Here is a 125953-nt window from a genome sequence, read left to right on the forward strand (position 1 = left end):
CAGGCCCCGGTTCCCTGGGGGCAGGGACTGTGTGCTTGTATTTCCCTCTGCATCGGCCGGCTTAGTGTCAGACGTGTGGACAAGGACCTGCACAGCCGGGACCTCGCAGGACTCGGTCTCTTCAGACGGGGAGCCTCCCTCACTAATTTTAGGATTCCCGCACTTTGCAAAAGAGCATCTAATTTTTTCTCATCATCCACGTTTGTGGAGAAAAGCTGTAATTTGCTTTGCAGCGGCATGCCAACCTCAGGGAGAAAAGCTGCAGCCTTGATTTGGGGGGGGGTTTCATGGCTTCATCCTTCCCAACAGGGTGCAGGAAAACCGGAGGACAACGTGCAGGACTGAGAAACACACGGGTTTTGTACTGCTCACCAGTCTTTAAATAAGTGTAATTCAGATATTAAGGAAAAGAACTGCTGATCACATTAACGCATTACAGAAATCAAAATTAACTTATCACACAAAATAAATTAAAACATTAAATATTAACCTTCTCAGTGCAACATATACAGAAGTCAGAGTAACACGTTCTAAAAAAAAAAAAAAAAGCATCAGGTTTGTTATAATAAAGGTACTGAAAAGCCGAATGCTTCGGGAGGTCCCTGCGGGGGGAGGCGCTGCTTCTCGGGCCGCGTGTGTCCCCCACGAGATCCCTCGGGAAGCCCCGCGGGCCGCGGCTGGGGCGGCTCTTGGGCCCTGCATTAAGGCCAAAGGTCTGTGTCCCCCCGTGCCCGGGGCGCCCGCCGCGGCCTGCGTGTCCCCCGCTGAGCGGGTGCGGGGCTCAGGGCCCGGCCCGAGCCACAGGGCGGGGGGGGGGAGGGGCGAGCTGCGCGGGGGAGCTTGTTGGTCCGTTTCTGCCAGAACTGCCCGGCGGGGGGGGCGGCTGGTGGCCCAGGTTCCAAGACAACCCGGCTGGGAGCCCCGGGAGATGCCAGCGCCCCCCCCCCCCCCCCGGCCCCGGAGGGCACCGGTCCCCAGGGGCTGCACCTGCCCGGCTCCCGGCGCCTCTTGATCCCTCCTCCTGCGGGGACCAGGGCTGGGGGCCGTGTGCCCTTCACCCGGAGGCCCACGTGTCCTGCGGGGCCAGGCCAGGCCCCACGGGAGAGTCCCAAGGACCCTCTCCCCTTTCCTCTTCCCGAGACAGATGCGGGGAGCAGCCCCGCTCCCGCCCCGTGGCCGGGTCGCCCCGGAAGGGAGCCCTGATCAGAACCCCGGGCTTCGGGGCGGTGCAGACGCAGGAGCCATCGGCACAGTCCCGAGATGCCCCCCGGAAGGGGGCACCCATCCACCTGCTCCCGGAGCACCGGCGCCCCGCAGGGCACGGACCCCTGCACTTTCTGGGGCGCACAGGGCTTCTGGGGCGCTCAGCCCCGCCCGCCCTCACCTTGCCTCTGCCGCAGACTGTCCTGCACCTGCCGGTCTCAGGGCACCGCCCCGGGAGCCACGGAGGCCCTCCCCCCCCCCTCCCCCGCCCACGGCCTGGCCCAAGGCGACGGCCCACGGGGAAGCCAGAGGCTCCCGTCCTGCCCTCCCCAGCCTCCGCGAGGGCCGGACGCCCCAAGCCTGAGCCGGGGTCCGCCAAGCGGTCAGCAGAGCCCCGCGGCCTCAACTGCTCTGGGAAAGACTGAGGAGAGTCGGGTCCGGGGCTCTCCCGTCGGACTCGATCGGCCGAGGACAGGGCCGGGGGCCGTGGGGGGGCCGTGGGGGGCCCGTGGGGGGTCCACACAGCGGCCGCAGCCCCCGCCCGTCCCCGCCAAGGTCGCCGGCGGCCGCTTGCTGCCCTAGGGCGGCTCCGGCGCTCCCGCCTCGGCTGGAGGACCTGGGGACGGTCCAGCGGAACGGACAGACCGGGGACGAGAGTCCGCGGAGGACGGTCGCCCGATGGAAGATTTAAGCCAACCTGACATTTTAAAGGTCGCTTTCGGGACGTGGGGAGCCAGGCGCGCCCATACACGGAGATCTTCTGCGCCAGACACTAGGGAGTCGAGTCCGCCGCACAGGGGCCTCCCGCGTTGCCTCACTGCCGCTGTTTGCTGGTTTCAGTGAAAATGACCGATTTCAGTGAAAATCCCGCTGCTCCGCTGGAGGGAACCGGTGGGCTCCCCAGGCAGGCCCGCGGATCGCGACGCCCCCAGGACAGTTTCACCTTCTGGGGGGGGGTGAGACCCGCCCCGTGGGGAGGTGACTTGTTAGTTTTTGTTACTAAAACCAGCATCCTGAATGGAAAGGGCAAAACCAAAACCAAAACAAAAAACAAAAAAACCCAAACAAACCGCGGGGATGCTGCTCCTAATGCTGGAAAATAAATAGAAAAGTTAAATTTTTCCTTTTAAAAATAAAGCGACAGGTCGACGGGGCAACGACGTGGGGGAGGACGGCCCCCTTCACGGGTGCGGCCGCGTCCCCGGGCTCTCCCGGCGCCTCCTGGCTGGGCTGCGGGGACCCAGTGAGCCGTGGGGCCGGCGGCGGGGCTGCCTGGGGGCACTGACCCGCTGTGCGCCCGGGCCCGTCCCGGAGCCTCAGCTGCCCCGAGCGGCCGCGCAACTCCACGGGCACCACCGTGGCGCGCACGCGGGCGTCTGGAAGGGCTGGGGCTCTTTACGCCGCCTTGGGAGACCCGCGCCGACCCCACGGTCCAGGGGTCGTCTCCGGGCTGCGGTGGCCTGTCCGGACACGGGACAAGCAGCCCCCTTCCCGCCTTCTCCTCCCGGAGGCGGGTGTGGGGAAGCCCTCGGGGCCGGCCGGCACCCTCCGGGGCTGGCGGGAACACGCCGCCGAGGGACGGGGCCGCGGAAGGGAGGCCTCCGTGACCTGCAGGACACCCGCGGCCCAGGCACACGGCGCAGCCGGGTCACCCGTGCGGTTGTGCTGGGACCCGTCCTATCGCCGTGGCCCCCGATGTCTCGTCTGGGTCGCACCCGACGACCCCAAGCTCAGAGCTCCCGACAGTCGCGGGGGGGCCGTGGAAGACAGGCTGCGCGGGGGCGGGGGGGGGGCTGGCAGGGTGGCGAGGTCTGTCGGCTGGTCCCGGAGAAGCCGCTCCCCTCGGCTGCCACGGCGACCCGGCCAGACGCCCCGGCTCCTCAGACGGCTGCAAGGAAGGACACACGGTGACTCCTGGGCCGTCCACAGGCTCTCGGGCCTCGCCTCAGTCCCCGGCCTCCACCACCGGGGCCGCGGCTCCTGACACTGTGCCCCTGGAGCCACGGGCCGGGCTGGCGGGGGCGGGGGGCGGGGGCACGGCTGCGCTGGGGGCCCGGTGCCCTGGAGGACGGTGGCCAGCCCGTGGGGGAGGGCGGCTTCCCCTCGGGCCCCCTAGTGTCTCCCAATGGGGGGGGGCTCTGGAGGCCAGCTCCCCGACGTCTCCCTGCCCTGCTCCCTCCCCGTCCCTCCCGAGTGGGGAGGACAGCGTCCCGGGGAGCTTCGGCCGGGGCGTCTCTGGGAGGCCAGACCCTTCCAAGGCTCAGGGCTCACGTCCTCCCAGATGTGGGCAGAGAGGAACATTGGTGAGAAGCTTCCTCCACCCATTTTTTTGGGGGGGATTTTATCCATTAATTCCTGAGACAGAGAGAGGCAGAGACCCAGGCGGAGGGAGAAGCAGGATCCCTGCAGGGAGCCCCAGACCCGGGGGTCACGCCCTGAGCTGAAGGCAGGTGCCCCACCGCTGACTCCCCGGGGCCCGGACACTTCCTCCCGTTATGTCCGCCCCGAGGTGCACACAGATGGCGCAGCATCTGCAAGTCCTCTTAAAAGGCTCAAGCAACGTTCCTCCTGGTGCCCGACAACACGGAAGCTTCACCAGCTCTATGGATGGTCCTCCGAGGCCGTGGGGGAGACGGGGAGTGGGGCCCGCAGAGGCCCCTGTGGCTCACGGTCGGACCCAAGCACACCTTTGGCTGACTCAGTTTACCCACGTCATTCACAAACCCTCCCAAGGCCATGATAAGGGTTAACGCGTTAGCATCCTCAAGAGGCTCCTGGAGATTGAACAAGCCGCCCCTGCCTGGCCCCTGCCCCGGGGAGGTGAGGGAAGGGGGAAGGGGGCTCCTCCGCCCGCTGTGCCCCTGGCGCGGCCCCTTACGCCCCTTACCTGTCTCCGAGTGGCAGCAGGCGGCCCTTCCCTTCAGCAGGGCGCTGGGCTTCTCGTGCCGGCACAGGAGGGCCTGGCACCACTCACAGTGCTTCCGGACCTGGCAGCAGCTGTGGGCAGAGGGCAGAGGACGCGGCTGTGCGGGGCTCGGGCACGGGGGCGCCGTGGCGTGTGCCCGGCCTTCCCACGGGGGCCCCGGGCGGGCGTGCAGCTCGGTGCGCAGCCTTCCAGTTGGGTGCAGGCCGTTCGGGCCACGGTGGAGCAGCACGCGGGCTGGCGGGCAGAGAAGCAAGCGCCACGTGGGACGCAGCTGACGTGGAGACCCCTGGAGCTGTCCCCGCGGGCAGGGCTTCCTGCTGGGCGGGGGCCCAGGAGCCAGCGAGGAAGTGGGCCTGTCGCTGGGCCGCCCTCCCGGGGCCCACTGGCGTCTCATGGTCCCCAGCCCGGGGCCCCGCATCTCGAGGCAGCGGAGCGAGAGCCTGTGACCCTCCGTCCTGGCGGCCAGCGCCGTCTGTGTGGCACGGCGCCCTCCTGAGTCGCGAGGCTGAGGCCCGGGGGGTCCAGGGTTCCCTTCCGTGGGCAGCTGGCGGGGGGCTGGGTCCAGCCACGTCCTAGCAAGGGTCACCCAGGCGGTGAGGCGAGGCCTCCACACAAGCTGGTCGCGACCAACCGCGAGTCAGGAGGCCGCAGGCTGCAGCCCCGGCAGCCGGTGGGGTGGGGGCTCCCGGCCTCAAGCAAGGGTGGGCCAGGGAGGGGCAGAGGGACGAGGACCCGCTGCCTCCCTGGGAGAGAGGCCGCCCTGCCTTCCCGCCTCGTTCCCGTCTGCAGAGACCCTGGGAAAACCCCCTTCTAGATTCCCCGGGACAAGCTCCCGGGGCCCCCAGCTTGTCCCCGAGGCTCTGGGACCCCTGGCCAGGCAGGCGCCTGGGAGCGACGGCGGGCGCAGGTGGGCGGCCCTGGGGGGCACCCTCGTGGGGCGCAGGCCCGACTGCTGCCCTTCCCAGCACGCGGGTGGGACACACGGCGAAGGGCAAGGGGCGGGGAGGGCAGCCTCACCCCTGCCCCCGAGGCTCCGTCGACAGCACTCGCTCACTGTGGCCCCAGAGGCGTGCGTGTCGCCCCAACGGCCACTAACCAACGCAGGCCAGGGCCTCACGACCGTCTGTCCCGGCCCCTCGGGGCCTCCGTCTCCCCTTCATCACCACGCAGCCCCTCCCCGGCCCCGGTGCTACGGAGGTGCGGCACCCGAGCCGATGACGCACAGGGCCTGCTCCGTGACGGGCGTGTGTGGGCACTTCCGGGGAGGCCCGCGGCCCACGCTGCCACCACAGCACGGGGGCGTCCCCCTCTGCGGAGAGCCGGGCCAGGACGCAGGGCAGGGGCCTCCCTTGGTGGAGGCGCAGGAGGGCCCCCGGGGACTCAGGGCGAGGGGTGGCGGGGAGGCGAGTGCAGAGGGAAGGGCCATCGGGGACCTGTCCACGCGGCAACCCCGACCTTCGCCGCAGCCGTGGGACCCGCAGAGAGCCCCGGTGCGGAGGAGTCTGGAGCCCTCCCAGTCCCCCGGCACATCACCGCGAGGCCTGCAAGCCCAGCCCCGGGGACACTGCATGCACCTGCTGTGCACCGGCGTCCGGTGACCGCAGTGGGGACCCTCCCGGGATGGGCCCTTCCTCCACTCGGGCAGGTGGCCGTGAGCTGGGCGCCCACAGATGCCCGCGGGGCCCGCCGTCGGGGGCAGCACCTACTTACTGTATCAGCACACACGCGATGATGAGGACGGCCAGGGCCACGATGGAGACCACCACCAGGGCGGTGATGGCCTGCTTCTTCTGGCTGGCGGCCACCACGGCCAGGAGGTCGGCGTGCTCACAGCGCGCCCCGACGTACCCGGAGTGGCAGCTGGGGAAGAAAGGGAAAGGCGCTCCGTCGTCACCGAGTCAGACGCGGCGACAGGGCGGCCGGTGAGTTAGGTCCCCAGGCCCCTCTGGCAGCCCACAGGAATCCGGGCTGTTTCTGAACTAAGTGCACGTATTCGGAGTTTGACGACGAGTGGAAAACACGCTAACCCAGCAGGAGACACGCACGGGCTGCGCTTTGCTGTGCCACCGTCTTCATCGAATTCCGTTAGCCCTGAGCATGCACGGAGGCGGGGGGCACGCGGGGCTCGTGCTGCAGCGGGGCTGGGCCACCTCTGCGAAGGCAGGGCCTGAGAAGCCAGCCCGTTCCAGCGACGCCGGCCTGCTCCCCCTGGAGGATCCGTGGGGGCAGGACGGAGCTGGAGCTGCGGGCAAGCGGCCCCCGGAGAGGGCACGGCCCCGTAGAGAGCACGGCCCCCATAGAGGGCATGACCCCCCCCATAGAGGGCACGGCCCCGTAGAGGGCACGGCATCACGATCACGGGTATCACAGGCTCCTTCGCTCTCCCGTGTGCGTGTGCGTGGAGGCCCAGGCTGCTCCCTGCGTGCAGCTCTCGCTCCCGCTGCCTCCCGGACCCCCATCCCTGGGGCCGCCACGGGGTGAGCCCCTGGGACTGGGTCGGCCGAGGAGGGGATGGTCGTTTCCCGATGCAGGTGGTCCCCCCCCAGCCCCGATTCTTTTCAACAGAAGATACTTGCTCGCGGCCCCCGCACGGGTCCCTCCGTCCTGCTGACTTGGCTACTGTACAGAATGTGGGGTCACCGCGGCCTTGGGGGGCCTCCTTCCCGCAGGGACTTGCGCCCCACGTCGCACATGGAGGCCGACCTCTGTTTCCCCCAACGTGGCCACGGCAGCCACCTTCTCCCTTTTCTTCCCGGGAGGCCCCTCTGGACGCTGGTCTGTGACCTTCACCTCGAAGGACGAGGGAGACGAAGGGGCTGCGGGGTCCGGCTGCATCGTGCAGGGCTTTGCGGTCCCCTAAGCCCGGGGGCGGGAGGGCCCCAACACGGTGTCGTCTCTGCGGCACAGGCTTCGCTCCGCGTTGATGCGGTGACGCTCGGGCCAGAGCAGCAGAGTGCGCCATCACCAAGGCGCACGGGACGCGCTGCCCGAGGCCTCCGGGGACGGCGGACGCTGCTCTGGGACTCCTGGCCGGGGTCTGCGGGTTGCGGTTGGGCCCTCGTCCTTCTGTTAGGTGTCCTGGCCCGGCACACATGCTCCCCCCATCCACGCACGGTGGTCGAGTCACCCGTCCAGCTCGGGGGACAGGTGGCTCACGGACAGGTGGCTGGGGACGCAGGTGGCTGGGGGACAGGTGGCTGGGGGGACAGGTGGCTGGGGACAGGTGACTGGGGACAGGTGGCTGGGGACACAGGTGGCTGGGGGTACAGGTGGCTGGGGACAGGTGGCTGGGGGACAGGTGACTGGGGACAGGTGACTGGGGGGACAGGTGGCTAGGGACACAGGTGACTGGGGACAGGTGGCTGGGGACAGGTGGCTGGGGGGACAGGTGGCTGGGGAGACAGGTGGCTGGGGGGACAGGTGGCTGGGGGACAGGTGGCTGGGGACATAGGTGGCTGGGGGGACAGGTGGCTGGGGACACAGGTGGCTGGGGACACAGGTGACTGGGGACAGGTGGCTGGGGGGACAGGTGGCTGGGGACAGGTGGCTGGGGGGACAGGTGACTGGGGGACAGGTGGCTGGGGACAGGTGGCTGGGGACAGGTGGCTGGGGGGACAGGTGACTGGGGACAGGTGGCTGGGGACAGGTGGCTGGGGACAGGTGGCTGGGGGGACAGGTGACTGGGGACAGGTGGCTGGGGGGACAGGTGGCTGGGGACAGGTGGCTGGGGGGACAGGTGACTGGGGGACAGGTGGCTGGGGACAGGTGGCTGGGGACAGGTGGCTGGGGGGACAGGTGGCTGGGGACAGGTGGCTGGGGGGACAGGTGACTGGGGACAGGTGGCTGGGGGGACAGGTGACTGGGGACAGGTGGCTGGGGACATAGGTGGCTGGGGGGACAGGTGGCTGGGGACAGGTGGCTGGGGGGACAGGTGGCTAGGGACACAGGTGACTGGGGACAGGTGGCTGGGGACAGGTGGCTGGGGGGACAGGTGGCTGGGGACAGGTGGCTGGGGGGACAGGTGGCTGGGGGGACAGGTGGCTGGGGACAGGTGGCTGGGGACATAGGTGGCTGGGGGGACAGGTGGCTGGGGACACAGGTGGCTGGGGACACAGGTGACTGGGGACAGGTGGCTGGGGGGACAGGTGGCTGGGGACAGGTGGCTGGGGGGACAGGTGACTGGGGACAGGTGGCTGGGGGGACAGGTGACTGGGGACAGGTGGCTGGGGACATAGGTGGCTGGGGGGACAGGTGGCTGGGGACAGGTGGCTGGGGGGACAGGTGGCTAGGGACACAGGTGACTGGGGACAGGTGGCTGGGGACAGGTGGCTGGGGGGACAGGTGGCTGGGGGGACAGGTGGCTGGGGGGACAGGTGGCTGGGGGACAGGTGGCTGGGGACATAGGTGGCTGGGGGGACAGGTGGCTGGGGACACAGGTGGCTGGGGACACAGGTGACTGGGGACAGGTGGCTGGGGGGACAGGTGGCTGGGGACAGGTGGCTGGGGGGACAGGTGGCTGGGGGGACAGGTGGCTGGGGGACAGGTGGCTGGGGACATAGGTGGCTGGGGGGACAGGTGGCTGGGGACACAGGTGGCTGGGGACACAGGTGACTGGGGACAGGTGGCTGGGGGGACAGGTGGCTGGGGACAGGTGGCTGGGGGGACAGGTGACTGGGGACAGGTGGCTGGGGGGACAGGTGACTGGGGACAGGTGGCTGGGGACATAGGTGGCTGGGGGGACAGGTGGCTGGGGACAGGTGGCTGGGGGGACAGGTGGCTAGGGACACAGGTGACTGGGGACAGGTGGCTGGGGACAGGTGGCTGGGGGGACAGGTGGCTGGGGACAGGTGGCTGGGGGGACAGGTGGCTGGGGGGACAGGTGGCTGGGGGACAGGTGGCTGGGGACATAGGTGGCTGGGGGGACAGGTGGCTGGGGACACAGGTGGCTGGGGACACAGGTGACTGGGGACAGGTGGCTGGGGGGACAGGTGGCTGGGGACAGGTGGCTGGGGGGACAGGTGGCTGGGGGACAGGTGGCTGGGGGACAGGTGGCTGGGGACATAGGTGGCTGGGGGGACAGGTGGCTGGGGACACAGGTGGCTGGGGACACAGGTGACTGGGGACAGGTGGCTGGGGGGACAGGTGGCTGGGGGACAGGTGGCTGGGGACAGGTGGCTGGGGACAGGTGGCTGGGGGGACAGGTGGCTGGGGACACAGGTGGCTGGGACACAGGTGGCTGGGGGACAGGTGGCTGGGGGGACAGGTGGCTGGGGGACAGGTGGCTGGGGGGACAGGTGACTGGGGGACAGGTGACTGGGGACAGGTGGCTGGGGGGACAGGTGGCTGGGGACAGGTGGCTGGGGGGACAGGTGACTGGGGGACAGGTGGCTGGGGACAGGTGGCTGGGGGACAATGGCTCAGGGACACATGGCTCTGGGGACAGGTGGCTCGGGGACAGGTGACTCTGGGGACAGGCTCCCGCCCCGCCTGGCTTCCTGCGCATTCCAGGCTGCGCCCCCCAACACTGCAACGGTGGAACCAGGGGACCGTGGATTAACCCCTCCCTGCTTTTGAAAGTGACTTATTTCAGGAGGAGGCCAGGAGGGCGAGAGAGCGCCTGCGCGGGTGGGGGTGGGGGTGGGGGGTGGGGGCGCGGAGGCACAGGCCTCAGCAGGACCCACCCCACAGCCCCTGAGCCCCACAGCCCCGCAGCCCCCCAGCCCCGCCCAGACCCGCAGCCCAAACCCGCGGCGGCTGCTCATCCTCTGAGCCACCGGGCCCCACCGGCCAAGCTCTCGCCAAGGCCTGACCCTGTTGGGTGCCTGCCCCCCCACACCTGCCCCCTCCCCGTGGTGTCCCCGTCACCTGCGCCCAGCCCACCTGCCACCCGCCCGCGTCAAGTGGTGCTCAGCACAGGCACACAGACACACGGACGGACCCACGGACGGACGCACGGCCACCGGGATGACCGCTCTCCGCCGCCCTGTCCCCACCGCCGTCAGGCCGCACCTCGAGGGGCCCCTGCCTGCCCCAGGCGCCCCAGGATCCTGGCCCTCGGGCCGCCGTCCTCCGCGGCCTGGCCCCTGCCCCTAGGCCAGCACAGGAGGCTGCTGGGGAGCCTGCACTTCTGGGGTCTCAGGGGGCTCAGGGCCCTCACGGGAGCCTGCGCTGGGCCATGGCACGTCCCCAGGGGGTCCACGCAGCTCCCCAGGCTGTGCAGCGGGTCCGGGCGCCCCTCCTCTGGCCTGCAGGCTCTGGAGACACGACCCCTGACACCTCCCGCCGGGGCCTCTGCACACCTGCCGCGCGGACCATCGGCGCGGGGCTCCGAGGATCCCGGTTAAACGACGGTGGCCTCGGGCCGATGCGCACAAGGCGGCCTTCCTGCCCCGAGCCCCGCTCCTCCGGGAAGCTGCGTCTCTTACTCCCAACAGTCACGCATGCAGGTGAGGCCGGGGCTGCTTAGGGACGAGGGGGTGGGGGGCTGCCAGGGTTAAGACCTAATGATCCCCCAGGGAGGCGACTTTCTGGGGTCCTGCCACGGTCTTCATGGCGCGGAGGGCAACCTGGGGCAGTGCTTTCGCGCCAAGCTCCGAGCCTCAGTGCAGAGGGAACGGCGGACTGCTCGGTCCCCTCGCTGTGGCGCCGCCAGTCCCCCCGGCTCCCCCGCTGCGCCATCCACCCCCACGCGCGGGAGACACACCCCGGCTGGCTCACCTGCTGCCGGCTCCCCCCCCCCCCCCCCCCCCCCCCGTCTTCCTCCCAGGGGAGCCCCCTGGTTTGTGTGCCGGGCCCTTGCCAGCCCGCCCGGCCCCAAGCTGCCCCTGGAGGGGCTCCAGCTCGTTGGAAGCCGTCGTGTCCACCGGCACGTCTCCGTGATCACGCACGTCTCAGCCTCAGGGGCTCAGGGAGCCGAGCGTGCGCGTGGCGAGCACTGCCCGAGAGGCCCGGGGGACGCGGCTGCGCCCGACCACGGCCCTGCGGGTCCCGGCCTGGGCGCGCTCGGGGAAGAGCAGGTCCTCGCCCCGAGCGGCCAACTGCGTCAGGGGCGCGAGAGCTGCCGGCCGCGGTCCTCGGGTCCCTCCGCCCAGGCCTGAGAACGGTGGCTTGGAGGAAAGGCCAGAGGTAACAGTGAGGAGGCGGAGGCGGAGCCGGGAGCCACCCACCATGAGGGCCTCCTAGCGACATCCAGGTTGGCTGCCCGCTGCCGTCGCCTCGGGAGCCCGACACCACCCCCAGGTCCGGGCCGCGGCGTCAGAACCCGCGGGAGGCCGGCCGGGCCGCGGGCACCAAGGGGGCCGCAGAGGAAGGCAGTGGCCCCGGCCAGGGGGCCCCGAGGCCTTTCCATTTTTGTTCCCCCGTCAAGACGGCTTCGGTGCTTCTCCTAGGAGCGAACTGTGGCTGGAGGCCTCCCCGCGTGAACGAGAAGAGAGAAATGATCCTCGAGGCGCCTTTTCTGTCTCCCCGGCCGCGGGCCTGCGTGCGAGCCTTGCCGTCCACGGACGTGCTCCCTTCCCCCGGTCACAGGGCTCTTTTCCAATTTCCAAGGAATATGATGATGCGTAGAGGCCTATGCTCCCAAACGTTTTCTTTTTTTTCTTATAAATTTTCTCCAGCTGGAAAAGGAACGTTTCTACGCAAACTGGGAAGGGCATATATTACAATAAAGCAGGAAAAAAAAAAAAGCCCACACTCGTTGACCCCACATCCCCTAGTGGCAAACTGACATGTTCCTTTTTGAGCTATTTCTATGTAGTTTTTAATATCGTAGTTTCCTTTTTTTTTTTTTTGCAGTCTTGTCTCGCCATGTCATTTCCATCTCGTCACCACGTCGTTAGAGGACCGGGAGGTCGTTTCAAATGTCGCACAACGATGTGTGTCCCAAACCCTTCCGGCTCAGGCCGTATCCAGCTCTGGCATCACAGACCCCGACAGGCCGTCACCCGACTGTACGCGCCTGTTTGTGCTGCAGACGATGTGCTGGGGACAGGGCCCCGCAACGGGACGCCTCACGGAACAGACCGTGGAGCCACACGGCTCGAGGCCCGTTCGTCGTCGCCTGGTGCCTGCGGGGCCCTGGGGTGCGCTCCTGCTGGGGGCAGCGCGGGAGTGAGGACGCGCCCCTTCTCCAGGCCTACGGATGGCACGACCTCGTGACTTCTCCCTGTTTTTTACCTTAGCTCCACGCCCAACGTGGGGCTTGAACTCAAGACCCCGAGATCAAGAGTCGCAGGCCCTGCCAACGGCGCCGCCTGGCGCCCCAATGTCAACTGCGTGGCCCCTGCACCGGCTGCCGCCCGCCGGGACGTAGACCTGCGCCACGTGGCCCGGGCCCCGCCTGCCCGCACCTCCACCTCCCGCTCCCCTCCTCGGTCGCGTTGCAGCCGGCCGGGGCGGAGGGCACGTCCCCGCACGACGCTGGCCTCTGTGTGGAGCCCCCGACAACGTGCCTGGCCTGGCCCCTGGACAGCAAACCCATGTTTGCTGCGGGAATGTGAAGTCGGGGTTCGGGCACCGCAGAGCACGTCGCAGGAGGGAAGCCGCGGACCGGCTGCCACGGGCTGAGCCCCGGGAACCCTCGGGACAGGTCACCTGAGCGACGGTTCTCCGTTGTTCCAAGGCCCCGCAGGCAGCAGCCCCCGGGCTGAGTGTGTCCCGGGGGAAAGGCCGTGCAAGTCCCGACCCCGCACTCCTGGGGCTTTGCTGTCCTTGGAAATCCGTTCCCGCGTGCTCCTGCTGTCCCCGCGGGGACCTACCGAAGGAAGCCGCAAGCACCGCCCGCGGTTCAGCCGAAACGTGGGGCCCAAGACTTTGCTCACTACCGTCGGCTGCGTCTGACGTCTGACGGGCTGTGTGCTCTGCCTTCGGCTCACGCTTCGGGGTGAGACGTCATTCCAGGTTCTCCGGAATCCTGAAGACCGTCTTCTCATAGAAAACAAGGCTGAGGCACGACAGTAGCTTAGAAGGAGCCCCCGCTTCTTCGATTATGATCTCGGGTCACTACGGGCCTTTCTAAGGCCGTGACGCGGCCGGCCAGCCTCGAAGGAAGGCTGGTTTTATTGGCCGGAGTGAGTGTCAGCAACCCAAGGGGCGGTTCACGCGAGTGGGGACAGAAGGTTCCGCTCTCGGCCCAGACTGGGAGTTCCCGCTCTGGGGGGGATTAGTTATCCCAGTCTTCTAGGAACTGCAGACACAAGGGTCCGTGTTTGTCCCCACCAGGCGTCCAAGCTCACACGGTGAGCAGAGTGGGTCAGGGCCCACACCCGGGTCAGCACGGGGCAGTGGGGAGCCATGGGGGTGAGACCCAGGGAGGGCGAGCTGGGACGGCACGGGATGGGGATGGGGATGGGGTGGCGATGGGACAGGGACAGGGATGGGATGGGGATGGGGATGGGATGGGTATGGGATGGGGACAGGGATGGGATGGGGACGGGTATGGGATTGGGATAGGGATGGGGATGGGTATGGGATGGGGACGGATGTGGGATGGGGATGGGGACAGGTATGGGATGAGGATGGGATGGGGACGGGATGGGGATGGGATGGGGATGGAGATTGGATGGGGATGGGATGGGGATGAGATGGGGATGGGATGGGGATGGGATGGGGACGGGGGCTGGGATAGGTTCAGGGACGTGATGGGATGGGGACAGAGATGGGATGGGATGGGGATGAGATGGGGACAGGGTGGTGGGTCAGTGAAACTTGACCTCTGGGGATCCCTGGGGAGCTCAGCAGTTTAGCGCCACCTTCGGCCCAGGGTGTGATCCTGGAGACCTGGGATCAAGTCCCACATTGGGTTCCCTGCATGGAGCCTGCTTCTCCCTCTGCTTGTATCCTGGTCTCTCTCTCTCTCTCTCTCTCTCTCTCTCTCTTCTCTCATGAATAAATAAATAAAATCTTAAAAAAAAAAAGAAACTTGACCTCTGAAATGCTGGTAACTTCCTGCAACTCCTCAAGGATGATGCAGATCGTCCCCTGCTGCCACGTAGAACACACCTGTGGGCCGATTACCGCCCCCTGGGCTGCCAAGGTCTGCTGGGGAAACTGAGGTCAGGCGGCGCTCAGTGCTCGCAGGGCTGTGCCTCCCGACAGGTGGTCGGCCTTTCCGAACCACAGGGACGGCCCGGCTGTTTCTGGAGATCCCGCACTTGCCGGGTGGTCTGGGCGGAGGGCTGGGGGCGACCCCGACGTCCCTGTGTGCGCGGCGGGCAGACGCCAATGCCTCTCTTGGAAACAGAAGAGCCTAGTGATTCGAGACGTTCAAGAGCAAGACTGAACTGAGCGAATGTCGAGATCCCGTCGGCGTCCTGCAGTGACGTGTGACCTCCCGTCAGCCCGGCAGGTAGAAGCCGGGGGAGGCACCTGCGTGGGCGGCGCCTCTCGGGGCACACGGGGCCCCTCAGGCACGTGCTGTCACAGGAGCTGCCCCGGGGCGTCCCGGGCGACCGGCTGAGCTCGCTCCTGGGGGACGGCGGCGGGGGCTTAGCACAGGTGACTCCATCGGGGACCTGCCGTCTCTTTGTTTAAACAGGTGAGCTTTTTAGGGCCGAACAGAGAGCCGCGTGGGGCAGGAGCTGAGAACACAAGTTTGGGGCCTGGAATCGAGCGGACTGAACCCTCAGCTCAGCCATTTACCAGCTCGGGGGCCCTGGGCCGACGGCTTCCGCGGGGCCGCCCAGGCGGTCGTCTATGCAGCAAGGACAAGGACTCCCAGTCGAGAAGGGGGCCGTGAGGACTCCGTGCGGCCCTGCACGCGGGCGCGGGGAGCCAGGCCCTGCACGCGGCTACGGCTTTTCCAGAAAGCTCGTGATTAGTAACATTTACAGCGTGAACGGGGGTGGGGGGCGGCGGGGGCTCAGGCGTCCTGACTGTGAACACGCAGTGCTGTGTAGACGTGGTGGACGGTGAGCTCCCCGGGCTTCCAGAACGAAGAGGACAAAGCCCCCTGGGCCCCGCCTTCAGAGGCGACCGCAGACGGTGCTGCTCCCGGCGGGCGGCTCTCGAAGCACTTGCGGCAGCCCCGGCCGGTGCGGAAGGTGCCGGGGAGGAACTCGCTGAAACTTGGTCCCCACTCGGCAGGGACTCGCCGTCTTTCTCCAAAGAGGAGCCTCCGCCGCGCAGCTGGGTGCACTGGGCGCTGCCGGAGGGCCCGAGGGTCCCCGCCGAGGGTCCCGGCCACACCGGGGCTTCCTGGCGCATCGCGGCCTTTGTGGGCTCGAGCGTCCCGCACACGCTGTGCTGCTGACAACACGGTGCCGTCAGCCCCTGGGGGCCCTTGTGTATAATTTAATAGAAATGGTAACCCTGAGTAATCGTCGTCGTGCTTTGTGTTCACGGGCTGGGACGCGGCCGGGGCAGCCCCCCGGTGAGGCTCCAGGCCCTGCCCGCGTCCATGCAGCTGCGCCTCCGGAGCACAGAAGCACAGCATCGGGCGGGCGGACTCACACCCGCGGCACCGTGGCTGGGAGCTCCTGCTCTGCAACCTGGGCGCGACCTCTGTGTGCCCGACTCATGGGGTCCTGACGGGGACACGTGGCCGAGCCCAGGGAGCGGGCCTGGACCGGGGTCCGCGGAAGCGCAGGGCCCAGATCCTAGTTCCCGCTGACGTTGTGGCGTCCCTCACTGGTTCTGTGACGCTGGACCGGGCAACGGCTGCCTTTCTACCAGTTGTGACCCACGGAAACGGCGGCGACCGCACGGTGGGTGGCTTCCCATGGGGGCGGAGGGCGGGTTTTGTTCCCTCCCACCCCCAGGGGCCACCTGGAGGCTCGCGATGGTGGCAACTGTGAGGCGGGGGCGCCGGTGCCGAGAGGGTGGGGGCCGGGCTGCCGTCCCTGGACGCCCCGGAGGGCCCGGAGCCCCGCAGCTGAGGACTGCCCCCCCGGGGGTTCTACACGGGCAGATGGACAGACGGCGCTTCTTAAACACTCCTTCCCCAGACCAGCGTGAACCCTCCGCCTGGAGAACACAGGCCCCGGCCTCCGACTTGTCTCCAGTGTCATCTCCCCGCTGGAGCCACCGCAGGTCCCCCGACGCCCAGGCCTGGGGCGCCTCCCCGTCCTCCCCGCCGGGCAACCCCCCCCCCCACCCCGGCCGCTCAGGGAAGCTTCCCTCAAGAGCCCGGGCACGGGCGCCGAGCACAGCGAGCCCCGGGCCCCCACCCGGCGCCCGCCCTCCGGAAGCCCCAACGAGGGAATTACGCCTGGACCCGGGGATTTTCAGAGTCGGCCGAACCCAAGCGTGACCCCGGGTGCTTGTTACAGACGCAGATCCCCAGGCTCCCACCCGCCCCCGCTCCCCGGCGACCCCGGGGTCCCGCCACTGGAATCCGGAGCTTCAACCCCGGGCTTTGAAGCAGGTGTCGCTCAGCCTGCTGTGCGGACCGTCCCCCCCAGCTCCGGGGGCTCAGGCAGGTGGTGGGGATGTCCCCGTTCCTCCCACGGGCTGCAGCGACGCCCCCGGCCCCGGGACCTCAGGACAGCAGGGGACACTTACACGCACGCGGGCTTGTCCTCCTGCACCAGAAACCTGCAGGTTCCATGGAAGCAGAACTGGCTGTGGGAGTCCGGGCAGTCGTTGAAGTGGGACACCACGGCGGCGGCCACGGGCGGGCGTGCTGCGGAGAGAAGGACATGCGGCTCAGACCCGCGGCCCCCGCCGCCCGCTCCCCCTGCACGGGGTCCTCGGCGCTCCCCGTCTCCGGGGCGGGACCTCGGGCGCCGGGCCCTCGTGCCTCCCCGCAGGGTGCACCGTGCCCCTACCTTGTCGAACACTGAACGGACTCTCCGAGGGACCCAGCGTTTAGGGCCTGCCCTGCGCGGCCGCACCTTAACTTTTGCAAAGCGACAGCGACCTTTGTTTCAAGAGAGCCTTCCCAGAACCGCGTTTCAGAGGCAAGAAGCCAGAAGGCAGTCACGGGGCGGTGCCCGACCCCCGAGGTGAGGCCGAGCGGCAACAGGGGACGGCGCGAAAGGGCCTCGGGATGCGTTACCCTAAATGAAATAGGTACGTTTCCAACGTGGTTTGTAGAGGACGAGCCCGCGGCTGACGTAGGCAACAGCTCAGGTACGGACAAGCCTGTGGCCAGTGAGGAGGCGCCGGGGCCGGGAGGGGCCTGGAGCCCAGGAGCCCGGGGGGAGCAGCATAGACACACACGGGAGGCCGGGCGTGGGGAGGGCGGCCCCCCTGGGAGCCCCTGGAGCGTCGGAGAGCCAAGGTCATGCCCTGGAGCCCCTTGGAGAGCCAAGGTCACGCCCTGGAGTCCCTTGGAGAGCCAAGGTCATGTCCCTGGAGACCCTCGGAGAGCCAAGGTCATGTCCCTGGAGACCCTCGGAGAGCCAAGGTCACACCCTGCTCCTGGACCTACTGAATCAGGGTCTTGGGAGGCGCCCAAGGACCTGTGACAGGCTCTCCAGGGGATTTTTCTTTTTAAGATTTTGTTTATTTGAGAGAGAAAGATAAAGAGGATAAGCAGGGGGAGCAGCAGGTGGAGGCAAAGGGAGGAGCAGAGGGCCTGATGCAGGACTCGATCCCAGGACCCGGGATCACGACCCAAGCAGAAGGCAGATGCTCCACCGCTGAGCCCCCCAGTGCCCCCAGGTGATCTCCTGTGAATCAGGTTTGTTGAGGTGGGATCACGGTAGGTTCGCAGGTGCCAGGGACCGTGCTGCGCAGGGACGGGAGGCCTGGCTTGTGTCACACGCGGAACATTGTTCAGAGACAAAGGCCTCTCAGAAGAGCAAGGGGAACCCTTGTGGCGGCAGGTCACGACCCAGGTGCTCACGACCCAGGTGCTCACGACCTGGTGGCAGGAAGGCCTGCCCTGCGCCTCCGCCCTTCGTGGCCCGGGGTCAGGTCCACGGCCACCCAGGAGGACGAGTCTGGATCTGCCCTCGGGGACACGGCTCTCCAGGGCCCTCGGGCAAGGACAAGGCCCCACCCTGTGTTCCCCGGTAGCCCGGCCCTGTGGACGCTTGGCCACGGCTCCGAGACGACCCGAGAGTCTCTACCAACATGGGGTCATAAAGGGAGGGTCTCTACCAACAGGTGAGCGAGACGGAGAAGGGAAGGGAAGGGGGGCGGAGGGGGACAGATGCAGGCCCAGCAACAGAGAAGGAGCCACCAGGCCAACGCGTTGGGGGGGGAGGGGGCGGGCAGGGGCAGGAGAGGTCACGCAGGTGCGGTGGCCCCAGGGCACCCAGAGCCCAGCCCCGCCCCAGCCTGGGAAGCGGCCACACACGCAGGCTTGGCTTCGGCTCTGCCCTTCCCCCAGGGCTCCACATGTCCCACCTTCTGGAGACAGAGCAGGATGCAAGCCCCGCAAGCCCCGTGCAAGCCCCATGCAAGCCCCGTGCAAGCCCTGCGTGGCCCTGAGGCCTGGAGCCGGGCGACGAGCAAGGCCTGCCTGCAGCCCACGCACACTGGCTCCACGGCGCGGGGTCAGGGACCCGGAGGACGGGCCCTGGGTGCCCCTCAGCCGCGGTGGCCCCGAAACCTGTTCATCTTCACACTGTTTCTCCGGATGACGGAGCCACGATGGCGCTAGAGACCTTTGCTGACCCGTCGGAGCCCGTGCGAGGTGTGAGCGCCGCTTCCTCCGGTTGCTGTGGTGCACCCCAGGGTCTGCAGGGGGAGGCCCAGCCGCCCCGAAGGCCCATGTGTGCCCCGTGTGCGCCCCGTGCAGGGCCCTGATGGGCACTGGGCACGTGGAGGGGGGGCCCGAAGCCCGGGTGGGGGCGCGGCGGGCTTGCTCTCCTCCAGGCCCGGGGCTGGTCCCAACCAAAGCTTTTGGAACCGACCCTGCGCCGACCCCGCGTGACCCCAGCTGGAGTTGCTGAGGGTGCGGCCCGTGCACATCGCTGCAGACGCCTCTCGGGGGGGCCGCGGAGCTGAGCCCGGGGACCCCGCACCCGGCCATGGGCCTGGGGCCTGCTTCACAGTGAAGGGCGTCTGCAGCTGCAACCTGGGCACGAGGCGCAGGGACCCGACGGGGCGGGGGGGGGCTCCCTGGCTCGGCAGGGCCAGGCCAGCCGTCCTGCGGTTCCCAGGCAGCGGGGTGGGCACCCGGCCGTCGGGGGGCCCTCACCGGGCTCTCTGGGCTGCTCGGGGAGGTTCCCCACTCTGTGTCCCGGTGCCCGGGGTCGCGGACACGTCCCCACGGCAAAGCTCCCTCCACAGCCACCTCATCCCTCTCTCCAGGACCGGGGCTGACCTCGCCACAGTTTGCTGCGGACACCGGGCTCTCTAGTAGGAACTTCCAGCCGAGGTTCCTGACCTGAGACCAAACATTCTCTCCTCAGACACGGAGGCAAAACCCAGTAAGGCTCCTGGAACGTCCTGGAGGAAGGGCCGTGGGTTCCCTGAGTGAGGCGGGGAGTGGGCGAGCAGCCGCGGCAGGTGAGCGGGGAGGGGGGCCGCACACAGATGCCGCGGACCCAGGGCCTCTCGCCCCGGCCGGGCTCCGTTCTGGGCCCGGGGGCTCGCCTCGGGCCAGCAGCCGCCCCCCTGGACCGGGTAGAGACGTGTCCCTGGGCCTCGAGGGCACAGTGAGCATCCGGGAGATCACAGGCATCCCGAGGGCGAAGGGCATCGTCAGGAGTGAGCGTGGGGGCGCTGCCGGCCTTCTCCACGGAGAGGAGGGCCCCCGGGAAGGGGCCGGGTTTCCTGCGGCTGCGGGACTGGGCCGAGCCAGGGGGCGGCTGGGACGCGGGCGGCGGGAGCCCCAGAGCGCGGAGGAGGCGTCCCGGCCGCCTTACGGGGGAGGGCAAGCTCCCGTCCCAGACACCTGCCCGTCCCACGCCATCATCCGGAACGTTGGTTAAAACCGAGAGCAGGGGATGCTTTAAAGACAGCGTGGGGAGCAGCCTGCAAACAGCTCGAGACGGGACATTCGCTTTCGGGAAGCGACGAAAGGCAGCCCTCTCCGCGGCGCTGGGCCCCCACGGGGCTGTGCTGGGCGCAGGGGAGGCCGGGCCACTTCTGCCGCCGTCGTCCCACCCACGGTCCTCAACCTCCTGACGGCAACGCCTGTACCGAAGGTGCGGGTTCCCCCGAACGCAGGTTACGGACCCTTCACCGACCTTCTGACGCCGTCTAAACCTAACCCGGGCGCCTGCCCACCCCCCTCCCGGTTTAGACCCTCCGTCCCCGGGGCTCGCCACGCGTCCTCCTGTTACATCTCCAGCAGGGCCGCGGGGTGAGCGCTACGTCCCCGCTCGGTGTGGGTAACCTGCTCAAGGCAGCTGCCTGGGAAGCGGGACGCACGGACGGCATCTCTGACTCGGGGCCGCGGAAAGCGAGGGTGCAGCCCCGGCCGGGAAGGACGCGGGGTCGGCGCACGATCCGCGGGGCAGCCTAGGCAGCTCCGGGCAGCGGAGGGGGCGCTTCCAGGAGGAGCACCCGGAGGCAGGACTGCTTCGGGACAGCGGGGACTCCACGCGTGGAATGTATTATCTGCACGCGGGAGCGGAGGACGGACGCAGGCGCAGAAATCCTTTGCTGGGTTCACGCCCCGAAGGGCCTGGGCTTAGCGTTCGCAGCCCAGTGGGATCTTCTGAGGTCGGACTCTGCGGGTCCTAATGACGGTGACGGCGTCAACCGCGGCGACCGTTAGTGAGTTGTCTACGGCTGTCTACACCACTGCCCGGCGCGGCATCCAGAGAACTCCAGGTAATCCTCGCAAAGGTACTAGCCCGGTGTGCTACGTGGAGAAGCCAGAGCCAGGCCGGCTGTCGCAAAAGCTCTCGCTCTAACAGCACACTGTCGCTCGGGGCGGGGGGGACACAGAGAACGTGGGGGAGTCGGGGGTCAAGAAACCCTTAAGGGCACCTTGCGTCGGGAGGACACCTCTTCCATTTGAAGAACAGACAAATCAGGGATGAGCAGGAAACACGAAGTCCTGGGACTGTTCTAGAAGCAGAAGCGCGTCCGGTCCCACGGCAACGAGGCTTTACTTGGCACCGAGGCTTCAGGAACCCAGTCCGATCCTGGTCCTGGAGCCACAGGCCCACACCGGGGAGTCTCACCCGACGACGTCCACACCCGTGCCACGGCCGGCGTCCGGCTCGCCCTTGCTCCACAGCGACTCGGCCCCGTCCCCAGAGCGCGTGGGGAGGGGCGGGGGGGGAGGCGCCCCAGGAGTCCCCAGTCGGCGTCCGGGTCCATCCCGGAGTAAAAGACGGGACAGAAGGGGGGTACGCCCACCCGCCCCCGCCCCCACCCCCCGCCGGCTCCCCGGGCTGCCCCTCCTTCGGCCTCCGGCTTGTCCTCTCCCCGCCTCGCCTCGGCCCAGTCGGAAGCACAGAACCCATTAAGGAAATTGCAGGTCACGACTTCGCTTTGAAGACCGAAAGGCGAACCACCACCCCCGCCCCCCGCCCGCCCCCGTCTATTATTTAACGACTTGATTTCAAAGAGACAGAGCATTTCTTTCTTTCACGTCTTCCACCCAGAAAGCCCCTTATTCTAATTACATCCTCCTGGGGGCCAACAGCATCTGGAACCGCACTGCCAGCCGCGTCTACGCAGTCAGCGTCAGTGTCAGGCCCATCAGCCAGCCTTGAAGCAGAACGGGAACGGCCCCGGGAACGGCCCTGGGAACGGGCGCGGGGTCCCTCTGGACGGGGGATGCTGTCGGGCTTTGTTGAAGGAGCAGCCCCGTCGGAGCCCAGGGCTGCCCGGCCCCCTGTTCTCTTCATTAACGTCGGGATTGCTAGGTAAGGGGGTTGGCAGGAAAGCCTCAGCCCACCCCTAGGAAAAAACGCTTCCTGCTGTCGAGTCTTTGAACCATAATCCCGTCAAGCCTTCCACCCTGAGTACATGTAATCACTACCCGGGTGACTGTTTTTCTAGAACACTCTATTCCCGCGGAGCTTTAGACAGATGCCTTTTTTCATTTACAGTCGGCAGATGTGGTCTGGATGGATGGAAGATGCTCTTCATTTTAAGTGAGATTGAGGCACCCAGAGGTGAATTTAGGGCAAAGCTCCATAGCCCTAAAAACCGGCTTCCCCGGGTCAAGGTCTGACCCTCGGATACGAGGCCGGACCCCACTGCCGGGGCCAAGGTGACCCTGGGGCGTCAGAGCCCTTCCGACAAGCACACCGAGGCCCGACAGCTCCCGACGACGATGACGATTTCAGTCCAAGAGACGGAAGGCGAGGGCCCTGCGCCTTCTCCGACCCGCGTCCCACAGGATCGCAAACCCCTGCAGCCGGGAAGACACGGGGCCGCCCGGGCGCGTCTCATCGGGGGCCTCGTACCCACCCTGTGTGTCCTGGAGCCTAATTCTATGTAAAACAACTTTTACAACAACCCCACAAGGAGTTCCATGGCTTGTTATTTAAGAAGTCCTACAAGTTCACGGCAGACGTTCTAGAAAACACCAAAAACCTACAGAGATTACTTGTTGGCTTATCGCTGAGGAATAACCGCCGTCCCCGCAAGTGCTTAGCATTTCCCGTTAATTTTCCTTGCTTGTCCTTTGCATATGGGACGATGTTTCTTTGACCTCTGTCCTCTTGTAGTGATTGAGAATACGTATTCTCTTCTCAATATATTGATTAAGAAACCAATTTAGAAGTAAAAAAAAAAACTACTTAACGTGATTTTAACGTAAAGATTTACGTTAAAAAAAATTAACTGATTTACTGATTAAGGAGGACATCCGATGTTTCATTAGCCCAGCCAGGTAGGGCACTCTTCCTGCCTCCTTCCTCCTGTCCCCGGTTTCTAGCCATTATTTACTTATTTATTTTTTTAAAGATTTTATTTATTTATCTATGAGAGACAGAGAGAGAGAGAGGGAGACACAGGCAGAGGGAGAAGCAGGCTCCATGCCGGGAGCCCGACGCGGGACTCGATCCCAGGATCCTAGGATCACGACCTGAGCCAAAGGCAGATGCTCAACCGCTGAGCCACCCAGGCGTCCCTCTAGTCATTATTATAACTTGATTTCATGTCCTTCCCACATTATTTTTATATGTAACTTGTACTTTCTTTTGTATTTAGTGTAACCAGACTGACAAGTCACTTGGACGCACATTATCACTTGTTCTTCTGTCTTCCTGGTTTTGGGGTTTTTAATAATACAATTGTTTACTTAGCCAAAGAGGATTTTTATAAAGATTTTTTTTTTTTCCAGGAAGGGCGGCACGTGAGGCGTTTGTCTATCAATGAAATATCTTAAAAACACCGTTCTGTGCTCTCACCCAGGCTGACGGCTCTGCAGGCGAGCGGCAACTCGAGTCCCTCTGTGCAGACCCCGCGGGCCTCCTACCATTTCTTTTTTTTAAAAAATGAAAATTGTCAAATTGCACTGAATGTTAATATGTTAATAAGTCTTAACATTATCAACAAGTCGCTTTCGGCTTGAGAAAGTTCTCTTTAATGATCCCTTCGATGATGTTGTCAACCCTGGTTTGTTTTCTTCTTCTGGAATCCTTGTTCTGTATATTGGATCATCTAGTTCTATTTTCCAGATTTCTTTTTTCCTCATTTATTCTGGTTTTTTTTTTTTTTTTTTAATTCTCCGAGTTCTGGGAGATATTTACCATGCTTGTGCATGCTCTCTCTCAAATAAATACCTAAATGAAATTAAAAAAAACAACAACAAAAACCAGATTGCTCTTCTCATAGAACGCATCTTTTCACGTGGCCAGTGATTTCTTTCTCCGCCGTCTCTACAGACACGAATCTACGTTGTGCAGTGTGACGGGGGAGCGAAGGCAGGTTGCGCCAAAAGCTGTGCGGTCCTGCTCAGTGTTTTAGGCCCAAATAAAGACAGAAAAGGGAAAGTTTAAATGTACTGGCTTCAAATACCTGACGAACCTGATGACCGAGCAAGCGCAGCAGAGCCTTTCCTCTCGGGCAAGGAGGACGTCTACCGGTGTGGTCCCCTGTCGGCCAGGCACCGTGCCCTCTTGCAGGCGACGGCGGACTGCACTCGTCCGCGGGGTGGCCCCGACTTGAGGCCTCGGTCCGAGCCCACGGAGCCCCCTGCGCCCCCCGCCATGCAGCCTCCCCTCACCGCATGCCGGGCCCTGCCTCCACCGCAGGACTGTGCTCCTGACAATCCCCCCGCCTCCCGGGGCAGAACGGGGCCCATCTGCACATTCAGTGGCAGGAGTTCTGCGGAGCGCCCCTAGCTTCAGATCCCAGCGATCACTCCGATCACTCCGGCAGCACGTCCCGGGGCAGAGGGAGAAGAGAGGAGGGAGAGCGTCACCCCGGAAGCCGGGCACGTCCTACACGACGTGCACACCGGGCGACCCACACGCCGCTAGCTCCCACCCCCACAAACACTCAGAAGTTTCTCCTGGAGGCTACTTGAAAAATGGGCACTTGTCCCTTCTCCCCGCGCGCACCACAGCCCAGGGCTGCTGGCGCTCCCGGAGTACCCTGGTGCCCCAGCCCCACCGGCCTACGTCCCTGGGGCTGTGTCCCCCTCCCTGTCCTCCAGGTCTGCCTGGGTCCCAGGGAGGAAAACTCCACGCCAGTGTTCCTGCCCCTTCTCGGATCTAAAGGCTCTGCCTCCTATAAAGTTGGGAATTCTTGGGATCCCTGGGTGGCGCAGCAGTTTGGCACCTGCCTTTGGCTCAGGGCGTGATCCTGGAGACCCGGGATCGAGTCCCACATCGGGCTCCTGGTGCATGGAGCCTGCTTCTCCCTCTGCCTGTGTCTCTGCCTCTCTTTCTCTCTCTGTGACTATCATAAATAAATAAAAATTTAAAAAAAAAAAAAAGGAAAAAAAAAGTTGGGAATTCTTGGTTTAAGCCCCACAGGCTGAGTATAAACCAACCGAGTTGGACCTTTGTTCTTAAAAGGCGGAACGCTGGGGGATTCCAGAAACACCAAGGTCATTTGCTCTCTTGGTACCTTCTCCAAGCCACACTGGTTGCAGAACAAAGACCTTCTATTTCATCAAAACGCTTCTTTTCCATCAAAAGTAAAACCCGTGAAGCCCTGCAGGTAGCTCTGCCTGCTGCCTGGAGCCCTAGCCTCGGGCCCACGCAGGGCAAGCGCCTTCCGCCCACCTGCCGTCGGCCACCGAACGTGTGTCCGTGTGGCAATGGCCCGTGACGGCCAGTCTCTAGGGGGGGTCCCCACATCCCGGATCCACGGCCCGTGATGTCCCTCCCACCCCGTTGGGGGGCTGCACCCGGGAGGCTAGGCCAGAAGAGGCCCCACAGCCTCCACTGCGCACGTGCGGCCCCTGCCTCTCTGCGCCCACCCGGGGAAGCCACAGGAGGTCGCCGTGGCAGGGAACGGAGGCCTCTCGCCCCGAGTTGGGTGAATGGGCCAGGATCCGGCTTCCGCAAGCTTCCAGGTGGTGGGGGAGCCCCGGTCGGAGCCCCAACAACAACTCCACTAACAAGCATTTACCAAAGGCGTCAGGGGTGGCCTCTGTGCTAAGACTCCTACACGGACCATCTAGATTAATTCTTAGAAAACCCCTGTGACATCACAGTTCTATTTTATACCCATTTTGCAGATGGCGATTGTGGATTTGGAGAAGTTTAGGGCCCCCCCAAAGGCATGGAGCTAGAACAGGCGGAGAGGAAACCTAAAAGCAGGCAGCGTGACCTCAGAGCCCAGGCTCTGAAGCTGGAGGCCACGGGAACAGGACACAGCAGAAATACCACCTTCGACGATCTGATTTCCACACTAATTTAACTTAATTCTCCATCGATTTTGCCAGCGGTCCTGGAATGCTCCTGGGTTATATAAACTTGTGGTCACCTAAGGCCTCTTGCTTTTCTCCACACAATCTGCTGTCAAACGCGGCCTCCTATCCTTCCTAATTAAATCTCTCCCCTTTTCCCCCTAATTAAATCATTCTTAACCTAAATAGCGTTAAGCTCGTCACTGTTCAATTTAACCTGGTTGATTGGCTTTGATCCAACGTTCTGGCAAAGGGCTTTTTCCTCTTTGAGCTTTTGTTATATCATCGGATGCTCCAGCGATCACTGCGATCACTGCGGGCTGCCCGTCGTCTCTGCCTTCCAGCTCTTTCTTCAATATGTTCTTGGAATTCTCACCGGGAGCGGGAGATAATCCCGCAGGCACCCCAGGTCACTGCGAGTACAGCAGTGGACACCTTCTGGGATGTTCTGGCTGAAAACTTCCTAACCTTCCTGAAGGCTCCCCGGTGAACCCGGGCAGGCTATGCCTGGGGGTCCGGTCATTTCCGGAGGTGCCGGTCGTTGCTCCACTTTGCTGACCAGCCACCCTTCCCACTCCCATTTCTCCAGCTTGTCCTACTGAATACTTATTTTTGTCACGTGCTTTGCTGAAATCAGACTGTATCTTCTCGACAGCATGACCCTGGCAGCAGGATTTCCTTCATTGTCCTATAATGCTGCAAAAAAAAAAAAAAAAAAAAAGGAAAGAAAAAGAAAAAGAAAAAGAAAAAGAAGGTCGCTCTAACTCCTTTTTGGTGGGTTCGTTCGGGGCCGAGTATCCACTCTCTGCTGCGATAGCTTGGTCTACGGTTTCCTTCAGAGAATCATCAGGTTTTATCCTCTATAGTCTACAGACTCTTCAGGTGTTTCCCCTTCATGTCAGAAACATATTTGCCTTTTTCCACCTTCCGAGCAGTTTTCATATTTGCTACTATTTCTTAAAAAAATCACCAACAGGGGTGGAATGATCTTTGCTACGACTTTCCTCGGTATCCTGAGGTGTTATTCATTGTACCCTTGAAAATAAACCCATTTATAGCATGAGGTGGTCTTTTACGAAGATCCTTGCTCACCTTCTGCTTCTTATGTACTTTGGCTTCATCCTCTCTTCATCTGTCAAGGACCCTTCTCCTCGACAGAAGATATGAAGACAGAATCATAGTTAGGAGGAGCCTTTTCCTGGTTCTGCTCTAACCGTATTTGACCTGCCCCAAAGGATGGACCTACCCCTTCCCTTTTCACCTGTCTGTTCCCAAATATGGTTTTAAAATGCCCTTTACCTGTGTGTGGCCAACAGCCACGTGGGCAACCCTCAGGTTCTCCGTCCTTCAGTTTTCCGGACGTTCTCACGAACACCTGCCAGCACCCACAGTCACACCTGCCACCCAGGAAGCACCAACATCCTTGTTCACCCAACAAAGTGTCATTCAGTACCGTTCTTTGTCATACCTCTTGGGACACCTCTTTCTTTTGATCGTCTCTGCGCAACTTATTAGGTGGTACGGGAGACAGCGTTGGAGAACCCAGATGCACTTGGGTCTTTAAACGTGGACGCCTCGTCTTTCTCTGCATCCTCTGACCATCAAAGTGGAACCATTACAGGGTCCAAGCTCCCCAGGCCATGTTCCTTTTTAGAAGTCTAATCATGCGATCCCATCTGGTTTTTCTCTGAATTTTTGTAGACTCTGCTTTGCCGAAGTTGAACTATGCCCAGTGCTTCCTTCTTTCATGGCTATAGACTTTAAAATGACACACAGATCAACCTGATGTCCCTTCTGGTCAAGTTGCATTCAAAGCAGCAGGTGACCCTGTTGTCTTCCCTATCTTTCGGGGCAACACCACAACCAATGGGTATGTAAGGAATTTTTTCAGGTGTTCCATTTGTGGCGCACTGAAATTTCCAGAAAACGTACCAATCTGAAGTTTGCCGTCAAGCCACATTCTATCCTTATGACTACTTTGTAATCAGCATCCGGCCAGTATTAATTACGCGGGTAAATCATCTCCGGAATTGATCCGTGATGATATTAGGTTTGATGCTGCTTCCTTTTACGTTTCAATCAAACATTCAGGTCCCTGTTGAGTGTGCGCTCAACAATTTGGGGCTGCCTGGCAAACATTTTTCTACTTCCCAAGAGCACCGATTTTCTTTTGGGGAATTACCTCTCCCATCATGGGTTGACACTGCTTTAAGGCTACAGTCAGATGCCCTAACCTCTCTTATGTGCCCTCTTCTCTAGAATTTGAATCTTGAGAAGACAGAGGGATAGTGCAGGTGGCGTTCACACACCCGACTGCGGCTTGCTGAGCCCCATCCTTGTTTGGGGATGGAGTGTGTGGTGCCCAATTCCTGGCTCCCTGGAGCATCCTTGGTTACTCTTCATTTCCAATAACGATTCTCCAGCTTTTCCGCCAGTTTTGTGGGCTTCCAACAGCCTTCCCACGAGGTCGTTTTTGCTCGAGTTAGAATTGATTGCGGCGACCAAAGAGCCCCAGTTGGTGAGCTCCAGAACGAGGCACAATCGTCCAGTGACGGATTCCAATACCATTCATTTCCGCCGGGTCTCTGACGCCCGCAGCATTGGAATCACCCACCCAACTCACTGGAGTCATCTATTTATTCCCATTTTCAAAAACATTTTCCCGACAAGCCCACAAGACACAGGGGAATTAAAATTTCAAGTTTAATCTATCGGCCGCCTCCAACGTGAGCTCCGGGGCTATAGTTACCTGAGGTCTTAAGTATTGTTTACAGCCATGCTATGCTCCACATCATTACTGCTCTTTCTTAACTCAGGCTCTCCCCGAGCTGACAAACATGACTTCATGGCCTCCTTGAACATTTTGTGAAATTTAAAAATAGATTCAATATTGTATCTGAGAGCTGAGAATCAATTCAAAGGGCTGAGTGTTATTTAATTTTCAAACGACACCTGCTACCCCCTCCATAGCATCTGCTCTTACAGTTTTATTTGTGTCTTTATCGCCTCCTCCGAATTTCTGTTTAGGGACATACTGTGCAGGTAGGGCGGCTCTTTGGCCAAACATGTATTTATTTTCCTGTCTTTACATGATATAGTCCGTCTCCTGATGGAATCTTTATAGGCCACGGTCATAGTTACCTGTCATCTTTATATAGGCGGCAGGACCACTCCGGTTGCTGTGTTGGCTCTTCTGCATCATACGTTGTTGGATGGATGGTCAAGAAAAACCAGATACTTGCTAATTAGCTGCAGCAGGGCAAATACCACACCCTTCAATAGGAAATCACAGCTCCCAACCACACTGTCCCCTCCTGGAATTGAAGACTCTTTGGATCTTCTACTTTCCCACGTTATCTAGGCGATGGCATTTGAAAGGCAAAGGCTCACAGAGCAAGTCTCTTAATTCCCGTGTCCTGAATATATTTTCCCCACCTGCCAGGTCAGTAAGTCACTGCCTCCTCTCCTCACTGAAGTGGGTCTCTCCCGCATGTGCCCGCCTGTGAGACTCTTCGTAAAAATGGGGAAGGTCTATGTTCTGCCTCCAGACAACATAGCAAAAATGTGCTCTGTAGACCTGGGTGGTGAAACAATCCAACATTCACATCTATTCCACACCAGTTCCTACGGGAAGGACCCAGGGAACAGGGCGGGGTACTGCGCCTCCTTGGATCTTTGTTTGGGTGCCTCCAGGGTGCACTCCTCCGGGTGGCACCAGACCCCAATCACAGGCCCCTAAGTGGTCTCTCAAAAACCTCTGAGTAAATCCCACCCAGATTCTTACGGCAGCTCCACCTCCCCGCCCCCGCCCCCGTTTTAGGAACTTATGAAATTGCAAAAGCAACCTGTGTTCGAGGCAGAAGACTTGAGCTAACAGCAAAGCACAAAGAAAGATAAAAAACGATAAAGATTAAAGTGTAAGTCGCTGCGAGCCCGTCTCACATAGATAATCACTACTGAGCGATAACCTTCGTCTTTTCCTTATTCTGTGTCCCCACTTTGTCCCCAGGAGGAAATCGAGTGACACGGCCGTGAACGCTTCCCCACCTCAGCGTTACAAGGCCAAGAAACCTTCAACGGCTGAAGTTTCCCACTGATACGGCTGCCTCAGTCTCGGCGGACCCCGTGACGGCTTCCCCACGCCTCAGTTTTGTGAATAATGCAGAACCGGATATCCTTCCACGTACATCTTTTTGTTCGTGCACATCTGTGACGACTTTCCTGGGAGCAGAATTAGTGCGACAAAAGGAATGCTTATTTCTAAGAACGTCAAGCTGCGTTCCAGGAGGTTCGCCCCAATTTACACTCCCCCTAAGAGGGAGGTGAAGGGCCCTCTGCATCCTTCCCAACACGAGATACCATCTCCCACTTTCCTCTTGGCCAAGTCCATGCAGGTAGATGGGAGTCTCATAGTGCACTTTCTTGATTTCCTGTGATGCCCACTGTTTTTTCAGATGATTACCATTAGCATTTGTATTTCAACTCCAGTTAATTAGCTGTTTATATCTTTTGCTCATTTTCCTACTGATACGTCCTTTCCTGTTTGTTTGTAAGAGGTCTTTAAAATAATTAGAAGTCGGTAGCCTGTTACATAGATATTGCAAATAACTTGTGGTTGGATCTTCATTTTGTTTATGCAGAAGTCACCTTGCATTATGTCTAGAGGTCTTCCCTTAAGATTATATATTTACCTACTTTTTCTTCTACTATTTAATGGTTTAAATTTTTTTTAAGATTTATTTATTTATTCATGATGGGGCGGGGGCAGAGACACAGGAGGAAGGAGAAGCAGGCTCCATGCCGGGAGCTGACGTGGGACTCGATCCTGGGACTCCCTGGGCCAAAGGCAGGCGCCAAACCACTGAGCCACCCAGGGATCCCCGGTTTACATTTAAAAAAAAATATTTTATTTATTTACTTGACAGACAGAGGCAGAGCAAGCATAAGCAGGCTCCTCACTGAGCAGAGAACCCGACGCAGGGCTCCACACCAGGACCCCGGGATCGTGACCTGAGCCGAAGGCAGACCCTTAACCAACTGAGCCACCCAGGCGCCCGGGTTCACATTTAATCCTAAACCATCTGCAATTTTAGCGTACAGTGTATACTTTATTATTTTCTGAATAGCCAACCGATTTTCCCATTGCCCCTTATTATCCGGTTCATGGCTTCCCTATCGGTCTGAAATGTTCCCTCTATCACACATTAAACACTCCTTTTGTGGTCTATTTAGTTCCACTGAGATTCTGGGTATTTCCGCATCAGTACCAAACCGTGTTATTTATCGTAACCTCGTAACACGGTTCACTGGCCGTACAAATCCCTCATTCTCCTTTGCCGCCATCTCTCATGTTTTAAGGACGGATGTTCTCAGGTTTACTTTGTCCTGATGATCTTTGCATCATTTACAAGGTCCGTCCCCCGTAGCCTCATCTTTTGGAGACTGACATTTTAAATGAGCTTAGGGATAACGGGTCACGTAAATATGAAGATTTCCTAGTCACAAGCGCTATGTTTCTCCGTTTATTCGAGTCTCCTTTGTGCATCCGGCAGTGAAGTTCCTCGGAGCTCCTCACGCAAGCACCTTGCGGGGTTTGTATCTGCTTGCACTACCCCCAGCTCAGGGTTACCTGCCCCTCACAGGGACAGGCCTGGCCGGTCGGGCCGCTGCAACAGTCTGCCTGAACGCTGCACGGGAGGCAACGCAAGACCCTCCGCGTTGGCGGCCTGTGTCCTGGGGGGGCCGGGACGTCCACTCCTGGCGACTTTGGGAAATCATTCCCTTCCCTGAGTCTCAGCTTACTCCTCTGCAAAACGGGTTTTCCTGTATAGGCAAGGTCCCCTTCATATTAAAATTACGATTCTACCAGAAGTGTGACGGTGGGTGAGAGAAGCCTTCAGGGAGGACGGAGCCTCAGAGGAGTTAAAGTGCGCTGTCTGTCATTACGGTGGGACGGAGTCAAGAATACGGGGTGATCGTCTGCAGGAGGTTTGAGCTGAGAAGGCTCATAGGAGGAGGCGAGCTTGAACGGGGGTCTTGCACGGTGCAGCAGATCCGGGGGGTTGGTGCCCCGATGTGGGGCAGGTGCACAGCTGCAGGGGTGCAGGCGGTGAGGCCCCGGGTGCGTGGTGGCCGCCTGACTCGAGGTGACACTGGCGGGGGGCGACGCGGGCCAGGTTTCACAGGGCTGCCTCGCTGAGACCCACACGGTCGGCCCCTCGGGGCACAGGCAGTCACTGGATCCGGGCAAAGTGGCTTAGGGGTCCCAGGCCCAAAGCAGGCGCCCCCGGAGTGCGCCCCTTCACCCGCGGGAGGCTCGCACGGGCCGCAGCCGGGCGCCCACGTCCCTCCGTCGGCAGGTGAGGCCTTCTCCCACCAGCTGGCGGGGAGGTGGGCGGTGGAATGCTGCTCCCGGGCACCCTGGCCTCGTGCAACCTGGCGTTTCACACACCCCTTCCTTAGCCTCATTCTCGGCCGTGCCATTCCTCTTCCCACGCGGTGTTTACTAAGATCTGCCCTCCCCACCCGACGAAGCACGAGACCAGGCCTCCCGGGCGGCCTGGGGAGCGTTCCCACAGCTGGGCGAGCCTCCGGGGCAGACGTCACAGGGTGCCACCCTGCCGACCGCAGCGCCCCGCCACCCACTCCGCGGCCAGAGACCCCGTGGCCAGCTCGGGGGCGGCGCGCGCTCTCCGGGACAAGAAAACCGTCGGGCAGTGTCTGGGGAACGGGGGCTTTTCCTTTGGGGTTGGCACGTAATCAAACCTAAAACAGAAAAACCAACCTTGCAGGAAAAGGAAGAGAAAGAACTTGGGTGGCTTTGCTGCTTGTTTACAAAGCGGCAGCAGCAGTCAAGGGACAAGTGGGAACCCGCGTAGCATCTTATAATCACGGTGTCTACGATCTGCTGTCTAGCTGCACGTTCTTTGTTTTTTTAAAGATTTTATTTATTTATCCATGAGAGACCCAGAGAGGCAGGGACCCAGGCAGAGGGAGAAGCAGGCTCCATGCAGGGAGCCCGATGTGGGACTCAATCCCGGGACCCCGGGGTCACGCCCTGGGCCGAAGGCCTACGCTCAGGCGTCCCTGCAGGTTCTATAGTGTGGGCACTGCCCGGGGGCTGGTGGGAGATGCAGAGTGCCAGGCCCCACCCCAGAACCGCGGAGCGAGGACCTGTGTTCTGACCCGACCCCGTCTCCCCGCAGCTGCCCCACAACCCGTCAAGCTGAGAAGTGCTGCTCTGGGACCGAGCGTCTCACTCCTGGCTGCACCCGGGAACCACCTTGGAAAAATACCCACGTTTAGATGCACCCCCGGGAGTCATGGTTTAACTATTCCGGGCTGCAGCTGGGACAATGGGATTTTGTACGGCTCCCCGGGTGATCCTGTTAGGGAGCAGAATTTGAGGACGCGTGTAAATACATTAGGAGGAAAAAATTAAGAAACTCCCCCCTGGACTCCGAGAGTCCACAGAAAGCTCCGCGAGCAACTAAGCAGACGCACCGGGAAGACCCTGGACACACGAGCCCGGCCCCGCAGCCGCCGCGGACGGAGGACACGCTCCGGGCCGGTCGCGCCAGGACGGACCCTACTCTTCCGCGGAGCTGAAAGCCGGCGCCTCCCCTCGCGTGTCCTCCTCCCGTCCGTGGCCACTAACCCGACGCCTCGCGCCCGGCCGGCAGGAGCGGCTGAGCTTTCGCCCCGTTACAACAGGTTTATTTTCGCGTCGTGCTGTTCGGGCCTGATAAGGCGCCTGCTCTGGGGGGGCACAAGCACAGTGCAAGTCCTTGTGCTCCCTCGCGGCGCACAGAGCTTCCTTTTACTCACATGTTCCTTTGATGTCGTTGGACATCAATCTTTCTCGCCTAAAAAGGAGGTTTTATTTCCCTGCCAGGGGACGGAACTTCCAAAAAACACAAGTGTCTTTCAGCATCACGCTGGGTAAATAGCCCAGGGGCTGTGAGCTGGTCTCCTCTGACTTCCTGCCCTATTTTGCCCTCAGCTCAGAGAGCGCGGCCTGGCGCTGCGGCCACGGGCGGGCAGGTGGGCGGGCGTCGCGAGCCCAGGGGTGCCCGGGTGCTCCCGGCCTGCGTGTCCGCACCAGCCCGCGCCTCCCTCCCCACCGAGCCGCTCCCTGTGGTCACCCAGGAAAACAGCCAGTGCGCTCGGCCCCGGGGTCGCCAGTCACGTCCGCTGGCGCATGCAACACGACCGCCTGCTTTGCAACAAGGCTCCGTGCGTGCACCCAAGCTCGGGAGCAGCACGGGCCCCCCCACCCCACATGCCGCCCCGGAGAGGGCGCTCCTAGCTCCCCGGGCCCCACCACTGAGCTGGGAAGGCCCCCAAGAGCGCGGCTGAGGACACGGTCTGGGGTCCCTGGCGTCAGGCATGGCCCTGGGAGGCAGCCGCCCGGCCCGACCTGCATCGCAGAGGCGACAGGTGTCAGCAGGCTGGCCGGGGCGCGCAGGGGACCCGCACCGCTCAGGACGTCCCAGCTGGGCGCACCTGCTCCACTCCAGAGGCTTCCGCCGAGGCCCGCCTGGGCTTGCATGAGTGTCCCCGTTCTACGAATCGGTCTACGTGGCTTTTAAAGACATTAGTTCTCTTTACCTTCATAGAAATTCAAGAGGAACACGCACGAACGCTGTGAAGGGTTGCGTCCCCTGTGCCCGGCCAGCCAGGGCCCTCCTTCCGGAGGCAGCGGCCTAACAGGGTCCCGTGCACCCTCCCTTCTCACAAGGGCTCTGCTCCGAGGCGTGAGCGGCCCTCTTTGCTCTGCTCTGACCCCCCAAGGAAAGGCTCCCCTACAGCTTCCTTGCCCTGAGACGAAGACCATGACCCTGCTGCGTCCCCACCTCCGTCCCCCGGGAACTCGCGGGCGGCCCGGCCACTCAGCGTGGGTAACAAGTCACGAAGTCTGGAAACGAGCTGCACAAAGGTACGTCTCCAGTGAGTTTCAGGTGAGACCTGCACCTCTATGACTTTTGTCACCAACTATTAACTCAGCGGGTTATGTCACCTGTGCAGGAAAACTCACTACAGGAGAGAAGACGCCCCGTAGGACACAAAACCAAAGATATTAAGAAGGACCGGAGGGAAGGAAGGAAGAGTGTAGACGAACCGTGGCCCCGGCACAATAAGGGACTGGGAAGGGGAAGAGGAGCAACGGAGCGCGTCTCACGCCGGCTGCGCCTTCCTCGGCCCGTCCTCGGCCCGCCGTGAACCTCAACAGGTGCCCAGCATGCACCTGCTCCTCCGCACCTGGCCAAGGTGGGCCCTCGGGAGGGGGCTCTGGAGTGGGACTTGGCGAGTTCTGTCCTGGATCCTGGTCCCCTGGCACGGCCTCGGCATCGTCTGAGCTGGCGAGTGCGCCCCAGCGGCCGGGCGCCGACAGGATGAGCAGCTGCGTGTGTCGCCCATCGCCCGTTTGTCAGGGTGACGACGTCCATACAAGCGGGTATTACGTCTCCCGTTTATCAGACAAGGAGACAGACTCCAGAGGTTAAGCGACTTGCCCAAGGTGACGCTGGTGGTTGGTACGGGAGCCACGCAGCGACCCCAGCCCGTCGGGTTAGCCAAGCCTGGGACCCCCCTTTCCACTGAGCGGGGCAGCTTTGCTCACCTCAGTGTTCCCTGACGTCCTTTTAGACTATTAAAGGGCGTCTGTGTAAAGTAGGGGTTTTCCGTATTCCCGTGTTTGACTTCAAACCCCGAGTTCCATTGCACAACCTCTCCTCACGTCGGGATGACGAGTTGCGACCGCGACCCCCACTTGGTTCTCACCGACCGTGCTCCACGTGTGCTCCGAAACCCAATGCTGCCTTCCACGCCGCTCCCGATGCACACACTCGCTTGGGGCGTGGACGCCGAGTTCGCCGCTCGTCTGTTCCCCGAGGTGACGGGACCTATTCATTCTTATTTTGAAACGTGGTCCTGATCCCTTGTGGGCACAGGCGGCACTCGGAGGGCCGCACGCACCTCTTTACCTTTCACGTGCTCCAGCCCCAGCCGTGATGGGTATTGGTCCTGGTTCCCGTGCGCACGGGGAAGGAACGTTCTGGAGAAAACCCGAGACGGCCCCAGCACACAGCGCACACCCGCACGCCGTGCACGCCGTGCTGACGCTGCGGGCTCCTCCGGCCCCACCGACCGGGTGCCTCCGTGGGCCTGTGGGTGGCCCACTCTCCCGGGCAGCTCCTGCGGGTCTGGGGGCCAAGCAGTGGACACCCGTCCTGTCCCAAGGCAGGGCCCGCCGCGCTGCTGTGGCCTCACGCTTCTCATTCTCTGTGCGCACAACTTTGCAGCCAATCGGAGGACGGGTCTGAGCAGGACGGATCTTCCAGAAGACCCCACAGGAGGATCTCGGGCCATCGCGGGAGGTCGTGCGCCTGGGGTCGGGTTCCCTCGCCGCCTTCTTGTCATAGTCCTAACAGCTGCTCGCCTCCGCGTGCGTCTCTTCTCACCTCCACCGTGCTCGGTGCGACATTCCGGGGTCCCCCGTACGAGAACGTGCCACACGCCCAGCGCACACCCCAGGAAGGGAAGTGCTAACAGTAGTGTGGCCCGATTCCCAAACAAACAAACAAACCGAAATCTGCTCGCCAGCCCCACCCGGATTTATCGGCGTCACAACAGCCACGTAGCTAATGGTGGTGAACAGATCCTTAAGGAGGAACAGAACTTGGGGCAAGAAGTGACCTGTAGGGATGAAGACAATGAGAACAAGGGAGCTTGGGACCCAAATCCAGATCTCTGAACGTCTCACCCAGGACCAGCCGAGGTATAGCTCCGGCTCAGGTACAGAGATTGGATTTTTCCATCTTTTCCAAATGTATTAGTTTCTGTTTGCGGCTGTAACAAATCATCACAAACTTAGCGACATCACACGACTGTGTCATGCTACGGTTCGGGAGGTCGGGAGCCTGGATGGGCCAAAATCGAGGTGTCATTAAGGTGTCACTCTTCAGACCTTCCTGCTTCTCTCCCCTGTGGGCGTTTGGCTGCGGTAGCCTGACGCGGGCGATCTGGGGTGATCTCTCCACCCAGAGCCCTCAGCCTAATCCGACTACAAAGTCCCATTTGTCACAAATTCTGGGGCTCGGGGCGTGGACATCTTTGGGGGACTGTCATTCATCCCACCCCACCCAAAGGACAGAACACTGTGCGCGTCCAGTCACCTGCCGTCCTTCGAAGAGTATCTGCGCACCTGACGGCCCTTCTGAAACGCAGAACTAAGTAGAGCAGTAGGAAGAAGAAAGCGCCGTTCTGTTTGTACAGTTATAACCCGACGGGTTAGCGATGGAAGCAAACCGCCACGTCCACCGGCACTGGCCTAACCTAAGCAGATGCTGAATAAGTAAAGCTGTAAATCCGGCCCCAGATTCATAGTCACTGGGAAGATTCAAGGTTGAAAAACATCCCTCAAAAATGGGAAAAACAAAACCCAACCCAAACAATAGTCAGGTGCATCGCTGCCCCTTGTTTATTCACACGCAGGCCTCGTCTGACCCTCGGCTAGTGCCCCGGGCACTCAGTGTTCGGTGAGGCCCAGCAACGTGGACACGGGTCCTGCCCGTCCCCTCCCCCAAGCAATTCCCCACCCTCCCCGGCACCTCCCACCCCCTCAGTGCCTGGAGTTTTCCTGCTCAGTGTCTTGCTGCAATCAGCGTCACTGTAGCCAAGACACTGCCCAAATCTCCCCATCATTGCCGCAGGGTAAATTCTTTCTGGGTCAGTGGGTGAGCAGGCCATTTTAAGGCCTCATGGTAAAAATACATAAATAAATAAATAAATAAATAAATAAATAAATAAATAAATAAATAAAAAAAAGAAATAAGGCCTCATGGTGAGTGTTGCCGGACGGCCCTCATACAAGCTGTGACAACTCACCAACCACACCAGTCTCCAACCTCACCCACTTTGTTCACCAACACTTACCCTTATTTTCCCCAATTTGATCAATGAAAACAACATCTCACATTAATTTGCATTTCTCTGATGACCAGAGAGGCTATGCGTCTTTTTCAGCGTCTTTTTCAGCGTCTGTTGGTCACAGTTGTTATTTCACGACTTAACTATTCAAGTACTTTGCTTGTTCTCTTACTGGTTTGTTGAAGGTTTTTGTTACGGGTTTGTAAGAGTACTTTGTTATGAAAGATAGGATTAAATCCTCTTTAAGGATTTAAATACTCTCTCTGTGTCTATCATAAATAAAAATAAATAAATAAATCTTTAAAAAACATAAGGATTTAAATATTGGCAAATATTGCCTACGGATTTTCTCTATGGGAGGTTTTTTTTTTTTTTTGAGTGATGGTCACAAAATTGTAATTTCTATCTACCTATTTTCCTTTATGGTTTCAGTTTTCAATGTTCTGATTAGTTCTCTTTAAAAAAAATAAGTTATAGGAATAGTCACCTATTGACTATTATTTCTTATTTATTTATTGACTCTTATTTTCTTAAGAGAAATTTCACACTTCCATTAAGCGATATTCCAATAGACTAGAACTTATTTTAGAATATTAGGTTTTCCTATTTAACTTTATTTCTTTTTCAGTGTTTAGCCTCTGACCCCAGACTTACATGTGACCTCGTCCCTTCTTTTCCCGAGGGATGTGAAATGCTGCTTTATACCACATCAAACCTCATTTGTGGAACTGGCTCTCTTCAGGGGCTTCCTGTACTAGCTTGAATCGATCTATTTTTGTGCTGGTGTCACTACATTTTAATTAGAGCAGTTTTATTCATTAATATTTGATAGTACAAATCCTTCTACCTTTCAAAGCAATATTTTCTTGTGCCTTATTAAGGTAAGCTTTGAAAACCTTTAGTCAAATTCCCTCTTACCTATTCTGAAAGACTAGCACTTGCTTAAGTTTCCAAAGTAATAATGGGAAGAACTGACAATTTTATAACATTACACTTCCCTATCGAGGCACAAGTCTCTTTATTTAGTCAAACAAATTATCTCAAAAGGAAAGTTTTATGGCAATCTTCAAATAGATCCTCAACATCTTTTGAAGTTTATTCCTACATAATCCATATTTCACAACTCTTTTTAAAAAAGATTTAGTTTAGAGAAAAAGAGAGAGAGTGCGCCAGCTTGAGTGGGGGAGGGTCAGAGAGAGGGAGAGAGACAGAATCTCAAGCTGACTCCCAGCACGGGGCTCAGTCCCAGGACCCTGAGATCACGACCTGAGCCTAAATCAAGAGTTGGGCACTTAACTGACACAGCCATCCACTATCCCTATATTTCACAGCTATTTTGAAGGTGATCCTCCCCCCCCTATATTTTTAATTGGTTATTGATGGTTTACAGAAAAACCACTGATTATTTATTTTCTTACTCGCACCCTACTAAATACTCTTAACATTTCTAATAGGCATTCTGGTAGTTTGTGTTTCCTGGGTATATAATTATACAGTTTGTGAAAGCAGCCATGTATTTCCTTTCCAACCAAGTTTACTGAGCACCCTTTGTCCGTCCTCTAGTCTAAAAGTCTGGCTGCTGCACAGATCTGAGCAACACTGCGGAGTGGCTTCCACACCCACACGTGTCCACCTCTGACGCTCCGCTGCGGGAAGTGTTGCTACCAGAGTGTCATCGGTGTTGTCTGGAGCTTGGCCCTGCTTTCCGTGTGCTGCCATAATTATTTTTACTGTTTCCCAAAAACTAGACTTTAACACTTGCCTTTTTCTCAAATTAGGATCATCGGAAATCTCCGTGCTCCAGCGCACATCCACGACTCTCTCCAAAATATGCTTCTATCAGAGTATTTCCTTGTTGCTACCAAATTCTTTTGCATAAAACTGTGGGAAATGATCTGTTTTCATAAGCCCTAGACAAAAAAGTTTTGAGTCACAAGAATAAACCAAATACTTTCTACTAATAAATCTACAAAAGGTACAGAATAAGGCAAAAATTTAAGACTGAACCGTAACCTCAGATCGGACTCTGGCACACACTTTTGTAGGCAGGCGGTTGGAAGTCACATCTCAGCTCTTTACTAATTCTGACCTTGGGCAAGTCACCGAAACCCTGCGGGCCGCTGTTCCTCGTGTATCAATAGTGAATGTCATAAAAACGCGATGATGCAAAGTACTGGGTCGCGCTCGGTATTCACACACTCCCACGTGCCTCCTGCGTGCCGAGCCCGTGCTGGACAGTGGGGACACACGCGTGAACCACACACCATCATGCCTTCAAGGAACTTAGGTCTCCTGGGGGAGGCCGCAGATGATAAGAGAAGAAATGACATCACGACAGCGTGAGCACCTGGGAGGCCTCGGGCCCAGGCGTGACCCAGGGCTGCTGCGGGAGGTCACCTCAGCAGGACCTCTTTGCAGAGGGGAAGCAGGTAGGTGTGAGCTCTGAAGGACCCAGGGGGTCCGGGAGGGGGCCTGGGTGCAGAGCACCGGGCTGAAGGAGCAGCGAGTGCAGAAGCCTGGAGACAGGAGGGGAGCAGGGGCGGAGGGAGGGGAGCCCCCGGAGGCAAGGACACTGCTGCCGCCCCTGCTCTAACCTGGTGCCCGCAGGTGCCGCCGGGCCGCCCCGGACACAGAGGCGCACGGTAAGCTGTGGAGCACCTCGGGGGCGTCCAGCCAGTGTTCAGAATTGCTTCTAGACCCAGCATCGCACACCAACCCATGAAAGCCACAGCGACCGCCCCTCCTCCGTGGGGCCCCAGGGGTCCCGGGCACCGAGGTGCTCCTTGAACATCTTTCCCTGGGGCACGTGGCATCCCAGGCCCCCTGACAAAGAGCCCACGGCGGGGAGGAGGCTCAGGCTGGCGGAGGTAGGAAGCGGCCTGCAGCTTCTCGACAGCCTGGGGGGGCCTACAACCCGATGCCGGACGGCCAGGCTCCTCTGCCGAGGACCTCAGTGGAATGAGTCACACCAGTAAGAACCTTTCAGAGGACGTGCATCATAGCTGAGTAGGCCGAGGGCTTCTTTCGACCCTTGCATAAGCCCACGATTCATATCAAATGCACAAATCTGTATTTTTATAAGCAGTATTGCATTCATTTCCTGCGAGGGACTCTTGCATTGTTCTGCCTTGAAAACTGCTGTACATGAGAGGAAAAATAATTAAAAACAGCTTATTTCGGCATTAACTCTTAGCTGTGTCAATGGAAAAAAAAGGCAACGTGGTGCTTTGATAACTAAAGGAAACCGACTTCTGAGGCAATCTCCAGGTGACCAGAACAGCAGCGTTTCAAGAAGTTGCTTGTAAACCAGTTGGGTGGATTTCAGGATCTAAGCTAATACGAAATATTAAACTGTAGGAAACAAGATACTACAGAGTGGGTGAGAATGCTAGACCAGCTCACAGAAGCTGGTCTGACCTACTGCATACTTTACCTCTCAAACTGAGTGTTCTCGAATCTTCCAGCCCCAACGACACTGCCATAAGACAAGGCGCTGGAGACCCACTTTCTGAGGATATGGGTTTCATCTGCTGCTCAACCCATCGGAGAGTAGGAAGGGGCCTCCCCCAGGGCCGGGGTGCTCACTGTCTGCCCTGGCACGGGACTGGAGTGTCAGTGGGAAGGAGCAACAGGACGAGGTTGGAAATAGGGCTATAGTGGATTACGAGTCTCAGAGCGAAGGGAGAGTAAAGGGAAGGGGCTTGGGAAAGGCTCTAGTGGAACAAAAGCCTCAGCCTTCGCCTAAGGACTAAGGGCTTGCCACAGGCCAGGGAGAGTAATGCAGGTGCGGGGAAGGAGATTTTTTCCCCCTGCTTTTCTCCCCTTTGTCACTAAGATCTGCCGGAGGGAGGGAGAAGGCCCGGCTGCTTACTGACTGTGAGAGGAGGCAGATGCAGAGGTGTGGAGGACACTTTCCTCCTTCTGCTGGCTTTGTTGGGGGCGGGGCAGGGAGTAAATGGCAAGTGCACAACCTCTGTTTATATAAATGTCCACACCTGCAGTGTACACTAATAGACAATATTTATTCACTACTGTAGCTGGCAAAGATTTCACACTTGTTTGATCTTCACTACAATCGGCAGATACGCAAGCTGAGGCTCAGTCAGGATCACAGTCAGGATTCCAAGGCCCTTGTTCTTTTTCTTACGCCTGTGGCTTTCTTCCCTGGACACATACTAGAGTCCCCTAGGAAGACTGAGAAAATCCCGATGCTTGGACTCTCCCGCAGGCCTTGTGAATGAGGATCTCTGGGGGGTAGGTCCAGGGCGTCATTGTTTTTAAAATTCGCTGGGTAATTCTAACGAGCAGCTAAGGCTGAGAACTCTTGTCCTTCTCAATGGTCCTTAAATTATAGTGTCAACAGAGATCACCAAGGGAGCTGGAAATGGAGATTCCTGGACCTTACCTTTGAGATTCACATTAAGCTTGTGTAGCAATGTACACCTACCTCTACTCCTCTAGGCACACAGAAGTCTTGGTCTTCCTCACCGCCTGGAAGTTTGGATGGCCACGTAAGTGCTTCAGACAATGAGATATCAACACTGAAGAGCGACACATATCTGGGTAAGCAGGTCAACAGCTGGCACTAGACCTTACACCTCCCTCACTGATACGAAGGGCTAATCTGAACCGTCAGTTTCCCTGGAGAGTGACCCAGGGCCCATGGTGGACTATGAATAAGAATTAAACTTTTGCTCTTAAGGCAGTGAGATTTGTCACTGCAGCACAACCCAATATTTCCTGACTGAAACTGTCAGTCTGGAGTGAAGTCTGGGGATATTAAATTTTTTAAAATTTATTTATTCATGAGAGACACACAGAGAGAGGCCGAGACACAGGCAGAGGGAGAAGCCCAATGTGGGATTTGATCCCAGGACCTCGGGATCACGACCTGAGCCAAAGGCAGGTGCTCAACCACTGAGCCACCCAGGTGCCCCTGGGGGTATTAATTTTTATAAGCATCTCTGTGATTTTTATGCTAGCAGCCTATGGCCTCTACTTGTAGAAGTAAGCCCAATGCTGCGTTAACTTTCTGTGTGTGTGTTTTTTTTAAAATTAATTTATTTTTAGAGAGAGAGGGAGAAAGGAGGAGGAGAAAGTGAGCAAGCATGCGTGGATGGAGGGAGGGAATCTCAAACAGACTCCCTGCTGAGTGCTGAGCCTGAGCGTGGGCCTTTATCTCATGACCCTGAGATCATGACCTGAGCCAAAGCCAAGAGTCCAATGCTGGGCCAACTGAGCCATGGTATGACCTAGATCTTCAAGGACAGGTCAGCACTGCCCAAGCAGGGCATTTTCACAGGTACGCTTTTACAAGAAAGCATTAGACAGCTGGGCTACAGCAGAAAATTGGGGTGACACGGAGAGAGGACCCAAGGGGCTGCCATTCAGGGAAAGGTCCAGGACGGAGGGAAGCGGAGCAAGAGGTAACCAAGGTGCTGCAAGGTTCTAGAGCTGTGCTGTCTGGTAAAAATAAATGTGCACCATTATCGGTGATTCTACTTTTCTAGAAGCCACCTTTGGTGGTGGGAAGTGTGATTGACTTGAATATCTAACCCGACATAGACAAGACAGTGTCATCCCAATACACCACCAATACAAACAGTAATAGGGAGTTCTTAAAAAGAAGAATGGGTGAGCAGTCTGCCAAGCCTGGTGTGTAGGACATATTCTTGGCACAGCTCGATTGGGACGAGCCACTGGCAAGAGCTCCAGGGCCACTTGTGGGTGCAGTCCTGAACGGTGCCGCTCCGACGGCTGCCAGGTGCTGCTGGACACATCCTCTCCCGGGGCCCGGTCAGTGGCGCACGCAGCAGCTCTTGGTCCCGGGGTCTCACCCTCAAGCCCCAGGTGGGGGGTGGAGCTTACTTAAAAGAACAGAGTCGAACTTTCTTCAGGGAAAATACACTGAGCACTGGGCCCTCAATCACCTAAGAACAAAACGTGAACCCAGTATCCTCCTTGTGCCAGATTTTTAAAAACTGTCTAAGTCTTTGGACACCAATAAAAATACAGCGACATCTACAAATCCTGTCAGTGGCAAAGCCCATTCCCCGGATACCATCCTGGTTGTCTAATTACACGACTTACGTTAAGGGTAACAGCGTAAGTCAATCTGCAGAATTAACGGCAGAAGCCCACCTCCGGGGACTTCTTACACGGGCGACTGTTCGGACAGCTCTGTGGCACCGACACGCTCCGCCGAGGAAGACGTTTAACTTGCAGGGTGAGCAGCAGGGAGCGGGACCCCTCAGCTGAGCCCCTTCCTTCAAGCTCGGCGAACACAGGTGTCTGGGGCCTCCTCTGCTCTCTCCTGACCACGAGCGCCCGTCACCCTTTTAGAGAAGCCGACGTGGCTCGAGGCGCACGCGGGTGATAGGGGCCTAGACACGTCACTGCTTCAGAATCCTCGACAGATGCTAAACTTAACTTGCTGAAGAATGGTCTGGAGACCGTACTCCTTCCTGTGGTCCGCAGGTGAGAGATCCCGGATCCTCCAAACACGCACCCCCTGGCCTCCCGCCGCGGCTGAGCTGAGGCCCGACGCAGGGGACCTCCTGAAGGCTCGCCCTGCAGCCCGCCCGGCCCTCCCGCCGCGGCCCCACTCACCGCGGGGGGCACTCGCCCATTTCAAGTCTCCCGCACTCGGGGCCCCGCGTCTGGCTCGACGCCCGCACAGCCCTCTGCACCACGCCCTCCCGTTCAACTGTGAGGCTAGCAAATACTCTTAACGTGAAAATACCGAAAGAAAGACCGACTCAGCTCAAATTGGGCCACAGATCCCTTCGGTATCATATCCCCTTTCTCGGGGGGACCGAAGAACTATTTTTCCTTTTCTTTTTGAGAAGATACGATTTTCTTCCATGTTGTCACCGGGATGTTAATCCTAAGAGCCACTGAATCCCAGCAGCTCCGGCTCCTCAATTAGCTGTGCCCTCAGCGTAACGGTCTAATTATTTCCCTGCCTTTCTGCGTCTCTAACCTGGGCTCCCCCTGGGATTCTCAGATCATTACAAGTAAAAGGGGAATTAGGAGTGCACGGTTCTCAGAGAAGCCACTCTAAACAGTCCCCACACGTGGGCATCGGCTGCTCCCCGAACCCCGCCCACGAGGTCCGAGCAGCCTGTTCATACGGCGTCTGGGGGCTTCCGCGTGGCGAGCGGGAGACTGCGGGTTCCTCGGGCGAGCGACCACACGGTGCTCACTGCTGGGCCCCGGGACACGTGCCGGGCGCCTGGCCCAGGAAGCCAGGACCTTCTCGACCTTCCTTTCCTGTCGTCTGGAGCCTTGGCTGGCCCCCAGCCTTTCCGCGGGTGGCTGCCCTCCAGGGTCCCTCCGTTCCCCCTGGATGTCCCCGCTCCCAGCTGCCCGTCCCCAGGGCCACGCTGCTTCCTCTGCGCCGGGTACTGTAATTCCAAAAGCGACACTGAGCACTTCGGCATCTGCTGCAGTGGCAGGTTCCGTGACGCCACTTCCCCGTGGCCGAGTGGGCTTCCCGACCCGCTGAGTGTGACCAGGCCACGGCCCCGAGCCCTTGCCGCTACAGCCCTCAGACCCTGACTGTGTGTGTGCCGCCAGCCGGCTCAGGCCCTCCTGGTACGTCACATACCACCTCTCCGTGGCTGCTGCTGCTTGTCTAGCTTTGCAAATCTAAACCGAAAGGTTTATGTGACGGACGCCCTGGCATGGTTCAACCGCCTCCCTCCCGTATGCCATCTTGCTGAGTCCTCATAAGGATGCTGCGAGGCAGGCCGGGTTGTTCACTCTACGGGGGGGGGGGGGGGGGGGGGGACTGAGCCACAGAGTGGTGACAAAACTCACCCGAGCTCACGTCCCCAAGGGGCAGGTAAGGCCCGGACCCCGCGTGCCATCGCATTCACCTCCTCTGTATTTTTAAGCACTTTTCCATCAAGCTGCACTGAAACAGATGAAAAAGGCACAATTCCCTGACCTGCTAATGAGAAGCTGAAATCAAGGACCGCTTAAGCCCTGAGAATAACGTGGGAATTTCTAACCTAGGAGCCACCCCGACTGGATGCACCGGCAGCTGGCGGGTGGGGAGCACTGCACACAGCCCGGGGCCCTGCTTTCATCTCCACGGACGGACGGACCTTGTCACCTCGACCTCCTGCAGCTTTGATCCCTTGCAGTTCATTAGCCTACTAATGGTCATTTCAGAGAAACCTGTAAGAGGCTTCCTTTAGGACTAAATGTAAACCCTGAACCGCGCACCGCGGTGAGCCCAGTGCCCCGTCACCACACGGCCACACAACGTGAAACGCGACGTTATTGACCGCGCTCCCCCTGCTGCACGTTACATCCCTGGGACTTATTTAGGACTGGGGATTTGTACCTTTTGACCCCCTCTCCCATTCCGCCTGCACCACGAGCACAGACTCCCAGGACCGGCACCATCCGGCTGAGGAGGAGCAAGAGTCCGAGGGAAGGGGCGTCCCTGCCCTCAGGAGAAGGCACCTATGAGCCTGATACACGTGCCAGCAATAACCAAAGGAGCAAGGCAGCAGCGGCCGTTCGCGTTTGGAGCGCCTACTGTATACGCGCACAGCTCCGAGTGCCCGGTGCAGCAGCTCTCCCTCCTCAGGGGAGCCCCAGGAGCAGAGGAGCAGGTGCTACTAGATTCCTGTTACAGGCAGGGAAGCCGAGGTACAGAGAGGTCAGGTCGTTTACCCGAGGTCTCACAGCTGGTAGGTGGCAGAGGCGCAATCTGAACTTCGCCTGTCGAGTTGCAAATACTCACATTCTAGGGACTGACCCCATGGCCCGGATTGGCCCAACTTCTCTTCTGAAACCCAGAAGTGTCAGGCACTTCGAGTTTTTGCAAAGTCGATCAAGATCCAGGGGCCAAAGGGGCTGCGGGACAAGAGCCGAGAGAAGCGTCCCCAGAACTGGGAGGTGGACGGGTTACTATTGGATCGGGGCCGATCTGTCCACAGAAAGGTCCCTGGAGGGCCTGCCGTCCATGCAGGGGAGCAGGGTGGGCCTCAAGCTGTGGGGTCCCGGGGGAGGGCAGGTCCCCAGAAACCGCACCTGAGCCGTAGGGACAGCCGCAGTCACGGGACGGTGCGGGAGGGCCTGGCACGACCCACCCTGGCCGCCAGACTCGCAGGCACACAGCAGCTACTGCCTCTTCTTCCCTTTTAAAAATAGGGCCCCATCCCTTTCTTCCTGATTATCGCATTAGAATATGCTCGTTGCTGACGTGGTAAAAAACGGGAAAGTACAAAGGAGATCACAATCACCTACATTCCCATTACCCAGAGCTCACTCCCCTGCCAACCCGCCGCAGCAGCTGGCGGGCGCCTCATCAAGGGAGACAACCCAGTAGGATTCTCTCTGGAGACCCCGAGCGAGGAGGCACAGAGACCAGAGACAGAATGAGTTGGAATAGAATTATCTTCGCGGGAGGCACCGGGTAGACAAACGGCGGATTCCTTAAAAATCAATCCCCTTTTACCTACGCTGGTGTGTCGCCAGATTCTGTTCTTGCGACATGCGGTGCCTGGCACAGTCAGAAGGAGGACCGATCACGCGGAAAAGCAGCCCAGCGCCCGGGGCCCAACCGAGCAAGACGCACTGTTCCCCCCGCAAATCAATATGTAGCTTTTATTGCACCTTTAAAACGTCGTAAGTCTGAGGCGTCACCTGGCATCTTGTTGTTTCCATAGCCAGACAGCCCAGATCTTACTCATCGGCCTGCTGAGCCGTTCCTTTTTCAGAAACGTAGATCTCATCTGAAAGTTTTCTGCTCTTTGTGTTTATTTTTTTATTTTTTATTTTGCTCTGCTCTTTGTTTTTAACTGTTGGGGCTTTGCTGAGTCAAAACAGTGAGCCTGATACAAGTGCAGCGTCGTGTCCTTCAAGAATTAACTCCTCTTTCCAGGCTGGAGATACTAAACGAGCAACTCTTGGCTTTGTCTACACCCTGTGGGTGTATTTTTTTTTTTGCCCAAGGCATTTTGGATTTCTACAAGAGAAGTATCCTCTTGAATAAGGACCTCGGCGGGGAAGTGAGCACATGCAGACTCCGTCTTGCAGGGCCCGCCCCGTACAGCGCCCTTGATCCTGCTCTGTCCGCGACCGTAGGGGAATCGTTGCCTGTTCCTTTCTGTTTCCTCACTGTTTGTCGACCCAGAGCCTCTTTTTTCCCTTTTGAGGAGACAGAGTTCTACACTGATGTGGCTGAAGACCCCCTGCAGGCTCCTCTGCGGCCCTTCACAGCGGGACCCTTCAGAGAGACGTTCACGTTTTCTGACTATTGTCTTCAAGCTCACAGTAGATGCAGGAACAAAAGAAAGAGTAAGACACGATTTGACAAAGAATAAGAAATATGGGCTGGAAGTCAGAATACGGTCAAAGCAGGTGTTGTCCTCGGAGAAATCCACCTTGATAGATCAAGGCTTTGTCCATGTTTATGCTTTATCTTGAGATACAAAAGTCATCCGCATTATCCGTCTGACCCTATGCCCTCTGACGTCCGGGCTTCTTTAATTCTCATGTCTAACCCTGGGGTGCCTGGGAAGAGGTGGTATTTAATAAATGTGTGCTAAATAAATGCCCGAAACTAAAGAAGTGGGAGAACAGTAAGCTTCTATTGGCCTTGATTTTTTAAAAAATCCACAAGTTTGTCACTTGCCTTGCTCTTTTCAAAGATGGCAGATGGTCTCTTAGCTGGGCTCAACCTGAACCAAGCTCTTGATTGATGCAATCCCGTCCTTTCCTAGAAATATCAAGACCAGCGCTCGCCGCATGCAACATTTTAGCTCGTTGGCTAGTCTGGTTTACCAGTCCATTTCTGTTTTTACCAGTGAAGCTGTCTATTTATCAAGAGGACGTTTATGTTTTGTCCCCAAACCTGTTTACTTTGGTTGTACTCGTTGTACTTATGTAACTTAATTACGTATTACATAAAGCAAATGAAATACCTGTGCCTCAGCTGTTGTTTCTATTACAAGTTGAGTGTTTTGGAAAGACTTGCTAGAGGCGAGTAGATGGAAATAACTGCTTTAAATTAGAGGTGAGCACGACAAGCATAAAGAAATTAGGTGTATGTGGAGGGGAGACTGTGCTGGTCTAGAGGGATTTATGGCACTTTAAGTGTCCAAGTTCTCACACTAAAGAAATCAGGCCTGGACATCACGGGGGGTGCAATACAGGGACGGCTTATACGGGTAAATGACAAGGAATGCCAGTCAGAAGGAGTCCATTCATAACTAAAACAAGAATATCATGAGACATTCCTTGTCCTTCCTTCACACGATGTACTTGACATTCTCTATTCGCAGCTCTCCAATCTCATTTTTTAAAAAAAATGTTGGCCGTGACCCACGAGAGTGATTTTGTGACTTCTGGTTTGAAAGGACACTGCCTAATGCCGCTCTTCGATTTTATTGATGGGGAACTGAGGTTCTGGGGTTTTGAGGAGCTCTACTAAGGCCACACAGCTGGGGAGTCAGAACTGTCATCATGGATTTCACATCCTAAGGCCTGTCTGCTACCCTGAGCCACCCTCCCTCTCATCCAGCATCGTTTCCTTTGCAAAACGTAGAAGGTGAAATGAGCAATGGCACGACAGGGATAGATCCTAGAGAGGCACGCAAAGAATCCCTCGCTCTCTGCGGAGGCCCCACGATCCTCCAGACCTTCTCTGAAACGAGCAAGTCCCAGCACACGCAGGTGTAGGCGCTTCCCCTTCCAAGGCAGGCCGCACCTCCTGCGCTACAGACACGTATCTGGAACAGTGAACTGTGTACCTGGGTAGAACACGTGAGCCTTCTAATTTTAGAATGACTTCAGTTCCACGTGGGAAAACTCCAGACAATGGAACGGGGAAGCAGTGTGCAGTTCTGAAAAGCTTTTGTTAGGCGAGATGAGCAATAAACAGATCTCCTGGTTGCCGGCCGGCCCGTGTTCTACCTGTTTCCCAAACAGGCAACGCCTTCAGAGGCTTTTTCCTGTCATCTGATTTCCCTCCCTCCGTGCACCCCCAGCCGGAGCTCGCCCGCTCCGCAGAGTTAGGCCCAACGTCCTCACCCGAGTCTGACCTCCGTCTCCCCAAGCCGGCGGTCCTGGAGACCTTCCCATGATAAACCACCACCGCATAATAAGATCCTTCCATGTCCTTTCACCACCACCTCTGAAAAAGCCCTGAGACTCTACCCTAAGGGAGCCTTCAAACACTCCCCCACTCCAGCTGGGTGGTGTTAGACACGGGTGACGGCAAGGAGACGTTCGGAGGTTCGGATGTTCCGCGAGGCATACACGTCGGGCAAGGCGGACGGCAGGGGGAAGCTCGGAGCCTGCTGCCAGGTGTCTGAGAAGGGCCTCGCCACACCCCTCGGCCATTACAGCGAGTCTCACGAAAACATGAGAACCAGACGGGCGGCCTGGGAAATGCGCAGTATTTCAGAGGGTTAAGCAAGGAGCCACCCAGCAACTTCACCGGCTGTGTTCTGCCCCTTTTAAGGGGCGTTAAAAGGTTCCTTTTGAAGACAGGTCATAACTCCTTTCTTGGGAGGGTGTGACAGGTGTTCTAAGCTGCAGGTGATGCCACCCTCTTTCCGCCTCCAGCTAGGTTTCTCTGCATGCTTTACAAATTAACAACCAACCAGATAAAAATTTCGCCTTAACCCCAGACTACTGACTTCACTCCCATAGCATTCGGTTCCTAAATCCCCCACTAAGCGGTCAGCTGAGGTGGCCTTCGGTCATTATGAGGCTGGATTACGAGTTCCCGTGCTATCGTGTGGTGGGGACACGATAGGACAAGGGTCGGGGAGGACTGCTCCGTTGGCCCCAGCAACTAGAATTTGAGAACCTAAATGCAAAAGGACATCTGATTCCAAGAGGATGAAATACAAGGCCGTCGCACTCTTGCCTCCCTGCCGTGGGTCCATGGCGGGTGTCAGGCATGGATCGTGGCCGTATTTCCGGAGAGCCTGAAGGCAGCCTTCCAACCCTTCCCAACAGAGCCTTCCGGGCAATGTCTACCAACTTATCAGAGTGGTCACGTGAAACATCTCACAGGCTCTTTCCTCCCGATTCAAGTCCAACAGGTGAGGAAACTCCGATCCAAACGGGAGACAGACAAACAACTTGCCCAGGGGCTCAGCAACACGACCGGCTGGGCCCAACGCCCCGACTCCTGACCGCCAGCCCAAGGCGTGTGTCTCCCCAGCGTCCCCCCCAAAGGAGATGTCTGAAAAGCACTTACTGACCACACTAATGCAGCTTCCTATGCGTCTGGCGTAGTTTACGCCTCACATTTAGGAATCTGAGAGGGAGGAAGATTGGGAGAAACCAACGAAACCTCAACAAGAAAGGCCAAGGGCAACTTTCAAGTGATAAGATCATGGAACTTCCTCCCGCCCCCGAAAGCACAAGAAAGCCACACGTTCCCGGGGGTTCATGCCCCACGCTCAACTGGCGCTCAGGGTCTGCAACTCTCTCCGTGCTGCTCCATCGAAACGTGAGAGCGGAATCCTGATTAGGCCTCCGGTGTGAGCACTCGAGAGTGTATGAAAACCTTTTTTTTTTTTTTTTTAAAGATTTTTACTTATTCATTCATAGAGATGCAGAGAGAGAGAGGCAGAGACACAGGCAGAGGGAGAAGCAGGCTCCATGCACCGGGAGCCTGACGTGGGACTCGATCCCGGGTCTCCAGGATCTTGCCCCGGGCCACAGGCGGCGCTAAACTGCTGCGCCACCGAGGCTGCCCGTATGAAAACCTTTTTATGTCCGTTACTGTTTCCGAGGCCTGTCGCCCGTTAAGAGCGAAGAGACTTGCACAGTCACGTCATGGATGGAGCTTTGCAGCGTCTGTCCTACAACAGCCCGTCTTTGCAGCTAAGTGGACAGCTCTGAGACTTAGGAAGGTGCCTGCCGACATCCAGAGCACAAAGGGGTCGGGAGGAGGGACGCAGAGGTGCGAGTCAGTCTCCCAGGACACTAAAGAGCACACTCGACGAGCAGTGTAAGTAGTGTAAGGCAATGTAAGTAGAGAGCAAAATATGAAGACATTAAAGGAAAAGCAGATTAAGCGAAGCACAACCCAAAACCGAACGCAGCGTCCTCTACCCTCCGGATTTAAGGATCTGACAAGAGGGCTCCTCTTGCTTTCGTGGCTGTGATGCGACTCTGGCTTTGTTTCCCAAGTCCTCGTCTGGGCTCTAAGTAACATTCACAAGTGACACAGGCTCTGCTCTCACACGTCCCCGCCAAGGGAGAAAATCCAAACGGTGTAAGAACCGAGGAAAGAAAAGCGGCAGCCGATGCTCGTGGCTGAAGCTGGGCGACGGGCGTGTGCAGGTTCATTTCACGCTTACTTCTCCTGCACGTACGCAGATTCCCACCGAGCTCGGTCGCAAACGGCGTTGCTTATTGACGAGGCCAAGAGTGCGACACACACGCCAACGGCGGGGGTGGAGGGAGTGGCTGGGGGTTGGCCCCCCCCGTTTGCGCTGCACCCGCAACAGGATTTCGGCTGCGTCTGGTCAGAGTGGGGTGCGCGGGGGTGGTCGAGGCCTCCCGGGGCTGGGGCGTCTCCGAGAGAAGTACGGCTGCCCTCAAGGAAGAGGAAGTGAAGCAAACAAGCTGATGCGGTTGCAAAGCCCCAGCCCTCGGCGAGGGGGCCGTGACACCACCGCCGCCGTCTGGACTTGTCCCCTGGCCGAGCCCTCTCCGGACTCCGGCCTGGGTCCCGCGGGGCAGGTGGAGCGGGAGTACAAACGGCGAGAGCTGCTCCGTCCACCTGCCCGGGCCCGAGGCCCACAGCTGAGGGGCCCGCGGGGGCCGGGCAAGCAGCCCACGTCCCCCCTCCACAGGCCCCTGTCGACGCTGGGCTCTCCCGGTGCCCGCCCGGTGCTCGGGGCTGTGGCACTGCCCCTGCTCTCAGCCGGCACACGGCGCCCTCTGCCCGTCACGGGGGCTGTGAAGCCCTGCAGGGCGTGACCGGCTCTCTGGCGACACGCCGTGAAGAGGAAGAGTGAACATCGGGGACTCGTTGGGACAGAGACGTTCGCGCAGAAGCAAATTCAGAAACGGGAACAGAGGCTGGTCAGCAGCGCAGCAAGGACCGGCGCTCCGGGATGAGCACGGCAGGTCTTCCCACGCTTGTCCCCGAAACACCGGGAGGCCCCCCAGGGCCTGGGCAGGAGCGGCGCCTGAGGGGACAGGCTCCGGGGTGGCCCCGGGGCTCCGCCGCCGGCGTGAGGGGCTGCAGAGGGGCAGGAGGCAGCAGGCAGCGGCGCTGGGGTGCATCAGCGTCTGCCGTCACTGCGACTCACCACCCGCAGGTGACTCAGGACAGGAGCTGGCTCTTGGCCTCTCGGCTCCTACAGCGAGGACCATGGGGCTGAGGATGTGAGCCGGGACGCCCGGAGGCAGCCAGGGGGCCCCCACCGCACCCCCCACAGACGCACAGCTGAGCCCTCGCTGACAGGGGAGGAAAGGTGGACACTCTGGTTGACCCCGGGCCTCGGGGGCACCGCTCTGGGATGCGCCCGCCCACCCTGGTCGAGCGGAACACGGGGGAGCCAGGCATCCTCTTCCGTGGCATCATAGGCCCCCAAGTGGCTTGGACACCTTCGGGGTTCGAGTGCCTCAAGGGTGATGGCTCCGAGGGGAGGGTTCAGGGCTACAGAGGCAGCATCGTCTCCCAGCGTTTGGAGGGACAAGGAGTGGAAGAGACGAGCAGGGTACAGGGGCGCCGTGCGGCCGGTTGGAGGACCGTGAACGCACAGGAACCGCCCCTCCCCGCGCACACCTCCCTCGGGTGACTATGTGGGGGGCATCCAGCGGGGGCCCAGGACTCACACTGCCGGCGAGGAACTTGGCTCCCTGCACGCGGAGGGCTAGCTGGCGACTCGCCGCGGGGGTCACAAGGATATTCGTGTCCCAGGGAGCACCCCGAGGAAAGCCCCCGACCGAAGGGAAAGGCCCTGGGTGTGCGGGGGGGGGGGGCACCGTGATTTAACTGGACGCCATGTGAGGCCCAGCAGGGAGCAGCGAACTGAACCACACAGTCCGTTTTCGTGGATCCCGACGTTTTCAGAAAGATCCACTTATTAGTTACGGGGTGGGGGGAGCAAGTCCCCTACAAGCCTGGGGGAGGGGTGGGGGACCTCAGGCGCTGAGCGAGGAGCCCGACGCGGGGCGCGGCCCCACTACCCCAACCGCAGCCTGAGCCCGACCGAGAGCCAGCGGCTTCCCCGACCGCGCCATCCGGGCGCCCGAGGGTGACGTTTTAAAAAGATGCATCTCAAGGCTTTGCAGCAACGTGGAGAAACGTACAACTCAAAGCCGCGGCTTAGAGAGCAGCAGTCACGTCGCTTCCCCCCGCGGCGGCCCCACACAACTACGAGTGCACCGGGCGCCGCGAAGCGCCAGACACGCCAGCGGCGGATGCTCCGGGCCCGGAGCGTGGCCTCCCACTCTTCCCACGCCGCCCAGGACTCTGAAGCCAGGGCAAGGTCCCTCGAAATGTCCCGAGGTGACCCCCAGAGCAGCGAACAGAGACCAGCGGGCAGGAGCAGACCGCGGCTCGGGAACCCCGGCTCCCCTCTAGGGGCACCTCCGAGAGTCCCCAGCTCCACGGCGCCCCTGCCCGCCCGCCCCTGCCCCTGCACCCGGGACCCTGGGGCACAGCCTGCCGAGCCCAGGCCGGGGCCCCTGGGGACGCCCAGAGGGAGGCCCCACGAACCGGCCCGCCCGCTCCCCCCGCTCGCCGCGCACCCCCGGGCAGGACTCACCGCTCAGGGCGGACGTGCTGTTCTCCAGGGCCTGGCCCGCGGCCAGCAGGACACCTGTGCGGGGAGAAGAGGACAGGTGAGCATCCGCTGGCAAAGCCTTCAGGGCCGGGGGGCGGCGCTGGAGGGGCGACGGCCGGGCTGGCCGGGAACCGGGGGGCCCAGGGCAAGGACCGCCGCTGGGGCAGCTCAGTGCCAGCCGATTCCGTCCTTCCCGCCTCCCTCTGCCCGCCCGCGCCCCTGCGCTCCGGTTTGTTTCTTTGCTACTCTGTAACTTTTGAAGTTGTCTCGAAACAAAAGATTTACTTTGCAACCATTTTAAGCGTCCAATTCAGGGGCGTTAAGTGCATCGGTGTCGCCGGCCGTGGCCACGGCCCTTTCGGGCTTTACGCCGCCTCTCTCGAGGCACGTGGATTCCTGGGGGACCCGCGGCCCAGGGACACGTGAGCACGTGCGGACGACGCGCTGTGACCCGCGGGGCAGGGCACCCTAGTACTGCTCCTCCCCGGGGACCCCGACCCCGCAGACAGCGACCGCGAGGGCATCACAGCCTCCCCGCCAGGACGCTGGGGGACCCCGAGGGGGCCTCGTCCCTGCCTGGTCACCCACTGGCCTTGCCACGGAGCTGCCAGCTCGGGATGACGGCACCTGCCGCCGCGCCGTACTGCGGGCGCCCTGGGGTGCAAGCCCCTCACACCCACACCTCGGGTCTGGGCCCTCCCAGGGCGGCGGCGGGGCCGCGAGCCCTCGGGGAGGCAGGGAGGTGGCGGTCAGGGGGCTTGCGGGATTTCACGCACAAAATACAAATTTAAAGGTAAGACGTGAAGATTTCCAAGGCTGCAACCGCAGAGCATCACAGCCCGCCCTCGGGTCGCAGGCGAGCAGGGGACGCCGTGAGACCTTGGGGGGGGCCCTCGCACACGCCCGCCGGCGGGGATGCTCGGTGCCCTCACGCCACGGCGCCAGGGGATCCTGGAAACAGCAGCACGGCGCCCACGAGGAAGGAACCTCCCGGGGCCTACGCAACCGCGTGCGCGAAATCAGACGGGCTTCCTAGGGCCGAGGAGCAAAGACACGCACGGGGCCGCGCACCGGCCGGCGGCAGGGGGGAGGCGGTGCGGACCACGGGCCACGGGGAGGGCGCTGCGGGCTGGAGCTGCTCCGGTCCCTCCGCGCCTCCCCCTGCAAGCCGTCCCGGCGGGAAAGCTCTGGAAGGACTCGGACCCGCGTCTGGCGACCACACACTCTGTGGCCCGAGGGACACGCAGATGGCGACGACTCCTCGCGTACCTTGGAGGAGGCGCCGACGGCCGCCACAAGGTGTCCCCGAACCATGAGGTAGTCGCCGCGTCCGTGCCCGCTGTGTCCTCTCCGTGGGTGGAGCCAGGACGGCCGGGACCAGGCGGCGGGACCCTCGCCCCCGGGCGGGCTGTGCACCGTGGATCCTCCCTGCGGCGCGGCCAGCCCCGGGGCACGGTGGGAACCAGTCGGAGTGTGTGACACCTGTCGTCCCACAGAGAGGGCCACTGGGTCTCTCCCTGTGATCGGAGCCGCAGGGAGGTTCCCTTGCACACCCCCGGAATCCCACAGGCAGCAGCAGCCGCCCCGCGCTGCCCCCCCAACCGGGTTCGGCCACAGCTGGTGCTGATGAGGGGGAGGCCTCTGCTCTCCAGGCCTGGCCCGCAGGCTCATGCCTCAGTTGGTCCCACCGTCACCCTCGATGCCGCGTCTCCCGGCCTCCCTGCCACCCGCCCCCCGTCCCCCTGCAAACACGTGGTTTCACAGGAGGCAGCGAGGCCTGCAGGGGCGAGGGCTGTCCCAGGCCCTGGAGTCAGCGCGAGCCCAGGTCCGCCCAGGCCCAGGCCGGCGCCGAGTCAGCACCGCACTCGCCCTACCCGCCACCCGCCGGTCCCGGCCACAGCCCCAGGGTGCACGAACGGCAGACCCCGCGGGCCCCGGCCAAGTCCATGCCTCTGTTCCGGAGGCGTCTGTGCCTCTGATCCCCCCACGGCGAGCGGGCAGCCGGGTGGAGGCCGTCCAGGAACCTGTGTCCCGGCAGGCCCTGCGGCCCGACCGAAGAACAGGGCACCTGAGTGGGGACGGCACCGGCGCCACCACGGCGGCTTCAAGGCCACACAGGGCTCAGATGGAGGCCGCGGCCCGGCCACGGGTCCTCTTGCCTGCCACAGGCCCCCCGGCAGCTGCCTTTGCATCATTCCTGCCTAAGTAGCTGCAAATAGGGGGATCCCTGGATCACAGACTTCAGGAAAGAGAAAAGGGGAAGCGGTGAAGTGGGGAAAAGAAATGACCCATGAAAGCTGATCCTCACCCGAAGAAGCGCGGACGCCCGGGCCGGCCCTCGGGGCAAGGACTGCGGTGCTTAGGGCTCAGCTGTTCCGAACTTAAAGTTTCCAACAGAAAGTCAAAAAAGAGGCTCATCCACGTGTCCTGTGGGTTCACAGACCGGAGCCACCGCGCAGCCTGTGCACTGACGGGCCGGGCTGTCCCGAGGTGCTGGCCCTCCGTGCCCTGGGCCCCCGGGGCAGCCCTGCACCTGCACGTGGGATCAGGACACCCTCGTGACACCTGCTCTGGCGTCCAGTCTGGGAGAAGCACCTCAGGCCCCCGGGAACCCCGCCCTGGCATCTGGCAGGCTCCGACCCAGGCTCCAGCCCAGTCCACCTTGGGGTCCACTGTTCCCCCCAGAAGTCAAGAGCTGCACGTCTCCTCCATATTAAGATCCATGAGCCAGGGCACCCGAGCCAAAGGGTGAGGGTGAGGCTGGTGTCGGGGGACGGAGGGAGGGTCCTTCTGGAGGAGGACGCCCGGGTCCTGCAGGTCAGGAGCCAATGCAGGCGGAAGAGGGGTGCAGAGGGGGAGGGTGGGTGCTGGGGGTGCAGCCAGGACCCCCCGCCCCCGTGGCCTGGTACCCAGGGCTGGACGGTCACGAGGGGCGCAGCAGCAGCGCAGAAGGCCGAGGGTACCGAGAGCGAGGGCCCCGCAGCAGGGCTGAGGTCTACCGAGGACTCGCAGGGGCGACCGTGTGGGCACAGCAGGGCCTGAAGGGGCCACGCGACACCCGGGCCTCGGGGACAGGAATTTCATCCCACATCAAGCTTTACCCGCAAACACGGTGCGATTTCAACGGCACAGCGGACGCTGGGACGAGGCCTGACCTCAGGATTTTTAAACCTAAGAGGTTTTGGCTCAGGTGGCAACGCTGGTTTCAGGGTAAGAACTGAGTAGAAAAAAAAAAGAGAAAAAAAGAAAAAAAAAAAACGAAAAAAAAGAAAAAAGAAGAAGAAGAAAAAAAACAACCGAGTAGAAGAAAGAGAAAGAAGACACAGCGCGGTTGGGACCAGGAGGCGCTGGAGGGACCGGGGGGCAGTGAGCTTGTCCCCGCAAGACTGTCCACCCACGTCCCGGCTGGCGCGGCGCACGGAGGGCGGCCCACGGCTCCTCTCCACGGAGGGGCCCACGGCTCACGCTTGCCCGGTGCCCAGAGGCCTCAGTGACACCTCGGAGGGTGTCGGGCCCGGCGGCACAGGGATTTGTGGAAGAACTGGCCGGACGGGATCGGGACGCTCTGGGGACAGCAGGGAGAGCGCAGAAAATACGTGACGTGGGAATGAATCACCCCGGGAGACGGGCCTGCGGCACAGAGCGCCCTTTCTTTCACCGTCCCAGCATCTGGTCACTGCTTTTACAGGGCAGGTGGGACCCGCCCCCCGAGCAGAGTGTCCCCCAGGGAAGTCATTTGAAAGGTCTGCCGTGCGGCAGGTGGCGTGTCGCGATGCAAACAAGCCAACCGCGCGGGGAAGGGGCAGCTTCCGGTTACAGACCCGGGCCTGTGAGGTCCTGACCCCTTTGCCCAGAAGCAGCCGCGATGTGGGACATGTCTCTGTGCCTCAGGGGCCTCCCGCTCTGTCCGCATGTGGCTCCGTCCTAGGATTCCCGCCCATGCGTCCCCGCGAGCCGCAGTGTGAGCTCCGGCACTGACCACGTGCCCCGCGGAGTCTCCGTGGTCAAAGCAAGTCCAGGAAGGCGGTACCACCGCGCTCCCATTTTGGAGGAAGTCAGGGCGCAGGGGACGAAGCATGTGCCCCAGGTCACCCAGCTCACGGGTGACAGGTGCTGCAGGCTCAGCCCACGGGGCCCGACTTGGCTCGCACTCCTCCGTGAAGCACGGGGGACGCACACCAGCTCCCCGTGTGCTCTCCCGCGAGGGACAGGCGTGCGCCGTGACGCGGGGGACAGAGGCCAGGAGCCCAAGCCGCGGGGTCACTGCGGGGGGTCAGCCCCGGCGCTCGCTTCGCCGCCCCGCCTCGCAGGCTCTGCGTCTGTGGATGCCCGAGCTGGGCCCGGACGCCTGCCGGCCTTGAACTCCAGGAACCGGGGAGGATCCAGGGCCGGGGCTGGGGCCGTGGGCGGACACACGGCCGCACACGCACTCCTTGCAGGTGGGGCCCTGCCTTGGGTGAGGATCCCACGGAGCAAACCCGGCGAGCGAGCTTGCTTTGCCGTCACTGTCCTTCAGGTCGGCAGGACGTTCACGGCAAACGTCAGCACAGAGCGAGGCCCTCGTCTGGTCCTCCACGAGCTCGCCCCAGCTCCGTCTCAGCACCGTCTGGACCAGCTCACGACCCACGAGGGATGCGCTCGGGTCAGTGGGCCTGGTGCCCGGCCGCCCTCCTGACGACCTGGGGGCGTCAGTGCTGAGGCCACTGGACGTGCCTAAGGCCGCACTTCATGACCACGACATTACGGAAGCCGGTGCTGCCCGGGTGCTCCTAGGGGTTCCCCGCAACCCTGTCGATGCATCTGCGGATGGGGAACAGCCCAAGTACCGAGGGGGGACCTTTGGGGTCCCGGAGATGAGATGAGCAGACGGGTGGCTCGCGTGCAACCCTGGACCGTTTTCCTTCCTGATGCAGTCGTTAGGTCAGAGCAGGAGGGTCTGACCCCACTCAGCCCCCCACTACTGCTGCCCTTGCTGTCAGGCCCTGGCCGCGTCCCATCACTGGCCTTGCCCAGCCCTTGGCATCCTCAGTCCTACGTAGGGACGACAGCTGCTCGCGCGGCCTCCGCAAGGCTCCACACACAGAGAAACAGACCGTCCCACACGAGAGCAAAGGGGGTGGGATGGGCCCCACCATCGCAGGTTCCCACGGATGCTGCCCTGCACCCGACCCCAACCCCAAGCCCGGTGTTCAAACGCAAGGTCGCCTCATCCCTGAGCTGCTGCTCCTGTTGGCTTCGGGGCGGGGCTGGGGAACCACAGCATCATCCACCCCCCACCCCGCATTCGAGCCCAGCGCCCCCGCCCGCCCGCCCCCCTGCCGATGCCCCAGCTCAGGCCTCATCAGCCTCCTCGACGTGCCGCGCTGACCTGCTCTAAGAGGACCCGACCTCCGAAACAAGGAGCTTTCAGGGCAAAATGTCTTTATCGAAAAAATGGGCTCTTGAGGATGCGCCCCGCATCACGTCGGGCAGGACCGGCCCCGTGTCCCCCCCCACGCAGGTCCACCCTTTGCCCTCCCCGCTGGCTGGAGGGTCGAGGCTGCTCAGTCAGCCACGGCTGGGCCAGGGCCGAGCGGTGAGGTGCCGGGAAGCGACGGCACGTGGGGCGCGGGAACCCCGAGGGAACCCCGGGCCCCGGATGGCGAGGCTACGCGGGACTGTCCCAGGGAAAGTGGGAGCAGGCACGGGCTGGAGCCCAGGCCAGGCCAGAGCGGCAGGGGCGCCGGCTGCACCCACAAGGACCAGGTGGGCCCGGGGAGTCGGTACCCGGCCGCCAGGAAACTCAGAAATGGAATGGCAGCTCCGGGAGCGTCCAATGGGACGCGAGGGCCCCGCCCCATCCACGAGGTCCGTCCCCGTGCCGCGTCTCCGTCCCCCGCCAGGCCCTGCCTGGACCTCGGAACAGCGCGGTCGGCCCCGTAGCCCCCGTCGAGCCAGGCCAAGCCCTGGGCCCCTCAGGCCCCAGCACAGCCACCCCAGCAACTGGCGCAGGAGCAGGTGCCACACTGGGAGGAGGTGACAAAATAAGCGATCCTTGATTCCTGCACGGAGCAGCCCGTGGCGACAGCTCCGGCCTCCCCGCTGCCGCTCCCGGGACACCCCCAGAGCCATGTGCAGATCGCACCATGGCGCCCGGGCCACGACCAGGAGCAACGGGACATGGGGGGACTTTGGCCTGGGAACGGGGGGTGGACGGAGCCTGGGGCTCTGGGGCGACGCCGTCGGGAGGACTCGCTGCAGCACACGAGGCCCGAGAGGGAAGCAGGGCAAGCAGAGGGAACGCGTTCTGGGAACTGCAGTCTGAAGAGCTGAGGGGAAAACACCCTGCAGTTCTTGTGACCCCTCATTTCTCAATCCGCAGCACAGTGCTTCCCCGGGCCCCGGACGCGGGGGCGGGAGGGGGAGCGCCCGGGTGGGAAAGGCCCGGACACGGGGGAGGAGGCGCTAGGCAGCCTGCGAGGACAGCCCGAGCAGCCCCCCCACCGGCAGCGCCTCGCGGCTCTGGACACCTGTGGGGGTGGATCCCGCCGCCGCCACGACCGGGGCACTGCTGCTACCGGGGCAGGGAGAGCAGGGCCGCCACACACGGGATCCACGCCGTGCGGGGTCCATAGCGCACGCGGGTGGGAGGCTCTGCACCTGCCGGGCGGCCCTCCAAGCGCAGGGTGCGCAGCCTCAGCCCAGACCCGGGGTGGCGGCCCTCGTGGGAGCCCGTGAACGGCCTCCAGCCGCGTCCTACTCATCGGCTCGCTCTCCTTTTTTTTTTTTTTTCGCTCTCCTTTAACGGATGCTTCCCCCCGGGATTCCCTCCATCCTTACGACTGTTGGTCTCCCCGTGAGAACCCGAAGTGCCCGGGCTGCACGGCAGGAAGCCCACCCCTTGTCATGAGACGGGCGGAGCACAAACAGCCCCTGATCCCGGTGGTTCACAGTCTCGGGGTTCCGCAGAGGCTCAAGAGGGTCGGGAGGGTCGGGATGAGAAGCAAAAGGGAAGAGGGAGCAGCGGAAAGAGGACACTTTGCACTGGGACGGGTCAGCTGAGGCAAGAGCGGGAGGGTGCCCGGGAGCTACGTGGGGGGCGCCCTGCGCGTCGGGCCGGAGGGGAGCGCGGTGAGAAGAGGGTGTCGGCGGACGCTCGGCGTGCTTCCGAGGCATTGCCTAGGAAACAACCAGACTCCATAAATGAAGGTGATGTGAGAAGCAAACCCGCGGGTGAGACGGTACAGCTGCTTGGGGGACAGCTGAGTGGTTCTCGGCAAAGTGCAACCTCGTGGGACCATGTGGTCCAGCAGCAGAGCTTCTTGGTATTGACCCAAATGACCAGGAACTCGGGTCCACAGGGAAACCTGCGCACACGCGTGCAGCGGCCTGACCGCCGACACTTGTAAGGAGCCAGGAGGCCCCTCGGGGTGAAGGACAGACCGTGGTGCATCCAGACACTGGAGAACTGGACACATCGTATTACGTGAAATAAGCCAATCCAAAGGGGCTCTAAACTGCGAGTCCGACTCTAGGACATCCCAGAAAAGGAAACATACGGAGACTGAGAAGACGGGTCGGTGCCAGCGGTGGAGGAGGGACGCGGAGATCAACAGGGAAAGACGGGGACTCGGGGCAGAGCAGCAACCCCACGGGACTCACGACGGCCGGGGGCTCGTCCGCCACACGTCCCAGAACGGACGACACAGAGAATCAGCGCTAGTGCAGACTGCGGATTTCAGGTTAAATTCAACGTTAGAAAGTATGAACATTTTTTGTGTGTGTGTGTGTGTGGGGGGGCGCGATACCATTTTTCTCAGCAGTTTGGGGTTTCTCCTTCTGAATGTTTCTCTTGTAGGCTCAGACCCGAGCTCTTCCCGCGAGTACCGCCCACACTGCAGAACGGGATGGTCCGCCCTTCAGCCGTGACTGTCGGCCGTCAGTCATGGCTCTAAACGACCCTGTGGTTGAGTCCGTGGGGCCGATCGGTACTTCTTAATGCTCTTCTCTGGACTATTATTATTATTTCTTGAGCACGGCTGGCCCACAGCATCACATGAGTTTCAGGTGCACGCACAGCGATGCGACCACTCCTAAAGGTCGTGCTGTGCTCGCCGCCAACGCGCCTCCGCCGTCCCCACGAGACACACCAGATCCCACGGGTCTCCTCCGTCTGCTGTGCCTGGCGCCCCGTGACCACAGTCACTCTGTGCCTGGGAGCCTGGACACCGCTCTGCGCCCTTTTTGCCCACACCCACCCCCCTGGAAACCGCCCATTTGTTCCCTGTACTTATAGGCCCAATTCTGCTGCTTGCTTGTTTGTTTGGTTAGAAAAACATTAACTTTTGTTAATAACAATGTGCTGACATTGGCTCGTCGATTGTAGCATATGTACCGTCTCAAGCGAGAGGGTGATAGTAGGGGAAGTTATGGGAATTCTCTGTACTTTACACTCAATTTTTCTATTAAACCTGAAACTACTAAAAAAATAAAGAAACAAAAGTCCATTAGAAAAACAGCCGGTGACGATTCTAACACTATGAAGCTGGATTATTTACTCTACGTTCCAACGTGTCCCGTCCTGGGGCTTCCCTAACTTCAGGGAAAATGTCCTCCTGGGAAGGCTGTGGCGGGGACCTGAGGCCTTGTGAAAACCAAGGAAACCCGGTATCGCGGTTCCGGGGCCATTGGCCTTGCTCTGGCGACTCCTAACATACGACAGGTAACACGTCGTGGACACGCGGTCTCAGCTGAGGATGGGCCGTGAACACAATCTTCAAAGCTGTCCACCGGCTGTCAGCTCCGAGGCCGAGGCAGCAGAAAACAAGACCTGCTAGACGGTGGTTTCACCCAGTTTCTTGGCTCTCTGGCTACATCTGAGCGTGGGCTCCCCGGTGGGTGCCAGGCTCGGCCTTGATCGGACCCCAGTGAAGCTGCCGTCACGGAGACCAACTCCACGGCCCTCCTCCTGTCCTTGCAAACAGTAATTCAGGCAGAGAAAGAACGAGAGAGCACGGGGAGGGGGGGCTTTGAATTGCCCAACATCATCCTTCCGGGAAGACCTCCCAGCAAGGTGATGAAGCAAGCGGCTTCCCCTCCGTCTCCGACACGGTCATACGTGGGCTTATCTCCCGTCTCCATGGTAACAAGTGATGTGTCGGGGGAGATGGACTTTCTCAGCTGGCTGAACCCCGGGCGCGGAGAGCAGCGCTCGACACGGGGCGAGCTCTCGACAGCACCTGTTGAACGAATTCGGTTCCTTTCCGAGCTCAACCCGTCAGACCATCCGGAGGTGGTCAGGGAGTGCGACCCACAGAGGCCAACCCTTGGGGTCCTAGCTGAGCAGGAGCGGCTAACGCAGACTCTGTAAAATCTAGGTTCTTTCATTCTGGAATAAGAAGACACCTGTAGAACGTTTCTGTGGCGGGAGCTCTCCAAGGAATAGTCCAGACACCGGAGCATTTCCTTCATCATGGGATGATGATGAGAGAGAGAGGACAGGGAGATAGAGTCGCAGGGTCGCAACCGGTGACATCTAATGGCGACTTGAACAGAATGAGGGAACCAGTCCTGCAAATGCCGGGGGGAAGAGCACCCAAAGCTGAGGGAACAGCAAAGGCCAAGGTGCTGAGCTAGGAGTGAACTCCGCGTGTTCAAGGAAGAGCAAGAAGGTGGAACAGGACAGTGGTGGGACACAAGGCTGGGGAGAGGCCAGGGGACAGCCAGGTGTCTGGGTTCCACGCTGGACACGTTTGAGCGGAGGGACGACGGCACTGGATGTACGTGTCAGGAGCATCGCCCGGGACACCGGGAAGGGAAGAAGCCTTGTGGAGGCAAGACTGGAAATTGGAAGAGCGGGGATGAGGCCACCGAGAAGTCCAGGTGAGGGGTGGGGACGCGAGACGCGGTCGGTTCCATACGACAGGGTGGAAAGAAGACTCCCTGGCCTTCTCCCGCTGTCCACACCTGCCCCTGCGTCCTCTCCACCCTCCTAGGCCGAGGGCGACCTTCAAGACCTGGTTCAAACGTCAACGTCTTCCCAAACCTTGCCCGTCCACCTCAGACGGAGGACCCCCGTCCCTCTCGAAAAATTAAAAGGCAAACATGCAAACAACCGCCCGAGAGCACGGGGTGGAGAGACCCGCCGGCAGGCTCAACACCCACGGTGTCGAAGCCACACGAGTCCATGGTCTCTTGATCCTGATGTTCTCACTTCCCCGAGGGGCTTTCACTGATGGCTCCCTTCCAGTCTGTGCAGCGTCCCCGGGCTCCCCTGGAGGTCTCCACCCCGGGTGACGTGTGTGCCCCGGGGCAGCCCCGGCCGGGGCCTCGGAACCCTGTCCAGGTAGCTGCAGGCTCGGAGCCGCGACCCACGTTCCACGTCCAGGAGGAGCTGAGAGGCGCTGGTGCCTGGACGACGACCCGGGCTCACGTGGGAGCTCCTGGGAGCTTGCTGGGTGCACCCTGCTTACCACGCGCCTCCCACGCGGCCCACGGGCTGGACTGGGGCCTCCCGGGCTCACGACGGCTGCAGCCACCTGCCGCCACAGCACGCAGGCTGCAAATGGACAGACCGCGGGCCTACTCTGGGCTCTGGGTCTCCACCCTCAACATCCCGCCTCGGCAGCAACCTTGGCCCAGCCCTTGGCCACCCCCTGACCCCTGGGGGACATGCGGCTGGAGACACGGGGCGATGACCTCACTGGGTGCTGATACGCACTTTTATGCAAAAGTCAACAACTTTGTCTAGAAGGTGGAACAGGGGGTGACGTCCCGGCCCCCAAGTGGGTCCTGCCGAGCGGGGACGCCCCGGGGCCCAGGCCCTGCTTCCTTGCCCCCGGGTCCCCTCCCTGGGCGCCTGCCCACCCCGTGAGGCACACCCCAGGTCAGACCCCGTCTCCCCCATCCCCCGGGCCCACCGGCTGTGGGCACAGACACAGCGGCTCCATCCTCAGCCTGCAGACGCCCCCCCAGGCCAGCCCGTCCCCTGACTAGGGGAGGCCCATCTAAGGGTCGGGTGTGGCTGTCGTCACTGCTGGACGATCCCAGGGTCATCCCAGCTATGTCCCGCCCTTATGGCCCGGGCCTCGGGCCGGGGTGCGAGCCGACGGGCGGGGGGCACTCGGACCCACGGGGCCTTTCTTCTTGTTCTGCTGCTGAACGTCACCCCGCAAGAGCACCGGTCGCAGGAAGAGTGATCAGGTAGCGGGTGTGGGGATGGGGCGACGGCAGCGCAGATCCAGGCAGCCCCGCGCAGCCCGACACGCTCCGCGGAAGCCCCGCCAGCCCCCTGCTCTCAGGGCGACAGGGCTGCTATGAGGAGGTGCTGTCTGGGGGTCCAGTGCCGGAGGCGGCCGGTGTCCTTGCCGCCCGAAGCCTCGGCCTTTCCTCCCCTTACTCTCCCGGGGGCGGCGGGGCCGAGGACTCGAGCTGGAGAGCGGTCCAGGGAAGGGTCGTCAAGCAAGGTCCTTTAAATGAAACGGTGATTTTCAAAAATCTCGGGTTTTGTTTTTTTGTTTTTTTTTCTCAGAAATGACTTTTGTCATTGCAAAAGTGCTCCATCGACGCCAACGGGCAATCACTGCTGATTTATACGGAAACTTTATTTTTTTCTCTTGAGAGAAAGAGAGAGACAGAGAGCGAATCCTAAGCAGGCTGCAGGCCCAGCCGGGAGCCCGACCCAGGGCTCGATCGCATGACCCTGAGATCACGACCTGAGCAGAAATCAAGAGTCGGACGCTCGATGGACGTAGGCGCCCCAATATATGGAAACGTTTTTGAGTATTCCTAGACCCTGAAAAATAATCTCTTGGGCCTTTCCGGTACCGAGGGGACGCATCCTGGTCACAGATGCACAGAATAAACAGGTAAGGCACAGATGCTCCGACGCGGCTCTGGGGCAGGGCCGCTGGGGGCTGAGGCGCGGCGTGTACTTTGGGGGAGTGAGCTTGGCGGGGCCTCCCCACCGCTCGGGGGAGCACGCCGCCCCCGTCAAGGCTCGCTGCCAAACAGACGCTGGAAGCTAGTTTGCATGTCTCTGGGTCAGCAAGAAGAGGCCCTGGGGCAGGTCGCCTGTGAAAGTGAAGCGGCCGCCGCGGACTCCACGCAGGGCACCTGGGGGCCCGACGCAGGGCACGGCCCCTTTACGTCGCCTCACGGGGAAAAACACCCGCCTTTAATGGGCACTGGTGACATGTCACGCACGGACCCGCTCACACCTGAGGACCCGGATGCCCCACGATCCTCTCTGGGTCACAAGGGCCACAGATGAATGCCGCCCCCGGGTGAGGTCCCTGCACACGAGGGGGGCCGCGTCCCCGGGAACGTCGAGGGGAAGAGCCGTAACGTGGCAGCTGCTAGCAACTGTGCCAATGCAGCTTCCACCTGCGGGGCGGCGACCAGCCAAACGTGTCAACCAAGAAGTGGCAAAGGCTCTGCCGTCTCCTGCTAACGCCCGGGCCGTGTCGCCTGGGCAGGCGAGGAGGCCGAGCGGCCCGCCTGGCCCAGGCCTCGGGATGACGCGGTCCAGGGCACCTGCCCAGCTGGCTGGGGGGACGGCGGCAGGGCCATCACTGCCCCTGTGCTGAACGCAAACCTTCAGGGAGAGGCTGTGAGATCATTTGGCCTCACGTCGGCCACAGGACGGCACTTCCTACACCCACAGCCCACCGTGAGCGCCACAGAGCAGCAGGATGGCCAGGGCAGCAAGGGCCCCAGGTGCGAATCCTCGGCCTGTCCCGTTGCAGAGCTTCAGCTCCCCCCGTGGAAGGGATAAGCGCCTTACGTCCCGGGGGGTGCGTGGGCTTGGGGGGCTCGTGCCCCACATATGAGACCCAGAAAGCAGGGCCAGGGCCGTGTGGTGGTGGCCTCCACTCCCCGGCGGCCTCGCCTCGTGCCCCACCAGCCCGCTGCCCAGCACACGGCGCCCACCGCGTGCCTCCCATCTGGCTGCAGACCTGCCAGCCTTGCGACAGGCGGGGATCCCGCGCCCGGGGGTGAGGCTCGGGGGGACCAAGCCCACAGGCGCCCCGCGATGGTCTGCCCCATGCATGACCCACCTGGAGCCCAAGACCCCCCAGACAACTGAAGACCCCCCCCATTTGGAGCTGGTGGCTCCCACTGTGCTCGCCAGCACCGGGCTCCGCAGCACAGGCCCAGTGACCAGGGTCTGGGTGGGCGGGCCCGGGAGCGGCCGGGTCCTGGGTTGGGCAGCAGCGACCGCAGCCGCGGGGACCACGGCGGGGAGCTCCACGCGCCTCCTGCTCCCGTGGCTGAGGTCCACAGAGGCAGGGCCGCCTAGTTTGCTGTCGCGGGGAGGAAGGCGAGCGAGCCCACGCCGCAGCGGCCGCCCGGCCCCAAAGCCTAAGCCCCAGCTGAGGGTTCGCTGGGGGTCCTGCTGTCAAAAACCTCACGCCCCACAGAGGATTCCAAACAAGACCTTGAAGCGGTGGCCCGTGTGCAAGATCCACCATCTCGAGGCGCACACGGCGCTAGCCTGGGAACCTGGAGTGACGGCGGGCGCGGAGGGAAGGGGCGCGACGCACCGACTGGTCGCTCGTGGGGCAAACGGGAGGTTGTGCGCTGGGCGCCCGGCGGCCTGAGGCTCCACCAGGGACGACCTGCGGGCCCCAGCGACCCGGAGACAGTGTCCTGCTCACTAAGAAGGGCTCGGCAGCGGGCACAGGTGCAGCCACCGCTCCCATCACACTCGGCACCCGCCGTCGGAGGGGACCGAGCCACCGGCGGGCATCAGAGAGGACGGGCACCATCCTTGGGCCAGCCCGAGGGCCCCGACAGCCACACATGGGCGGCCTTCAGCGCCGGGCCCTGCGCCCACCTCTCAGGACGGGCGCCAGCCGTCGCGGCGGCCAGACAGTTGGCAGCTCCGCTCGCTGCCGGGACGCAGGTGCCGCAAGCCCGTCGACACAAACAGCCGGAAAATCCCCCGGTGCCGGCAATGAAACGGGACACTCCTCCAGAACACGGGGCTCAGGGGGACACCCCAGGAGCATAATGCTGCGGACCGAGTAAAAATGGAAATGCAGCTCATTTGTGGGACGCGGCCAGAACGGTGCTTAGAGACAAACGGACGTCACCGCATGAATGCTCTAGAAAGAGAAGAACGATCTAAAATCATTGATCTAAGTTTTCGTCTTGGGAAAACTTAGAGAAGCAAATTAGATCTAGAGCACAGGTATGGGGATCCCTGGGGGGCTCAGCGGTTGAGCGCTGCCTTCGGCCCGGACGTGACCCCGGGGTCCCGGGATCGAGTCCAGTATCGGGCTCCCTGCGTGGAGCCTGCTTCTTCCTCTGCCTGTGTCTCTGCCTCTCGCTCTATGTCTATCACGAATAAAAAAAAATAAAAAAATAAAAAAGTAGAAGGGGGAATGAGATTTCAAAGAGGGACAGCAAATCCCTTCCTGCCCCCAAGTAGGGGTAATAAAGGAACAAACAAATTCTAAGGCCTTGGAAGACAAGAACAAAGTGGTTTTCTGTAAAGCACAACACATCCAAGTGTGACCAGCAGAATGAAGGGAACGTTTTCAATATCTTAAGAACTCTTCACAAATCAGTAAGAAAATGACATGCCCTAAACCTAGTCTGATTCACAAGAAAATGAATTCAAAGGCTCAAACGTGAAAAAGCAGCCAATGTACCAAACGTTGGTTTTTAACAAATACAAATTAAAACAATGAGATACCATTTTGCCAACGCAACGAGCAGAATCTAGAAAATTGTGATATTAATCACAGGGCTCGTTTGCCAACAAATAGGCATCCGCAACAGGAGGCAGAAGTATGAATCTGTACAGCTTTTCTGGAGGGCAGATGGTCAGAACGTATTAAGTGGGTTGAAAAGAGCGTGTCCCTTTTGACCTCCTAGTCCATTTCTAGGGATCTGGCCATAGAAGATACTGGTAATGATGTAGCTATAAGAGTTTTCACTTGGGGTTTGAGGATTTGAGTTTGAGATAATCCACATCTCTATCCATAAAGGATGGGTAAATACACAACGGCAGAGTTCTATAACGGAATGTGTGCAGTCATCAAAAAAAAAGAAGAGGTCGATAGATATATTTGTATTTTTGCCACAGAAAGATTTTCCCTACGTACTGTAAATAAAAAGCAAATTGAAAAAATACCAAATGCCTTTTTTTTCTTTAAAGGAAAAGGTGAGGGGATCCCTGGGTGGCTCAGTGGTTTAGCACCTGCCTTCGGCCCAGGGCTTGACCCCGGGGTCCCGGGATCGAGTCCTGCGTCGGGCTCCCGGCATGGAGCCTGCTTCTCCCTCTGCCTGTGTCTCTACCTCTCTCTCTCTGTGTCTCTCATGAATAAATAAATAAAATCTTAAAAAACAAAAAGGAAAAGGTGAGTATATGAAAATCTCTACCCATGGAGAGAAAGAGATCTGATAGGATAGTTGCTAGTTGAACCTAGTAAGAGGAGGTCTCTGGGGAGTCTGATTTGGGGGCGCTTCTTGATTCTTCTCTTTGTAGATTCTGATTTTGATACCGCTTTGGAAGAAGAGCACGTGAGACTTCACGAAGGCCCAGGTAGGGAGGTCCTGGCCAGAGTGCGTGCAGGTTCTCTGAATGGTAAGTGGCCTGCCCCAGAAGTGTGTGTGTTTTGGGGTTTTCTCTGCATGGCTGGGGAGTGGCTGATGGGGCTCAGAGAGAGTCTAGATCCAGGAGGAGTTCCCATCTGTGTGGCCTAGGAGTTTACCTCACCTCCCTAAATAATGCTCAGGCCCCAAGCTTGCTTTCATTCCGGTTCAGGGGCCTATGAGTCATCCCCTGAAACACTAATTATAACACTCAAGGTCTGCTATGTGCAAAAAACATCTGTCATTGTTCAAATTTGCTGGCAGGGAGCGTGAACAGCATGCAAACCGGCCCGATGACATGCTCCCCCAGTGCAAAAATAATAATCCAGAAACTGTTCCAGGTGAGAAGTGCTCCAGCCCAGAGTTGCCACCTGAGCTCAGGGACTTGGAGGGTGAACAGGCTGGACCCTGGCTTACATGCCCGCGCCTCGGAGCCACGGCCCTGGTAAAATTTACAGGTCTTAGGCGTTTTCTTTCTACCAAGAGACGTACGTTGGGTGTGTTTCTGCCGGGTTGGTTCCCAGTGCCTGGCAGGGGGAGGGAGCAGAGTGTGTAATTGCAAACCTCCCATTTATCAGCTTCAGCCGCTTTTGTGTCACCACATTTCGTGCACCATTTAGCCAGTTAATCTCCTGCGCCTCTCGGAAGTGCAGTAATTACCCGGAGAATGCCTCTGACCTGGCAGGAGATGACGAAGGAGCAGGAGAGGTGCGTCTGTCCTTTAAGTGCCCAGGAGAATTGTTTACTGACCTCATTCAAACTTGGATCAAAGGCCCTAAAAGAACCCAAGCTGGAGATATGGTGTCTTTGTAAGAATCCAGTTTTCACCTAGACGTTCCGATCTTAAAAAATAACCCCAGAGGAAATGAGCCAACAGCAGCAAAAATCTCCCACAGGAGAACTGGTTGTCTTGTTTCAAACGCCCGAGTAGCATCTAATGGACACACCAGCGAACCTGGAGGTTTTGAAACTTTTTCAAGCTGAAGGAACCAACAGAAAGGAGTCAGCGGCCTTTGCTACGAAGTACAAGGCCGCGCAGCGTCCGTCTCAGAAACGGCACTGCGTGCGGTTAGGCAGATGAACGAGTTCCTTCCCCGGGCTCCTGGGCACACTATTAAAATGAAGCCCTCACGTGAATTTGGTTTAAGATTAAAAAGAAAGGTTCCCTCCCCCCTAAAGCATTATATCCAGAAAAACAAACTTGAAAATGTATTTTATTTGGGGGCCTAGGTGCTTACTTAATTTTGCTGTTTGGTAAAGTCACATGGGCCACAGATGCATAAGAAGACTTCAAGTTAAAAGGAGATTATTTATAAAATCTATGCCCAAAATTTAGAAATCCAAATTGAAGAGATTGTGAGGAAGATAATTACCAATGACTCACGGGGAGGAGAACTTAAACTGACCGCTAGCAATTTCTTTCAAGCCTTCACAAAGCCACTTACATCCATGATATTTCACCTATTTGAGAGCATAAAACAGATGGAAGGTTTTAAAGTGTATTTTATAGGGACGCCCGGGGGGCTCAGCGGTTGAGCATCCGCCTTCGGCTCAGGGCCTGACCCCAGGGTCCCGGGATCGAGTCCCGAGTCGGGTTCCCCGCAGGGAGCCTGCTTCTCCCTCCGCCTCTCCCCCAGCTCACGCTCTCTCTCTCCCTCCCTCTCTGTCAAATAAAGAAATAAAATCTTTAAAAAATGTATTTTATAAAGCTGATACATTGTTGCTATCAAAACCTAAAAAAAAAGAAAAGAAAAGAAGAGAAAACCAAGGTCCCCAAACACTTCAGAACAGATCAAATCTAGAGGTAAGCCCAGAGAATAATACCACAGAGGGTGCATCCTGGGAATTCAAGGATGCCTCTAACATAAGCGAATCAATAAAAGTCCTCAAAACATCTGAAAAAAAAACCAAAACCCACAGCTCATATTATCTCCTCTTCTTTGAAAAACAAAGCAAAATGCCAAATATTTTAGAAAGTTGTGAAGAGAAGTACATTTTACTAACGCGATAAAGTGGGTTCGTAAGCAGACACACACACATTTTCATACATATGCACGTATAGAGACATTCTCACAACAAAGTCATCCTCATACTTAACTGTTAAATGATGCAAACGTAGCAGTGAGTCAAGAAAAGCACAAGCATATCTACTGACTTTTAAAAAAATGTTCTTGAAGTTCCAGTCGGTGCACTAAGTAATAAAAGATAAAAATATTAAAAGGAAGGAGGCAAAGATGTCACTATTCCAGATTATATGATCATGTGCCTGCAAACCTAAGGGAATAAACTGAAGGACTACCAGAATCAACAAAAACCATTACAATATAAATATAAATAAACCATTACAATATAAATATAAATAAATAAATATATATATATATATATATATATTTTTAAGCTTTAAATACTAGCAACAGCCAGTTACAATAGAGAGCAGTGGGAAGTGTCCAACTCACTAAAACACAAGCTCCGTGTCTTATTCTAAGCGGATTCCCTAGCCTCTAGGAGCGCTCTCGGCAAACAACAGGTGCTCAATACATGTTTGCAGAACACATGAATGAACAAGTTCACAGTAAGTGCAAAAATGCAAAATAGCAGAACCAAAATAAAATTCTACAGATTCAAGTACTTCTAAGAATTTAGCACGTGATATAAATGGAATTTCAAACCACAGTAGACAAGATAGATTATTCCATAAATAGCAATTGGGACTGGTAAGTGTTTGGCTATGTTTTTTTTTTTTTTTAATGAGATGTTAAGTTGTACCTTACACCATACATGAGAATAAATTCTGGGTCCAATAGGTCAACATAATATAAGAGAGACTTAGGAGAGAAAAATAAGCAAATATTTGCCGTATCTTAGGCCAGGGGAGGTTTTCCTAAATGTGTAAGTGAAGGTAGAAACCTTATGGGAAAGGCTTATTTTTCTAGTTCCTGCTACATAAAAATAACCTTTTGATAAAAATAAAAAACACCATAATCAGTAAAAGACATACAATAAACAGGATATTGCAAAGTATCAAAATCCTTTTTATATAAAGTGTTACAAAGCTCTAAGAAAAGGATAATCAATCAATAAGAAAAAACATTGAAAAGGTTAAGGTGCGAACAAGAGGACATGGCCAACGAATAAACTGAGTCATGCTAACAAATACTATGAAGACTGGGCGGAGGTCTTTTTTTTAATTTTTTTTTCCAATCAACTTGGCAAGTGTTAAAACTAACTTCTTGTGTTAGGGAAGATTCAAGAAAATGGCATTTATACACTGCTTGTGGGAGAAAAGGCCAATTGCTAGGAATTTATCCTAAATAAAGATGGGCCAAACACTTAAGTACAAAAACATCTGTTGTATCCTTTACCTTCCGGAACCTCAGGCATTATGGATTTAATATCAGCTTGTTACAAAAAATCTAACCAATTCAAACCAAGGCAGGCCATCATGCATAGGGTTCTATGCCTGTCTCAACCTAAGATGTCATGAACCTTTATTCTTTTAAACAGATACATGGTAAATCATTGTCCATCACATGACTTATTTAAGGAATCTCCTTAAATAATTACAGCAGTAGGTACGGCAACTTGTTACTGTTATAAACTGAATCAACAATCGCCATCCTTTACATTTTGTCTTTGCACATTTAGGCAAGTATTTACGTAGGATCGTATCAAAAGGTAGAACTAATGACCCACGTTATGCCCCCTTAAGAGTGACGGCCACTGCCACGCTGCCTTCCCGGAAAGTCGCATCGACTTACGTTCCCGACAATAGCGCGTGGATTCTTCATAACAGTGAAAAATGGGGAAAATCTATAGGGCCAAAAGCGTTTCAGAACGGGTTAAATTATAGTAAATATAGTTAGCAGATTACTTCTGGGCCTCTAAGAATGATGTAATGACGCTAAGAATGAATGTTTAATGACATAAAAAAATGTTTATCATAAGGGTTGTTAAGTTGCAAAAACAAGAAGTTAAAACAGCACAAGTCCATCAGAAACACAGACGCTTTCAAACAGTATCTCCCTATACGCTCAGCCATATATAACAAAATGTGGTTATTGTTGGGGGGTGTGTGTGTGTGGGACTACAGGTCACGGAAACACTGTTTCTCTCATGCTTTCCAGAATCTTCTAAATGATCTAGAGGGAAAAAATGATTCTGCGATCATTAAAGACACTAAATCCTAATCTATTTTTAAAAAATAACCGTAACATGGGGATTCTGAAGACTAACTGCATCTGTGTTGCTAGACTTCATATGCGACCCCGTTTGATTATTACAATGAAGAGTTTCTCAGTATGGATGTTAACTCTGTGGCCAAGTATTTGCCGACTGAGTCTATCCCCTGGAGAATCCAGTACTGGGCACCCCAACGGGGTCAGCTTAGCTCCGTGGGCTAAGGGCAGAGATGGAGACCTCGGATCTCCGCCTCCAAAGCACCCGCACGCTACCAAAGAGGACAAGCACCGGCCAGGATTGGTCCGCAGCAGGACATGGAGGGACCAGAACTCTGCTGCTAGGGTTCCCAGCCAGGAAAGTCAACATATTCAAAGATTAAAACCAGGAAAGGCAAGGCATTGGCAGGCTGGTGTTCCGTAAGTCATACAAGCCGGATACACAAGGGGGTTGTGTGTCCATCCCTTCTTGAGGAAGCCCTAACCATCTCTCCACAAGTACTTGAGAAACGCAAACAACAAGGTGGGGGTAAGTGAGAGCTCTTCAAGGTAAGAAAGGGGACAAGAAAGCATGAAAAGCAAAAGTGCTGTGCATAGAATTCACTCGACTAGGGGAGAGACTCCATGTGGAACGGTGTTTCCTCTGATTTAAGGGGGGAAAAAAGAGTGATGTGAAATGCTAATGAGCATAGAAAATTAAATGAAACAAAAGAAAAGAAAGCAAAAATCCAATCAATTCCATGGTTAACAACCTCAAATTTAAACATATGAGAATTGGGTCGGGGGGTGGGGGGGATCAAACAATTGCCAAAGATTTAAGGAAGAACATGCTAGAGTGCAGTAAAACAGGTCCTCCCACAACCTCTCTCAAGACCTTACAATATTGCACTAGCAAATACATAAAATTCCATTTCAACAAACTCCCAACTTTTTCTAAGTCATATTTAATACAACCAATTCATGATGTTTCAAAAGACAACCCAGATTTGTATTTCAAAAAAAAATTTTTTTTTTTAAATTTACGAGTGAGAGCATGCACGTGCACACAAGCTTGTGAGTGGTGAAGGGCGGCGGGGGTGGAGGGGGTGTTGCAGAGGGAAGACATCTCACTCAGACTCCGCACTGAGCACCGAGCGGGAGGTGGGGCCTGACTGGATGTGGGGCTCAACCCCAGGACCCTTTGCTTTTAACCAGCTGAGCCACCCAGGTGCCCCAACACTACCCAGATTTTAGAGCTGGTCTGAAGGACTGTGCCTTGTACTTGGAGAGCTCCTCAGAGATGCTTCTGCTGGCCTAGATTTTAGGCTTTCCTGATTCTATGGAAGATTTTTATACTTGACATTTCACAAGGGGGGAAAAAGCAAAACAAAACCAGAAGTCACCATAAAAGTACTCAAATTCTCTATCTAGATGCAATTTTTAGAATTTATTTATTTATTTAGCGAGAGAGAACAAGCAGCAGCAGGAGGAGGGGCAGAGGCAGAGGCAGAGGGAGAGAGAGAGAATCTCAAGCAGACTCTGTGCCGAGCATGGAGCCCGTCGCAGGGCCTCATCTCAGGACCCCAAGGACTGGTTTCAGGACTGAAACCAAAAATCAAGAGTCTGACGCCGACCCCACTGAGCCACAGGCACCCCTAGATGCAACCGTAAGCACATGAGCCTTTAGCACAGAATTAAGTTCATACTTTAAAATGAAGGGATTGAAAGTATTTGAAACGGTAGCAAGACAATGGTCAATTTTGGGCTTGGGCAACCTCCCAAAAAAAGAAAGTGCGACACGCTTAGGGTCAGTCAGCTTCTGTCTACTAACCAAGGACTAGCACAGTTGCGGGGGCAAAGGCCAAGAACGCTCCCGACAGTTGAGAGACCTGGTCGAGAGTCCCAGCCTTCGGCAATGGCTCCTCAACCACGGCTGTGGCACGGGCCCCCGACTCTGGATAAAAGGCGGCTGGCTAGGCCAGGACGTGGCCTCAGAGCTACCGCGGTTCTCCAAGCGTCCGTCTCTCCTGCCCGCCGGCAGCACGAGCCCCACCTGGACGCGTGGCACGCGTGCAAACCCTCCCCCCTCCCGCTGGACAGCCTGGTGCACCGAGCCCGCAGGTGGCCGGGACTCAGGGCGCTGCTCTGCAAGGTCCTCAGAGCTTTCACGGGCGAAGCCGAGCACAGGGTGCCCACTCCGGCGCGTGGGGCTCGCCCCTGTCGGCTGACCCAACCTCCACGTCCCGCCGCCCATCCCTTTCAGCCCACAGAGTAGGACTTTGTTCAAACACACTTTCAAAAGGCCCTCAGAGATAGGCCTAATGGAAAAGTCAGCTCGTTTTCCTATGTTACCATAGTAACAAAGCATCACTTGCTCCTGCAAGAAAGGTCCCCTTTGCAGGGGACACTGAATATTTACAGAAAGATCTCTTTATCCTAGGAAACCAAGTTTTGGAAAAGCAAATACGGAAGACTCAGCCTCAGAGGCTTCCAGATGCACCTACGGCCCACGTTCTAACTCTCCCCACTTGCGGCTGCCCACTGAGGACAACACGTGTCCTGGGTAGACCCTCCCCCCCGCCCCGCCCCGTCGGCTCTGCAACAGGTCACTTCCACGTACGGGCGAAGATGACCGTCTTGGTTCATGCCCCCTACTCGGCCCTCGGTCCCCAACGCACAGGGCCGCCCACCTGCTTCATCTCTACCATCCTCACAACACTCAGGGTCCTAATAGGACCCTTCCGTGGGCTACACTCAGCCCCACTTCTGGGAGCTGCCAGGAACGTAACCATGTTTACTTCTGGGTTACAAAACCTACTTCATCCTGTGTGTAGTTCTCTCTCTGTATAGTTTAGAAACAGCTTCTGTATTTACCACCTTATCTGATGCTTGTTACAACCTGTGAGGTGGGTGCAGTTTTTTTTTTTTTTTAAGATTTTATTTATTTATTCATGAGAGACACATACACAGAGAGAGGTAGAGACACAGGCAGAGGCAGAAGCAGGCTCCATGCAGGGAGCCCGACGTGGGACTCGATGCCAGGACTCCAGGGTCACGCCCTGGGCCGAAGGCAGGTGCTCAACCGCTGAGCCACCCAGGTGTCCCTGGATGCAGTTTTTTTTGTTCCCACTAAGAAAACTGGAGCATAGTGTGACTTCAATAAACTGACCATCGAACGTTAAGGAGGAAATACAAATGTTTTGCATCAAAAATTAAAGAACTCATGATGCCCAAGAAAACAATTCCAAACTTGCTTGAATCTCATTTGCTCCTGGCAAACGAGACTCTGTAAAATCATTAAGTAGGTTTTTAGGTTAGCTGATAATTCCTGGCTTAGGAAGGGCGGGGATAAGACAACCTGTCCCAGCTACAGAACGGACACAACCTGCTAGGACATCTGGAATTCTGTGGGGCTCAAAGTCGTAACAACGATGATGATGATGACGGCATTGAGGTGACTGCAGCTCTTACGACAAGACACACACCGTTCTACGCTCACGGAATATATTCAACCGCCCTGTGAGCGGCACCGGGTCACAGAGGAGACACACAAAGCACAGAAAAGCGGAGTCACCTGCCCCGGATCACACACGCTGCTCGCCGCTCACGGAGGAGGACATGCGGCAGGAGCCACCAAGCCCCCGAGAGGTGTGCCCGGCCAAGGACGGACACCTGCCAAGGAGGGCAGCGCCACAGGAACCCGGATGACGTTTCCCGCGCTGCCATTTAAGCCACCGTCTCCGCCAAAACATCAGTCAAGGCTCACACTCCACGGAATCCGGAGCATCGGCTGCGACTCCAGACAACCGGGACCCTCTCAGACTGTCCCTCCGGGGGTTAGGAAGGAGGGGAGCGATCTCAGTTTTCCAGATTTGCTGATTTGCCTGTACTGCCTTCAACTAATTTGAGAAAAATTAGAGAGGGAAGCAGCCCTGGAGGAAATGTGCAAATTAAGGATGCATGTGGCGTCGCTGAGCGCTACTTAGTAATCTAGCAGAAAGCGAGGTGGGGGGCAGGAGCTGGAGTCAACCGTTGGAACGGATGGCTTTAAAAAAATAGAAATATAAAATAAAATAAAATAAAATACTGGCACTCCTGTCTTCTTTTCCTCTGCTTCCCCCCCCCACTCCCCCCGCCCCAGCTGCTCATCTTTTGGAGTCGTGTGAACCAGCTTCTACATATTGGCCAATCTTTTTAGGCTTACATTACACATTTGTTTCTCAATGGAGGAAACAAGGGTCAGGTTCAGCTCTTGGGCAAAGAGGCAAAATAACATGATGAGTGCATGTAGTAGGATGGGGGAGGTGGGGCAGCTTTCAAAGGTGCCCTCCAATCTGCACAGCTTCATCATTTCCTGCTTCTAATTTTCACCGAATAACCTCAGGCCACCTTGAGATCCTAGGAGTCTATGGAAGACCCAAATCAACAGCGAGTTCTGGGGTATACAACTGCATGCAATGTCTCCTTCTGGGGATCCCTGGGTGGCTCAGCCGTTTGGCACCACCTTTGGCCCAGGGCCTGATCCTGGGGTCCCGGGATCGAGTCCTGATCGGGCTCCCTGCATGGAGCCTGCTTCTCCCTCTGCCTGTGTCTCTGTCTCTCTTTCGCTCTCTCTCTGTGTCTCGTGAATAAATAAAATCTTAAAAAAAAAGAAGAAGAAAAGTGCCAAAGCTGAGAGCGGGGGGCTCCACCGACCGCAGTCAGCTGACATTTCAAACCGTCCAGTGTCCCACACTCCAATAACCCCGGCCGGTACTTCCTACTGCGGGCCTCTGGGCTTCACTTTCCCGTCTGTGAAATGGGCATGGTAAGGCCTCCGGCACCGCCGGCGAGGACCTCAGGCGGGTGCGCGCTTGGCCCGGGGCACCGCTGCCCTGGTCGCGGGCTGGGCTGCCGGGGGGCGGGCAGGGGGGCGGCGCGGGGGCCTGTGGCGGGCGGCGGGGTCCTGCTGCCTCCCCAGGGTCTCGGGTCAGAGCCGCCCTCGGCACAGAAACTTGGAAGGGCTCTGGGGAAAGGGAGGCTGGGGGGCCGTCCCGGTCCTGCCACCTGTCGGTGAGTGTCGGCGCGGGCGGCCCGGCTCCCGGCTCCCGGCTCCCGGCTCCCGGCTCCCGGCTCCAGGCTCCCCGCCCGGTGCTCGGCGGCTTCCCCGGCCTGGATCCCCGCCGCCCCCGCCCCGGCTGCGCCCGGCGACACCGGGAGGCCGCGGCTCCGTCTGCGCGCTGGGGGGCGGGGGCGCGGGGGGCGCACGAGAGGGCACGGGGGGGGCGCGGGGGGCGCACGGCGGGGCGCGGGGGGCGCGGGGGCCGACGCGGGTCGGGCAACTGGCTCTGCGGGGCTGAGCCCCGGGCACCTGCGGCGAGCGAGCCCCGGCGCCCGAGCCGCGCCCACGAACCCGGCGGGGGCTGCGACCCGACCCCACCCCGACCGCGACCCCGACCCCGGCCCGGCCCCGGGCCCCGCGTCCCGCCTGCCGCCGAGGGCGAGCTCCGAGGGCGGCCGCACCGCTCCGCCGCGGCTCCGGGAAGTTGGCCCTTCCCCGCCCGCGCAGCCCCGGACGCCGGCCCGCGGCAGGGGGGTCCCGGGGCCCGGACTCAGGGCGGAGGGCGCGGGCGCTCGCTGCACCCGCCGTGGGCAGCCGGGGACCCGCGGGGGGGCAGGTGCAGGGGGCGCCCAGGTGCGGGGGGGCAGGTGCGCGGGGGGGGCGCGGGCCGGGGCGGGGGGCGGGGGGCGGCGGGCTGGCGGGTTGGCGAGGCCACGGTGCCCGCCCCGCCGCGGATTAAAGTTGAGGCGGACGCACCGGCCCGGGCCCCGCCGCCCCCGCCCCGCGCGGCCCAGCCCGGCCCCCGGCCCCGGCCCCGCGACCCCGCGACCCCGGCCCGGCCCGGCGGAGGGGGGGAGGGGCGGGGGCGGGGCGGGGCGCGGGGCGGCAGGTGCGGGGGGCGGGCAGCTACGTACCCAGCGCGAGCAGGGCGAGCCGTCCGGCCGAGGGCACCATCTTCCGCGGCGGCGGCTGCAGCGCCCGGCCTCCCGCCCACCTGCGGTGCCAGCCCGAGTGGCGGAGCGGCGCCGCGCTGCGGGGAAAAAGGCGCCGGCGAGGCAAGGCCGGCCCCCGGCGCGGGCGGGCGGAGGCAGGACCGGGCGCTCTCCGCGCCGCTCCCCTGCCCTGGCGCGCGGCCGGCGGGCGGAAACGGGGCGGCGGTTGCCGTCGGCTCCCCACCCCCCGCGACCCGGCCGCGCGGACCCCCTCCCGCCCGCCTGGGGCGCCCCCACGGGCCCGGGGCGGGGGCGGGGCGGGGCGGGGGCGGGGGCGCGCCGGGCGGGGCGGGGCGGGGCGGGGCGGGGCGAGCGGGACGTGGGAGCCCCGCGGCGGGAGCAGGAAGCGCCGACCTCAGACCTCAGACCCCGCCTCGGAGCCGCCGCGCCGTGCGGGGGGGGGGAGGGGGGGCGCTGCGGGCAGGGGTGCTGCGGGCGGGGGCGGGGGCTCTGCGGGCAGGGGTGCTGCGGGCGGGGGCGGGGGCGCTGCGGGCGGGGGCGCTGGGGGGCGTTGCAGGGGGCGCTGCGGGCAGGGGTGCTGTGGGTGGGGGCGCTGGAGGGGGCGCTGCGAGGGGTCTGTGGGCAGGGGCGCTGCGGGCGGGGACGGTGCAGGGGGTCTGCGGGCAGGGGTGCTGTGGGCAGGGGTGGGGAGCAGGACCCGCGGCGGGACCCGAGAGCTTGGCCGTCGCCTGCTCACACTCGGCGGGAGGCGGGTCTCCCCAGAGCCCAGCAGAGAATTTGCGCCGCCCGGTCTCCCAGCTCGCCCCATCCCGGTGGGGAGGTCGTGACCGCAGGGACGCGCGGCCACAGCACAGCGTTAAGAGCAGCCGCCTGTCGCCTACAGGGCCTGGGCTCCGTCGTGAGGAGGGTCCCTCAGGGGTCCCTGGTCCCACACCATGACTGCTGCCCCAGCGCACCCAGCCCAGCCCGCCAGGGGAGAACAGGGTAGCGCAGCAAGGGGGCCCAGACGGGGGCTGCTGGGGCGGCAGCCGCCTGGGTGGCCCTTTGGGGATATGTGGCTTGAAATCTGGGCAAGTGGAGACAGTCTGGGTAGAGAATGGAAGACCCATGGGTTTCTTGGGGACTAGCCCAGGTTCCCTGAGGACGGGCCATAGGGGACACTATGCCCCCAGGAAGTGACCCATCTTCTCGGATGCCCCAAGCTGAGGGACCACCTCTCCTCTCTCGCCGCCTCCAGCCTGGCTGCTTAGGGTGGACCCACTTTCTTTGGGGGGTGAGGGAATCCCTTGCTGTTTTCCTGGCCTAAAACTCGGACTCTCACCGTTGAGTCTTGTTAAGTTTGTTTCATAGGAGCAGAGGGGCCTCGTTTCAAAAAGGACACATCGGGCCATCGGCCTCAACATTTGGGCCGGAACAGCGGTGCTGGAAGAGGCCTTCGGAAACGACTGCTTTCCAGGTCTCCATCAGAGGACACCTTGCTGTCCCTCCTGCCCTTGACAGTCTGCAGCGAGAGGTGTGCGGGGAGTCCTGCGGCACGTCTTTTCCAGAGTCCCCACCGCCGGCCCAGGGAGCACCCCCCGCCCCCCGACGCCTGCAGGGCCCACCTCCTGGCTGCTGCTGCCCTGTTGGGGGGCTCTTCTGCCTCCTTCCCAGGCTAGCCGGCCCGGTTCCGGGAGGGGGGACGTCAGTCCTCACTGCCCTTGTCCTGTTCTCCGGGCCGCCCAGCGAGGCCTGCTCCCTGCCGGGATGCGCTCAAGTCCACTCTGGCTGCCAGCCTGCTGCCCAGCCTGGCAAGGGGCGGGTTCAGCAGCCTCGCCTTCTCTGGCCGCTGCCCGCGCGCAAAGTCGTGGGTGGGGGGAAGTAGCAGCACAATCAAACCCATGAGCTTGTCCCCTTCGGGACTATAAAATCTTTTTAATCAAGAGATAATTTGGTATCTAGTAAACTACAGAGTACTCCAATCAAAGTACATCCAGTGCTTTGAAATCCTTAATTCTCCGCCAACGTGTTCAAGAGCCAGTCCGCATCCACGGTTTTATGAACCATTCAGCTCACTCATGTCGAACAGATCATCAGCATTTTCTTACAAAACATCTTGGTGAACTGAATTGAGATAATTTTTGAACATTTATTTATAGAGCTACGAGGAATCCTGATATCCTAACATGCGAACACCCTGCCTTGGGATCTTCTAGATCTCATTCAATCCTCCCAACAACAATCCTCAACAACAAGATGGATTCCATCGTCCTTATCTTCCTTTTATTTGAAAATGAGACCTAGAGCGTTTAGCAACCCGGAGTTGCAAGGCCGGCAAGTGGCAGAGCCTGACCTAGAAAGCACGAGGAGCTGGTTCCAAGGCCGATGTGCTGGCTTCTTTGCTAAGCTGCCTCAGTTTCCACACTTTTAAGAAGGATGATATTGGACTCATTGGGTTGACGTGGGGACTAGGCGCAAGCATTCATCTGCATGCTTAGCGCAGTATCCCTTATCAAAAGTTATAGTCATCGGGGCGCCCGGGTGGCTCAGTGGTTGAGAGTCCGCCTTCGGCTCAGGGTGTGACCCTGGGGTCCCGGGATCGAGTCCCACATCAGGCTCCCCGCAGGGAGCCTGCTTCTCCCTTGGCTTGTGTCTCTGCCTCTCTGTGTGTCTGTAATGAATAAATAAAATCTTTTTTTTAAGAAGTTACAGCTGTTGTTTAAAGAAAATCTCTCTCAGTGGAAATACCGTTCCTCTCTCTCAATTTGCTGGCATTACCCTTATTTTATCATTTCCGTATCGTGCCTTTGCTCGCGCCTGCTGTGAGCGTGTGTGTATGTGTGAGTGCGAGCGTGCCTTCCTATGGGGTCGTTTCACAGCTTCCTCAGGAACGATGAATTTAGTTTCTCAGCCTGTAAAAGGAATGATGGGGGAGGGGATTTCAGGATGCCATTTAAAGTCAAGAAATCCTTTTCCCCCAAGGACGGCGTGATGTTTCCGTGTGTCAGCAGCGTGGACTACGACGCTGGCTGAGCTGAGTGGAGTTCTGGCGCTCTGCGCCTCGCGGCGTGGCAGCTGTCTCGCCAGGCCCTGAAGGTGCCTGTGGTACCCGAGGAACATGTGGCCTTCGCTCTAGGAGTACGCCTGGGCCGCGAGCTCGAGCACGGCCCCTCCTGTGCCAAGCCAACGTCAGCCTCTCCTCCCTGTGCGCACAAGAGAGCTGGTGGTGTTCTCAGGCTGGTAACATCCCACTGTCCGTTTTCCCTTTCTTTCCGTCTACATACGTGTTACGGGGCCTGTGTTTAAGGAGTCCCCCCCCTTGGCTGCAATGAGCCTCTCCCTCTCTCCTGACTCATCTGGGAAGTGACTGGGGCCGCAAGCCTCGGAGTCTTTCCTGAATGATTCAAGCCAGCTGAGCTTACTGTGGAGCTCGGCAGTTACCCAACATGCTGGTGAGTAAATGGCCTGGACGTTCTTTTTTATTTTTTTGGATTTGATTCCTTTAAAAGAAAAAAATTACGTACATTCAATTTGCCAACATATAGTATAACACCAGTGCTCACCCCATCACGTGCCCTCCTCTGCGCCCGTCACCCCGTCACCCCATCCCCCCGCCCGCCTCCCCTTCTGCAACCCTTTGTTTCCCAGAGTCCGGAGTCTCTCATGGTTTGCCTTCCTCTCTGATTTTTCCCACTCAGTTCCCCTCCTTTACCGTATGGTCCCTTTCACGATTTCCTATATTCCACCATGAGTGAGACCCTAGGATGACTGTCCTTCTCTAACTGACTTAGGTCACTCAGCCTCATGCCCTCCAGGTCCGACCCCGCCGCAGCACCCGCGGGTGTTCATCCTTTCTGAGGCCGCTCATGGTGCACTGTGTGTACAGACCAAGCTTCTGCATCCGCTCACCCTCCCAGGACCCCGGGGCTCCTCCGCAGTGTGGCCCCCGAGGACACTGCCGCTGCCAACACCGGGGGCGGGTGTCCCCGCGTTTCACTGCATCTGTGTCTTTGGGGTGAATGCCCCGCAGGGCAGTGGCCGGGTGGGGGGCAGCCCTCCGTCCAACCTCTTGAGGACCCGCGGCGCTGCTTGGGCCTGGACGTTCCGAGGGAGGAAGCTCGGCTGCGGGGCCACAGCGCCGTTGGGGGCGATTCCTGCAGACACGCTGCCCCGAGCAAGGCCCGAGCTGGCTTCGGCAGCTTGGGGCCTCCCGGGGTGGCAGCAGCGGTCGGGGGCACCGGCCCGAGGTGACCGACTGGAGACCTGTGCTTGGGGGGGGTCTGCTGGGTCAGGGGGTCCAGGAGCACACGGCAATGCCCGGGAGGCGTCTGCGGCCTCCGCCGTCAGTCTAGCGCTTGCCTCTAAGCCCAGGAAATCAGAGCCTCGTCCTCGTCCGCGGTCCCCGCCCGCAGGTCGGCGGGGCTGCCTCGTCCCTCCGCGGCCCGGGGCGTCACGGTCTACACCGCCGCGGGGGCTCCGGGCGCCGCACCCCGACGCACACACGCGCCCTCCGGGGGGCCCAGGCCGTGACCCCGGGTCCCAGGTCGAGTCCGCGGCGGCCCCGGGAGCCCGCGGCGCCCTCCGCCCGCGTCGCGGCCTCTCCCTGCGCCTCGCCTGGGCCCCGGCGCCCCGCGGCGTCCTTCCCGGGGGCGCCCAGTCGGACGAAGAACCCCGGGAATTCGCCTCGAGCTCGAGGGAAGGACACACGGACTTGCGGGGACGAGACCCGGGAGCCGGAAGGGCGCAGCCGCCGGCGGTAGGGCTCCCCGGGGCACCCCGAGGGGCGGGGGCTGCGGGCAGGGCCGGCGGGGGGCGGGGAGGAGGGGGGAGGAGGGGAGGGGGAGGGGGAGGGCAGGGAGTGGGGAGGAAAGGGGGGAGGGGGACCGCGGGGGGGAGGGGGACCGCGGGGGGGGGAAGGGGATGGGGGAGGGGGACAGCGGGGGGGGAGGAGGGGGGACCCTGGGGGGGAAGGGGATGGGGAGGAGGGAGGGGGACCGCGGGGGGGGAGGGGATGGGGAGGGGGAAGGGGGAGGGGGACCGCGGGGGGGGGAAGGGGATGGGGGAGAGGGACAGCGGGGGGGGGAGGGAAGGGGATGGGGAGGGGGGAGGAGGGGAGGGGAGGAGGAGGACAGGGAGCGGGGAGGAAGGGGGAGGGGGACCAAGGGGTGGGGCGCAAGGGGATGGGGGAGGGGGAACCGCAGGGGGGAGGGGATGGGGGGAGGCTCGCGGGCAGGCGGTTGTCCTCCCAGGGCCGCGGTCCTTGAAGGCCTCCCCCCGCCCCGGGCGGCCGCAGGGGCTGCGCCTCCTACGAGCATCAACCGCCCCGCGGGGCCGCAGAAGGCCACTGACGTCTGGACACCGGGACACGTGGCCTCTGTGACCTCCGCCGTGACCCCCGCCGTGACCCCCGCCGTGACCCCGCCGTGACCCCGCCGTGACCCCGGTGGCGTGGCCTGCCCGGCTCTCCGCGGCTGCCTCCGCCCCTCCGCCCGGTAAGAGCAATGTCGGGGGGGCGGGGGTCCCCGTCAGGCCTCTGGGTGGGGGAGGAACCGCTCCCCGGGCCGCCGCGGGAGCCCGGCGGCGCGGGGAGAGTCGGGCAGGCCTCGATCGGCGACCCGGGGTCACGCCTGGGCCTGAGGCGCCGCCCCCCCCCCCCCGCCGGGCGCCCGGAGACGACGCCTGAGGGGAGACCCGCGGGGCAGCTGCGGCCCGGCCGCGCCCTCACCTCGAGGCCCGGGCTCCGTGGAGGCGGAGGACCGCGGAGCCGCCGACCGCCCTCACCTGGTCCGGCTGCGCCGAGGAGCCGCCGGCGGTTCTCGTCCGCGGCAGACGCGCGCACGGATCCAGACCCTTGGAGGAAGTGTCAGAGTCCGAGGAGGGAACCGCCGGGAACGAAGCCCGGACGCTGGATGGGCGCAGGGAGCACGGAGGCATCTGGGCTCCCACCGAGCGTTGGCAGTTTTAACTCACCTTTTAGAAGACAAAATACAACGCGGGGCTTTTAAGGGCCGCACTCGGCGCTGCTACAAAAATCAAAAAACAGAAGAAAAAATAAATGCAAAACAGACGCCTGAGCGGCTCAGCGGTGGAGCGTCCGCCTTCGGCTCAAGCGGTGACCAGGGTCCCGGGATCGAGTCCCGCGTCGGGCTCCCTGCGTGGAGCCTGCTTCTCCCGCTGCCTGGGTCTCTGCCTCTCTCTGGGTCTCTCAGGAATAAACAAATTAAAATCTTAAACACACACACACACGCACACAACTGCCCTGTCTATGCCAAGTAAAAGAAATCTGATGAGATAATATCATTACGAGAAAATGAAAATTTGCACCAAAAAAAAAAAAAAGGAGTATATAAACAAGATTATTTTGGCAAAAACTGTATAAACAGGATTATTTTGGCAAAAACCGTTAGAGATCTAGGAGAACTACAGGACAAATTATGACCCATTTGTGTGGCCGAGGTCACCTTCGCGGCTCCCGTGGAAGCGTGTTCCCGGTTACCCGTGGCCGTGTACCGTCGCCTCCCACCCTGGGCCACGTGCTTGCTCAGTTCAGTGGGACTTTAGTCAACAGGGTGGTATCGGCAGAGACTTAGAAACGCTCCCGTGCATTGGAGCTCGCTCTCCTGGAACGCTTCTGCCCTCGTGGGAGAGGCAGCGCAACGCGTCTCCTAGAGGACGGGAGGCCGCACGCAGCAGGACCAAGCCGCCGTTCCTTGGCCCAGCGCCGGCCGGTCCGCCAGCCGCATTCGCTGTGACAGCGGAACCAGGCAACTCACAGAACCCTGACAAAGAATCAAATGTCACTGTTTTAAACCATAAATTTTGGGCTGGTTTGTTACGCAGCGATAGATAATGGCTGTGTTTTATGAAGCCTGAACGTCTCTTTCTGCCTGTGGTACCCGAAAACGGTAAACATTAGGTGAAGTCAGGATGAATTCGAATAGTTTATCTAATACAATTAATCTAATACATACAGAGCAAGGTGTCCTGTTCTGCAAATATGAATACATTCCTTTCCAGTATCCTTAGAAGACATTTAAGGATCCGTTGTATGCCGACCCTCCAATGAAACCTTAACAAATTCCAAGAAGGAAAAACTGTTTAGGCTACAGTCAGTAACTGTAATACAATTAGGTTAGAACTTAATAACAAAAGGACAATTTACATACAGTCACTTGGAAATGAAAGGTTTTTTTCCTAAGTTACTGTAGGATCGAAGAGAAAATTAAAATCGTGCTACAAAGTAAGTGATGAAAACAGTTGAGATTCAGCCAAAGCTATGCAAAGAAAAATCTGTAGCCACAAATCTTATTATTAAGAAATAACAAAGTAGGGATCCCTGGGTGGTGCAGCGGTCTGGCGCCTGCCTTTGGCCCAGGGCGTGATCCTGGAGACCCGGGATCGAATCCCACATTGGGCTCCCGGTGCATGGAGCCTGCTTCTCCCTCTGCCTGTGTCTCTGCCTCTCTCTCTCTGTATCTGTCATAAATAAATAAAATATTTAAAAAAAAAAAAGAAATAACAAAGTAAATGAAATAACAATTTAACTGAAATAGAAAATTAAAAAAAAGAGAAATCTAAGGAAGGCAGAAATACAGGGTCACAATTAAGGCACAAATTAATGAATTAGGAAAAGCAAATACCAGAGAATAAATGCAAGAGCATTTTTGAGAAGAATAGTAAAAGCATGGCAAGACCAGTCGTGAAGAGTGAAGAGGAAACATGTACGGTGTTGCGGATGAGAAGTAGGATAGAACATACGCAGAAGAGATTTCTTATTTATGAGAATATAGTATGTGTAACTCAATGAATTTGAAAAATCTCACTGAAATGATTTACTTTTCTACACAGATGTAAATGCCAAATTGGCTTAAGAAGTAGAAACTGGAAAAGACTAAGAATCAGAGGAGAAAAGGAAAAATTGTCAGATAATTACTCCATGAAAGGTGCCTGTTCCACAGTCATAAAGTGTATTTCTCTTAGTTCTTGCGTAATCTAATGTCCTTGCTGTTTAAAACGGCCCAGAACATAAAAGTGGATAGAAAGCGTCCCAATTCAGTCTTTCTTTCCATTTTTTTTAAAGATTGATTTATTTATTTTAGAGAGGAAGAAGGGGGAGGGGCCAAGGGCGAGGGAGAGACAGTCTCTGGCTGACCCAGCCGACCTGTGGCTGGATCTCAAGACCCTGGGATCGGCACTTGAGCCCGACTAAGAAGGGGGTGCTATAACGGCCTGCGCCACCCAGGCACCCCACCCAGTTCAGTATTTCAAATTAAAGTAACCCTGGTATCTCAGACTAACAAAAGTAGTAAAAATAAACAAAAAGAAGGTGAAAAACCAAGCTACAGACCCATCTGACTTGAGAGCACAGATGAAAAAAGGTAGATAAAATGCTAGCACGTCAGATTCACAACATTATTTAAACCAATTTACTACGACCCGAGCACCTGGGTGGGTCAGTGGAGGAAGCAGCCGACTCTCGATCTCAGCTCAGGTCTTGATCTCGGGGTTGTGAGTTCGAGCCCTGTTTTGGAGCATGGAGCTTACTTAGCAAAAAAAAGAACGAACAAACCAAAATACGCAATTTCCTGTGACCAAGCAGAATTTATTCTGGTAATTCAGGCAATATTTTATCAATGTAAATAATTACCTTTTATTTTTTTTTAGAATTTTTTTTTTTTTTTTTTTAGTCTATGATAGTCACACAGAGAGGGATAGAGAGAGAGAGAGAGGCAGAGACACAGGCAGAGGGAGAAGCAGGCTCCATGCACCGGGAGCCTGACATGGGATTCGATCCCGGGACTCCAGGATCGCGCCCTGGGCCAAAGGCAGGCGCCAAACCGCTGTGCCACCCAGGGATCCCAATAATTACCTTTTAAATTGAGATATAATGGACATATAACACGTTAATTTTAGCTACATGACATAATGATTCAATATTTGTATATGGTGCAAAATGATCACCACAAGGTGTCTAGTTAACACACGTCCCACGTGTAATTAGACATCTTTTTCACATTTTAAAATCAAAGATAAAATATAGTTATCTCTATAGTTATGGGAAAATTTCTTAGTTAACTAGAAATAGGCTACTTCACTAGCATAAGGAATACCTGTGTCAAATGGGCACCGATAAAATCCTTAATTTGCAGCTTTAGAAGCATTCCTGTTAGCAGGCAGGAAGCAACCAACGATGCAAATGAACGTTCTTGGTACAATTCGGTTTGGTGGTGGAGGACTTTAAGGTTTTTGGTACTCATTAACTTTCCACATTCTTTCTTTTTTTTCTTTCCGAAGATTTTATTTATTTATTCATGAGAGACACAGAGAGAGGCAGAGACCCAGGCAGAGGGAGAAGCAGGCTCCCTGCAGGGAGCCTGACGCGGGACTCGATCCCAAGACCCCGGGGTCACGGTCTGGGCCAAAGACAGACGCTGAACTGCTGAGCCCCCCCCCGCCCCGCGCCCCTTCCCCATTGTTTCTGCGGGTTTGCACTAATCCCTTCACCGCACCACAGATCTGCTCTATTCTTGGGCCCGCCCGCCCCAGGCTTTACATTCTCTGTCACTAATCTGTCTCTCTCTGTCCCCCAACTGCTTTGCATTATTTTAGCTTCGTAGTAGGTTCTTACGCGTATTTTAACCCTCCCCCCCACCCCCATGCACACACGAGATAGGACCCCAACTGCCCTACAGAAAAGTTCAACAACTGAACGCTCCCACCAGTTGTGTGGGAAGCGGGTTCCCCTATTCGGTATTTCCCCAGCCAAGTCGGTAGAAATCATCAGTTCTGGGGTCACATGTACGTTTTGCAGAGACTCTGCTGTAAACTGTGAGGCGTCTTCCCCGCGCTCCCGCACTGCTCTGCTGTACTACGTCCATACCTACGTCTGCCTACGTTCACAGGCCGAGTTCTTCGAGTGGACAGGCTTCCTGAGGCTACGCAAGGACCCGGGTTAGCAGCAGCTGAAATGAGCATTCATCGACGTTCATTGCACCACGTCTCACACTGGAGTCTTTCATCCAGTTGCCGTGTCCGGGGGATTCTTCACAACGCATCCCTAGCCGGTGTGCAGGAGCCACGTGCCGGCCGGCCTCGAACACGGCGGGATCCGCGCGAGGAGAAGCAGACCAGGCCGTGGGGGCGCAGCCCTGGTTTCTTTCAGAGAGGAAGGCAGTGAAGGCGGTTTGGAGGGATTCGGGGTGGCGGGGAAAGCCAGGGGGGTCTCTCCTTTCTTGTCGCGGTGGAGATGATCGCGGGGTGGCGGCGGCTGAAGAGTGAACACCAACTGCGGGCGCCACAGCCATGGTGGCAGGAATCAGGCCCCATGGCTCCGGGGACACAGGGCCCCAGTGTGCGCCGGGCCTGTGATGGGCCCGTCCGCTCTCCGCGGACAAGGGCCCTGTGTCTGCCACCGTCCGACACAAAGGACAGAGGTCCCCTGTTTACTTTGGATTAGAAGCGTTCAGATGAAGGACAGCAAAAACATTTGAGTTTTCCCACTTCTCAGCTTCTTACAAAAAAAAGCAAATTGTAGTGAATCGGGGACTTTTTGGCATCTTCCCTGAATAAAAATCAATCACGCTGGATGGCTGAGGGGAGTCGTAAAGAGCTTCCTTGTTTGTTTATTTATTTATTTATTTTCGATTTATGGGGCTTAAAAGCTAAGAAGTGGCAGTGACTGAGTAGGCACCTCAATCGTCCATTCATTTCCCACGAAATGGGGCATTCCCAGTGCCTTGGTCAGCTGGAACAAGTGACCTTTGACCTTTTGCAACAAGCCCAGCATAGGCTGGGAGCACCCACAGACTCGGGGCCACGGCCCGGCCTCCTTCCCTTCCGCCCCTCGTCCCTCTTCCCTTCAGCTCCTCGTCCAATCCCCGTCTCTTGGGGAGGCCTGCAGAAGTGTGGAGGGCTTCTCGGGCAACGGACTCTTTACACCGTAAAAGCCAAGATGCTTCTGCATCAAAAGGCTGCGAGACTGCGGGGCCTGGGCTCCGAAGGCCGCAGTCACACGGCTCGAGTGGCGCGGGCTTTCGTAGTTTCTGGGTTCGGATCCCAGTCCTGGCACTACCGAGCCAAAGCTTCCCGAGCCTTCCCACGTGCTGACTCTCTCACCGTACCCCGGGGATCCCCTGCCCCTCGGCGCGGAGCCCTTGATGCGGCCGGAGCCAGACGAGGGGTACTCAGAGCCTGACGCCTGGCTCGGGACGGTGGTGCGGCACCCGGCATGCCTTGCCCTGGCGAAGCCCCGCTTCGGGGGACCGAGGTGTCCGGCCTGACGCTGGCTTGTTCTCGAGAAGCCACTGCAGTATCAACAACAAAGGGGGACGGAGAGCCCCACCGGAGGGGCTTCTGCGCCGCACATCCGTCCCGCCCTCAGAGTCTGACGGGCCCTCTGGACGTGTGAGACCGAGAAGGGCCACCGTGATGGCAGGTGACCCCACCACCTTGTGCGCGGTGTGCCAACGAGCGGTAGGTGCGGAGGGAAAGGTGAGAAAGGTGAGGCTAGCTCATACCCGTGTAATCGTCCCCTGCCTGCCTCTGACATCATATCTCAAGTGACACCCGCTTGTCACGCGCCAGATCCGGAGAATTCCTCAGTCAGCTCCTGCAGGGACGCTCTCTGGAGCCTGGGCCCTCCGACCCCCAGCAGGGCCGGTGCCCACTGCTCCGGGGCCGCCGAGCTGTCAGCGGCCCCCGCGGGAGCGGAGAAGAAGAGCAAGCCAGTGGGTCTCGAGACGTAGCTGAGATCGCACTGAGCCATTCGGCCGCACGTCACGAACTTCTCAGCGTTCCAGGGGAGACGGAGCATTTCTCCCTACGATGGGGAGATGAGCTATTTCTAGAACAGAAGTGACTCCTCTGAGAAATAACCGGAAGGCACGGTCAGTAACAGGTCGTTTGGAGGTCTGCGCGACACGTCACCACGGCCGTTTCTCTGGCTGTAGACCAGCTCCAGAACCTTCTGTTGGTCCTCCCGGCCCTGCCTCTGCCCTGCCCCTCTGGCCGCCCGCGCCCCACGGCGCCGACCTCCGCCCTTTGCCCTCACTCGGCCTTGTCCCGCCGCCTCCCGCCGGCCACCGGCAACGGGACGCGGGGAGCTTTCCGGTGACTGCACACGTAGTTCCGACGGGTGAGGTCTTGGATGCTGCCCTCGGTCTTAGGACAGTATGTCAACATTTTATTTATTGGTTTTAATCTACATTTAGTTGGCCTTTGTGCACACGGGATTCACTTCGTTTTTTCCCCTGGGAGCGCGCATGTCCTTCTCCACTAACCACGGTAACAGGAGTCCTGGCCTGAGGGGTACTCTGTGCTGCCGTTCTACTTCTTACTCTCATGTGGCTGGATCTCTGGTTTTTAATAGATTTAATTTAATTTTAATACACGTTTACAAATACAGTAGGAAAGAGCTCAGCACAACCGGGTTCCTGCCGGTGACCCAGCCTTCACCTGCGTCCTGAGACCGCATCCTGCATCGAAGAACGAGTGTGTCTGCCTCCGGTAGCTCTCGCCCGATCCTTGACTTAGGTATCACGACGATCTGGCCGGCTGGCTAGCACGGGCTTCCTGATGCCAGACAGGAATCTGCCAAGTGACCTGCTTCTCCAGTTGGGCGAGACCTTGGAATTCCCCCGGACGGGACCTCCTAGGAGGGACAGGTTCTGCGGTATCGCTGTTGGATCACACCGAGTAAGATAACCAACATCTCGCGCTCGTGCTACTGCTTACACAGAGCTTCCGAATAATTAGCTCACTTGATCCTTACCTCAACCTTGTGTGGTGAGCTGCGGGTGTAGCCCTGTCTCATAGACGTACTACCAAGACCCCGGGGGACTGGGGGGTTTGTCGGGGTCACACAGCCAGGAGGAGTCGAGGCGAGCATCCGAATCTTGGCCCCTGAGTTCCAAGTCCAGGGCGTGGCCCAGAGTGGGCTCGGTACACATTTGCCCTCCTCCTGTACCCTCCACAAGCTAAATGAAAGTCACTGCTTCTCTCTTACAGGCCGTCCCTCCCTCCAGGCGAGGGCGTGACCACCACCAGGACCCTCAGCAAAGAGGAATTAAAGACATGGTCCTCTTGTGACCTTAATTATTCAGATCTCAGAACTTTCTTGGCCTCTTTGGATTTTCCCTGCCAGCTCAGCTGATGAGACTGCTGTTTTATGTAATACCTGCATGAAAAAGAAAGGAATTCCCCCCGTTTTTCACAGAAATGACAGTTGGGCATCATTGTCACAAAATAATAGAAATGTTAGCAACCAGATTCACATGAGGACTAAGTGGCCCCCATGAGTCACATTGACTCTCATATTCCACTTTGTCCTTTCTATAGTTTTCTGGGTAACAGAGAAAGCTTTTTCTTTCCAAGTAACAGTGGGATTGGCAAAATTGGCAATGAAGTTGAAACTTGGAACCAAATTAGAGAAGATGGATCGTATGTAAAAGGGCTGATGAAAATGTGAAACTAGGGGAAAAAAAAAGAAAGAAAATGTAAGACTTGGCTGCTTTATTTGTGGGGGCTCAAACTGGGAAAGGTTAAATACCATAATTTTTCCATTTGTTTGGCATTTTGATTCTGAAAAGAAAGCTGGCTTTGCCCATTTTTTATTCCTAAAAACTTATTTTAAAAACGAGAGAGAGAAAGGAACAATTAAAAAAAAACAATAAACCAACCTTAGAACATGACAGCCACGAGCAGCTAGCTGGAGCAGCAAGTGACTAAGGGCGCGAGGAATGACGAGCATGCCTTCCTCTGGGAGGGGCTCCACCTGCGCGGCTCTTCGCACACAGGAATCTCACCCGCAGACACGTTCTCACACGTATGATGGTGGTGAATGATTTGAAAGAAATTGAAGGCAGAACAAAGAAGAGCCTGGAACACGTTTAATGATTTACCTGTAGATCATTCTGAACAACCTAAAATTTGGGAGACCTCTCTGGGTGCCTTGCCGCTTACACAACTCAGCTAGGAAGCAAGAGCCAACACCTGTTTCCTTGGGAATGTCTCCAAAAGTTCCAGGAAGGTAAGAAATATCTCAACACGAGATTTAGTTGAAGTAGCCCAACTCGCCAAGCCATGATCATAATCAAAAGTTCATCCTTCCAATTCATCAATAGACTTCTCACCCGCAACAACATTCTCAGAACACACACAGACTCTGCCCCCACCCCACCCCCCGCCCCCGCGCCCTTCCATGCTACTGAGTCTAAAACTTTCCTAGTTAACTCCTACTCCCTTTCCTGGCTCAGCCTAAATGTCCTCCAGGCAGGCTCCTGTTTGCTCAGACACGGTCAAGGCCACCCGTGGACTCTGCTAGTACCATGCCGGCTTCTCAAGGGCGCTCCGAGTATTTCCTTTGTTCCCATCTCAGGGTGTTTTATCTGACCCCGAAGTGCAGATACTGATGCCCTTCCATGCTTCCCCACCCCTCACTAGGTCTCTTGGGCTCCCAAGCCAAAGTGGACTTTGGAACCATGAGGGATTGGGGCTGAAGGCTCTCCCTCTCCCAACGTGGGCTCTTCGGTGGCCTTTCGTGGTCAGGAGAGAATGGAACGTCAGAAGAATGGACTGCCGCTGCAGGGGCACGCGGGTCAGGATACGGGGCCGCCAAAGTGGGAGCCATCCGGCCTGAGCTATGGGCCCTACCCTGTTTTCCTGGATGGCATCAGCTCCAGGGTAGCAGGAACCACCAGGGTGAACCTCAACAACCTGGGCACGTGGATTCTTAAGCAATATTTAATTTGACGTAGGAGAAGTAGAGGGGTCTTTTAGCTAAATTCATGACCATTATACTCACACCACAATTACAATTACACAAGGACTTCCAAAATTGTCAGTTTTACGTCCACCTTCCCCTTTTGGAAACTTGCATACCTAGCACAGCCTACAATGTGGCCGATTCTCAACCAACGTTCACTGCACAGATAAATGAGTGAATCTTTGAAAAATTCCTCGATCTTCCGATAACACAAACTCCCTTGTTGGAAGCTTTTACCAAAGCAAAATCATAAAACTACCGCCACCCAACATGTTTTTGAGAAGTCTACCTCAGCCCTGCAAGTCTAAAATCACAAATTTTGAAAAAAAAAAAAAAAAAAAAAGGTGTTTTGGTGTTTGGGATTTTTTTATTTTTATTTTTATTTTTATTTTTATTTTTTTTTTTTTTGGGAATGGGTGGGATTTTTTTAAAGGTAAGAAGAATAGAGACCCTTTTGCTAAGGGTGAGCCCCAGCCCCTCTGCATTAGATATGTTGATGAAGCTCACCCTCTACCTCTGAGGGTCCCCCCAGACCACCCTTTTCTCTTGTGTTTTCCCAACTTTAACCACCTGGTCAAATGCTTGCAAAAGAATAAACCCAGGAAGCAGGCTTGGGAAGCAAGCAGTGGGCACTGCAGCTCTCACCTCGCGAAGAACGTGCTGCAGGGAGGCCTCCACTCTCTGGGGTTTCAACTGGTGGGAAAGGCGGTGGTTCGGTGGTTAGAAAAGCGTCTCCTGAGGGAGGGGAGGTAGGAAGAGGGGTCTTTTTGTGATGAAATCAGCGAGTGACATCTGAGGTGTGTGGACAAAATCAGGTCCTGTAGAAATAGCTCATGATACGTGATGAGACAATAGCCCTCTCTGTGGCCTGGACTCTGTTTCCTTACGCCATCCTTGCCCAACCCAAACCAAACAGTCCTATTTCACAGATTTCTGGCAACTTGCCTCTCTCCCTAATGACACACATATAAAAATAGGTAGCCACCGAGAAGTGACTTCTAGCTTTAAATGCCATTTAGCCAGCAGCGAATGAGACGGCCCAACTTTTTTTTTAAATGATATTTATGAAAATGAAGAGGAAGACAAGAACTCAAAAAATACTAGAAACTTCAACCCAATCAATGGTTTAAGTAAATTTAGAAAGCATTTTCATGAATTCTAAAGTGGGACACGTGGGATTGGTGCAAAGCGATGCAGGTAAAATCTCACGCAATAGAGGTCTAGAGGAAGCCAGTTGCCCTACATTTTGTCAGAGACCCGGATATTCAAGGTCTGTACCTAGTAGAACACGAGGCGGATATTCATGCCATGGAAGTGCTGCTCTTCGAGGATGCTGATGCGGCATCTATTTGGAGGCAGCTCCTCCCAGGAAATAACTGGTCAGGAAGTGTGTGGACACATGGGGGAGGGATGGGAGGAAGGAGAACCAGCAATTTTGTATTATATCCTGGGAGGTGCACTATTTATTCACAAGTTAAGCACAACAGGCAGGGGTGGGGGCAGGAGGCTCACTAATGGCAGTATGCACTATCCACTGTGGGTTTGCAGGTGACTCCTCGGGTGAGACGACTGGAGAATTAGGTGGGGGAACGTGCTGCCTCAGGAGAATGGAGCCACGGCAGGTGCGTGCCTGCCAGAAACTGAAATTTGATCTGGACGCTCTGCGTGCCAGCTCGTACTCCAGGGCTGAAGAGGAGACGCTCATCAGACAGTGGACTGAGAATGTGGCCGAGGGCAACACACTTTTGCTCCCTGATGACCAACATCTATCTGGAAAGACCATCTTCGTTCAAGATGAAGGGGAAAAAAACCCAAGTCCTACTGTTTACACCTGAAAATGGGGCATATGTAAAAAATCCTACGGATCAATAGAATTCTGAAGATTCTTGGGAACAACCTATGGTAGAACTAGAAGCAAATTTCAGGAAGGTTAGCACTTCAATAAAATGCAAGAAGACGTGGTATTTCCTAGGGTGATCATTTAATTTATCCTATTTAGAGTGAAAGTGAAGGGCTATTCATAATTCTATCAGTTACAGGGCAGTATCTCTCATGAAAAGAGAGAAAGGCCCCAGAGGCTCCAGTTCCCCGGCGTCCGAGCTCCAGCCATCATCCGACTACGACTGCATGAGACCCCAGGAGCATAGAGCTAAGTCCTGCCTGCATTCCTGACCCACAGGAACAAAAGGATATAGTAAAATAATTATTGTTATATGTCACTACATTGTGTTTTTTTTATTGAGTTATGATTGACATGTAAAAAGTTGTGCATATTCAACGCATACAACTTGGGGCATAAGTGAAACCATCACCGTCATCAGAGCCATAGACATATCCATCACCTCCCAAAGTTTTCTTCCATGTCTGTTAGTAGTAGTAGTAGTAGTAGTAGTAGTAGTAGTATTTATATTATTATATAAAAGTGTGCATGTGTAGTAGGACCACTTAACATAAGATCTACTTTCTTGGCAAATTTTAAGTATAAAATGCAGTATTGTTTTTTTTTTTAAGATTTTATTTATTTATTCATGAGAGACACACAGAGAGTCAGAGACACACGCAGAGGGAGAAGCAGGCTCCATGCAGGGAACCCGACATGGGACTCGATCCTGGGACTCCAGGATCACGCCCTGGGCTGAAGGCAGGCGCCCATCCACTGAGCCGCCCAGGTGTCCCAAAATGCAGTATTGTTATTATAGGTACAATGCTGTGTAGTAAATCTCTTATTTACCTTATTGCTCTTATGAACTGAAGCTTTGTGCTCTTGGGCGATCCCCTCCCCATTGCATCCCCCTCCTCAGCTCTGGAAATCACCGCTCTACTCCCTGCTTCAGTGACTTTGCCTCGTATACGAGTGAAGTCATACAGGATACGTCTCTGTGTCTGGCTTACTTCACTTAGCGCCTCCAGGTCCATCCATGTTGTCACAGAAGGCAGAGTTTTCTTCGTTTTTAAGGCCGAAAGCACTCCATTGCCTGTGGCTCCGTCTGCTTAGGCTGCTATAATGGAAGAGACGGGGTAGCTCATAAATAAGTTCCACATTGTGGAGGCTGGGAAGTCCGTGACCAAGGTACTGACAGATCCCGTGTCCGATCCATTTCCTGGTTCATAGTTGGTGTGTTTTCACTGCGTCCTCACGCGGTGGGAGGGAGAGGTGGGCTCTCTCAGGCCTCTTGCAAAGCGCACTAATCCCTCGTAGGAGAGCTCCACCTTCATGCCCTCACCACGGCTGGAAGACTCCAGTCCTAACGCTATCGTCTTGGGGGTTAGGATCTCAACCTAGGAATCCATGGTGGGGTGGGCACAAACCTCAGGTCGATAGCCGTATGTGTAGACCAGGTTTTCTTTCCTATTTATCTGTCACTAGACTTCAGGTTGTTTCCACACCTTAGCTATTGTGGGTGCTGCTGCAGCGAACACGGGAGTGCGGATATCTCTTCAAGATCCCAGTTTCTATTCCTGGGGATGAATACCCCAGAAGTGAGATTGCTGGATCACACGGCAGCTCTATTTTTAATTCTTTGGGGACCTCTATGCTGTATTCCAATTTACATTTCCACCTCCGTGTACCCTTGTTCCCCTTTCTCCACATTGTCACACACGCTGATTTTTTTTTTTAATTAATAAGAGGCATCCTGGCAGGAGTGAGGTGATGTGTCATTATGGTTTTGATTTGTGTTCCTCTGATGATTAGTGATGCCGAGCACCTTTTTATATGCCCGTTGGCCATTTGTATGTCTTCCTTGGAGAAATGTCTATTCAGATCCATTGCCCATTTTTAAATCTGATTATTTGTTCTTTTTTGCTCTTGAGTTTAGGAGTTTGTTACATATTTTGGATGTTAACCCCTTCTCAGATATGTAGTTGCAAATATTTTCTCCCGTCCTTTAGGTGCCTTATCATTTTGCTGTGATTTCCTTTGCTGCAAATATTTTTTTTCTGTATTGTCCCAACTCTTTATTTTGCTTTTGTTGCCTATGATTTTGGTGTCATATGCAAAAAACCATTGCCGAGACACATGTCAGGAAGGTTTTTTTCCTGGAGGTTCCAGTTCTAGATGGCAACCTAGGAGGCTCCTGAACTCACCTCCTCCCACGGACACCCCACATCTCTAGCTACACATGGATAAATTTCCTCAATTCCCTCTGAGAGAAATCTAGAAACTAGCTGAATGATTCCTACACGTTGAGAAAGTGAGAAAACACCCACATCACAACGGGCAGACAAGGCTGGAACCTTCCCGTCATAACCTTCACTCTAGGCACAGTTCCATACAGTTGGGAGGGAACACACAACTCCCAGCTTCTCCATGGTGAGCAAGGGGTTTGGACTCAGCATCCAGTACCACAACTCTCACGACCTCCACCCAAGGGATGGGCCCAGACACCTATCCCTAAAAGCATCCAGAAGACCCACAAGACTATTGCAAAAAAAAGAGAGAGAGTCCTAAGGGACTCATGAGGACCTGCTATGGCTACGCCCCAGGGCTCAGCAAAGGGGAAGCAGACAGAGGCACCCATCTCCCAGTCGCCCCCTGAATAAAACCTATGTGCCCACTTCAAAAGCTGCTGCCCAGGGCCAGGCTTCCATGTATCACACATCTAGGGGCTGCCTGTGGCCCTCCTGGAGACGGGGGAGGCCGAGGAGGCTGGCAGGGACCATCTCTACCTTCTCCCGCTGGCCTGCTCCAGGTCATCGGTGTCTTCCTGGAAGAGGTTTGGGCACATGCCCTGGCTTTTGTGGCCGCTGCCAGGGGGACACACCCGTTGATCACCTGGCCCTTATGGTCAGCGGGACGTGCATTTGTGGTCCCACAGGACTGTGGCAAACAAAGAGACAGTTTCAACCAGCTATCCCCCCAGGGCTGCAGTGGAAGCAATAGTAGAACATTGAGTCATACGCCTTTCAAGTTGTTGGTGACCAATACTTCTGGAAAAACACCCACAGCAGTTTTGAGGTTATGTCCTTAAGTAGAACGACAGTAATCACATGCATAAGGACTCAGCCTTTGCACTGGGGACATCTTGATGTTTATGAGGTAAAAACATAATGATGTTTGGCCCTTTATTGACTCCCACAGCAAAATGTGGCTGTGTTCTTTACTAGAAAACATGCTAATAGCACCCAGAGCCTTCACACTGTTTGATGTAAATACAGTTGAGAGGCTATCAAAGTGCATTCATTCATTTATTCATCAACACCGAGCGCTTTTACACCAGGCACCATTCTAGGCGCTCATGCTACGGTGGTAGAAAATAACCTCCAAAAAGCTCTTGCCCTCGTGTGGCTCACATTCTAGTTAATAGATGATAAACTAATAAAATATAAACTATGTGATGTGATAAGTACTATGGAGTAAAATAAAACGGGAGAGGGAGAGAGAACAAGGTGGGCAAGTAGCTCTTTTTAAAAGGGGTATTCAGGGAAGATTTCACTAAGAGATGACATTTGAGCAAAGGTCTAAAGGAGGGGAGGGAGTGAGCAGTGCAGACATTTGGGATAGAGTGATCTGGGGTGAGGGAAAGTCAGTGCAAAGGCCCTGATGCAGGGGAATGTGGCCTTGAGGGGGAATAACAGGAGGGCAAGGGAAGCAGGGGGAGTAGTGGAGACAGAATTGGAAGCGGGGCAGGCTGTGCAGGGCCCCGTGGGCCATTTGAAGGACTTTGCTCATTGTTCGAGTCGATGGGAGCCACTAGCGGCGTTAGGCAGAGGCGTGACGTGGCCTGAGTTATGTTTGACAAGGACCACCTTGGCCATGACGTCGAGCACAGGACGAGGGTGCGGGAGTACACACAGTAGGGTCGGGCACAAGGCTCCCGCAATGCTGCAGGTGGAGGAAAGAGGTGACTCGGAACAGGGTGATTCCTGTGGAGTCGGGGGGAGTGCGCGGAAAAATACTGCTGGTGGATTGGAACGGCGAGATTGACGGATACGTGAGAGAGAGAGATTTTTGGCGCGGGCCACTGGGAGTTTGGAAAAGCCATTTCACTGACAAGGGGAACACAACGACAACCATGTACCAGGCGTTGTTCTAGTTGCTTAGGAACTAGAACATGATTGTTTTGTGGCGAGAATGTCAGTTTTGGACAAGCTGAGTCTAAGAGGAGATAGCTAAGCAAAGATGTCAAGTAAGCAGCTGGAGATAGCAGTCGGGCAGGAGGCACGCATTTTAAGCCCGCATGAAGCCAGAGGCCTGCTTATTAGCTGAGATTTTGTCCTACCCATACTGAAAACCAGCAGGAAAAGGCAAATTATCATTTCTGTAATTAAAGCTTTTGGGATTAGGTGGTTTCGTCTCAATCACACAGCCGTAAATAACAGATTGCATCCATCTGGCGACCCACCCATGCTTCAGACCACAACTGTGTTAACCTCAACCTCCGCAGGAATTGCTCTAGTGCTCTGCTGCGCGTCGAAATGTGATCTAGAGAAACATCAGTATCCAGTTTTTAACTAATGTGGTAGTGGTGAACTAAGTCCGAGTGGTGGATCTAATGTTGAAAAATGGCCTCAAGATCAGGGCATTCGGGAACTCGCCCATAGATGCCCTAGCCCCTTGCATAGGACCTGGGGCCATCAAATCAACACACTGGGACAAACACGTTATCAGTCTATTTTAAAATTGTTTCTGTGCCTTTCTCAGACTATTTCCCTTTTAAGAAAAAACACGATGGTCAAGGTCAAGGTCAGGGGACCTCAGCAGCCTGCGGTGGTCACAGTGGGTATGCTGTGGGCGGGTGTCCAGTCTCAGCCTCGCTGTCTCCGGCTTTGGAAGCCTGGCCTGGGTACCAAGGGCAATACTCGGGTTTCCTGAGTAGGCCCGTGGCTTCTAATTAAGGGCGACCCAAATGACAGTTTGGCCACCATGGAGGTTACGTTTCCACCTGAAAATTATGAATAATCACCTTCCATGTTGTCATGAGCACTCTGTAAACAACTTTTTCACTATTTCTTTACCTTTGCCAACTTTGACTTTGCATTTCTTTTTTTTTAAATATTTTATTTATTTTTATTTATTCATGAGAGACACACAGAGAGAGTCAGAGACAGAGGCAGAGGGACAATAGGCTCCATGCAGGGATCCCGATGCGGGACCCGACCCTGGGACTCCAGGATCAGGCCCCGGGCCGAAGGCAGACGCTCAACCGCTGAGCCACCCAGGCGTCCCTTACTTTGCGTTTCTTCAGATATTAGTGAGGCTGATCATTTCTTAATATATTCATTGGCAGTTCCTTTTTTTTTTTTTTTTTTTCAGAGAGAGAGAGAGAGGGAGAGAATCCCAAGCAGACTCTCCTCTGAGCACAGAGCCTGATGTGGGCGGATCTCACGAGCCCGAGATTATGCCCTGAGCTGAAACGAAGAGTCGGAAGCCTACGCGGCTGAGCCCCCAGGTGCCCTCACTGGCGGTTCCTGTTTCTCCTTCATGTCCTGTCACTGCAGCCGATATTCCTGACACGCATAGCCCGTGGGTTTTGTTGCTCGTAGACCATGGATTGAATTTGTCTACTCTGTGAGAGCTTCCCGTTATAAATAGTCTCTGAATACGACCTTTAGCACCTTTTTAAGAATATTTTATTTCACTTCTGCTGGTTGCAGTCCTCGTGTCCTGTTTTAAACAAGCTAATTTGTCAACCCTACACACGGCCATCTGGAGATTTCATTGCAGTCTCCTCTGATATTATGCATGTGCTCCACTTGTGGGGTTGGTGGAACCCAAACAAGATATCCGTGGTCATATCCGTCTCTGAATGGCCCCAAGACAGCATGTACCTGCACAACCCCCTTTAGCCTTCCCAACTTCCACAGTTTGGATTCCGCACAGCCTTTAAGAGCAAATGCCTAAAACCAAAATGCCCAACTCGTTCTCTGCACACCTTCTTACACCTCCTATGCATTTGGACATGGTGGGTGCACGCAGGGCTGGGTGATGAGGGAGTAACTAGTAGGGCCTCTGGAGGTTATAAATGCTGCTAAACTCAAGATTCCTGCGGGAAATAACAAGCTATTTTAAGCAAGCCAATGACACCCTTGTGACACCCTTGCCATCACCCAAGTGTAGGTATTTCTCAAGCAGCTAATAGCAAACCCTCACAAGCCCCACGCGCTTGCTCGGAGTGGTGGCTGTCCTTGTCCAGTTGGGGTAGCTGTAAAAATAATCCAGCCTTCACCACGCAGAGTCCACGCGACGCGGCGCGGCTTCCTATGGGCCCCACGGGCTCGCTGAGGGCAGTTGCTGTCCCCCTGGCTCGCTAAAACTGCTGTGACTGCGCCCCTGTGCCACATTTTAGGGAAGGTCATACACAAATTAATAGATAAACCCAGTCTTCTGTAGAAGCTCCCTAGGTTGTTGTCGACTGTTTGCTACTAGCTCCAAGGGGGTAAGAGACATCAGCAAGGCGCACCTTTGACCCACAGCAGAAGGGATGGGTGCTGGGCTCTCCAACACAATTAGTTCTGCACCAAAGTGTCAGTTTGACCACCAGGTGCTAAGAGAGAGAAGCAAAATGGTCGATACTTTTGAACCATGAAGTCACTTTCCAGTTTGGGAGCTGATTCTCGGAGATGCCGCGACAGGACATCAGGGGCCACGGAGAACTTGTATCCTGATGAGGCCTCGGCCGACCTGCCCGCATTGTGCTGCTTAAAGCATCTACTTCAACTGCATTAAGTTGATCTTTATCCTAATGTCGCACGTGAAGACCCTTCTCCTGCTGCCCATCTCTGTTGCTATGCCAACAGAGGAGCGTGTATTATATATAGACACATGTATTTGTAAATATATATATGCTTGCTGTGTGTATGCTTGTAAATACATATATTTTTCCTTCTTTTTTTTAAAAAAAGATTTTATTTATTTATTCATGAGAGACACAGAGAGAGGCAGAGACCCAGGCAGAGGGAGAAGCAGGCTCCATGCAGGGAGCCCGACGTGGGACTCGATCCCGGGACCCGGGTCACACCCTGGGCTGAAGGTGACGCTAAACTGCTGAGCCACCCGGGCTGCCCTATATTTTTCCTTCTTAACCAGCCTATTGAATAATAAAATATGTTTTATTATTACTAACTTTAAGCACATATTTAAAATCTGTGGGATAGGGATTCCTGGGTGGCTCAGCTGTTTGCCACCTGCCTTTGGTCCAGGGCGTGACCCCAGGGTCCCGGGATCGAGTCCCACGTCGGGCTCCCTGCATGGAGCCTGCTTCTCCCTCTGCCTGGGTCTCTGCCTCTCTCTGTGTCTCTCATGAATAAATAAATAAAATCTTAAAAAAAATAAAGCCTGTGGATACTGTTATCTGTAAACTCAAGCACCGTGGTCTGACAGGAAGCATAAACCTCGCAATTTCCCTTCCTGGGATCAAAGCTGATTCTGCGATGCTGGAGTCGAGTTCTTGGTGAAGAGGAGAATCTGAAAACTCCAAACCAGAACACAGAGCTGGAGCTTCTTAAAAACTTCCTGAGTTTATGTGCACCTTCGGATCTGTCTTTGGAAAGTGTAGTCACAGTCAGGGGTTGGAAGCTCTAGGATGTCAGGAGTGTGATTTTTTAAAAAAAGATTTATCTACTTATTTATTTGAGAGAGAGAGAGAGAGCGAGCGCACAAGTGTGAGACACAGAGGGAGGAGGAGAGAGCATTTCAAGTGGACTCCGAGCTCAGGGAGGCGTCTCCCCGGGTCCTTGGTCTCACAGCCCGAACCAAGAGTTGGATGCCCAACCGACTGCACCACCGGGGCACCCCAGTAATTTGATTTTTCTGTTTTTAGAGATTTATTTATTTGTTTTAGAGGAGAGTGCGAGTGGGAGGGGCAGAGAGAATGTGGGGCCGACTCCGAGCTGAGCCTGCCGTAGGGCTTGGTCTCACGCCACGGAGCTCGTGACCCGGGCTGACACCCGGACTCGGCCGGCCAACCGACGGAGCGGGTCTCATGCCCCGCAGCTGGGTGTCGTCGGGGGCGAGCCGTCCTGCAGAGAGTGTGGGACACGACGCCTCGCGGCGAGCTGTGCACGGGGCTTCCACGGGGCTCCCCAAACGGGCCCCCCTCTTCCTCTGCTCTCCGCTCATCAGTCACATTTTCCCAGCACCCAAGTCGGCGTCGAACTGCTCCCCCGTCGATGGTGTCAGAGTCAGAGAGCACAACCACGGTCGAGCCATCGGCTGCGAATCACGGCCGGCACACCCGCCGCTGGGCCGCGCACCTTCCCGGCGCTGTATTCTTCCTCCTTCACTCGCTTCTTTGAAGCTCTTCCTTTCCTGCTGTAGGCCTGGCTTTCTGACTCACTCTTTTCCTTCCCTCTAAAGGACTTTTTTTTTCTTTTTCTTTTTTTTTTTTTTTTCTAAAGGACTTCTTTTACCATTTATCGTGAAGCAGCTCTACTGGCAACGGGTTCCCTCAAGTTTTGTTTGTCCGAGAAAGTCTTTACTTCGCCCTCATGTTTGAGGGTCAGGCTCACGGCACCGGACGCCGGACACCCGGCATGTCTGGCTGCGCTGCCCCTTTGCTTGCAGGTCCCGGAGGCGAAGTCGGAGGTGACCTTGTCCCTCTGTCGAGAAGCTGGGTTTTGGTTCTGGTTTTGTTTACCTCTAGCTTCTTTCATGATTTTTAAAATCTACCTCCAGTTTTTCTGTAATTTGAAAATGACACGCTTAGGTATAACCCTTGGGCATCCGCCTTCCTCGGTGTTCTCTAAGCTTTCTCAACCTGAAAGCCATTTTGGGGGAAAATCTGTCATTATTGTTTCAAATATTTCTTCCGTTCCTTTCTCTTGCCTCCTGGCGTTCTCATGACGTGAACGTTACGCCTTCTCTGGTTGTGCCACGTCCTTGGGTATTTTGTTCTGTTTCCTCAGCCTTTTTTTCTCTTCGCTCTTCTGTTTTGAAGGATTGTGTTGAGATAACCCGGAACTCAGATTCTCTCCGTAGCTGTGTCCGGTGTCTACGAGCAGCCTGTCAAAGGCAGTCTCCATTCCTGTCACCGTGTTCTGTTTCTAGCTTTCTTTCAGAAAAATTCTTTCTGAGGACTTCCACCTCCCTGCGTGTGTCCTCCTTGGGTCTTGGGAGCTGCCGACTTCCCCGCTGGAGCCTTAGCATATTTGTCGTCTTTGTTTAGATCATTGGCCTGAGCATTCCGGCACCCCTCCCAGGCCGGCTCTGATGTCTGCTCCATCGCTTCAAGTTGAAGCTTTGTGCTTACGCAGCCTCGGCATTCCTGCTGGATGGCAGGACACGTGTCCCGGGGACAGGGAACCGCCTTCAGCAACGCGGTCGCCAAGTGTCGGGGCGGCGGGGAACTGTTCTTTGGTCCCGCGATGAGATCCCAGGATTTTGGTGAGCCCGTGCCTCTGGGCTGTGAACGTCACGGATGTTTAGAGAAGCTGTTAGGGGAGGAGGATGGCTGCAGTGGGCCGGGGGCGGGGAGGCTGCAGATTCAGGCAAGCCCCAGGGAAATTCAACCCCTTTCCTGGGCTTTCTTTCCACTTTTCCGAGGTTTTTCTCACCGCTCACCTTCGCTCCACCCCCAGAAACAGCGATTTGAGACTTCCAGAGGGGACGCCTTCTCTCAGAGATACGTCGGGGAGCAGTAGTTTGGGTGGAGGCCTTGAGCACCCTGGGAGGGAGGGAGGCCTTGGACACCCCAGTTTGGCTCAACCATAGTGGCGACAGGCCCCCTTGCAGAAGGAGGGTCAGGAAACGACCCCAAACCATTTGCGGGGCGGGCTGGGCGTGCAGCGGGCTGAGGGACCGCCCTGGGATGGTCCTGAGGGGGGCACGAGGGAATTAATCAGGAGCCTGTGGTCCGACTGGGGAACGACGGCTGTATTCTCACAGTGTAAGGCTTCTGCTCCCGGTGAGAGCGGAGGGGCCGGAGCCCCCCAGCAGTCGTCCCTCTGGGGGCCTGCGGGTCCTCGCTCGCCTGAGGGCCTGCTCCTGCTGCTGAGACACGCTGGCCACGCTTGCCGGGGTGGGCGGGGACGGCCTGGACAGTGGCCTCTCGGCAGAGCCACGGAGCGGAACCCACTGCGGCTTCCAACCCCCCCTAGCCAGGGGTCCCCAGAATTGGGCCTGAGAAAACAGGGAAGACTCGTGTGAATAGTTCACAAAGAAAGTGTGGAGGCGAATGCTAGTCTCCAATGTAGTCAAGAGATGCGCTCGTGACAGGTCCCCGCGTGAAACCAGAAGCCAAGGGGACAGGTAGGGAGGGGAGAGGGCAGGGCAGTTTCTTCTTGGGGCCATGGGAAGATTCTAGAATTAGAGTGCGGTAAGAGTTGGCAAGCTGTAAAGTTACTGAAAATCACTGAATTGCACACTTAGGGCATGTGAATCTTTACCACAAAAGCTGTTAAATTAAAAAAATAAAAAGGCAGGGCATGGAGAGCTGTTCTGGATTCAAGGAGTCCCTTCTCCCGCGGGTCGCACAACTGCTGGAAGTCCAGCAAAACCCAGGGCCGCGCAGAAGGTCGCGGGGAATCCCGTGTCCTCTGACCCAGGCCAGCGGGTGGCAGTTCCTGGCCGCGGATTTTGCCTCGACCTCATGGAAGGCCTTCTGACTGCCAGCAAGGCCCCGTCGGAACAAGAGTGTTTGTGGGGCAGAGCGCTCCTGGTCCCGGGGTCAAGCACTGGGCTCTCCCGAGAGGGTCCCTGCAGGGCGCTGGGTGACAGCCCTCCCGGGGGCAGGGCGGGTTAGGCTCTGAGGCTCCGGCTCCCTGCCCTGATGGGGAGACCTCCTTCCCCCTGGCTCCGTCTGTCCATCCCAAAGCCAGGATGGTCTTTGCTGCGCTTCTAATTCACCCGGAAGGGGATGTTTGTGCGCTGCTCGCAGATGTGCTGACGGGAGAGACCAGAGGGCCTAGGAGACTCCCTCAAGCCCTAGACTCAGGTAATAACAGGAACTCGGCAGCCCACAGACTGCAATTGTGCCTCCATAATAATAGTAATTAATGTAAGAATAATAACTTCATTTTCGATTTCCTATTGCCGCTTGTGTCCTGGGCAGCCAACAAGCCACTTCTGGCCTATGACCCTATGGTAGCTTGTAGGTTTGTTTGTTATAGCATTTATGGTTTCCTAAAACATTATAAAAGTGCTATGTTGCCTATTAGAAAAGGCAGAGAGTAATGAAAGATAATAGAAACTACACAGGAATTCCACAAGCCAGTGTTACCCTATTGACATATATCTTGTTATATTTTGTTTTATGAAACTAAAAATGTGGTACGCATACTTAGTAAACGGATTTCTCATTTAACAGTAGAAAATTGCTTTTCCAAGTCACTAAGGATGCCTGCAAGACATTATTTTTAATGTTTGCCTAGGATTGTATACAACAATACATATTAATATATTTAATGTATTCCCTATTGTTTTAGATTTAGATTTCTTCTATTGCTTTTGCTAATGGCCATGAGGTTTTTGAGGTCAAAGCTTTTTTTTTTTTTAAGTCAAAGTGCATATTTTTAATACAAATGCCCTGGAATGGACACCACATGTTCAATTTCTGGTTCAAAAATATATAAACATTATTCGAGTTTTTGATCTTTATTTCCAAATTGTCCTTCAAAGAGTTTGTGCCTGTTATACTCAAATTAGCAGGGTAGGAAGACACTCATTTCCTATGTCATCTATAATTCTAGTTATTATTTTCATTGTTAAGTGTTTATCAAATTGCTAGGTGTACAATGGTATCTCATTTTTAAAAATTTGCATTTCCTGGTCATTTTTTAAAAATATATTTTATTTATTTATTTATTCATGAGAGAGAGAGAGAGAGAGACAGGCAGAGGGAGAAGCAGGCTCCATGCCGGGAGCCCGACGTGGGACTCGATCCCGGGACCCCAGAATCACACCCCAGACCAAAGGCAGGCGCCCAACTGCTGAGCCACCCAGGGATCCCCATCCTGGTCATATTCAAAAAGGTTTACTTATTTATTTGAGTGAGAGAGAGAGAGAGCGCACACATGTGTACCAACAAGCAGGAGGTGGGGCAGGAGATAACAGCAGCAGACTCCATGCTGAGCGCAGAGCTCTACCTGGGGCTCCATCTCACAAGCCTGAGATCGAGACCTGAGCCAAAATCGAGAGTCAGATGCTCAACCAACTGAGCCACCCAGGTGGGCATTTCCTGGTCATTATTGACCTTGACCAATTTTTCATGTATCATGTGTTTTTTTGTCTTTTGTGAATTTCATGCTCACGTTTTTTGTTCATTTTTCTCTCCCACCATTTATCTTTTTCCTATTAATTTATAAATGCATTACATATACTATGGATGTAGAATCTTTGCTTCCTTTACTAATTGCAAATATCTTCTCCCAAACTGATATTTGACTATTAATCTTAGGAATTTTTTTGATATCTTTTTATGTTGTTGAAATTTAGTGATCTAGTTCTTTCATAACATCTGTCTTAGAAAGTCCTTCCCCACCCCCAAAATATATGTAACTATTTCTTTATTTTCCTTAAGGGTTTTTATAATTTCACTTTTTACATTTACATCTTTAATCTACTCGTTGAGATGCTGAATTATTGTGTGAGGTAGGAACTTCATTTTTTTCCCAAATGGTTAGCCATTTTACCAATTATTGAAAATTTTATTCTTTATTTAATTAGTTTGAAAGATCACCTTTATCACACACTATAGTGTTATGTATATTTTGATCTGTTTCTAGACTTTCTAATGTTTTTCATCAATCTTTTTGTCACCAAGCTTTTATTGCTCCAAGACTATCTCAACTAATGTCATTTGTTGTAATATATTGTTTATTTGTATATTGTATTGTCTAAGTGGGCAAATTGCTGCTTATTTCATATGAAATTTATTTTTTAGATATTTTGCAGTTTCTGTAACTGTGGTCATTGGGAATCTTTCTTTCCATTGGATATTTTGAACAAGTTATTAGTGATATTTAGTAAAACCTTTGTTTTTAATATATATTTTTAGAGCATAACTACTAAGCACTCTCCTATTATTCATATTAAAATATTCTTTCATAGAAAGCAGAACAATAATTTATTCCAAAAGATGACAGATGAATCCTGCAGACAGTTTGGTACAGTACCATCAGGCAGGAACACGTCTTCCCTCTGAATGTATTATTTCTGATTGTCCCATTGGAGTCTGGAATAAACACTTATCCGGATACTCTGTGGTATATTTTCAAAATTATACAGTTCAAAAAGATTTGCTAATATTTTATTTAGGAATTTCCTCCCTGTACTGATAATAGAAATTGATCTGTAATTTTTATTGTCACTTTCATCTTCAGGGCTATGTTAGCTTTATTTTATAAATTGGTTTATTTTATAAAGCAGAAAGCCCTTATAGTTTTATACTCTCTGGGGCAGTTTATTTATTTTTGTAAAGATTTTATTCATTTATTTGAGAGAGAGAGAAGGAATGAGTGGGGGGGTGGGTAAAGGGAGAGGGAGAAGCAGACTCCCTGTTGAGCAGGGAGCACGAGCCCAGGACCCTGGGATCATGACCTGAGCCAAAGGCAGACGCTTAACCTACTGAGCCACCCAGGCACCCCACTCTGGAGCAATTTTTAAAAACTTTCCTTCATTATTTTTTCTTAATGGCGTGACATAACTTTCCACCAAATTGTTTGAATCTGTCCTTTCAGAATACTACATCCCAAGTCACTGGGGAGTGCTTCTCCTCAGTGTTTAGTCTCTGCCCAGCCTTATATTTTGTATCCTTACATCTCATGTCTTCAAGCTCCAGTCCCAGATGTTCCCCCTGTTTCTTGCCAATACCTGTGAATTAGGTCTTATAATTCCTGGAGCAAGAACCATATTTATAGCCTCGGGCTGGTCTGAGACATGATCATGGTTGTCAGCCTGAGCATAAGTGGAAGGGATGAGAGTCGACACTGCAAGGTATCTGCCTCAGCTGAGGTCTTTGCAGAGTCTCCAGGCAAGAGGAGATTGCTCCCCCTGATTAGGGAGAGGCAGCCATTCTCCTAGGGCAGACAATTCAGGGGGGATCTGGGGGTTTAAAATCATTAGAGTCATACATTCGAATGTCCTCATCCTTGTCTCACAAATTCATTCTTTCTTGTATCAGGGCTCTGACTCTAACATGCGACACATATTACGGATACATATTGCTTCATTTTCTATTCTGATAGCACAATTAGATCCTGGGCCAGATTTTTGACATGGTGTGTCCTATAGCCACTGGAAATGAGAGTGGGGTTTCAGTAAAGGTTTCTATAGAAGCAATCTGGCTTACACAGCATGCTTTGTGTGCTGAGAATTGGCTGTCCTGATTCCATCATTTTATTTTTTTCAAGACTTCCAATTTAATTGATAAAAACTAAACAACTTCAAAATCCTTATAATTCCAATCACCTCCAATAATTCAAGCACCTGCCCCTCCAAACCTAACACTTCACCTTTCATCTGTACTTTAACCCAGTCAACCATAGGTAAGATACTTGGTAATTTTGATGTCAATGTGTGTCAGGAATTATCACAATCCACTTATCACCAGCTATGGGGACTTGATGGCCATATGACCTGTGAATGACCCATCAACAAAGTCCCTTCTTGAAGGTCCACTTTCTAGGACCACTCCTGGTGCCAACTATCTTAGCTTGGGTTTCCCTAAAAGCAGAGCCTAGAACTGAAAGGAGAAATAGATGAATCCACTATCATAATTGGAGATTTTAACACTCCTCTGTTAGAAATAGACCCAAAAAAAGCAGAAAGTCAGTGAAAACATAGCTGAATTCAACAACACTGTCAATCAACTGGATGTAACTGACATCTCTAGTTGATTTCATGCAACAACTGCAGAATACACCTTCTCAAGCTCACGTGGAACATTCACCAGGATAGACCATATTCTGGGCCCCAAAGCATATCTTAATGAACTTAAAAGAATAGAAATTATACAATGTCTGTTCTCAGACTACAATGGGATTAAACTAGAAATCAAAAACAGAGAAATAACTGGAAAATCCCAAAATATGTGGAGATTAAACAACACACTTCTAAATAACACATGGATCAAAGAAGAAATCTCAAGAGAAAATTTTAAAATGTTATAGATGAAATGGAAATGAAAACACAGCTTGTGAAAATTTGTGGGATACAGCAAAAGTGCTTAGAAGGAAATTTGTATCATTGAAAGCATGTACTAGAAAAGAAGAAAGACCTAAAATCAATAATCTAAGTTTCCACCTGTGGAAACTAGAAAAAGAAGAGTAAATTAAACCCAAAGTAAGCAAAATAAAAGAAATAAGAATTAGAACACAAGTCAATGAAATTGAGAATAGGAAATCAATAAAGAAAATCAACAAAACCCAAACCTGGTTCTTTGAAAAGATCAATAAAATCAATAAGCCCCTGCCCAGACTAACTAAGAAAAATAATTTGACAGGACACAAATTACTAATATCAGAAATGAAAGAGGGGATATCACTACAGAGCTCTCTAATTTAAAAAGACAATACAGGAATACTATAAATAATTCTATGCTCACAAGTTTCATAGCTTAGATGAAATGGACCAATTTCTTGAAAGATACAATCTTCTGAACTCACACAATAGGAAACTGACAATCTGAATAGGCCTGTATCTAATAAAGAAATTGAATCAATAATTAGTCACCTCCCAAAACAGAAAGCATGAAGCCCAGACGGATTCACTGGTGAATTCCACCAAATGTTTAGGAAGAGATTATACTAATTCTCTACAATCTCTTTCAGAGGATAGAAACAGAGTTGAATGCTTCCTAGCTCATTTTGTTTTATTTTTTAGAGGGGGGAGGGGCAGTGGGAGAGGGAGGGAAAGAATCTTAAGCAGGATCCCAGCATGGAGCCTGATGTGGGATTTGATCTCACAACCCTGAGATCATGACACTTAACCAAGAGTCTGACACTTAACCAACTGAGCCACCCAGACACACTAACGGTACTATCTTAATAACTGAAACCAGACAAAGACATTACAAGGAAATTACAGAGCAATCTCTCTCATGGACATAGACGCAAAAATCTACAACAAAGTATTAGCACATTGGGATCCCTGGGTGGCGCAGCGGTTTAGCACTTGCCTTTGGCCCAGGGCGCGATCCTGGAGACCCGGGATCGAATCCCACATCGGGCTCCCGGTGCATGGAGTCTGCTTCTCCCTCTGCCTGTGTCTCTGTCTCTCTCTCTCTCTCTCTGTGACTATCATAAATAAATAAAAATTAAAAAAAAAAGTATTAGCACATTGAACCTAACAATACACAAAAGAACTCTATGTAAATACTTTCTCCAACTCTGAGGTTTACCTTCTTATTCTCTTGACATTATCTGTAGCAGCACAGGAGTTTTTAATTTTGTGGGATGTGGATTTTGTGCCATGACCAAGTGGGATTTATCCCAGATATGCAAGGATGGTTTGACATGTAAAAATCAACTAATGTAATCCATCACATTGACAGAAGTCTGTCACTTTCCTGGATATTAGTAATGAATATGTGTAATTTGAAATTTAAAACATAATGCCATTTATATCGGCACCCCCCAAATTAAATAGTTTGGTATAAATCTAATATATATATATATATATATATAATCAATATGAGGAAAACTACAAAACTATGATTAACAAAATCAAAGAATAACTAAATAAATGAAGAAATATTCCATGTTTACAGATATGAAGACTCAGTATTGTTAAGAGATCAGTTTTTCCAAAATTCATCTCTAGATTCAAGGCCATCTCAATCAAAATCCCAGGAAGTTATTCTATGAATATTGACAAACTGATTCTAAAGTTTACACAGAGAGGCAAAAGACCCGGAATAGCCACACAATATTGAAGAAGAACAAAGTTGGAGGACTGGCACTACCTACCCAATGTTAAGACTTAACTATAAAGCTACAGCAATCAAGATATTGTGGTATTGGCAAAAGACAAGGCAAATAGATCAACAGAACAGAATAGAGAGCCCAGAAATAGACCCCATAAATGCAGACTACTGATCTTTGGCAAAAAAGAAAAAGCAGGGGGATCCCTGGTGGCTCAGTAGTTTGGTGCCTGCCTTTGGTCCAGGGCATGATCCTGGAGTCTCAGGATCGAGTCCTATGTCAGGCTCCCTGCGTGGAGCCTGCTTCTCCCTCTGCCTGTGTCTCTGCCTCTCTCTCTCTCTCTCTTTGTGTCTCTCATGAATAAATAAATAAGATCTTTAAAAAAAAAAAAAGGAAAGAAAAAGCAATACAATGGAGCCAAGATAGCACCTTCAACAAATGATGCAGGAACAGCTGAACATCCACATGCAAAAAAATAAATCTAGGTAAAGACCTATGCCCTTTGCAAAAATTAACTCAAAATGGATCAGAGGTCTAACCATAAAAAACAAAACTATAAAACTCTTAGAAGATGATGGAAGAAAACCTGGTTGACCTTGGGTATGGTGAGGACTTTCTGGATACAACACCAAAATCATGGGCCTGAAATAAAGAGTTGATAAGCAGGATTTGATTAAAATTAAAAACTTCTGTGCTGCTAAAAATAATGTCAAGAGAATAAGATAAACCACAGAGTTGGAGAAAGTATTTGCAAAAGATACATCTGATAACGGAATGTTATTCAAAATATACAAAGGATTTTATTTTATTTTTTTTAAGGATTTTACTTATTTATCTGAGAGAGAGCACAAGGAGGGGAAAGGGCAAGGGGGGAAGCAGATTCCCTGCTGAGTGTGGAGTCCAACGTGAGGCTCTATCCCAGGACCCTGGACACATGACCTGAACCAAAAGTAGACGCTTAACTGACTGAGCCACTCAGTCGCTCCAAAATACACAAAGAACTCTTGACACTTAACAATAAGAAAACAACCGAATTTTAAAAAATGGGACAAAGCCCCCTCAGAGAAGATATACTGATGGTAAATAAGCACACGGCAAGATGCTCCACATCATGTGTCATCAGGGACATGCAAATTAAAACAATGAGATACGCATATGCATTTATTAGAATGGCCGAAATCTGGACCATGGACCACCCCAAATGCCACAAGGACGTGGAGCAACAAGGACTCTTGCATATTGCTGGTGAGAAGGCAAAGACGTGCAGCCACTTTGGAAGACAGTTCAGCAGTACTTTTATAAAAGTAAACATACTCTTACCATATGATGCAGCAATCATACTCCCTGGTGTTTACCTAGAGGTGTTGAAAGCCTACGTCCACCTAAAACCTACACGTAGCTGTTTAGAGCAGCCTTATTCATAATTGCCAAAACTTAGAGGCAACCAAGAAGCCCTTCTGTAGGTGAATGGGCATCCAAGACAATGGAATATTCCGTGCTAAAAAATAATGAGCTATCAAGGCATGAGGAGACACAGAGAAAACTTAAATGCATATTACTAAGTGAAAGAAACCAATCGGAAAAGGCTACATATGATGTGATTCCAACTATACAAAAATCTGGAAAAGGCAAAATTATGGAGACAGTAAAAAGATATGTGGTTGTCAGAGTTGGGGGGAGATGGGGGAGAGAGGAATGGATGGAGCACAGAAGACTTTCAAGGCAAGGAAAATACTCTGCATGATGTTATGATGATGGGGTCACGTTATATACACTTGTCCAAACCCATAGAATGTACGACACCAAGAATGAACCCAAGGTAAATAATGGGCTTTGGGTGATCATGACGTGTCAATGTAGGGTGGTCAGTGTAATGAATGTGCATCTAGTGAGCGATGTTAATGACGGGGGAGGCTAGGCGGTGGGGGTACACAGGGAATCCGTGCCTTCCTCTCAGTTTTACTGCAGACCTAAAACTTCTCTAAAAAATACAAAAATCTTTAAAAAAATAATAGGCACATATTAAGTCAACGTGAATGCAAATGTATTAGTAACCACCTTAAATATAGAGGAATTAAACATGCCAACGTAAAAACTAAGATTTTCAAACTGAAAATGAAATCAAAAGCCAATTGGAAAAAAAACAAAACTAAACAGAGCAGAGCCTGAGACCAAGGCTCATGTATGATTGTTCATCTGGGAGTAGGTCTGGGATTGGGATGGGAGTGAGGGAGGGACAGGGAGATGAAACAGGGAAAGGCGGAGAGGCAAAGCTAGGGTGTGTTATCAGGCTGACTCACTGATCCAGGATGCTCCATCGATGGGCAGCGTGAACTGTAGGACGCGCAGCTCAGGGCTTGCTCCTGGGGGAAGAAATGGGGGGGCATTTACCCACCTGTTTCCACCAGCCTGGTGGAGGTTGCCCCAAAGGTCACGGACTGCTTCTTACCTTGGCTGCTCAGGGTCCCGCGGCACCTGCGCTGAGAGAAGAACTAAGGTCTGGAGGACTCCGAGTGGTGCCCTAGAGGCGTCCAAGGGGTCATCCAAACTCTGGGACTACAGGTTTCCTTCTACGACTTTTAAATTTCTTTCAGTACCATCAGACTTTCTCCTCCTGTTTAGTCTATTCTGGACTAAAATTTGAAAATCAGCCCATTTCATCAAGATCCTCCAACCAGCCAGCAGTTTTTTCTTTTTCTTTCTCTCTCCTTTTTATAAAGTTTATTCATTTATTTTTTACTTAGAAAAAAAATAAGTATTTTTTACCTAGTAAAAAAAATAAGTATTTTTTACTTATTTACTATTTTTTATTTATTTTTACTTCCTCTTTTAGGTGTTGTCCAATGTGTTTTTGTTTTAAGGAGCCCAGATTGGATTGAACTATCAATGATACTTTTCTGTTTTTCAATGAATTAAGTCCTGCTTTCATTGTATTAATACTTTTTAATAGGTTCACATTTATGTCATATTAAAAAAAAAAAAGCACGTTGCTTCTTAGTCTAAAATAGCCAAACATGTAGGAGCAGAGGGGAGAATGGGGGCTGGGAGGAGAGGAAATTGGGGAGGCGATGGTCAAAGGGTACAAAGGTTCAGTCTCACAAGATGAGCCAGTTCTTGAGAGCTCAGTACAGGACGGTGACCTTGGTTAACAACTCCGTACGCACACTTGAGGGGCACGGGGGGTCGGTCGCCACTCACGGACACGGAAATAATAGGGAGGAAAAGACAGTAACCATATGAGGTAATAGATGTGTTAATGAGCTTGATTGTAGTGACCCTTTCCCAATATATACGAAAATCAGAGTTGCATATCTTGAACATAGACACAATTTTTGTTTGTTGATTATACTTCAATGAATCTGGGAGAAAAAGATTATACGGTGAAGGCTGTCAGAGGTCGGTGAGTAAGGAGATGAAACCACCCTCCGTAATTACAGAGGAAACAAACAACAACAAAACTCTGCTTCTTGAGATGAGTACTTAATTCATTATTTTCATTATTTCTTTAGAAAAATAATAATAGCATTCTAGAATAAGATTTTTTTTATTTTTTATTTTTTCTGAGTATGGCTTTGTCACATGCCAGAAGTTCTGAAACCCGGTGTTATTATTTATGGTTATTTTCAAAACACTATTTAATTACATGTTTTATTTCCTTTATTACCCAAGGGTTATTTGGAAGAATATTGCTTAATTTCCTGGTACTTGGATTCTATTATTTAATATTTTTCTTAGTAATGCTTTGTTTTGCTGGATTATGGTCAAAGAGAGTCTACATTTAAGAACTTATTGGAATTTCTTTTACGACCAAATATATTACCTTACTTTATGAATGTCCAATGGCTGTCTTATAGGGATATGAATTAAGTTTTTGTAGACTATGTGAAAAGCTTGTTGATTGCATTATTTAATTCCTTTATTTGTGGGTCAGCTTGATTAATCAAAATGCATAAAAGAAATGGTAATGTCACTGTTCACTTTATAGTCCTATCAATTTCTAAGATTTTTATTGTTCCTATGGAGGGGCTGTTTCATGCAGAACATAAATATTCATGAACCTTCTATCTTCTTTGTGATTCGCATCTTGTCTTGATAGAATGTTCCGTATTCTTCTTTATTTGATATTATTATTGCCATCCTGACTTTAGTTTCTGCTTTGTTTGGTTTTCCGATCTTCGTCATCCTTTTAAGGAGGAGCTCTGCGGGTCACTTTATTCTAGGCCCGCCTTTCCTACACAACACACGCCACCAGATTTCTGTGGACAAAACAGAAACCATCTTACATCTTCCAAGTGGAAAGGGAGTTAAGGCAGAAAGTCGGGTGCTTATTGAGGCTTTAGGGGAAGAGGGGGAGAGGCTGGTGGCCTCCACCGGGTTATGGAGCCCCACTTCCCACACAGGGGTCCGGAGGCTGCTGCCACCACCACCGCCGGGCCCGGCCTCCCGTCCTCACCTCCTTCCCTCCGAGTTCAATCCGAGGGGACCCACTAGAGCTGAATGGAGGCCGCTGCTGGCTCTGGTCCCCAGGGGCCCCGGGGGACAGTGTTTGGTTTATGAGGAAGTTGGCCTCGTCTCCTTTGCCCGGCCCCGGGAGGTGTGGGAGGCGCCTCCTGCACAGCCCACCCCCCCCAGGAAGGGTGGGAGGTGACTCTGTTTCCCTCTCTCTTCCCCTTGCTGTGGTCGCCGGTCCTGACTGTCTTCCACGAATCACAAGTCGTTGCACAACATACGGAAGCCAAGCAGCTGGTTTCTGCCTTCCAGGAACGCGGGTCCCACGCGGAGAGGTGGGTCCTTGGGGCCACGGCTCTGGAACCCGGGACACAGGCTAGAAGCACGTCCGCGGGTGGGACTCAGCTGGCGTGCACGGGAGGGGACTAGGGGCTGGCCTGGTCCCAGGGCACAGCCAGAGGCCCAGGAGCCCTGGCACCGCGACCCCTTGGCCTGGGGCTGGGCGGCCCAGGGCACAGCGGTGACCCGGGGGCCATGCACCGGCTGCACCCACCAGCTGGGGGCTGGTCACTCTCTCTCTCTGGGGTTGGTTGGCTCTTCCACCCGGAGAGCTTCTATGTCGGCCACAGCCCAGAGAAGGGGTGCAGCAGAGGCAGGGGGGAGGTGGGGGGGGGCGTCCTGCAGCTTGGCCAGGAGGAGGGCCTCCCACGGGCTGGGGCCAGAGCCTCGGTGGGGAGAAGACCCGGGTGGGCTCGGGGGAGACCACCCAGTCAGGGTGGCATGGGGGCGGCCTTGTAGGCCCGGGAGAGGGCACGGGGCCCAGTCGGTGCCCAGGGCTTCCATGTCACCAGGGGCCGCCTGGGGTGCCCGTGGCCCAAGTCCCCTGCCCAGGCCGCAGCTGGGGCCCCAACGGGTTCTCACGGACCTAAGCGGGTTCAAAGGAAAGAAAAGGAAGTTCTGGGTCTGGATGAGCTGCCCGCAGGGGGCCGCGAGGGGCGGGGGAGCGGAGGGAGGGGAGGGGAGGGGAGGCCAGCACCAGAGGGCAGGCGGCACCTGCAGGCTCAGGCCCCGAGGCCCCGCTCCCCACCTTCTCTGACCTACCGGGGACCCAGGCCGCCCGCTCCTCTGCACCCCACCCCACCCGCCACGGCCTCAGGCTGAGTCAGGCCCCCTCTGGCCCCAGGGCCCCGCAGCTCCAGGCCCTCCTTCCGCTTCCTTCCGGAATCCGATTCCCGGGCAGGAGATTGGCCTTCCTGAGGGAACTGGGGTGCCCGGCTCTTCCTGCCTTCCGGGCGCTCGGGGCCCTTGGGGGAAGCGCTCCCCTCCCCGGCCCGGGTCCCCCCCTCCCAGCTCCCCTCCCGGGCCCTGCAGCCTCAGCCTTGAGCTCTCAGAACTCAGGCTGGCGGCTGTGACCTGCGCCCCAGGGTGACGGCGGCCTTGCACACCCTCTCCCCTCCTCTGCCGCCAGCCACCTGCCCTGGGCCCCGGCTGAGCGCAGACCCCCCGCTGCAGCGGTGGGCGGGCGGGCGGCCCACTCGACCCCCAGGCCCCCGCCCTGACCGGCTCTGCGGGCCAGAGGCTCCACCTCGGTCCGTCTCCGCCGCCGCCCCCTCCGGGACGGGTTCTGCTCGGAGCTGACGCCGATTCCCAGGATGAGCAGATGGGCCGAGCCCCGCTCACAGGGAGGCCCCTGAAGGCCCCACGTGGCCCCCGGCCCTGAGCGCCGCCCCCACCCCGGTGCCAGCTCGATGTCCGCAGTTCCCTCTTCTCCGGGGACTTTCCAAGCTCCCGTGGACCCCACCTGCCGCCCGCCCGGCCATGGCACCTGGGGGTGGACGCCGGGGCTCCTCTTGTCAGAGTTGTAGGGGCGAAACCCAGACAAACCACCAGCCCGACCCGAACACGCCAGGCTGCCTGCAGACCCTGCTGTGGGGTCCCGGCCAAACACACACGATCCCGCCAAAAAAAGATTGATAACTAACATAGGCAGGTATTTACTAAGCTTTTTCTCTAGATCTGGAAGAGGGGATTACTCAGCAAAGCGGCCAAAATATCGCCTAAATCCTTTGTAAAATATTCTTCTTACGCCCAGACTTTGACTTCTCATCAGTCTTTTTTTCCAGATTTTATTTATTTATACATATTTATTTATTTATGATTTCATTTCAATTTACCAGCATTAGCACATCATTGACTTCAGATGTAGTTTTCAATAATTCATCAGCTGCGCGTGAGCCCGTGCTCAGTCCTCCGTCAGGCCCGTCACCCGGCTACGCCCTCCCCACACCCGCCTCCCCTGCACAGACCCTCAGTTTGTCCCTTCGGTCCCTTTCGCTAGTCCCTGTATCCCCGTGTGAGGCCCTGTGCTGACTGTCCTCCGACTGACTCACTTCCCTGAGCTCACGCCCTCCAGGTCCGCGCACGTCCGTGTAGGTGTGGGCCCTCGCGTCCTCAGTCTCTTAGGGCGAGTGCTCAGGTCTAAATTTCTCTGCTTTTTCCTCCGCTTCTTGCCCCTTCACCCCTGTCTGTCTGTCTCGCTGTCTTCCCCTCTCTCCCTGTCCTGTTCTATCACATGCACTTCTTTGGCCGACAAGATCCAGGCGTCCTCCCCAAAGGGCCAGCCCTGGTGCAGTGACCGTGAGTCGGTCACTGATGCGGTCGAGGTACGTGCCCAGCAGCACGGGCGTCCTCGTAGCTCACCTCGGGGGCCACGTCCGTCCCATCCCTGGGCCCCTCGGGAGCTCCCGGCCCCACCGGGCTGCAGCTGTGTGGCCCTGAGACCCTTGAAGATGCGGGATTGTACAGCGCGACACCGGGGGATGGGCTCCTTCCATTCGGCTTAACTCCCAGAGGCTGGTCCAGGTCACCGCGTGTGTCGCTGGCGGCGACCCCCTTCATTCTGCGTCGTGGCCCCAGCCTGCCTGGGCTGCCACAGGAAGCCCGGCCTCTCCGCGAGTGGTCGGCAGTGCCGGGTCCCCGCAGGGCGCTCAGGCCTGCAAGCCCGATGCCAGGCGCGGCCGCTCCTGTTTCCCGGGGTCCCCTGGCTACCGGCGGGGCTTCTGGCCGGAGCCTCCCTTGGGAGACGCTGACCCCGTGGGGGGTCATGACACGAGCACTCCCGCGCCCCACCTAGCGACCCGTCACCTCGGGAGTTGGGGTGCAGGGCGACGCCAAAGTCATGCCAGGGCAGCAGTTTCCATGCAAGGACGTGCTGCCGTTTGTTTCCCTATTTTCAACCCCTGCAACACGCCTGGGTTGTGCCCAGGTCGGGGCCATCAAGGTAAAGCAGCTGTAAACGCCTGGTGTGCAAGTCTGCGTGTGAGCAGAAGTCATCGATTCTCTGGGATAAGCACCAGGGGCGCAGCACCTGGCCCGCTGGCGGCTGCGTCCCCGAGTTCTAGAGAAGCTGCCAGACTGTCCCGGGCCGCCGCGTCGCTCTCCGCTGCCGTCGGCATCGTGTCCAGTTCCGGCGTCCCGGCCGGCGTTGGGCGCCGTTAGCATGGTTCTCAAAATTTGCGTCCTTGTGCTAAGTATGTCGTGACACCTCGCTGCGGTTTGAATCGCGTTTCCTTGCTGGCTAGGGGCTCGGAGCCGCTGCCGCGCGCTTACCGGTTCTGCATCCTCTTCCGTGGAACTTTTCTCCATGGCTTTGGGCTGTTTTCTAACTGAATTGTTTGCTTTTTTTTTTTTTTTAACCATTGAGTTTTGAGAGCTCTTTATTTCAGATACTTGTCTTTTGTCAGCTCTGTGGTTTAAAAATATTTTCTCCCACCCTATAGCTTGTCTTCCCAGCCATTTGACAGGGCCTTTCGTAGAGCAAACATTTTTAACTTTGGTAAAGTCAAATTTATCAACTTTTCCTTTTACGGGTTGTGCTTTTGGGGTCAAGCCTAAGAATTTGCCCGGCCTAGATCTCAAAGATTTTTCTCCTATGGTTTTTTTTTTCTTTTTCTAAAAGTTTTATAGTTTTAGATTTAAGTTCACGATCCAGTGTTGAGTTAATTTTTATGTAAGAGGGGAGATTTAGATAAAGGTTCTTTTCATTTTTCTTATGATAGCTAATTGTTCCAGAATAATTTTATTTTATTTTATTTATTTTATTAAGATTTTATTTATTTATTCATGAGAGACACAGAGAGAGGCAGAGACACAGGCAGAGGGAGAAGCAGGCCCCATGCAGGGAGCCCGATGCGGGACTCGATCCCATGACTGTGGGATCATGCCCTGGGCCGAAGGCAGACGCTCAACCGCTGAGCCACCCGGGCATTCCAGCATCATTTGTTTAAAAGGCTATTATTAAATTGCTTCTCTTTCTTTGTCAAAAATGAACTGGGCAAATTCCTGTGGATGTATTTCTGTGTTCCGTGTTCTGTCTCATTGATCTATGTGTCTCGCCCTTCATTAGTATGAATTCTGTCTTAGTTACTGTAACTATGTCAGTCTTGAAATTGGGTAGCCTAATTCCTCCTACTTTCTTCTTCTTTTTTTCCTCCCAAAATCGTTAGAGCTATTCTAGTTCCTTTGCCTTTCCCTATAAATTTTAGAGTAATCTTGTCTATATTTTTAAAAATCCTGCCGAGATTGTGATAGGAATCATGTTCAGCTAGTATATCAATCTGGAAAGAATTGACATCTTTACTATGTTGAGTGTTTTAACCCATAAACACATTATGTCCCTCCTACTATTTTAGATCTGCTTTGATTTCTTTCATCAGTATGGCGGTCTGTTCGGCACAGAAGTCTTGCACATGTTTTGTTTGATTTATATCTAAGTATTTCTTTTCTTTTCAGTGATTCTCAATGGTATCGCATTTTTAATTCCAGGGTCCTTGTGTTCATCCCCGGTATATAGAAATACAGTCTTCATAGGTTTATCTTTTACCCTGTGATCTTGCTGGATCCTAGAAGGTTTATTAGTCCTAGGAAGGTCTAACACATATTTTGGGGTATATTCCTTGGGATTTTCCATGTGGACACTCAAGTCATCTGCAAATAGGGTCGCATTTACGTTCTCTCTTTCAATTTGTATGCTTTTATTTCCTTTTTTTTCTTCTGTTGCACCAGCAGGACTTTGAGAACATGTTAAACAATAGTGGAGCAAACAGACATCCTTGCCTCGTTCCCAATCTGCGGGGAAACATTCAGTCTTTAGTTAGGATGTGTCTTGGTCTGGATTTCTTTGGGCTTGTCCTGTTTGGGATTCACTTAGTTTCTCGAATCTACAGGTTTATATCTCACCAAATTCGAGGATTTTCCAGCCTTTATTTCTTCAACCGCTTTCTCAGTCCTGCCCTCTTTCTTCTCTGCTCCCAAGATTCTAATAAGACAAATGTTACGCCTTCTGTTATAGTTCCACGGGTCCCTGAGGTTCTGCTCATTCTTTTTTTCACCTTATTTTCTCTCTTTTATTCAGATTTGCCCATTTCTATTGTTTTATGTTCCAGATTACAAATTCTTTCCTCTGTCCTTCCATTCTGCTATTAAGACCATCCACTGGGGGGGATCCCCGGGTGGTTCAGCGGTTTGGCACCTGCCTTCGGCCCAGGGCGTGATCCTGGAGACCCGGGATCGAGTCCCACATCAGGTTCCCAGCGTGGAGCCTGCTTCTCCCTCTGCCTGTGTCTCTGCCTCTCTCTCTGTGTCTCTCATGAATAAATAAATAAAATCTTAAAAAAAAAACCTGGATATTTTAATATTGTGTTTTGAAGCTCTGGATCTTATTTAGATCTTTTGTTTTAGGTGATTTTCTCTGACATCACTATGGAGGTTTCTTGGATTTCAAGGTCCCTAGCTTGTCCACCCTCTTCTGTATACCTTTCAGGCTCTTTTTTTTACATTGGTTTGCATATACTGTTCGGGGTTTTTAGTTGTATTTAGCAGGAGGAATAAATAAAACTGCATCTACTCTATCTTCCCAGAAGCAGAAGTCAGGCAGGAATTTTAAAACTTTAAATTTATCTGTTCCTGTTACACATGGAAGCAAAACAATAAGACGTTTCTTTTATGCAGACTGTTCTAGAAGCTATGCGGTCGGGGGCATTTGAACATGACCCAAATGGAATCTAACAAAATGAAAAGTTATTGAGAAGAGATAGTGGTAGGATGCACGGGGAGAAAGAACAAATCCTAGGGATATTTAGGGGATGACATTGACATAGGTGATGGCTGGAGAACGGGGAATGAAAGAAAGGAAGGAGTCTAGACGGTCGGTTTAGAGCTTGGGTTTGTTTTTGTTTTTGTTTTTTGAGAGAGAAGGAGAGCAAGCAAGGGGGAAGGGGCAGGGAGAGAGGAAGAGAGTCTTTTTTTAAAAAAAATATTTTATTTATTTGACTCAGAGAGAGAGAGAGAGAGAGCACAAGCAGGGGGAGCGGGGGAGGGAGAAGCAGGCTCCCCCGCTGAGCAGAGATTTCCCCACGTGGGACTCGATCCCAGGCCCCGGGATCATGATCTGAGCCAAAGGCAGGTGTTTAACTGACTGAGCCACTGAGGCGCCCTGAGAGAACCTTAAGCAGACCCCTTGCCCAGCAAGGAGCCTGACATGGGGCTGGACACAGGGCTTGATCTCGTGACCCTGAGATCTGGATCCGAGGCAAAATCAAGAGAGTTGGATGCTTAAGGGACCGAGTCACCCGGGCGCCCCTGTAGCTTGGGATTTTAAGAAGTGACTATACTCTAAGATTGGGAACACGGGAGCAGGAGCAGTTCTCAGAAAGGGGGAAAGGAAGATGGATTTTAGGTGTATTGGGTTCAAGACGCTTACGGATCCTCCAAGTGGAGGCACCTCCCGAGCAGTGACGCCAGCGCGAGGAGGCACAGCGGAGAAGCCGAGGCTGGTGCCACTTGTCTGAACGGCCTCCGTACAACACGGTAGTAAAGTGACGAGGAAGGAGGTCACGTGCTGAGAACAGAGAGGGAAGCGCAGCCTGCCAAGAAGGGAACCTGCAGAGGAACAAGGCAGGAGGAGAGGGGAGGGTTGTCTTGGAAACAACGGGGGGGGGGGGGGTTGGGACTTGGGAGACAGAAGTGACCAGTGCACAGACTCCGCAGGAAAGGGCGCCGTGGGAGAGGACAGGGCCCCTGGATTTGGCCTCCCCGGAGCCGAGGAGCCTTTTCCAGAGCAGCTGCAGCGAGGTGCTCAGGCAGGAGCTTGAATGCAGAGGAGGGAGTGAAGGGAGCGAGGGAGGAGGGAGAGCACGTGTCCACTCGCTTCTCAAAGCTTGACCTCACGGGGACGGGGGGCTGGGGCAGGAGCTGGCTGGCGGGTCTTGTACTCATGCTTTAGGGTAGGAAGGACCTCAGCAGTTCCAGGATGAAGGGGAAGAGCCAGTAGAGCAGGGGGTGCCTGAAGGTCCTGGGAAGGGAGGAGCTGCCTAGCAGAGCCGGGTCCCAAAGGCAAGGTGCAAACCACAAATCAGGGACGCAGGGGAGAGCCTGGCTTGGGCCCCGGTCCAGACGCCCGGGTCTTGGAGTCTGGAGGGACAGAGCTAAAGATGGGGGTGGGGGGGTATGTGTGGATAAGTTGGAGGCAGGAAACAAGAGGAAGTTGTTTACTGGTGTCCACCCCGATTACCTCGGTCACGTGGGTGGTGGGGCCCCTGCCGGCTGCTACTTCGGGGGCGACTGGACGGGGAGCTCGGAGAGGGAGGAGGTGCTGACCGTGGACGAGGTTAAGGGTCATCAGCCGGTCAGGTCGGACCCACGGACAAAGAAAGGAATGAGCCAGACGTC

At 56.0% G+C, this 125953-nt stretch overlaps 2 protein-coding genes and 1 long non-coding RNA gene across 3 annotated transcripts; 1 reads left to right on the plus strand and 2 right to left on the minus strand.

The window, feature by feature from the left end:
• Nucleotides 1-357: 357 nt before the first annotated feature.
• On the minus strand, nucleotides 358-80528 carry TGFA (transforming growth factor alpha). Its single transcript, XM_025470927.3, has 6 exons — nucleotides 80200-80528; nucleotides 54491-54544; nucleotides 16628-16748; nucleotides 5840-5989; nucleotides 4091-4200; nucleotides 358-3091 (listed from the first exon to the last, which is right to left on the minus strand). Exons 1-6 carry the CDS (start codon nucleotides 80237-80239, stop codon nucleotides 3084-3086), a joined length of 483 nt encoding a protein of 160 aa, XP_025326712.1. The 5' UTR covers nucleotides 80240-80528; the 3' UTR covers nucleotides 358-3083.
• A 111-nt stretch (nucleotides 80529-80639) lies between these two features.
• LOC125755877 (basic proline-rich protein-like) lies at nucleotides 80640-82120 on the minus strand. Its single transcript, XM_049115079.1, has 2 exons — nucleotides 81934-82120; nucleotides 80640-81304 (listed from the first exon to the last, which is right to left on the minus strand). The coding sequence occupies exons 1-2, from the start codon at nucleotides 82118-82120 to the stop codon at nucleotides 80640-80642; spliced, it is 852 nt and encodes a 283-aa protein (XP_048971036.1).
• Nucleotides 82121-85435: 3315 nt separating this feature from the next.
• Nucleotides 85436-97185, plus strand: LOC112674480 (uncharacterized). Its single transcript, XR_003145434.3, has 4 exons — nucleotides 85436-85709; nucleotides 90120-92910; nucleotides 93223-94243; nucleotides 96527-97185. It is a non-coding gene; the product is annotated as an uncharacterized LOC112674480 (long non-coding RNA).
• Nucleotides 97186-125953: the final 28768 nt, after the last annotated feature.

The sequence above is a fragment of the Canis lupus genome, chromosome 10 (assembly GCF_003254725.2).
Source record: "Canis lupus dingo isolate Sandy chromosome 10, ASM325472v2, whole genome shotgun sequence".
Classification (NCBI taxonomy): Eukaryota; Metazoa; Chordata; class Mammalia; order Carnivora; family Canidae; genus Canis; species Canis lupus.

What these genes read in the sequence shown, in the direction of transcription:
- LOC125755877 (XM_049115079.1), bottom strand. Translation starts at nt 82,120, where the DNA reads ATGGGTTTGATTGTGCTGCTACTTCCCCCCACCCACGACTTTGCGCGC. An exon ending in CGGAGAACAGGACAAGGGCA is followed by an intron (nt 81,305 to 81,933) that starts GTGAGGACTGAC and finishes CCACTTGCCCAG; the next exon opens with ATTTCAAGCCACATATCCCC.
- TGFA (XM_025470927.3), bottom strand. Translation starts at nt 80,239, where the DNA reads ATGGTGCCCTCGGCCGGACGGCTCGCCCTGCTCGCGCTGG. An exon ending in GAGGACAAGCCCGCGTGCGT is followed by an intron (nt 5,990 to 16,627) that starts GTAAGTGTCCCC and finishes TTTCTTCCCCAG; the next exon opens with CTGCCACTCCGGGTACGTCG. An exon ending in ATCGCGTGTGTGCTGATACA is followed by an intron (nt 4,201 to 5,839) that starts GTAAGTAGGTGC and finishes CTCTGCCCACAG; the next exon opens with CTGCTGCCAGGTCCGGAAGC.